The sequence below is a fragment of the Mobula birostris genome, chromosome 2 (assembly GCF_030028105.1).
Source record: "Mobula birostris isolate sMobBir1 chromosome 2, sMobBir1.hap1, whole genome shotgun sequence".
Lineage (NCBI taxonomy): Eukaryota > Metazoa > Chordata > Chondrichthyes > Myliobatiformes > Myliobatidae > Mobula > Mobula birostris.
In genome coordinates this window covers 140,367,329-140,511,507 of record NC_092371.1, presented here as the reverse complement: position 1 = coordinate 140,511,507, position 144,179 = coordinate 140,367,329, and the positions used below count along the sequence as shown (strand labels likewise).

Genomic DNA, 144,179 nt, shown 5'->3' with positions numbered 1-144,179 from the left:
GGTCACGATCGAGGCGTAAATAAGAGGAGGTATCCGCGAGTTGTCGCTGTGCCTTGGCAAGGTAGAGGTCAGTACGCCAGACTACAACAGCACCTCCCCTTATCGGCGGGTTTAATAATAAGATTAGGATTAGTGCAGAGGGAGTGGAGAGCAGAGCGTTCGAAAGGAGTGAGGTTGGAATGGGAACAAGGTGCGGTGAAGTCGAGACGGTTGATGTCCCGTCGGCAGTTAGCAATAAAGAGATCCAGAGCAGGCAGAAGACCAGAGTGGGGTGTCCATGAAGAGGAGGAGGGTTATAGACGGGAGAAGGGGTCATCGGTGGGGGTGGGAGACCTTGGCTTCATCCCTCCCCCTCCTGTCTTCTCCCATCATTTCGGATCCCCCTCTCACCATCCCACTTTCAAATCTCTTACTAGCTTTTCTTTCAGTTAGTCCTGACGAAGGTTCTCGGCCCGAAACATCGACTGTACCTCTTCCTAGAGATAATGCCTGGCCTGCAGCGTTCACCAGCAGCTTTGATGTAAATAATATCTTGTTTGATTCAAGCTGCTTCATTAATACTAGGGATGTGGGTTGTATAACATGCACTGCTTTAAATCAAACAATTCAAAATATATCTGCAGTAATTGGTAAAAATAATGTGACAACTTAAAATGTGAATTTTATTTGGAGTTCGGTGAAAATATCAAAGATGGTTTGAGGTTGAGTGTGTGTGTGTGTGTGTGTGTGTGTGTGAGAGGCCTCTGTCAGTCGCAGTTAACCATGGATATGGAGTCCCAACTGTCTAGATACACAAGCCTGGACAGGACGATATGGAGAACAAGCTGTTGCCCATGTAGCAAGATCTCCCCCTTCCACACATCTGATGAACCCAAAGGAATGGCAGAGACCGATACGGTTTGGTAGCAGCTGCGTCGCAGGAGTTCCCAGTCAGCATTGAACTCAATGTAGAACTACGTTAGGGACTCCAGCTCCGGATTTTATCTTAGGGTTTACTCCCAAAGCCTTTGCCATGAGTGGGTCTAGCCACAAGGCAGCAGAGGTTTCACATCAGAGTTTTCCTTCTCCTAGATGAGCTGCCAACCACGGCTGATGAGCCCCATCTGTCTGAAGTGACTGGTTTTAAGGTGCCAGTAACCCATCTCCCGTCAGTAGAAATGACTCCACTGGGCTTAGTAGCTAAACCACATATGGAAACCAAGGAGCTAGACTTGGTTGTCAGAAGCTATTTGAGGTGCATGCTATTGGGAGCATTTAATAAGTAGTGGGAGCTTGTCCCCACTACCACTCCTGGCTATAACAACCTTAACGAACCAGTTTGAGATTATAATTCTACGTAAAATGATCAGTATGTTTGTATCACCATTATAATGTGTATACATGTATTTCAAAGCTCACTATTTTTGTTACCTGCACATCTTGCAAAGCACAGTCAAACACACATGCATTCACATATTAATGGACCCAGAGGTTTGAACACATATGCATGTAATGTGTTAGTGAATATTTTATTGAGAAGCAAATGGAATGAATTTCAAAGGCAGAGTATGATGCACTAAAGCTCCTACTTAATATGTTTAGAGCTACTGAAGAGAAAGCAATTCTGGGCAACCCTGTATGGCTATGGTCTTCTCTGTCTCTGGACAGTAAGTCTCAACTTTACACTTCGCCAGCGTCTTCTATCTGAAGCACCAGCTCTCTTCTTATTCAGTTTGATAGCATCCAACAATTTTTGTTTTTTTTTAAAATCATACTCAGCTGTCCCAATTAAACAAATACTGTGGACTTTGCTAGGAAAGTTTGTGCAACATTGTGAGCATTAATAATTTGGAACACATGGATTTTAAATTCAGAGTTACTTGTATCTACATTTGTATAAAAGACTGCATTGCAAGACTAACACGTATACCAGACGTTGTATGGATCTGTACCAAACATCAAATTGAACTGTGCATTGTTCAGCTATGAATCATGTTACAACAAATCACTTTGTTAGGATATCAAAAATCAGTGACAACCCTTCCGCTACCCACGCTATGACACTTACGCTGTTGCCAATTCCTGTTCCAGCCAGACCCTGCTCTTTATTAAGCTGTTAAGCCAGAATTCTTCTCAAAGTGATGTGAACCAAAAGTTAAACTTGTTCCAATCATTTTTATATGTCTTAGAGAATATAAAGTTCTTCACAAAGAGTTTCAAGACTATAAGACATCCAGCAGGTCAGATGCTTCCTTCCTGTTTTCTCAATTTATGATTTGAAATGAACTCATCAATGAGTGCTATCCTCTAAGTCTTGCTTAAACATACATTAGTTCTTTCACCCAATAAGTTTCAAACAAGTACAAAGAAATTAATTTGCCTTTTGTAATGCATGTATTTTAATAATAACCCCTGGGATTTGAACACTGGTTTGAACCTTCTCTGTAAAATAGCTCTTCACATTTATTTTGTAGATTAGACAACTCTTGAGTTACTAATGAGAAGCTCCAAATTTGATGAGGAAATTTTTCCTGGAATACTTCAAGGGGCCTGTAACCTTTGGCTGACACCCAACAAGGCTATTAATTCAGCCATGAGAGACACTACAAAAAAAAATACAAGAGTCAGCAATTCATTTCAGTGGACCAGCTCGTAACCATCACCAAGAACTCGTTGGAACATGGGAAGAAAGGATAAAATAGAAGACAAGTCCGGAGAATTACTTTTAACAACTTCCGATGGCTGGCACAGAATCAGCCCCCACATTTTCCATGGACATGGTAAGTATAACAACTCGGATCCTTGCTCTCTGCTCAATAAACATGTATCATTCATCACTAAATATTTATATTTGAACTGTTAGGACTAAGGTCTTTGCCAAGGGTGGGGGGATTTGTTCCATCCGAAGATTTTATGGATGATGGATTTCCCAGTGAAGTAAACATCCCAGAAAGGGTCAGGCTGAGGCAGACAACATGTGAGCAAGAAACTTATTTTATGTTAAATACTATTCAGAACACTCAGAACAGTAGCTAATACTGGATATGAATTAAATGCTATATGCATATTACATCAAAGTTTAATGCAGCAATCATCCTAAGGGTAATATCTAAAGTATTTCCAGACTCATGAAGAAACTGGGATAAAGGTCACAGGATAATTGAAGTGCACTGACCACTGGGTATAGTATCCTAACACATTGCAGCCTCCAATATAATCCACACTGTTTACCTCCAAAATTAAATAGAATTACTTCCTGCTTTGATAATGTGAATTTTGTTGAACTCATAAAGATGGCCCTTGAAATAGGACTCTGGTCACCTACGACTATTTCAGGAATAATAGTGCTGTTTGACGGTGTCATAGTAGCATAATGGTTAACTCAATGCTATCACAGCTGGATGTGTCGAAGTTTGGAGTACAAGTCCAATGCCATCTGTAAGGAGGTTGTATCTTCTCCTTGTGAATGCACGCTTTCCTCCGGGTGCTCCGATTACCTCCCACATTTTATAGAAGGTTAACTAGCCATTCTGAATTGTTCTGTGATTAGGCTAGGGCTCAATAAGTGGATTTCTGGGGAGTGTGGCTCATTGGACCAAAGGGCCTGTTCCCCCCCTACCCCATATCTCTAAATAAAAATAAAATAATCATCACACAATGAATATTCCAGTGTATCCCGACTCCACACACAGAGACATTGACTCATGGCCTGAAATCCTTTTCACTGAATGGAATCTGTTCGAGAGTTCACAAAGTTGCAGGATTTTGATGCAGTTTCAAACTTTTGTCGTTTTTTTAAAAAACATGGATTTCGGGGAAATGGTAGTTCTGATGTGTGATCTCATCCACAACTACAATTTACAGTCTGTGGTGGCTGCAGTTTCTATGCAATACTTTGCCAAAATTGTGACAAAGCCACACCAGAGGCTCCACTTCATTAGGAGTTTGAGGAGATTCGATATGTCACTGAAGACTCTAGCAAATTTCTACAGATGTGTGATGGAGAGTATTCTGACTGCTAGCATTACCTACAAACTGAAAATCAAAAGGAGATGCATCATTGTTGACAGGTAGAAATTTCAATCTCTGTAATGCATGTTGAGTGCATGGCCAAGTGGTTAAGGCGTTCATCTAGTGATCTGAATGTCGCTAGTTCGAGCCTCAGCTGTGGCAGAGTGTTTGTGTCCTTGAGCAAGGCACTTAACCACACATTGCTCAAGTGTCTGTGCGAGGAGTGGCGGCCCACACAGACTTCCAACCTGTGCCTTGTAAGGCATAAAAGTGCCCGACGCAGGCCTGTTATAGTCTGAGTTGACGTTCCCTCCCCGGGGTGGTGAGGCCCAATTGTTTCCAACATTAGACCAAGGGCTAAGAGAGTTGTAAAAGAGCGCCTGAAGGCTTTGTGTGTCAATGCAAGGAGCATTCGTAACAAGGTGGATGAATTGAAAGTGCAGATTGTTATTAATGATTATGATATAGTTGGGATCACAGAGACATGGCTCCAGGGTGACCAAGGATGGGAGCTCAACGTTCAGGGATATTCAATATTCAGGAGGGATAGACATGAAAGAAAAGGAGGTGGGGTGGTGTTGCTGGTTAAAGATGAGATTAACGCAATAGAAAGGAAGGACATAAGCCGGGAAGATGTGGAATCCATATGGGTAGAGCTGCATAACACTAAGGGGCAGAAAACGCTGGTGGGAGTTGTGTACAGGCCACCTAACAGTAGTAGTGAGGTCGGAGATAGTATTAAACAGGAAATTAGAAATGTGTGCAATAAAGGAACAGCAGTTATAATGGGTGACTTCAATCTACATGTAGATTTGGTGAACCAAATTGGTAAAGGTGCTGAGGAAGAGGATTTCTAGGAATGTATGTGGGTTGGTTTTTTCAGCCAACATGTCAAGGAACCAACTAGAGAGCAGGCTATTCTAGACTGGGTTTTGAGCAATGAGGAAGGGTTAATTAGCAATCTTGTCGTGAGAGGCCCCTTGGGTAAGAGTGACCATAATATGGTGGAATTCTTCATTAAGATGGAGAGTGACATAGTTAATTCAGAAGCAAAGGTTCTGAACTTAGAGAGGGGTAACTTTGAAGGTATGAGACGTGAATTAGCTAAGATAGACTGGCAAATGACACTTAAAGGATTGACGGTGGATATGCAATGGCAAGCATTTAAAGATTGCATGGATGAACTACAACAATTGTTCATCCCAGTTTCGCAAAAGAATAAATCAAGGAAGGTAGTGCACCCGTGGCTGACAAGAGAAATTAGGAATAGTATCAATTCCAAAGAAGAAGCATACAAATTAGCCAGAAAAAGCAGCTCACCTGAGGACTGGAAGAAATTCAGAATTCAGCAGAGGAGGACAAAGGGCTTAATTAGGAAGGGGAAAAAAAGATTATGAGAGAAAACTGGCAGGGAACATAAAAACTGACTGTAAAAGCTTTTATAGATATGTAAAAAGGAAAAGACTGGTAAAGACAAATGTAGGTCCCCTACAGACAGAAACAGGTGAATTGATTATGGGGAGCAAGGACATGGCAGACCAATTGAATAATTAATTTGGTTCTGTCTTCACTAAGGAGGACATAAATAATCTTCCAGAAATAGTAGGGGACAGAGGGTCCAGTGAGGTGGAGGAACTGAGCGAAATACATGTTAGTAGGGGAGTGGTGTTAGGTAAATTGAAGGGATTAAAGGCAGATAAATCCCCAGGGCCAGATGGTCTGCATCCCAGAGTGCTTAAGGAAGTAGCCCAAGAAATAGTGGATGCATTAGTGATAATTTTTCAAAACTCGTTAGATTCTGGACTAGTTCCTGAGGATTGGAGGGTGGCTAATGTAACCCCACTTTTTAAAAAAGGAGGGAGAGAGAAACCAGGAAATTATAGACCGGTTAGCCTAACGTCGGTGGTGGGGAAACTGCTGGAGTCAGTTATCAAAGATGTGATAACAGCACATTTGGAAAGCAGAGAAATCATCGGACAAAGTCAGCATGGATTTGTGAAAGGAAAATCATGTCTGACGAATCTCATAGAATTTTTTGAGGATGTAACTAGTAGAGTGGATAGGGGAGAACCAGTGGATGTGGTATATTTGGATTTTCAAAAGGCTTTTGACAAGGTCCCACACAGGAGATTAGTGTGCAAACTTAAAGCACACGGTATTGGGGGTAAGGTATTGGTGTGGGTGGAGAATTGGTTAGCAGACAGGAAGCAAAGAGTGGGAATAAACGGGACCTTTTCAGAATGGCAGGCAGTGACTAGTGGGGTACCGCAAGGCTCAGTGCTGGATGAGGGAATTATATATTAATGACTTGGATGAGGGAATTAAATGCAGCATCTCCAAGTTTGCAGATGACACGAAGCTGGGCGGCAGTGTTAGCTGTGAGGAGGATGCTAAGAGGATGCAGGGTGACTTGGATAGGTTGGGTGAGTGGGCAAATTCATGCCAGATGCAATTTAATGTGGATAAATGTGAAGTTATCCACTTTGGTGGCAAAAATAGGAAAACAGATTATTATCTGAATGGTGGCCGATTAGGAAAAGGGGAGGTGCAACGAGACCTGGGTGTCATTATACACCAGTCATTGAAAGTGGGCATGCAGGTACAGCAGGCGGTGAAAAAGGCGAATGGTATGCTGGCATTTATAGCGAGAGGATTCCAGTACAGGAGCAGGGAGGTACTACTGCAGTTGTACAAAGCCTTGGTGAGACCACACCTGGAGTATTGTGTGCAGTTTTGGTCCCCTAATCTGAGGAAAGACATCCTTGCCATAGAGGGAGTACAAAGAAGGTTCACCAGATTGATTCCTGGGATGGCAGGACTTTCATATGAAGAAAGACTGGATGAACTAGGCTTGTACTCGTTGGAATTTAGAAGATTGAGGGGGGATCTGATTGAAACGTATAAAATCCTAAAGGGATTGGACAGGCTAGATGCAGGAAGATTGTTCCCGATGTTGGGGAAGTCCAGAACGAGGGGTCACAGTTTGAGGATAAAGGGGAAGCCTTTTAGGAAAAACTTCTTCACACAGAGAGTGGTGAATCTGTAGAATTCTCTGCCACAGGAAACAGTTGAGGCCAGTTCATTGGCTATATTTAAGAGGGAGTTAGATATGGCCCTTGTGGCTACGGGGATCAGGGGGTGTGGAGGGAAGGCTGGTGCAGGGTTCTGAGTTGGATGATCAGCCATGATCATAATAAATGGCGGTGCAGGCTCGAAGGGCCGAATGGCCTACTCCTGCACCTGTTTTCTATGTTTCTATGTTTCTATGGTAAACTTGCTGACCCCGTCTTGATGTATTTTTGCCAAGTACATCACCAGATCTCCTGCTTCCATCAATCACAGTGTCAGGAAGTATAGAGAGGGCTTGACCCAAAATCAGAGTAGCGGAAACAATTCTAATAATAGACCACAAAATAACAAACCACAATGGCCACAAAACAAGACAGAACAGAAACTAAACACAATAGGCAACAAGGTAGTGAGAGTGAAGGATAGGAGCAACTGGTTGAGGTTGGCGGGTTTGATAAGGGAGCAAGAATTGTGGACAAAAACAGGGGCTAAATAGGCTGCAGGCGATGAGTCTGGAATGAGCAGCTGGTGAATCCTATTAGCTGGGTGGAGACTGGAGGTGCCTGCTTGTGCAGGCTGGGAGGAGTCAGCAGGAGCAGTCCTGACAGAACCCCCCAACCACCCAGAACGATCTAGGTAGGTCCGATGGAACTCACCGATGAAGGATGGATTCAAGATGTAACTGGATGGCACTGGAGAGCTCTCCTCCAGGCCATACCCTTCCCAGTTAACCAGACACTGCATGCCCCATTCACAGTGATGTGAATTCATCAACTGGCAAACCAGGTACACTGGACCACCTTCCTTCATCCTAGGTACTGGAGGTGCAGGCTCCGATGGATTGAGTGGCCCATAGACAATGGGCTTGAGGCAGGACACATGGAAGGTAGGTTTGATCCTGAGGGACAGTAGCAGTTGTAGAAGGTAAGTGACTGTATTGATGTGGTGGGTAATCTTGAAGGGGGTCAATGAACAAGGGCAAGAGCTTGCAGGCGTCAGTGCACAGGGAAGATCTCCGGTGGATAGCCAGACCCATTCCCCAGGCCAGAGTGGTCTGGCTGGGTGCCGATGGTGGTTAGCTTGGCAGCAGTAGATATAGTTGGCAACTAAGATGGCCCTCCATGCCCACCTCCAATCAATCTGGCAGTGGTGAACCAAGGCCCTAACAGATGGGAGCTTTACCATGCACTCCTCCATGGGGAACAATGAGGGTTGGTAGCCATGAAGTACTTTACAGGGTGACAAACCTTTGGCAGAGGAGTTGTGTAGATTGTGGGACAGGTTCTGGTCCAACACAATGTCCTGAGAGAAACCATGGAGGTGAACTACATGTTTGAGAACTAGGCCCATCATCCCAGTGGCTTTCGGAAACTTGGGGAGGGCAATGAATTGGACTAACTTGGAAAACTGGTCCACCACTATCATGATCACCTTGACCCTGTCGGAAGGTGGAAAACCCTTGATGAAATCTATGGCAATATGAACCATAGGCATCAAGGGCTGGTTGGGACTGCAAGAGCCCAGAAGGCGGCTGCTTGCTGGAATTAGACTGGGCACACAGAGGTCTGGGTGGCGGGGTAGAGGTACATCTCTACCAAAGGACGTGCAAGATGTTCCTTCCCTCTGTTAGTCTGCAGGGCGTAGTATCTGCTTAGCCCCCCCCCCCCCCCCCGATCAGTATGAGCAGCTGGTGCATATCTTAAGTCTTGGTCAGGTGATCACCAGGCAGGCAATCTCTAAAGAGTATTGATAATGGCTGTGGTCACCTGTCTTTTAAAGACACTGCCCAGAAGAAGGCAATAACAAAACACTTCTGTAGAAAGATTTGCCAACAGCAGTCAGGGTCAAAAGACCGTGATCAACCTTGACATCCAATACGGCACATAATGATGATGATGATGACACTGAGGCCAGGCAACGATGAACTGATGTAAGTCTGCAATCATGGTGGGTTACCAGAACCGACCTTGCAGAACATCCTGTCTGCCATGTGCCTGAATGGCCAGAGAGAGATGAGCAGTGGGATCACTGGAGTGTGCCACAGTGGCATGTATATGTTGTTGCCAGGTTTGTTGGCTGGAGCAGGCTCATTCTACAGGGCCTGACGGATCTGGCTTTCAAGGTCCCTAATGGTGGGGCTGAGGATCTGTGTGGATGGAATAATGGGCTGAGCATTGGTTCCAATTCAGCTGGGTCAAACTATCATGACATGGCGTCCGCCTTTGCATTCTTGAAAGTAGGAGATGGTGAAGTTGATTTGATCAAAAAAGAGGGCCCAGCAAGCCTGACATGGGTTGAGTTGGTTCTACTGGTCAGTCCAGATCAGAATGGCACAGAGTTTCCCATCAGACAAAGTGTCCATTTCTCCAAGGCCCATTTAATAGCAAGTAGCTCCCTGTCTCTTTCAGCACTGTGTAGGGTTGAATTTCTGTGAGAAGAAGGCGCAAGGGTGTGACTTCCTGTCCACACCTCGCTGGGAGAGGATGACCCATGTCAGTTGCATCCACCTTTATCACAAAATGTCTGACACCCAACCCAATTCTCATCCAACACATTTATCACATAGCACATATCTTCCCTATGTATCTCTGAAAGGGTTGGGACTCCTTATTACACATTTGATGATTCTTTCCTCTCAGCAAAACAACATTTTTTCATATTTTTAGTCTGTCTTTCAGAATCAAGTGTGAATTGACTACTCCAGTTTAGTAGTATTTTTGGGCTCATGGATAAGAACATTGTGGGATACACAGACTCTGACAAGTTAGGGATAGGCTTTGACGGAATGGAAAGTGTGAGAGTAATATAAAAGACTGTGACCTCTATCCAATGGTTATGCTTGTGTAGACAAGAGGTTCTCAGTGCCATCCACATGCTGCTACTTTTTAATCTGTCTAGAAACTGATGAGGATGTTATACTTTTCAACACTTTGAAACTGTTCTAGAATCTTTTCTCCTTTGCATTTAGTAATCTTTTGGCACGATGAAACAAAGAATAGATTGTTAGTGTTGGATGTCTGATGTCACCTACGCATTGGGCTGCTTGAGTGTAAGCAGACCCTCAGTGCTGGAGATATTGGTCTGATAGAAGGTGATAATGGTTTGTTATTCCTGCCAGCACATTTGGAGGATTTCGCGTAAATAGCATTGCTGGCTTCATTCCCGTGCTTTGAAGTATAGCATAAGTAAACATGTAGATGCAGGAAATATGGAGTAACGCACAAAAGTTGCTTGAAGAGCTCAGCAGAACAGGCAGCATCTATGAAGGGAAAAGAACAGTCAAAGTTTTGGGCTGGGGGTCCTTCCTGAGTGGTTATCATACACCATGACTCAATAACGTAAGCTGAGGTAAATGTTGTCTTGAATGGAGATGAGGTATGCTGAACACTTACAACAGCATGGAAAAAGCCATATAATAAGGAAAAATGTGAGATTTAGGTTGGACTATGAGAAATGCAGAACGTTTTTTTAAATGGAGAGATACTGGGAAATACTAAGGATCTGGGTATCCTTGAGCACAAGTCACTGAAAGGTAACATACAATATATATGCAGCCGAGAATTAGAAATGTAAATGATATGTTGTCCTTTATTGTAAAATAAATTTTAAAAAAGTTTTAAGGCAGTTATATAAAGCCTTGGTGAGACCTGGAGCAATTTGAACTAGTTGCGGCCCCTCAAAGAAAAATTATATTCTTGCTATAAAAAGAGAATCTCTCTTTGTACCAAGGCCCTCTATAATTGCTTTAAAACATTCACAGGTCAGGTTCCTGATATGGTAGATCTGTCAAATGAGAAGAAATTAAATAGCTAGGTCTTTATTCTCCAGGGTTTAGAAAACTAAAAGCAGCCTAATTGAAAAGTGCCCAATTCTTGGTAGACTTGTCAAGATAGATACAGGGAAGATCGTTCCCCACTTTAAGGAGACTAGGATTGAGAGCCAAAGTCTCAAAAGAGAGAAATTTCTTCACTCAGAGGGTGGTGATCTTCAAAATTCTCTACCCTGGGGTGATGTGTAGACACATTCATTGACTGCATTCAAAATAGGGATCAATAGATTTCTGGATACTAGAAAAGTTGTGAAATATGGAGATAAGGAATGCAATGGCATGCGAAGTAGATGACAATTTTGGAGCATAACAACACAGAAGGTGACCATTCAATCTATTGAGCCCATGGAGATTTCTGAAGAGCAATCACATTAGACTTCTTCATCCCCAAAATTCAATCTCTCTCACACACTCCCATTAATTCATCTTAGATTCTTTTTCTCATTAACCAGGCATAAATTTCAGAAGCCAATTATTCTACCTGTACATTCACACGTGGGGAAACCAGAGCAGTCAGGCAGAGATTGTCCATCCACTGGAGTCTCTGATCAAACCTTTGCTCCCAGAGTTCTCATCTTGTTGAATCAGTTATGATTGTGATGAATGATGAAGTTGGCTCAAGGGTCCAAATTATCTATTCCTGTTCATTGTTTTTATGTCATTTTATTTTCTTACATTATGATACAGAGATCCCTGTAGACCAGGGATAGGCAACCTACGGCCTGCGAAGGTATATTGACCGGCCAGCGAGCAAATACTGGGATACTATGCTTATCTGGCCTGTGAGCAATTTTTCCTTATTCTGAGTGTTTCACGCGACCACACTGATGGCCATGCATGGCGTCTTGTTACACTGGCCCCAGGTCCCGTTTAGTTCCAAACCAAACACTGGTATATATGAATGACGGGAAGGCAGACTACCTTATTAATATGTATTAGATACTCTCCTGCACGCGCAGGTTTTCAGATGGGATTGTTCAAATTTGTAAACAGAAACAGCATCACTGTATTTTAACATGAAATCCACGCTAAATATCCAGATACTTGTTGAATAACTCGCGTTTCGAAATAAAATCAAACAAAAAAATTCCATTGGCAATGAATACAAAATGCAGGAAGGTAGACGCTGAGTGCTGAAAAAGCAGTGAAAATGAAGGAAATACCCTTGTCGGCTATGAAGTCTCAAAATGTATTGCAGAAAATATGAAGCCTTTTACAAGTGGAGAGTTTGTCAAAGAATGTTTACTGGCAGTGGTGGATATTGTTTGTCCCGAAAAGAAATCTTTATTTGCATCTGTCAGCCTGTCAGCAAGAACAATCACATGGCGAGTTGAAGAAATGTCAGCAGATGTTAAAAGTTGTTTAAGAAAAGCCTACAACGAATTGCATTTTTTTTCAATTGCGCTTGATGAGAGTACAGACTTGAGAGACACTGTTCAACTTGCAGTGTTTGTGCGAGGAGTGACCTCGACTTTTCAAATTTTTGAAGCATTTATTCAATTAATTCCTATGAAGCATACAGTTACTGGAGCCGACATTTTTGAAGCTTTGCTGAAAATGATGTCAGAAATGAAACTTAAAGTGTCAAAGCTAATTGGCATCACAACTGATGGGGCACCAGCAATGGTGGGACAGAAAAACGAAACTGAGTTCTTTGATTACTAATTGGCATCCTTGGTTAAGCACAAATGATTTTCTAGCATGTGTTATTCATTAATTTGAGGCAAAACATAACTAGATGTATTTAAATGGATAATTCCCATATTTCAAGTTTTTTTATGGCATTTATCTGGCCCACCGTCCGCTCATTAATACGTGACCTGGCCCACAGAGGCAAAAAGGTTCAGTTGTTGCTCAGATCAATCTTTTCTTGTACCTATATCAGCGAACTCCTCTTTTATCCCCTCATGTATAGATGGGCCCTTTGATGCATGGCGAGAATTAGGGATACGCAGCATTGGAGACTTATACATACAAGGGATTTTTACGTCATTTCGGCAGCTCCAGGACAAATTTGGATTGCAAAAGAGTCATTTTTTTCAGGTATCTCCAGCGAAGACACTATATAAGATCACATCTTTCTGGTTTTGAGACGGCAGAACCTGATAAATTAGATAATCATTTAAGATCATGTTTAGGGACAGGACACATCATCGCCTATCTGTATGATGCCATACAAAACAAGTGTCATACAACAATGGATAATATTAAAAAAGAGTGGGAAAAGGAGTAAGGTACAGAGATAGAGGAAGTTATATGGAATGAGACTTTGGAGTATGTTAACTTCTGTTCCATCAATTAAGTTGATTAAATTTAATCAATTTAAATTGATTAAATTCCTCCTAATCTCTGTTCCAAATGGATGGTCCTCTATTTTGAGGCCGTGCCCTCTGATCCTACACTCAACCACTGTAGGATACATCCTCTAGGCCTTTCATTATTTGATAGGTTTCAGTGATATCCCCCCTCATACTTCAAAACTCCAGAAAGTACAAGCCCAGAACCATCAAACACTCCTCGTATATTAACTCTTTCTTTCCCAGTATCATTCTCCTGAACATCCTCGGCAACCTCTTCTATGCCAGCAAATCTTTTCCAAGAAAAGGGTCCCCAAGCTGTTCACAATGCTTCAAGCACAGTCTGACCAGTATCTTATAAAATCGCAGCATTACATCCTTGTTTTTATATTCTAGTCCTCTCAAAACGAGTGCTAACATTGCATTTGCCTCTCTTACTCAACCGGCAAGATAACCTTTATGGAATCTTGCACAAGGACTCCTACTCTATTTGCACCTCTGATTTTTGAATACTCCCTCTGTTTAGAAAATAGTCTGCACTTTTATTCCCTTTACCAAAGTGCATGACCATACGCTTCCATAAACTATATTCCACCTGCTAATTCTTTACCCATTCTCCCAATCTACTTAAGTCCTTTTGTAGATACCTTGCTTCCTCAATACCACCTACCATTCCACTCACTTTTGTACCATCTGCAAACTTGGCCACAGAGCTGTCAATTCTGTTATCCAGATCATGGACATGATGTAAAAAGAAGTGGTCCCAAACCCTGTGGAACATGGTTAGTTACAGGCTGCCTATCAGAAAAGCCCCCTTTATTTCCACTCTTTTGCATCTTGCTAGTCAGCCAATCTTCTATCCATCCTGGTATCTTTTCTGTAATACTATGGACTCTTAACTGTAAACAGCCTCATGTGCAGCACCTTGTCAAAGGCCTTCTAAAAATCCAAATAAAGAACCTCCACTGACTCTCCTTTGTCTATCCCGTTATTTCCTCCAAGAATTCCAACAGATCTGTCAGGCAAGAATTCCCTTTAAGGAAACCATGCAGACTTTGGCCAATTTTATCATGTGCTTCCAAGTACCCTGAAACCTCATCCTTAATAATACTCTCCAACATCTTCCCAACCACTTAAGTAAGGCTAATTGACCTATTATTTCCTTTCTTCTGCCTCCTTCCCCTCTTCAAGAGTGGAGTGATACTTGAAACTTTCCAGTCCTCTGAAACCATTCAAAAGTCCAGTGATTCTTCAAAGATCACAACTAATACCTCCACAACATCTTCAGCTACCCTTTCAGAACCCTGGGGTGCAGTCCATCTAGTCTGGGTGACTTATTTAGCTACAGACCTTTCAGCTTGCAAAATACCTTCTCTTTAATAATAGAAACTATACCCTCTTCTGTTATTCTAAAGCACAACACTCTCCAGAGTTTATGTAGAATTGGGCGAAAAGTGAAAAAAAAATCCAGAGAGTTGTAGTTCTATAGGTGAAGACACCTTGATAATGAGAGAGGTCAGAGGAGAATGGCCAGACTGACAGGAAGGTCACAGTAACTCAAATAACAATGCGTTACAACAGTGGTATGCAGAAGAGCACCTCTAAATTCTCAACACATCAAACCTTGATGTGGATGGGCTACAGCAGCAGAAGATCATGAACATACACTCAGTGGCCACTTTCTTAGGTAGAGGAGGTACGTAATAAAGTAGCGACTGAGAGTGGATTGAAAATATGAATGGTAGCTGTTAAGATATTTGCAATGCAACACATCCTGAATAAATTGGCATCTTCCTCATATAGATGACTATGAGTCCATAAGACATAGCAGAAGAATTAGGCCAGTCAGCCCATCAATGTAGCCATACAGGTTTAATGCCACTGACTACATCAACTATTGGTGAATGTTGCATGCCTGGTCTTATCCAAAGTATCTCGTTTGATATTTTGCCAGTAAAGGAGGCACTCACAATGCAGGAACTCACCATCAACTCCTATACACATGAATATTTCTTGTAAAAAGTATCAGCAACCACCCCAATACAACATAAAAGAGATCCCCAATCTGGGTTCCAGCATTACTGAGTTCCAGTCTTCATTCTGCCTTCCTTCTGAATCTTCTTAAAGATCTTGTGAGCCTTGCGTCTGTGGTGGGAAAGCTGTTGGAAAAGATTCTTAGAGATGGGATCTATGGGCATTTAGAGAATCACGGTCTGATCAGGGACAGTCAGCATGGCTTTGTGAAGGGCAGATCGTGTCTAACAAGCCTGATAGAGTTCTTTGAGGAGGTGACCAGGCATATAGATGAGAGTAGTGCAGTGGATGTGATCTATATGGATTTTAGTAAGGCATTTGACAAGGTTCCACACGGTAGGCTTATTCAGAAAGTCAGAAGGCATGGGATCCAGGGAAGTTTGGCCAGGTGGATTCAGAATTGGCTTGCCTGCAGAAGGCAGAGGTTCGTGGTGGAGGGAGTACATTCAGATTGGAGGATTGTAACTGCTGGTGTCCCACAAGGATCTGTTCTGGGACCTCTACTTTTCATGATTTTTATTAATGACTTGGATGTAGGAGTAGAGGGGTGAGTTGGCAAGTTTGCAGATGACACAAAGGTTGGTGGTGTTGTAGATAGTATAGGGGATTGTCGAAGATTGCAGAGAGACATTGATAGGATGCAGAAGTGGGCTGAGAAGTGGCAGATGGAGTTCAACCCGGAGAAGTGTGAGGTGGTACACTTTGGAAGGACAAACTCCAAGGCAGAGTACAAAGTAAATGGCAAGATACTTGGTAGTGTGGAGGGGCAGAGGGATCTGGGGGTACATGTCCACAGATCCCTGAAAGTTGCCTCACGAGTAGTTAAGAAAGCTTATGGGGTGTTAGCTTTCATAAGTCGAGGGATAGAGTTTAAGAGTCGCGATGTAATGATGCAACTCTATAAAACTCTGGTTGGGCCGCAATTGGAGTACTGTGTCCATTTCTGGTCACCTCACTATAGGAAGGATGTGGAAGCATTGGAAAGGGGATAGAGGAGATTTACCAGGATGCTGCCTGGTTTAGAGAGTATGCATTATGATAAGAGATTAAGGGAGCTAGGGCTTTACTCTTTGGAGAGAAGGAGGGTGAAAGGAGACATGATAGAGGTGTACAAGATAATAAGAGGAATAGATAGAGTGGATAGCCAGCACCTCTCCTCCAGGGCACCACTGCTCAATTCAAGAGGGCATTACTTTAAGGTAAGGGGTGGGAAGTTCAAGGGGATATTCGAGGAAGGTTTTTTACTCAGAGAGTGGTTGGTGCATGAAATGCACTGCCTGAGTCAGTGGTGGAGGCAGATACACTAGTGAAGTTTACGAGACTACTAGACAGGTATATGGAGGAATTTAAGGTGGGGGGTTATATGGGAGGCAGGGTTTGAGGGTTGGCACAACATTGTGGGCCGAAGGGCCTGTAATGTGCTGTACTATTCTATGTTCTATGTTCTATCTCCATTGAGAGTCTGGCCAGTGCACCTCAGAAGACAGGCAGAGTTGTTGAAAACAGAGCAATCCAGGTAAAGACACAAATGCCATGACAGATGAGAACAGGGTGAAAAATTACAACTGAAGGACACCTGGCATACTTATGGAAAAAACATGGGAACAGTGAGAAAATAATTGTAGACAGACAAACAGGACGAGGAAATTTGCCTCAAACACTGATAGAAAGAAAGAAGGAGAAAGAGTGAAACACAAACAGAGTAAGTCAAAATTTAAAGAACAAAAGACAAGGAAAGCAACAGTTAACAGGAAGAAAGGAAGGTAATATTTGTTCCATCAGAATAGTAACAATATACTGTACCTGCAGACCAATGATTCAAACTCAAAAGGTGAGTTACTCCATTAATATACCTTACCCACCGCTCTACATTACACAGGAAAGCCCCAGTAATCCTTTCCCTCAGGGTTTTGGTGATGCCAGACAGGTAGATTTTTCAGACTATTGGACACACTGAAATGAATAGTGACACTTGTGGACGGCCCCCAGCACATCCTTGTAGGTGCTACTTGTCAACACAAACAACACATTTCACTGGAAGATTTGATGTGTATGTGGTAAATAAATCTGAATCTGAAAAACATTTAATTCTTGTTTTTAATATGTAGTAAATTCTTCAACTTCTCCTGCTACACTTCTAAATATGATTAGTGTTTGACAGTATAATTACATGGTCCATTCCAAATATACTGTAATTATTTCTAATTGCATAGTACATGCTTGTACTTTTGAATCGGAAATCTGTCTGTTCAAGTATGGATAGGCAATAAGTAATAAATTACCCATTTGTGTTATTTTCCTTTTTTCAACCTAGAAGCTTTTATGCATTGTTGCAGAAAGTTTGTAAATGTATCTTGGACTGACTATCTGTGTACTTTCTTTGAAAACTAATGCTAATGTTCTCCAAAAGCTATGAACCAGTTTTTATTCACATTAACTATTATTATGAAAGTTAATGGGCAAATTGTGTCCAGCAGCCTTGTAGGTATAAACACAAAGCAACTCTGGGGAAATTAATGTAACAGACAATGTAAATTCAACACATTGCTGTTTGGAAAGGTTGTGGACAGATCATCTTGCATGACTGATTATAAGAGGTTAATGAATAATATGGCCAAAACTTGAAGATTCTATATTTCAAAGAATTGCCTGGACAATTTCATGAGGTAATTCTACATCTCATAGCTACAATATTAGACAAAACACTTTTGTAGTGTTCTTTATTAAGTTAGGAGCTTTACTCATTGGAGAGAAGGAGGATGAGAGGAGACATGATAGAGGTGTACAAGATAATAAGAGGAATAGATAGAGTGGATAGCCAGTGCCTCTTCCCCAGGGCACCACTGCTCAATACAAGAGGACATGGTTTTAAGGTAAGGGGTGGGAAGTTCAAGGGGGATATTAGAGGAAGGTTTTTTGCTCAGGGAGTGGTTGGTGCGTGGAATGCACTGCCTGAGTCAGTGGTGGAGGCAGATACACTAGTGAAGTTTAAGAGACTACTAGACAGGTATATGGAGGAAATTAAGGTGGGGGCTTATATGGGAGGCAGGGTTTGAGGGTTGGCACAACATTGTGGGCTGAAGGGCCTGTACTGTGCTGTACTGTACTATGTTCTTTATTAAACAAAAAAAAATTCAGGCATACTTTATGATAGCTATATAAAAGAATTCCTTTCAAAACTAAAAGGCTTAGTAATTTAAAAAAAAACTGCACATATTTATTGGTCCTGTCCATGAAAATACTCCCATACCTTAAGTACTGATTTTATTTGGCTCTGCACTGAGGCAACACTGACACAGCCTGCAGAGTGTAAAGCAAAAACTGGAGATAACTACTTTTCCACATCATTGACCTCCTTACAATTTTCTGAGGATTTTCTTCAATCACTTCACATGGAACTGGTACAAGCATTACAGTTATATGCAAGTGGTAATAGAAGTAATATCACTGCAGTTCCTTTTCTAAATTATCAATGGTGGAAGCTCACTGAATGGATGCTTTCTGCAGGTGAAATTTATTTCTTATGCTAGCCTGCACTGTGTAGCATTCTGAGAGACAAAGGAATCAGATATTAAAGTAAGACTTTCCTCGTGTCATCTGAAAGATGATTGAGGACAGAGAATTTCTGTCACATGTTTTTGAAGACCAGCTGGAAAGCTCACAGACAGCAGCCATAAACTGAAACTGCCAAGCTCTTGACTCTTGTGAGCATGGTAGATTTTACTTCCCAAAGCTAATGGTAAAGGAAAATCTGTTTGAAAAGAATGACTGGTGTTACTGGGCATACATCAGTGATTAGGAATCTTTGGGAATATACTAATATTCTTCAACTTTAACATAATCAGTGATGATATCTCAGGAGAATGAAGCTGAACACTTAACTCAAATGCACCTCTTACAAACAAAGGAGACATCCTATAAATATCACCATTTTATGTTCAATATAGTGGTCTACATATGACTTACTAAACACAATCTGTCAAATATTCATCATTGCACAATGCTCTCCATTGCATATCATCTGTGATTCCTTCATCTAGAAAGCAACAAAAAAACTCTAGATAAAATCAAAGGCTGTTCCACCATTCAGTATTATCAATTGTTCTGCAATTTAGCATCATCCCTTAAGCACATACTAAACAAACAACTACCACTTTCAGGTTTAAAAGTAAAAATTACTATTGTAGAACAGAGTTCCCAATACCCCTCTGCTCCATCAATTTACTTTCAGTCATTGTTGTCATCAATAGAATATTTGGAAGTACTCAAGTTAGTTTTGCCAAGCTAGTCATTGCTCAGAAAACAGACTGCTGGAGGAAATTTGTAGGTCAGGCAACAATTGTGAAGGCAGAGGGATGGTCAACGTTCTTGGGCTGAGACCCTGTATCATACTTCCTCTTTCAGCTTGGAGCGATATACTATTTTACTGTCTAAAGACACTGCTCCTATTTGAGGAAATCTTGGATTATTATTTTCTGGGTATCTGTTTGGTCCCCACCTAATGTAGAACACAAACCACCTGGTCTGGGTGATTTGTCCCTTTTCGGTGCTTCTGAGAAGGACCATATGGAAACCAGCCTGTGCCTGGCATCTGATACCCATCAGTGATTTTCCTATCATGCTTACCCTTTACAGTCACATGTCTTCCAATATCCTCTTTCTGCTTCTGATATGATATTTCCATAACATGGAGCACAGGACTGCAGATTACAGAAGATATTTGGACAGTCCTGATAGTCCCCTGGCAGCTTGTGCTGCTAAAAATACTTTTCACTGTATCCAAATTTTAAAAAATCTAAACTAAATGATAAATTAACTAAAAACCATTACATAATTGGATTCCAAGTCTGATGTTCTGGTACAAAAAAGCTGAGAATGAGATGTTAATGGAAATAATGAGTTGAGTTTCCTGCAGCAGTCTCTAATTCCAATGTTCAGTGCTCTGAACAGTTGAAGTGCACAAGCTACAACTGGAGATTGGGGAATGGATAAACAAAACAACACTTTAAAATGTTATTTAAAATTGTGTTTGAAAAACTTACCTTAAATGTACCACATTTGTTAGAGTGATTAAACTCTCCCTGACATCTTGTAATAAACAAAGGAGCTGACAAGCAACTTTCTGAACTCATGCCACCAGCTTCAGTGGATGAACTGCCAATGTTTCATGTTGAGACCTTTCATCTGGACCCATCACCTGTCCAAATAAAGAGTCTTAGCCCGAAACATTGACTGTACATTTCCCTCCATAGTTGGTAGCTGACCTGTGAAGTTCCTCTAGTGGTGTGTTTTTTGCTCTGGAATCCAGCTCTGTCAGCATGTTCTGTCAGTATTATTAAGCAGAATCATGAAACTCCGTGGGAACATCATTACACGAATGTCTTTATCAAAAGGTCTGCTGTAGTTCAAATACTTAAAAATTGGTAATTGGTTTATTATTGTCACATGTACTGAGACAGAGCAAGAAATTTGTTCTATATGCTATACATACAGATAATTCCAAACATAAATACATTGAGGTGGTACAAGTGGAAAAGTTATACCAAAATGCGAAATGTAGTATTACAGTTACAAAGGAAGGACAGTGCAGTTAGACAAATAAGGTGCAAGGGTCATGATGATGTAGATGAGAGATCAAGGTCCATCAAAGAGTCTTATAACAAAGTCAAAGTCAAGTATATTGTCATATGCACAAGTGCTTCTTTGTAAAGAAAAACTTGCTTTCAACGGCATGACAAGCATATCGCATCTATGAGCAGCATTCATGAGAAAATATAAATATAAATTATTTACAATTTTTACAAGAATAACAGTTAAATGAACAACTAGAACAAAAAAAAGACCATTTTAGTGTAAAATGATCAAAGTGGTCATAATGTTAGAATGTGGAACATGGAACAGTGCAACACAGGAACAGGCCTTTTGGCTCACAAAGTTATGCCGAACCAAATAAGTTAGTAATCAAATGACCAACTAAACAAACCCCATATGCCTACACAATGTCCATTTCCCTCCATTTTCCTCACACTTCTTACCTATCTAAACATCTTTTAAAAGTCCCTAATGTATCTGCCTCTACTTCTGGAGGAAAACACACAGAGGATGCAGAGGGGGATCAAAAAGGCGAGGGAAGAGGACCGGGTCGAGACAACAGAGGCTTATGGAGAAGAGAAGTTATAAGCCGTGTCTCCCCTCTCTCATCATGGGAAATGTGAGATCGCTGGGGTATAAAATGGACGAATTGACGGTGCTTGTCAGGAGTCAGAGAACATTTTGGGAGAGCAGTGTCATGTGCTTTACTCAGACGTGGCTGCACGAGGACATACCCGATTAAAGCGTTTCCATAGAGGGCTTCCAGACTGTTCGAGCTGACCGGAATTGCATTGAGCAGTAAGCGTAAAGGAGGGGGGCTGACGGTTCTGGTAAATAACAGATGGTGCAATCCTGGGCATATTACAATCAAGGAACGTGTCTGTAGCCCGGATATTGAACTTTTTGCTGTTGGACTCTGGCTATATTATTTGCGAAGGGAAATCTCGAATGCAATTATGGTTGTTGTGTACATCCCTCCCTCTGCCAACCCGACGTCGGTGTGTAACATCATTTACACCGTCATAGCCAGATTACAAACCCAGCACCTGAGTGCCCTCATTACCATCTCGGGTGACTTCAACCAGGTTACCATGGCTAGAACACTGCCCAACTTCACGCAGTATGTGAGCTGTACAATCAGAGGGGAGAGGACTCTGGATTTGATGTACGCTAACGTTATGGATGCCTACAGCTCCTTTCCCCTCCCCCCACTGGGAAGGTCAGATCACAACCTGGTGCATCGAAAACCCTGCTACGTGCCTCTGGTGAAGAGTAAACCTGCAACCTCGAGGACAGTGAGAAAATGGTCGGAGGAGGCTTATGAGGCGCTCCAGGGTTGTTTTGAGGTGACAGACTGGCAGGCACTCTGTGAGCCACATGGAGAGGATATTGATGGCCTCACAGAGTGCATCACTGATTACATCAACCTCTGTGTGGACTGCAATGTTCCGACAAGAACTGTCCTTTGTTATTCAAATAACAAGCCATGGGTGACAAAGGACATTAAGGACATCCTGAACGCTAAAAAGGGGGCGTTTAGAGATGGAAATAGGGAGGAGCTGAGGGCATTACAGAGGGACCTGAAAGCCAGGATCAGGGAGGCTAAAGACAGGTACAGGAGGAAGCTTGAGTGGAACCTCCAACAGAACAACATGAGAGAGGTCTGGAGGGGGATGAGGACCATCACTGGGTTCCAGCAAACTAGCAACAGAGGAGCTGAAGGCAGTGTGGACAGGGCCAATGAATTGAACCTGTTCTTTAACAGATTTGACATTGTGGTCCCTGCCCATCCCCCACATGAGCCATCTGTTGTCGGCCCCCAACCAACACATATTCCACTCTCCCCTCCTGCCACTCCTCACAGTCCCCCACCCTGTTCTCATGATTAGACCCCTTCCCCACACAAAACCACCACGGTGGGCTTCACAGCTGAACAGGTGAGAAGACAGCTGAAACGTCTCAACCCAAGCAAGGCTGCGGGACCAGGTGGTGTCAGTACCAGGGCGCTCAAAGCCTGTGCTCCTCAGCTATGTGGAGTACTTCGCCATGTATTCAACCTGAGCCTGAGGCTCTGGAGGGTTCCTGTACTGTGGAAAACGTCCTGCCTCGTCCCTGTGCCGAAGACGCCGCGCCCCAGCGGCCTCAATGACTACAGACCGGTGGCATTGACCTCCCACATCATGAAGACCCTGGAGAGACTTGTTCTGGAGCTGCTCCAGCCTATGGTCAGGCCACACTTAGATCCCCTCCAGTTCGCCTACCAGCCCCGACTAAGAGTTGAGGATGCCGTCATCTACCTGCTGAACCGTGTCTACGTCCACCTGGACAAGCCAGCGAGCACTGTGAGGGTCATGTTTTCTGACTTCTCCAGTGCGTTCAACACCATCCGTGCTGCTCTGTTGGGGGAGAAGCTGACAGCGATGCAGGTGGATGCTTCCCTGGTATCATGGATTCTTGATTACCTGACTGGCAGACCACAGTACGTGTGCTTGCAACAGTGTGTGTCCGACAGAGTGATCAGCAGTACTGGGGCTCCACAGGGGACTGTCTTGTCTCCCTTTCTCTTCACCATTTACACCTCGGACTTCAACTACTGCACAGAGTCTTGTCATCGTCAGAAGTTCTTGGATGACTCTGCCATAGTTGGATGCATCAGCAAGGGAGATGAGGCTGAGTACAGGGCTACGGTAGGAAACTTTGTCACATGGTGTGAGCAGAATTATCTGCAGCTTAATGTGAAAAAGACTAAGGAGCTGGTGGTAGACTGGAGGAGAGCTAAGGTACCGGTGACCCCTGTTTCCATCCAGGTGGTCAGTGTGGACATGATGGAGGATTACAAATACCTGGGGATATGTATTGACAATAAACTGGACTGGTCAAAGAACACTGAGGCTGTCTACAAGAAGGGTCAGAGCCGTCTCTATTTCCTGAGGAGACTGAGGTCCTTTAACATCTGCCGGATGGTGCTGAGGATGTTCTACGAGTCTGTGGTGGCCAGTGCTATCATGTTTGCTGTTGTGTGCTGGGGCAGCAGGCTGAGGGTAGCAGACATCAACAGAATCAACAAACTCAATCATAAGGCCAGTGATGTTGTGGGGATGGAACTGGACTCTCTCATGGTGGTGTCTGAAAAGAGGATGTTGTCTAAGTTGCATGCCATCTCGGTCAATGTCTCCCATCCACTACATAATGTACTGGTTGGGCACAGGAGTACATTCAGCCAGAGACTCATTCCTCCGAGATGCAGCACAAAGCATCATAGGAAGTCATTCCTGCCTGTGGCCATCAAACTTTACAACTCCTCCCTTGGAGGGTCAGACACCCTGAGCCAATAGGCTGGTCCTGGACTTATTTCATAACTTACTGGCATAACTTACATATTACTATTTAACTATTTATGGTTCTATTACTATTTATTATTTATGGTGCAACTGTAACGAAAACCAATTTCCCCCGGGATCAATAAAGTATGACTATGACTATGACTACCTAGGCAGCGCAATCCAGTCACTGCCCTCTGTGTAAAAAACTTGCCACTGACACCCTGTTTAAAACCGCACACTCTCACTTTAATGAACACCACTAAACACAGACCTCCTGCTGGAGTGAGTCCCTTCAACCACCACTCTCTAATTTCTACGGGCAAGCTAGTTCTCCATCCAAATGGCCAATTCACCATTGAATCCATGCATCGTAATCTTCTGGATGAGCCTTCCATCAGGGACCTTGTCAAATGCCTTATTAAAATCCATGTAGACAACATCCACAGCTCTACTTTCATCAATCACCCTCATTACCTCATCAAAAACTCTGTCAAGTTAGTAAGACAGAACTTGCCCCACACAAAGCTGTGCTGGTCCTCCCTAATCAGGCCATGTTTTTCCAAATGCTCATAATTCTACCCCTAAGAATTCTCTCCAGTAACTTCCCTACAAGTGACATGAGACTCACTGATCTATGGTTTCCAAGATTATCCCTAGTTCCCTTCTTGAACAATGGAACATTAGTTACTCACCAACCCTCCAGGACCTCACCTATGGCTAAGAGCATACAAAGATATTTGTCAAGGCCCCAGAAATCCTCACTTGCTTCTCTTAATAACGTAGGGTATTTCCCATCAGATCCTGTGGACTTATCCATCTAAGTGCTCTTTAAGAGACCCAACACTGCCTCCTCTTGGCACAAATCTCCCTGTCTTCCATGTCACTCTCTTTGGTGAATACTGATGAAAAGTACTCATTAAGGACCTCAGCCCCATACCTCACATGCAAGCAAATGTTTCCCCATTCTTCCTAGGCAAATCTTCTTCCTAGTTATCCTCTTGCTTCTGAAGTATATATAGAATTCTGTGTGATTCTCTTTAATCCTCCTTGCCAGGGACTTTTCACGCCCCCACCCCTTCTCCTTTCCTAATACCCTTCTTGAGTTTTTATTTTGGCTTCTTTATAATCTTCCAGGATTCTTTTGATTCTAGCTTCCTAATATTTCATACTTTTCCTTTTTCTTCATAACTAAATTCATCACCTCCCCTGACATCCAAGGTTCTCTTTGTCATGTTCCCTTCTGGCAATCCCCCCACCTTGCTATTTACCTCAGGAAGTGGGCCTCAATCCTCTCGTTCAATTTCCAATCATTCCCAGGTTCCACTAACTACACACACCTGCTTTCCATCTGAAAATGCAGGATAAAGACCCTGTGAGTTGCCAGTGCGTTGGTTGACTCTGGTGTGAGTAACCTTGTTTCGTGGTTCTTAGGACTATCAGTTCTAAGTATAGCATTGCTCCTAGATTCTCTCCAAACCCAAGACTTCAGGTAAAGACTCTCCTGGAAACCGATTCCACGCTCGCTACAGCAATAACGCCTCCTGACTCTGCCCCTGTGCCCATGTTCTGCACGGGTTTGTCCACCGCCACGCTTGTGTAACACTCTTACCTTGCCATCCTTGTCCTTCTTTCTGACTGGAACATACTTGTCCTGTACTTTGTACAATTGCTCTTTAAACACTCTCCACATGTCAGATATGAACTTGCCCCAGAACAGCTGTCCCCAATTAACTCTCCCTAGCTTCTGCATAATTTGCCCTGCTTCAGATTAATACTCTGCCACAAGGTCTATGCTTATCCTTATCTATACTGTATGTAACTATCTTAAAATTTAAGGAGTTGTGGTCACTGGTCCCTAACTACTCACCCATTGATAGGCTGGTCATCTAGCCAGGCTCATTGCCCAACACTAGATCCAGTGTAGTCCCTCCTCTTGTTGGACTAGTTACATACTGATTTAAGAAACCCTCATCAATACAGCTAACAAATTCTGCCCCATCTAAACCACTTGCAGTAAAATGCCCCAGTTTATATCAGGGAAGTTGAAGATCCCCCATGACAACAATCCTATTGTTTTTTTTAATACCTGTCCTTAATCTGCCTGCATATGCACTCCTCAATGGTCCCAATGGCTGTTGGGGGTTTTGTAGAAACCATCAGAAAGATTGCACCCTTCCTATTTTTGAGTTCTACTCTTATGGACTCAGTGGAGTGTCCTTCCATTATGTCCCCTCTGAGTGCAGCTCTCCCCATCTCTCTTTCACCTCTCTCTCTCTTTTTTTTTAAAGCATCAAAACCCTGGGACATTAAGCACCCATTCCTGTCTCCCCTCTCAACCAAATTTCTGTAATGGCCACATCATCATAGTTCCATGTACAGATACATGCAATCAGTTTAATGGTTCAATTTAATGTCAGAGAATGTATACAATATACAGTCTGAAATTCTTACTCTTCACAGGCATTCACAAAACTGAGAGAAAAAACCCAATGAAATGAATGACAGAAAAATGCTAGAACCTCAAAGACCCCTCCCCCTCCAACACACAAGTGACAGCAAAACATCAATCGTCCCCCTACTTGTTAGAGGAAGAAGCATTAGCACCCCCTCCCCCACTACCTACTACACAAGCAATAGCAAGCCCCCAGAGACCATGATCTAGAGTCCATTAAAAACTACTGTCCTTCCGGACATTTTGACATCTCACCAGGCCCTCTCACTCACTAATGAGGGGGAGAGAGAGGTCACACCTGCCAACACTTTTACCTACAGTACTCTCAGATTTAAAATATACACACTTTAAGCTATCTATTCCCATCATATCTATTAAATGTCAAGGCTAGTAAAAAAAAACTGGCAGGAGTAACCTCCTCTGCCTCCATCCACTTTCCGACCTGATGCGGTGATTCCCATTGTCCTGCCAAACTAGTTTAAATGCTTCTGAGTAGCATTTGTGTACCTCCTGGTAAGGATACTGGTTCCCTTTCAGTTTAATTGCATACCACTCCTCTTGTACAGGCCACTCCTGCCCTAGAAGCGGTTTCAATGATCCAAAGACCTGAAACTCTGTTCCCTGCACTAGTTCTTCATCCACTCATTCATCGGTACTATTATCCTATTTCTACCCTGACTAGCATGTGGCACGGGAAGTAATCCAGAGATTACTACCTTGGAGGTCCTGCTCTTCAGCCGCTTACCTATCTCCCTATACTCTCTCTGCAGGACCTCATTTGCCCTTCTACCTATGTCATTGATGGCAACATGCACCAAGATCTCTGGCTGGTCACCCTCCCCCTTGAGGATATTCTGCAGCTGCTCTGAAACATCCTGGAGCCTAGCACTTGGGAGACAACACACCATCCTGGAATATCTTCCTTGGCCACTGAGTCTCGCGTCCACCTCCCTTACTATTGAATCACCTATCGCCGTTGCTCTGCCTGACTTTACCATTTCCTGCTGAGCCTCAGAGCCCACCACAGTGCCACTGGCCTGGCTGCTGCTGCTGTATCCTGATAGGTCATCTCCCCAGTAGTATCCAAGGTGTATACTCGTTGATGAGGGAAATGGCCCTAGAGGCACCTGGCACTGACTGATTACTCCCCTTACTTATCCTGGTGGTAACCCATCCACTCTCTGAAGCCTGCACTCTGGGTATGACCAACTCAGTAAAGGTCTTATCTATGAGGGTTTCAGAATCCTGGATGATCCTGAGTAAGTCCAGTTTCAGCTCCAGTTCCTTGACCTTGGCAGTCAGGAGCCAAAGTTGGGTGCACTTCCTGCACATGCAGACGTCGGGGAGAGAGTCAGCCACCCTGAAATCCCACGTTTCATGGGAGGAGCATTCCACTGTCTTAACCATCCTGTCTACACTGAACTAAGGTCTAAGGACATACAGACAAAAGAAAGTTTACTGGTTCCTACCAGTGTTTTCTCTCTGAAACCTTTGGGTTTGCACTCATCTAGGTTCCTTGCTGAACTTCTTCTCACTAAGCTTGCACACCTTTGTGTCACAATCTGTGCTGGCAATATCAAGACCTAAGTGCCAAGGAAAAACAGACTCTAATGAAAAGATGGTGATTGGAGTTTATTGATTAAAAAATCCCAAAGAACGTCGTTGGCTTAGCCAAGCGACACTGCGAGAAGTAACATTCTCAAAACTAGGATCCTGTGATTAGCGTTAATCACCCATCCGCTTAAATAATACAAGTATCACGGAATTCCCAAGCCTATCAAAATGAACTTTACAAGTTTAAGCAGAGAGCACTAGAAGACTGCATTACAAAGAGCGAGTTGCTCGAGAAAAACACTAAGAGCTCCAAATGATTAATAACTGTCTTTAAACAACAATTAACCAACTCAGATGCTCTAAAAACCTTGGAACCCAATGCTTTCTGACACCCACACAGGCCCAAAGAGCTCATTACAGAACCCTCTTCCCTATGGCCAGCACTTGAACTCCAGGGAAAACTAAAAACTCAAGGTCCAGGGATGACTCAAGATAGAGAGACCTGGGGAGCTTCGAGAGGCAAATTTGGGAGACCTTGACACAGAGAGACATTGAAAAGTCCTTGAGAAACTTTGAGGGCCATGGGAGATCTTGACAACCTTGAGGACTGGGACACTTGGACCCAGAAAAAGCCTTGAGACCCAGAAAAAACCTTAAAAGCATGAAAATCAAAACCTAGGGAAGGATCCTGGAAGAATCTTGCTCACAGTGTTTTACTCTTCACAATTCTTCCTGAGGCAATTAGGCTACAGAAGATTACCCTCAATTTTACAGATTGAAACAGTGTAGATAGACTCTTCTTATCACTGAGCGAGCTGGCTGTCCATTCATCTGTTTCATTTGTTACATGAAAGTTCAATTTTCGCAGTCTATACCATGATTTTCATCAAGAAGTTAAATATAAGGGAGCTTGCTCTTGATAGGGTTAATTTACTTGTGTGTTCACACACCAGCCAGAGATCACACTTTGGAGCAAGGGTCTTCAAGACTGCAAACTCAAAATACTGTTTCAGGAGATACTTGTACGCTGTAACATTTGCTACCATTACGTAAGAACATAAGAAATAGGAGCAGGAGTAGGCCATCCAGCCCATCGACCTTACCCCGCCATTCAATAAGATCATGACTGATCTGTCCATAAACTCAGCTCTGTCTACCTGCCTTTTCCCCATAACCCTTAATTCCCTTACTATGTAAAAATCTATCTAACTGTATCTTAAATATATTTAGTGAAGAAGCCTCAACTGCTTCCCTGGGCAGAGAATTCCACAGATTCACCACTCTCTTGGAAAAACAGTTTCTCTTCATCTCCGTCCTAAATCTTCTCCCCTGAATCTTGAGGCAATATCCCCTAGTACTTGTAAGTAGTACTTACTTGTAAGGAACAACATCAGGAAAGGGCATGTTCTTCCAAAATTGGTGAATAAAGTCGATGATCTCAGAGCCAAGGCACTGAATCAGAGGGACATTAGGACTGCGTGTGTCCTTTGTTTCACGGAATCTTTGTTAACCCCTTCCGTACCAGATGCAGTGACCCAGATCAAGGGGTTTACTATACACCATCAGGATAGATCTATAAAGTGTCTCAAAAGCAGAGGTGGAGGAGTATGCCTCATGATCAACTCTACTTGCTGCACAAATATATCAGTGCTGTCCCAATTATGCTCACCAGATCTCGAATATCTAGCAGTTAAGTTCAGTTCTTTATACCTACTACGGGAATTCTTTGGGGTCATTTTGGTAGCAGTTTACATTCCACCTCAGGCCAATGTCAAGCAAGCTTTAGATGATCTGAGTAATGGGATCAACATGCACGAAACAGCGCACCCTAATGCCTTCACCGTTGTTTGGGAGACTTTAACCAGGCCAGTCTGAAAAAAATCACTAAGCAACTACTATCAACAGATCACTTACAATACCAGAGGAAACAACACACTGGACCATTGTTACAACATCATCAAGAATGCCTACCGTGCTATTCCATGCCCTAACTTCGGGAAATCTGATCACCCAGCTGAACTCTACTCCCTGAGTATAGGCAGAGACTGAAGACTGCAGCACCAGTAGTGAAGACCAAGAAGGTATGGACAAGGGAAGCACAGGAGCACCTAAAGGACTGCTTTGAATTGGTGGACTGGACTGTATTCAGGGATTCATCTTCAAACCTGGATGAGTATGCTGCGGTTGTTACCAGCTTCATTAAAATCTGTGTGGATGAGTGTGTGCCTACAAAGATTTACTGTACATTCCCAAACCAGAAGCCATGGATGAACCAGGAGGACCATCATCTGCCGAAGTCTAGACCTGTGGCATTCAGGTCTGGCAACCAAGGCCTGTACCAGAAAACCAGGTATGATTTGCGGAAGGCTATTACAAGGAAGAGGGGACGATTTCAAATGAGGTTGGAGGCAACATCGGATGTACGACAACTCTGGCAGGGGCTGCAAGACATTACTTCCTGCAAAGCGAAACACGATAGCATAAATGACAGCGATGCTTCACTACCAGATGAACTCAATGCCTTCTATGCCCGCTTTGAAAGGGAGAAAAGAACTACAGCTGTGAAGATCCCTAATGGCACTGTGATCTCTGTCTCAGAGGCTGATGTTAGGCTGTCTTCAAAGAGAGCGAACCCTTGCAAGGCGGAAGGTCCTGAAGGAGTACCTGGTAAGGCTCTGAAAACCTGTGCCAACCAACTAGCAGGAATATTCAAGGACATTTTCAACGTCTCACTGCTATGGGCAGAAGTTCCCACTTCAAAAAGGCAACAATTATACCAGTGCAAAAGAAGAATAATGTGGGCTGCCTTAATGACTATCACCCGGTAGCACTCACATTGACCGTGATGAAATGCTCTGAGAGGTTGGTCATGACTAGACTGAACTCCTGCCTTAGCAAGGACCCGGACCCATTGCAATTTGCCTATCACCACAATAGGTCAATGGCAGATGCAATCTCAATGGCTCTCCACATGGCTTTAGACCACCTGGATAAGACAAACACCTACGTCAGGATGTTGTTCATCGACTATAGCTCAGCATTTAATACCATCATTCCCATAATCCTGATTGAGAAGTTGCAGAACCTGGCCCTCTGCAAATGGATCCTCAACTTCCTAACTGGAAGACCACAGCATATGCAGATTGGTGATAAAATATCCTCCTTGCTGACAATCAACAGTGGCGCACCTCAGAGGTGCACGCTTAGCCCACTGCTCTACTCTCTATATACACATGACCATGTGGCTATGCATAGCTCAAATACCATCTATAACTTTGTTGACGATACAACCATTGTTGGTAGAATTTAAGGTGGTGACGAGCGGGTGTACAGGAGTGAGATATGCCAACTAGTGGAATGGTGCCACAGCAACAACCTGGCACTCAACGTCAGTAAGATGAAAGAGCTGACTGTGGACTTCAGGAAGGGTAAGATGAAGGAACACATACCAATCCTCATAGAGGGATCAGAAGTGGAGAGAGTGAAGCAGCTTCAAGTTCACCATCCAGGTGTCAAGATCCCTGAGGATCTAACCTGGTCCCAGCATATCAATAACTATTTAAAGAAGGCAAAACAGTGACTATCCTTATTAGGAGTTTGAAGTGATTTGGCATGTCAACAAATACACTCAAAAACTTACATAGTTGTACTGTGGAGAGCACTCTGACAGGCTGCATCATTGTCTGGTATGGAGGAGCTACTGCACAGGACCGAAAGAAGCTGCAGAAGGTTGTAAATCTAGTCAGCTCCATCTTGGGCACCAGCCTACAAAGTACCTAGGACAACTTTAGGGAGCGGTGTCTCAGAAAGGCAGCGTCCATTGTTAAGGACCTCCAGCACCCAGGGCATGCCCTTTTCACACTGTAACCATCAGGTAGGAGGTATACAAGCCTGAAGGCACACATTCAGCAATTCAGAAACAGCTTCTTCCCCTCTGCCATCTGATTCCTAAATGGACATTGAATCTTTGGACACTACTTCACCTTCTTTTAATATTCAGTATTTCTGTTTTTGCATGTTTTTTATCTATTCAATATACGTAATTGATTTACTTGTTTATTTATTAATATTATTCTTTCTAGTTATTTATTTATTTATTTACTTGTTTCACTGCGAGATTATGTGTTGCATTGAACTGTTGCTGCTAAGTTGATTGTACGTTCTAGTACCAATTGTTTGGCAACAATAAAGTATAATTATAAAAGTTAACAGATTTCATGTCACATGCTGGTGATAATAAACCTGATTCTGATTCTGAATTTACACTAATTACTTGAGTGCTGATTTTTTGAATCAAACAAACTTTCATAGATAAACTTGTTTGAAGCACTCAATAGTTATGCAGACCAGAGTCACAGGAGCCCACAGCTGGGAACCTGGGTACTTACAACTTGGAAAGCTCAAACCAGAGACTGGAGCAAGTCAAAATGTAGACTTGAGAAGCTTGAACGTAAACTTCAGAAACTCAGAACGTGGCATTCTCACTCAAAGCTGACCAAAGTCAAAATGCACTGTTGAACCTCCACTGGGTCCGTTGCTTGGCAGGGTTGTTCTGTCTCCATGAATGCTGAAAATATCAGAACCCAAGTGCAGAGGAAAGACAGAATCTGATATAGAGATGATGACTAGAGTTTAGTGACAGTAATACCAAAAGAACATCAGTGGCTTGGCCAAGCGATTCCGCGAAAAGTAGCATTCTCAAAACTAGGACCCCGTGATCTAGCATCCATTTAAATAATAACATAGAATCTGTGAGCCTATCAAAATAAACTTAATGAGCTGAAACAAAAAGCGCCAGGAGACCGCATTACAAAGAATGGGTCGCTCAAGGAAATCACAAAGAACTCTAAATAATTAACGACTCTTATTAAACAACAATTTACAAATTCAGATGCTCTAAAAACCTTGGAGCCCAACTCTCTTTGGTGACTCTGCATAGGCCCAAAAAGCTTATTACACATTTGGCTCCAACTTCTCAAGCCCAACTTTTGCAATCAAAACAAATGATTTCATCTGGCCAAGATGGCGACAGCGAACAATGATTCCTTGGGTGACATCTTCCAAATAGCATATCTTTTAACTGAGGTCACTTGTTCTATGCCTTCTGCTTGTTCGTTTTGTATTGCTTGTGTTATGGAAACTGATGGTGCCTGGCATGTACAATTTGGATCTCAGTCAAAGGATCCAACGTTATGCCATGTCCAGAGAGCTGCCTCGTGGAGATCAGAGATGAGAAGCCAAAAATGATCCAGAACACAAACTGATTTGTGGAAAAAAACAAAGATGGGACACGTAGTCATGAATGACTCCACCTTGAAGTGGCAAGGAAGACTGAAGCATCGAGATGAAGGCGTTCGGACCCGGTCAGTGATGATTCCCAATGGAGGCCAGAGGATGAGTGATCATTTCCAAATGGATCAGAGGATAGAAACATAGAGACATAGAAAACTACAGCACAATACAGGCCCTTTGGCTCATGATGCTGTGCCGAACATGTACTTACTTTAGAAATTACCTAGGGTTACCCATAGCCCTCTATTTTTCTAAGCTCCGTGTACCTATCCAGGAGTCTCTTAATAGACTCTATCGTATCTGCCTCCACCACCATCGCCGGCAGCCCATTCCACGCACTCCCCACTCTCTGCATAAAAATATTACCCCTATGATCTCCTCTGTACCTACTTCCAAGCACCTTAAAACTGTGCCCTCTTGTGATAGCCATTTCTGCCCTGGGAAAAAGCCTCTTTCTATCCACACAATCAATGCCTCTCATCATCTTATACAGAGGATCAGTGATCGCTCCCAATGGAGGCCAGAGGTTGAGTGATCGATCCTGATGGGGCCAAAGGGTCGGTGATTGATCTCAAAGGGACCAGAGGGTCAGTGATTGCTCCCAAAGGGACCAGAGGGTCAGTGATCAATCCCAACATGGCCAGAGAGTCAGTGATCGATCCCAATGGAGCCAGAGAGTCAGTGATTGATTCCAATGGGGGCAGAGGGTCAGTGATCGATTCCAATGGGGCCAGAGGGTCAGTGATCGATCCCAATGGGCCAGAGGATCAGTGATCGATCCCAATGGGGCCAGAGGGTCAGAAATTGATCCCAATGGAGGCCAGAGAGTCAGTAATCGATCCCAATGGGGCCAGAGGGTCAGCGATTGATCCCAAAGGGGCCAGCAGGTCAGTGATCGATCCCAATGGGGCCAGAGGGTCAATGATCGCTCCCAATGGGGCCAGAGGATCAGTGATCACTCCCAATGGAGGCCAGAAGTCAGTAATCGATCCCAATGGGGCCAGGGGGTCAGTGATCGATTCCAGTGGAGGCCATGGGTGGGGGGAGGCGGGTAGGGCATTTTTGATGCTACTGTCACTGTTCCTTTTTGTGAGTTAGGGGGTGGCTTGCTGTTTTCTCCGTGGGGTGGTGTTGGGGATGTGTTGCTATCGTCGATGTCTTTTTTTCTGTGAGTGAGGGGTTCTAAGATTGTATTGTTGCTGTTTTTTCTGCAGGGGTGGGGTTGGGGATTGTTATTGTCACTGGTCTTTTTCTGTGGGGAGTGGGTGGGGGATTCTGAGGTCTGTGAGTTTTGCTGTTTTACTTTTTCATGTGTATTTCATGGTTATCTGGAGAAGACAAATATCAGAGTTGTATTGTACATGCATACTTTGACAATAAAAATTAACCTTGAACCTTGAAATGATAACAAACTTTATATGCAACTTGGCAAAAGTTGTAATGATTAAAGTTGTGCCAGTCAGTTCAAGAACCAAGAGGTTGAAGGGAAATAGTATCTGTGAGAAGATCACATGGTGGGGATCTTTGAAGACAGATGTTGCCTCCTTAAGGCAGTGCCTCCTGTAGGTACTACCAATGGTAGGGAGGGAATTTGCACATGATGTATTAGGCAGAGTTCACTACTGTCTGCAGCTTCTTATGGTCCTCTTATTCAAATTACCATACCGCACCGATGACACAACCGGTCAGGATACTTTCAAAAGTACATCTGTAGAGGTTTGTTAGAGTGCTTGCTGACAAGCTGAACCTCCTTAACCTTCTAAAAAAGCAAAGAAGCCAGTGTGCTTTCCTGGTGATTTCATCTTCGTGCTGAGCCTAGGAAAGGTCATCTGATCTGTTACCACTCAGGAGTTCAATACCACTGACTCAGTCCACTAATGGGGACTGGTACATTGCACCCTCCTTTGCCTTCCTGATGTTCACAATCAGCTGTTTAGTTGTACTGACGCTGAGCGAGAGATTGCTGCTGCCAAGTGTTCCACCTCACTCTTGTACACTAACTCATCACCACCAGTGTCTGTCCTACAACCGTGGTGTCACTGAAGAAAGGTGGGGTGGAAGCTGTTCTTAAGCCTGGTGATGTGCGTTTTCAAGCTTTTGTATGTAACGCTCAGGGCTCTCGGCTCGTGTTTATCTAGGGGAAACCCCCTCCATCCAGCAGACTGTGTCTCACGTTTACGTATTGCTGTGTGATGCCACCTGGTACAAACTCAGACCTCAGACATCAATTATCAGACAGCACACAATGTACAATATACAGATTATACTTTATAGATCTTACTGGAACCATGTAATTAATAGAGATACAATATAAAAGGAAAGTAGAAGGTGCCAAACTTATCAGAGTTCAACCACTTCGTGCACAACCATTGGAGCTCAATTAACGGGGTCTTCATTCCACCATTCGGTCCTCGCCACCTGGGACCGGCCACGGTGGTCGACCAGAGCACGTCCAGCACATCCTTCCTCTTCGGTTCTCCTTCCGAAAAGCCTGCAACCCTCAGCTCAGCACACACATACAAGATAGCATAACATGATTTCCATTGGCTAGCAAACAAATACAATTTTCAATATCACTAAGTATAACACAAACATGCCGCCACAGAGAACTCCTTACTCAGCGGTTAACAGTACGAGAAACCATTTTATTTTAACACTTCAGAGAAGCTATTTTGTAATAGGCAATTAACAGGTAACAGTCCATCTAATATTACTGAGAACCCTACATGTATCTTTTGCCCATCAGCAGGAAATCCATTATTACTCGCTTGTGAAAAAAGATACTGTACAAGGAATAAATATGTTCTAGCTAGCATTGTGTCTACTCCAATTGAAGCAATTTAACATATTCAAGCAACCTTCAACTTCAGTGTATGCACCACCCTGTTGAAATTTTAATTCAATGAAGATAGCAATTGGATGGGTGACTTTGGGTGACAAGTTATTCGTATTTTTTATTTTCAGCGCTGCTAGATTTTTAAAAAATTTACAGTAATCTAAGAAATAAGGATGTTACAATTGTGTTACATTTTAAGAGGTAAAAAATCAAAAACATACAGTATAAGAGAGATGTTAATCCATCTCTATGGAAGTTTGTGCTGCTGTGCCAACTTTGCACTGTAACTCATGATCCAACTGGAAGAGGAGCTGTGCTTCCAGAGAAATGTACTCCGGTGACTAAGGCTGCCAGAAAACTCCAGACCATAATGACATCTCTGTATGATAGTGTATGAATGGCCTGACAAGGTAATGACTACATTTGTTTTTCTAATCTCTTAACATTATGGAGCATAGTAGTTGTATTGCCTGCCAGAATGAAATCGATTTACTCCTTCCTTAGAAAACTACAGAACAACTGATGTCATCAATGATGTCACTGCCACCACATGAATGAACTGTGCTGTATATTCTGTTGCAACATAAGAATATAATAAATGAGCAGGAATCAGCTAATTTGTTCTCCAGCCTGATATGCCATTTTAGAAGATCATGGCCAATCTGGTTTTGGCCTCAACGCCATAGAGACTGACTATACCTAAAGGACTTGACAAAGCAGGTCCTTCACCAGCTATACTAGATCAATTGCTCAATATAGCTGCTGGCACGCAATCCCTGACTTCCATTTCATAGTTGGAGAGCAAGATCTTTCTCTCCTCACCAACAAATAGATTACCTCCTACTAGAGCAGGACAGCTCATCGTGTAGCAAGATGCTATAAGGTAAAATATCCAAAGCTTGCTTTTTTCTGAGCAAATGCATCAAAGTGCCACTGAGGCATTTGCTTGGTGTTTGTCCTTACCTGTTATATTTAGAAAGCTTTCTTGAAGGAGACTGTAGGAGGAAGACAATCCATGGAACATTGCAGATTTCTGATGCTCAATTGGCTAAGACATAGGAAAGGGAAATATCAGTTCTGGACTGATGACTTTTCTTTGGTTTATTATTATCCAATCATCAGTTCTCATCATAAATATATGATGTTATTAAAGATTCAGGTGTATTCGTTTGTATGGTGGCCAGTTAATGATTTCTGATCTGTTTCATTTCAAGGTCAAGTAAATAAATTTCATGCAGTGCACAGATAACACCTTTTTTAGTACTTTAATTTTATTCCTTCGTTTTCTGACAAGGATAATAAATGATGCAACGAGTACCATGTTTAAACCCTGACTGATAAACCCTCCTGTTGAATTGTAATGTTCCATCATCAGCACTATAGTTTAAACATCAGTTTAATAGAGCTCTAAATGCATTCCCTAACCTCAAATACTGTCGGATGTCAATAATCTATAGCAGAAGCTTTTAAAATATGGACATTGACTTATTTTTAACTTTCAGTTTCCAATTCTGCCTTTTCTATGTTTCAGGTCATAGACTCTTCATTTTCCAGTTTTGTCTTTTATCATCAACAAGTGAAAATTACAAGTTTTTAGGGCAAAAAGAAAAGTTGGAAGAACTCATTTATGCTTCTTAAAACATTTCAGTCAGAGTCCTTAATCTATCAATCCTGATCACACCCTATGAGATATCCCTTTGTTTTACCCTTTCCTCGGTGCAGTTTAAAAATACTTGTTTCCTCTCTTTTGCAGTTCTTATGAGGAGGCTACCATCTGAAACATGATCTGTTTCTCTGTTTTATAGATAGTGCCTGACTTGCTGAGTACATTCAGCTTCCTCTCCATTAATTTCAGATTTCCAAATCTGCAGCTTTTTGATTTTCAAAGACTGAGAGGGCATCTAATAGAGGCATTCAAGATCATAAAAAGATAAGTAAGAATATACAAAGCATAACTTATAAATTGAAAATTAGTTCAGGTTATTCCACTTAAAAGCATCCTGGTTGTACCAGCAAAGCATGCAAGTACAGCAGGCAGTGAAGAAAGCTAATGGCATGCTGGCCTTCATAACAAGGGGAATTGAGTATAAGAGCAAAGAGGTCCTTCTGCAGCTGTACAGGGCCCTGGTGAGACCACACCTGGAGTACTGTGTGCAGTTTTGGTCTCCAAATTTGAGGAAGGACATTCTTGCTATTGAGGGAGTGCAGCATAGGTTCGCAAGGTTAATTCCTGGGATGGCGGGACTGTCATATGTCGAAAGATTGGAGTGACTGGGCTTGTATACTCTGGAATTTAGAAGGCTGAGAGGGGATCTTATTGAAACATATAAGATTATTAAGGGATTGGACACGCTGCAAGCAGGAAGCATGTTCCCGCTGATGGGTGAGTCCAGAACCAGAGGCCACAGTTTAAGAATAAGGGGTAGGCCATTTAAAACGGAGTTGAGGAAAAACTTTTTCACCCAGAGAGTGGTGGATATATGGAATGCTCTGCCCCAGAAGGCTTTGGAGGCCAAGTCTCTGGATGCTTTCAAAAAAGAGATGGATAGAGCTCTTAAAGATAGCGGAATTAAAGGTTATGGGGATAGGGCAGGAACTGGATACTGATAGTGGATGATCAGCCATGATCACAGTGAATGGCAGTGCTGGCTCGAAGGGCTGAATGGCATACTCCTGCACCTATTGTCTATTGTCTATTAACTCAGTCAATAGCTGTGAGGTGACTAGATATTTTGCAATCGCTATTGTAATAACCTTTTAAGATGTATGTTTCCTGTGTTTTATTCCAATAGCACAAGTTAGATGCTGACCAAAGATGTGAGAAGAAAAGAAATAGATATTTTCCCATAAGCAACATAAAAGGAATCTTCCAATCATTTTCTTGGGGGAGTGGATTTAAGGAAGGTGAGGGGCCGCCAGAAGGTAATGAAGGAAATTGGCATGATCAGAGCTGTGGAGATCTCATCAGTCCTGGTGATGTCACTGACATGTTTTAATTCCAACTCCCAAATTGCTTGTACTTTAGTCAATCCTCCCTCAACCTTTTCCACACTGAACAAAACCAGTCTATATAGCCTCTCTCCAGAGATTAAATGTTCCATTCTTGGCAATATCTTGATTGTACCATAATCTCTCTATATTCACTTTATATTCCATGCCTTGATAAAGAAGCATCCTGTATGCCTTATTAACAAGCATATTTACCTGCGCTGCTGGCTTCTTTGGTGTGTAGATGCGAACTTCAAGGACCCTCTGCTCCACACTATCTCCAAGGGTTCTTGAATATATCCTAGCCTTATCAATTCTGCCAATATACACTCTGGCACATTTTGGGGGATTAAATTCTTACTGTTGATCACACTAATTAGCATTATCATTTGATTTGTCTAAAGTACAGAAGAATACATCAAGGACAGAAAATGCAGTACACTAAATTAGAAGAAGTGATGTATATCATTACTTTACCTGTTAACAGTGTTTCAGGAAATAAGTTGTTACAGATGACCTTCTATCTATGTAAATGAAACAGTGCAATTGTGATGTAGGCACACGATGTCAATTTTCTATCACTAAGTATATATCTTCTGGAATATATTTCATTATTTGTTAATCTATTTGTAGTAGTATCACTTTATGTACTGTGTGTGAGTTAAATGTACTGTCTTTTGCACCTTGGTCCGGAGGAACATTGCTCCAGACATGACAATAGATTTGAACTTGACTTGATGATGCACCAAAGGAGGAGGTGGGACACCATGATTGCCATTTACATATAACTTTGATGATTATCGTTTCAGTGCTGTGACAGTTTGGAAACTTGATAATGAGAAGTTTAAACATGAAGCTGTGGGAAAGGTGGTCAATATCTTGGAAAGCAACAACATGCTTTACAGCATTTAATGGCATTTAGACAGGAACATGGACATGGAAGAATTAGAGGAAAATAGGCCAAACACAAGCAAATGGGGCTAGCTCAAGCAGTCAACTCTCTGAGTCCATGTTTAGGAACTAGAATTGGAAAATATTTGCAAATTGGACAGTGGTTCACAAGAATAGAAAAGTCAAATGCCATTCATTTTAAAAGTGTTTGTTTGAAGTATGACAGAAACCTGTGCGGAAGAGTTTCAAAGGGGAAAAGCCATTGCATGGGGCAGTTCCACCTCTCAACCTCGGAAGTCCAAGTCCAGTGGTACAGGTAGTCATCTCAAACTGGGGTCTTATTTGGATGCAGTGTGGATAACCATGGCTTCTTCTGTGCCCTATCATATCCTTCACTCTTCGCAAAGCATTGCAGGACCGCCTTCCTGGCTGTTGGATCTCACTCTTGATCTCATCTGTCCAATCCACCGCAGCTGACTTCTCACACTAGAACAGGTATGTCCCTATCTCATTGGGTAATGAGGCCTGCTGGCTACCTTTGCTTCACTTAGCCCACCTGTCAAAGCGGTGTACCAGGGTGTGGCCACTATTGTATGCATTCAGCTGCTAGGAGCCACAGGTGAGAGCTGAGTGTCTGGTGGAGCTAAAAGGTGAGTGAGCTGCCCCAGAATGAGCACGAGAAGCCCCTTTACCAAAAGGTCGACCCCTCCTTGGGCACCCCATATAATGGCAGTAAAAAGAGAGAATGCTGGAAACATTCAGCAGTTTAACAACATTAGTGGAAAGAGAAAGAATTAATTTTTCAGGTCTGAAACCCTTTGTTAAACAGAAAATAGAGATAAAATATTAGTCTGCAGTGGCAGAAAAGGTGGAGGAGGGAAGGATAGTGGAAAGTATTTCTGATAGTGCGATGCCAAATGAGTTGATGAAGCTTCTTTTTCTGTGTTATATGTTGCCAATGCAAGACTGTGAGATATACCCAACAGTCTAGACTATGCTAATGAAGAGAGATTTCCAGAATTTTTCTTCAGATTTCCAGCAGCTGTGATTTTTAAAATTTATTTTATTTCCACAGATGCTGCCTACCCTGATAAGTGTTTCCAACATTTTCTACTTTTCATTCAGAATTCCAACAACTCTTCCTTTGCGTGTGACTTGTTTTGGAGGTAATCGGGCAAAGATGATAAGTGGTTGATCTCATGGCCCCGGTCATCTCAGAGTTAGAATGTGTGGAGATAAGAAAGAAACCAAAGGAAAATACAACCTCAGGCAGTCACAAAGGTCAGAGTGAATGTGATGTGCGGAAGGGCCCATTTCTATGCTGTGTGATTTGATGACTGTGACTTTTCCCTCTGCTGTAAGAACTGTGATATTTCTATATATGATATACCTGTCAAAATGAATGTATGTGCCACAACTGTCTCTGCAAGTCCTAAAAACGTAAAGCTGTAAAACCAGCGTCACTGAAGTCAGAAACTCCAGAAAATTTATGAGAATATTTTGATGAAAATTAAATCAGTTCCAGATGAAATGATCTCTTCAATAACATTTTGTTATAACTCTCCAATTTAAGATCTCTGACTTTCCTTCAAGATTATATACCTGTATTTTTAAACCCACCACCCTCTCTCCCCACTCCCATCCTCACCCATCCCTAAAATCAACCACCTTTTGCTGGCTTGCCTTGTCAAACTATTAATGCGCATTAATGAAAATTGCTTAGAAAAATAGAGGCTCTGCGCTAGGGAAATTCTAGGCAGCTTCTAGAATAGGTTATATGGTCAGCACAACATTGTGGACCGAAGGGCCTGTACTGTGTTGTAGATTTTCTCTTTTCTATGCTCTAACTATGATTTATTTAATTATTTAATTTGTTTTCCTCATGTTTCACCTTTAGTATTGCTGGGTAAGTTGCGTCTGGGCATTTTACCTAATGCAAAGGTTTTCAATACCAAGACACAAGTTGATAACCTGCCCACAATGTAGCAAGTCCACCTCCGGAAGCTGAGGACCAGTAGTATGCACCTACAGTTTATTTTCTGGTTTCCCTTCCCCCTCATGCTCATTTTGCACTCCAGTTTTCTTCCTGAGAATACATTGAAGGTCCTAACATATGCTAGTATCCAAATTAAAGATAATACACAGGTTGAATAGTTTTATAAACTCTGAATTACTCCTTAAATATAAATATATGAGAAGCTATATTTATATAGTGGGTCAGACAGACAAACAGACTTTGGAGTATAATTTCAATCATTTGAATTAGGCTGCAGTTCTTTAAAAAATAGATCTACAGAGTTAGAGTGTAGTTATTGAGAATTTAACACAATTCATTGATTACAATACTTCCTCCTAATCAAAGTGTTTAAGTAAATACAGTATAGGGCATATTCTCAGCAAAACTTTGTGTTCATGTTTTAGCTAACATGTACTTCTCATATCAGCTTGGTTACTTTGCTAAAATTATGACGATACCGAAATTACAATAATCCAATTTGACTAGATGTTTCATCCATTTATTCTACAACTGTTTATTTCCTTCACTGTTAAAATAAGGAGAAAAACACTAATTGCAGTATAAAATAAGGTGTTTTTTTGGCTTCTAGTGAAATCCCAAAATAATTGAAGCAATATGCGTTCGCAAAGCAAAGCCACAGGTTTGGAAGAATGTAAACAATCAATGTGCCAATCTGACTGAGTGTTTGTTATAATTATTAACACATAATTTGTAACCATTTATCTCAGTGTTGTGACTTGTTAATCTCTGGAGTCTTAGCCAGCAATTAGTTTATGAATATCAGTAAATAAGCATGTCATAGTATTCAGTACAGTACAGAGGAAAACAGAATGAAGACTGTTTATAAATACAACATTTCCAAGCACCAGGAAAGAAACTAATGTCATTATCACAATAAACTTATAAAATTTGCTGTGGCACATCACATAATGGACTCAGTGCTGAAGCATATTTGCACCGCTGGAGGAAATGCCAGAGACCTGGCTTTAATCTGGACCTCAGATGACGTCTGTATTAAGTTTGCACATTCTCAGGGTGCTTTGGTTCCTTTGCAAATGCTTCGACATGTGAGTTGGTAGGTAAATTGGCCACTGCTCCTTGCCTCTAGTGTGTAGGTGAGTGGTAGAATGTGGGAGAAACTTAAAGGGATATGGAGAAAATAAAAACAGAATCATTATAGGATTAGAGTAAATTGGTGTTGTGGCCAGTGTGGACGATGGGCTGAAGAACTGTACCTCTCTATGGCTCTAAGAATCCTGTGATGGTTCTAGTAAGCATTGAATTAATGAAGTTTCAAAACTACGTCCATTGGTTTAGTATTTAGTGTAGGTCTGCATGTTTTGTAGAAATAACTTATAAGAAATAATATAACAATTTCTGGCATAGTCAGTTCTGTGTCTGGACTGTAGAATATACAAGTTTGTACACTCAGCCAAACAAAGAAGTTCGCAGTTTATATCTCTATCTTGACAGATTTCACTAATTCGCAGTTGTTAAATGAGATCAAAAGTCTTTAATGAGAGAATACATCATATCTCTGAAAAGTTTCAGACTTCCTTTACAATGATGCAATATCAAAATAGACTTGACATATCTAATAAAGGGACCCCAAATGAAATCATGATCAACAGAAATTGGTGCTATGCAGTAGACACAATATAATTTGTAACTGAAGCGTCACAGTAGAAAACAGAATGTTGGGAACAGTGGATCAGGGGTCGGAGGTCTCTGTACTTAGTGAATCAATCTCTCTCTCTCTCTCTCTCTCTCTCTCTCTTTCTTGTTGGTGAGGGAGAGTTTGTTGCTGATTCTGGAGTCAGAGAACTCGAAAAAAGTGACGCAGCAGATGTTAACACCATAAATCAGCGAGTTGCTTTGTTTTTATTGGTCTCCCCTCTTGCTGTGTGACATCTCTCTGCTCCTTTATTAGGGGGAGAGGGAGGGAGCCCGTAGCATGTTGAGTTGGACAGGCAAACAACTAGTTTTTCTCTACTGCAGATCATGGTCTCTTGTGGATTTGCTATTGCTTGCTTGGTGAGTGGTAGGTGCTGATGTTTTTTCTGCTGAAATGAGTGTGGGGGAGGGTTGATGCTTTGCTGTATTATGCGTGGGAGGGGGGAGAAGGAGATTTTGGGGTTCTAACGTTTTTCCTGTCATTCTTTCTTTGGGCACTCTTCTGTGTTTGTGGATGTCTGTGAAGTGCAGGAATTTCAGGTTGCATAATGTATACATTCTCCGATATTAAATGGAACTATTGAACTATAATTTGTAATTAAGAATAATTTCTCGGAACTAGGAACTGTCCAATGAAGGGGTGAGGAAGGTGAGAGTCGTTGAAGAGATTCCATAACTAGGCAGAAGGGAATTAAGTGTTTAGTTATTTGTGCTATTACCCAGTAGCAAAGTGAGGTTTGCCTTGAGCTATATTGAAAGAATACTGGAAACAAAGGGGAAAATTCAGTCACTGAGGTTCCCATTGAGACTACCAAGCCAAGAAATGATAGGCGAGATTATATTTGGAGAATGTCAGATGCTGGGAGATAGATTAAAGAATATAACACATGTTAAGTAGTGTTATAATCTCTGGATTATTTTTTATTTTATTTTTTTATTTATTACAAACAAACAAAAAACACAAAAAAATACAGCACATCCACAAAAACCACAACCATAACAAAATCAAATTAAATATTGATCAGCAAAAGGGAGAAAAATATAAAGGCAAAAGTAAGCACACACAGCAGAGACGCACCGCATCAAAAAACCTCAGTCCTCACCCCGTAAGAAAGTCCAATACAGGGCCCCATATCCTTTCAAAGATGTCCCTTCTGTCCTCATTACATAGTCTCAGTCTCTCCAAATGTGAAGTATTTGCCAGTGCTTTCAGCCACAGATCGTATGTAGGCGCAGAGTCCATTTCCCACATTTGCAGGATTAACTTCTTAGCAATCACTATTCCAAATAATACAGCCATTTTTTCATACATATTGGCTGAAGATAGGATGGCTATGAGTGGGTCTGGATCCCACCGCTTCCCAAAAGCCTCAGAGAAACAGTGAAAAATACTTTTCCAATATGCATAAAGCTTACAACATGACCAGAATGAATGTGACAAGTTACTGTTCACAGATTTATATCTATTACAAACTGGTGAAACATCAGGGTAGAAACTGTGCAACTTTTCTTTGGAATAATGGAGTCTACGTATTGCTTTAAACTGTATAAGTCCGTGTCTGACATTGACCGAACAATCATGTATACACTTTAAACCATCATCCCAGGCCTCCTCTGTCAGTTCTATACCCAATTCCTCCACCCATGCCTGTTTAAAACCTGCAGTATTCACCCGAGCTCCATTATGTAGGATCTGTTAAAAATAGGATACGGCACTACAAGTAACAGGATCAAATTTATCTATTGCCTCCAGGGACTCATGTTTGTCTAAAACTTCGAAGTTAGGTGTATATTTCCTAATATAATCTCGAATTTGTAAATATCTAAAAAATCTAGATGCGGGGATATTGTAAACTGCTTGTAACTGCGCAAATGAGGTAAAGTTTCCATTAATATACAGGTCATCTACACTACAGATGCCTCTCTGTTTCCAGGTAGAAAAAGCAGTATCATTCAGGCCAGGCAAAAAGGAATGATTGTCACAAATCGGAGTGTCAATATAAGTTTTTGGGGCTTTAATGTGTAATTGAATCTGCTTCCAAATTCTTATAGTGCTGCCAACCACGAAGCTGTTACTAAAATGTGACTTATTAACTGCAGTGGGGCTATTAAGGAGCTGGTAAGGAAGTATTTTTACAAAGCACTCGCTCTATGAGTAACCATGCTGGGCATGAGTCTGAGGTAGAGGGTGGGCCATTTTTCTACCATGCAAGAATGGATAGGTGGGCAGCCCAGTAATACATTTTAACGTTCGGTGGGGCAAAACCACCTGCTTCCTTAGGCTTTGACAAGTGTTTTTCAGTAATTCTAATGGGTTTATAATTCCAATTGAAGAGTATAATAATTGAATCCAATTGCTTAAAATATGACAGAGGAATAAAACATGGAATTGACTGGAAAAGATGAAGCAATCGTGGCAGTACAATCATCTTGATTGCGTTAACCCTCCCCACCAAAGAAATTCCAAAAGTCAATATTGTGTTTAACCTGCTCAACTTTGTTTCACCAATTCACTTGCAAAAGTTCATCTGGTTTTTTTGTAACAGTCACACCAAGATAAGAAAAATTATCATAAGTTATTTTAAAGGGAATGGACTGTAAGTACGATGTATTTAACCACTGCAGTGACTGGTAGTAGTTCACTCTTATCCCAATTAATAGAGAAACTTGAGAAACTACCAAAATTATTAATTAGAGTCAGAAGGGCGGGTATTGATGTTTGTGGGCTGGAGATATATAAAAGGATATCGTCAGCGTATAACAAAAGGTGATGTTTATGTTCATGCGTATCAATGGGAGAGATCAAAGGGTCCTGTCTGATGCTAGCAGCCAATGGCTCAATGATAACTGCAAACAAAAATGGAGAAAGGTGGCAAACTTGACAAGTCCCATCATTAATTGCAAAAGGGGAGGAACCATTCTGATTAGTGATAATAGAAGCAGATGGGTGTGAATAAATTACCTCAATCCATTTAATCAAAGATGGTCCAAGTCCAAATTTCTTAAGTGCAAACATCATATATGGCTATTCCACTTGATCAAACGCACATTGCGCATCTAATGAAATGACTACAGCCTCTTCTGCATGTTTTGAATATAAAATATTGAAAAGATGATGCAAATTAAAATGCCTATGTCTACCTGGCATAAAGCCAGTTTGATCTGGATGAATAATAGAACAAATGCATTCTTTTAACCTATTGGCCAGGACTTTCCCAAAAATTTTGGTTTCAATGGACAGCAGTGAAATGGGGTGAGATGATGAAACCACCTTGGGATCACAGCCTGGTTTTGGAATCAGAGAAACATTGGCTTTACATGAAGTGGGTGGCAATCTGGAAGCTATCCTAGAGTGAGTCGACATTCGTAAGAGCAGAGGTGACAATTTTGGACCAAATGCTTTGAAGAATTCCATGCTAAAACCATCCGGACCCGCTGCCTTATTTTTGGGAAGGGAAGAGATGACCTTCTTGATCTCATCTAGGCTTATATCAGCATCAAGTGTATTTACTGAATCTGTTGACAGCATGGGCAGATTCAGATTATCAAAAAATGCTTCCATAGCTTCAACGTCCGGATCGCCTTGTGATTGGTAAACATTAGCATAGAACTCCGCAAAACACTTATTAATTTTTTCCGGGTCCGTCAGTAAAATGCCATCTTTCGCCTTTATACGAAGTATGGCCCTGGAGGCCTGCATCTGTCTTAACTGACAGGCTATTAACTTATGGGGCTTTTCACCAAGCTCAAACTACCTCTGTCTGACATGTGTCAGTAGTTTTGAAGCACTTAGGACATTATAGAATTATACTCATACCGTAAGGCAGTAACCTTATTAAGTAATTCTGCTTCCTGGTTTATTTTGTAAGAAGCTTCCAGGTTTGCCAACTGATCATCTATTTCAGTTAACCTTTTCCTAAATCTTCTTTTCTCCGCTGTCTTATATGCTGTTATGCATCCTCTAATAACCGCCTTCATGGCCTCCCAAAGAGTGGAATCATCAACACCGCCCACATCGTTGGTGCTTACGTATAGATCTATCTTATCTGAAAGATAAGAGCAAAAATCCTTATCCTTTAGCAAAGCATTATTTAAACGCCAACTATATTCGCCTCTTTTGCGGTTAAATTTAAGTGTAAGGGAGACAGGATTATGATCCGATATAAGTATATTATGGTAAGTGCAACCGACTACCGACAAGTCCAATTTCGAATCTAACAGAAAATAATCAATCCTAGAGTAGGATTTATGTACTGTGGAGAAATATGAAAAATTCTTCTTCGTGGGATTAAGAAGCCTCCGAATATCCACTACGTTATATGATTGCATGAGATTATTAAGTGTTACACCATTTTTAAGTGAACAAATTTGGGGACGTTGTCTATCTAGGAGGGAGTTTAAGATGCAATTAAAGTCTCTACCTACAATTATGTGAGAGTCAGACAGATTAGGCACGGCCTTAAAGAGGTTCTGAAAAAAAATTGGATCATCAAAGTTGGGCCCGTACACATTCACTAAGGTCAATGGTATAGAATTTAATATTCCACTTACCATTACATATCTGCCCCTCAGGTCAGGTTTGTGTGTGAATAAACGGCTGTATGTTTTTTTTATTAGGATTGCAACACATCTAGTTTTAGTACTAAAATTCGACTGGTAGACCTGAGATGCCCAGGAGGGACAAAGCACTTTCGCTGCTGTTTTCTTACTGTGCGTTTCTTGGAGAAAACAATTATCAGCTTTGAGTGTACGAAGGTGTGCATACACCTTCCCTCTCTGCGTTGGACTATTCATCCCCCGTATATTCCAGCTGACAAGTTTAGTCTCACCAATGCTGTGCATATGCGAATTAGATATCGTATCTGCTGCTTAATAAAAAAAAAATGCTGTATGGTCGTGGCATAACACAAACTGTAACTTGAACAAATAGATATGCTGTAACAACCCCTTGATTGTTACAGCACACCTCTGGATTTTTCTTAACAGAATAGATAAATGGAGAGGTATTTAGTGGTGTGGAGCAACAGAAAGCCTTGGACTGTCAGCCTACGGATACTGATAGGTAGTTGTAATATCATCAGAAACGCATATCCGATGCTTTCTTGCATGATGAGGACTAAGAAGATGCTCAGAGGACAGAAGAGTTTAAAACATTTGGGAAAGACATGGCAGGCATAGTTTAAGGTAGAAAATGGAAAGTGCAAATAAAAGCCAGTGGCACAATAGAGCCTATAGTGAAGGTGATATTCGACACTGGTAACGATACAGCTGGGTACTGCAAACACTTCTGGTCACCCATTACATGGAAGATGGAGATGATGCAGAGGAGACCTACAAAGATGTTATCAGGAGAGGAAATTGTACCTGAAACAAAAGACTAAATAAACAAAGAAAACTGAGGAAGTTGAGAGGAAACTTAATTGAGGTGTTCTGATGTGAATAATTAGAAAGGAATTATTTGGAAATATCTAAATTAGTAGAACAATTAGAAAGGAGATGTGCTAAGTTTTTCATGCAAAAGAAGGTCAGGGTCTGAAACTTCCATTTTGAAAATGTAGCAGAGACAAAAATACTCATCATATTGAAATAATACTTGGATACATTCTTGGGGGAGCTTTGACATGCAGGGATATCTGACCCTCAATACAGGAGCTCCTCAGGGCTGTGTCCTGAGCCCTCTCCCCTACTCCCCATACACCCACGACTGTGTTGCCATGCACAAATCTAATCTGCTGAACAAATTTGCAGATGTTAATGACATTGATCGGCCTTATTTCCAACAATGATGAGACAGCATACAGAGGAGAAGTCAATGCCCTGACACAGTGGTCTCTCAATTTTGAAAAAAATGAAACAGAGACAGGCTGTCCCCTATTGACGTCAATGGGACTGTAGTTGAGAGGGTGAGTAGTTTCAAGTTCCTTGGTATATACATCACCCAGGATCTCACCTGGACTGTACATACTGGCCATGCGGTTAAAAAAAAGCACAGCAGCGCCTCTTTCACCTTAGGCAGCTGAAGAAGTTTGGCATGAGTCCCCAGATCCTCAGGACTTTCCACAGGGAAACCATTGAGAACATCCTGACTGGCTGTGTCATCGTCTGGTACAGAAACTGTACTACCTTCAATCGCAGGGCACTGCAGAGAGTGGTGCAGACAGCCCAGCGTATCTGTGAAGGTGAACTTTCCTCTATTCAGGACAGTTAAAGCAGCAGGTATGTAAAAAGGGCCCAGAGGATCATCAGGGACTCCAGCCACCCCAACCACAAACTGTTTCAGCTGCTTCTGTCTGGCAAACGGTAACACAGCATTAATTAAGGTCAGGACTGACAGGCTCTGGAGTAGCTTCTTTCACCAGCCATCAGATTTATCAAAACACATTGATCTGATTGTGTATCTGACTGTACGCTGAACTGATTGTGTACCTGACTGTACATTGATCTGATTGTGTATCTGACTGTACACACATGTACACAAAACAATTGTCTGTACAATCTTAGTGTTTGGGCAATATCCTCCCACATTTCCCATCTTTAATGCTTGTACGTTGCAATGGAGACGCGGTGTAAAGGTTTTTAATCCCTTGGGTGTAAGAAATAAAAATAAATACAAATACGAAAACAAGTGCTGGAAGGTTAGTTTAGATTAGGGGACTGGCTCATGTAGATTAGGTTAGGGATTTGGCATATGTAGATTAAGTTAGAACATGTAGAACACGTAGATTAAGTTAGGGAACTATGATTCTATAATTTCTCAGAATACAACTTCAAATACAGGTATCGGGGCTGTTGAAATGGATTATTGAAGACAGGAATACATGGCTGAAGGAATGGGAAAGTCAGGTTTCACCTCTTACAATACCAGCACTGGTATTGAGACAAGAACAGCAACATGGGAATCAGCCCGAGCTGAACAAGATAGGGCCCTGTATCCAAGTAAGAAAGGCAAATAGGGTGGACACACCCTATTTGAACTGGAAAGGAAGTGGGCAAAGGAGAAATCCGTATCATTAATACTTTTAAAATAAGTGAAGAGAGATATCCAAGTGGATAAACACTATTGGTACTAAGTAAAAACTTAATGCTTGCCTGGATCTATTCATCTGGAGATAATATATTTGAGCTTCAGAAAATTAATTTTAAATAACAAATGTGGTAGATTGGCTTTGTCACATATACATTGAAACATCAAAACATACAGTAAAATGTGAAATTGCATCAAATCAAATCAGCAAGGATGTTGCTGGGGGCAGCCTGCAAGTGTCGCTTCACTTCTGGTGCCAATATAGCATGCTCACAACTTACTACTCTCAGTCTAACTGTACATCTTTGGAATGAGGGAGAAAATCAAGGCACCCAGTCATGGGGACTACAAATTCAGACAGTGGTAGGGATCAAACAGGGATCGATAATTACTGGCTCTGTAAAGTGATTGCGCTGCCGCGGCCATTATGAATAATAGTCATCATGAAACCGTGGATTTCTGTACCTCAGAATCAGGTTTACTATCACCGGCATGTGACGTGAAATTTGTTAAATTAGCAGCAACAGCTCAATGCAATACATAATCTAGCAGAGACAGAAAAAAAAATAAAATATATAATAAATAGACAAGTAAATTACACATATTGAATAGATTATTAAAAGCAACACAGACACACCTCAGAATACAGAAATATTGTATATTAAAAAAGTGAGGTAGTATCCAAAGCTTCAAACTCCATTCAGGAATCAGATGGCAGAGGAGAAGAATTTGTTCCTGAATCGCTGAGTGTGTGCCTTCAGGCTTCCGTATCTCCTACCTGATGGTAACAGTGAGAAAAGGATATGCCCTGGGAGCTGGAGGTCATTAATAATGGACGCTGCCTGTTCGGCTCACTAAGGTTGTTTAAGCGGAAAAAATCTATTTCCTTTATCCAGTCCAACTCAGGTGTGACTCAAAGTGGAACTGGGGTAGATTTTACTTTTAAATGTCCTCTAAAATTCTATTAAAGTTCTTTTGCGTCTGTATTTACTAAGGAAGCTGGCATGAAATCTATGGAATTGAGGGAATCAAGTAGTGAGACCATGGAAACTGTACAGATTGAAAAGGAGGAGGTGCTTTCTGTCTTGAGGAAAATTAAAGTGGATAAATCCCCGGGACCTGACAGAGTGTTCCCTCGGACCTTGAAGGAGACTAGTGTTGAAATTGCGGGAGCCCTGGCAGAAATATATAAAATGTCGCTGTCTATGGGTGAAGTGCCGGAGGATTGGAGAGTGGCTCATGTTGTTCTGTTGTTTAAAAAAGGATCGAAACGTAATCCGGGAAATTATAGGCTGGTGAGTTTAACGTCAGTAGTAGGTAAGTTATTGGAGGGAGTACTAAGAGACAGAATCTACAAGCATTTGGATAGACAGGGGCTTATTAGGGAGAGTCAACATGGCTTTGTGCATGGTAGGTCATGTTTGACCAATCTGTTGGAGTTTTTCAAGGAGGTTACCAGGAAAGTGGATGAAGGGAAGGCAGTGGATATTGTCTACGTGGACTTCAGTAAGGCCTTTGACAAGGTCCCGCATGGGAGGTTAGTTAGGAAAATTCAGTCACTAGGTATACATGGAGAGGTGGTAAATTGGATTAGACACTGGCTCGATGGAAGAAGCCAGAAAGTGGTGGTAGAGAATTGCTTCTCTGAGTGGAGGCCTGTGACTAGTGGTGTGCCACAGGGATCAGTGCTGGGTCCATTGTTATTTGTCATCTATATCAATGATCTGGATGATAATGTGGTAAATTAGATCAGCAAGTTTGCTGATGATACAAAGATTGGAGGTGTAGTAGACAGTGAGGAAGGTTTTCAGAGCCTGCAGAGGGACTTGGACCAGCTGGAAAAATAGGCCGAAAAATGGTAGATGGAGTTTAATACTGACAAGTGTGAGGTCTTGCACGTTGGAAGGACAAACCAACGTAGAACATACAGGGTTAATGGTAAGGCACTGAGGAGTGCAGTGGAACAGAGGGATCTGGGAATACGGATACAAAATTCCCTAAAAGTGTCATCACAGGTAGATAGGGTCGTAAAGAGAGCTTTTGGTACATTGGCCTTTATTAATCGAAGTATTGGGTATAAGAGCTGGGATGTTATGATGAGGTTGTATAAGGCATTGGTGAGGCCGAATCTAGAGTATTGTGTTCAGTTTTGGTCACCAAATTACAGGAAGGATATTAATAAGGTTGAAAGAGTGCAGAGAAGGTTTACAAGGATGTTGCCGGGACTTGAGAAACTCAGTTACAGAGAAAGGTTGAATAGATTAGGACTTTATTCCCTGGAGCGTAGAAGAATGAGGGGAGATTTGATAGAGGTATATAAAATTATGATGGGTATAGATAGAGTGAATGCAAGCAGGCTTTTTCCACTGAGGCAAAGGGAGAAAAAAACCAAAGGACATGGGTTAAGGGTGAGGGGGAAAAAGTTTAAAGGGAACATAAGGGGGGGCTTCTTCACACAGAGAGTGGTGGGAGTATGGAATGAGCTGCCAGACGAGGTGGTAAATACGGGTTCTTTTTTAACATTTAAGAATAAATTGGACAGATACATGGATGGGAGGTGTATGGAGGGATATGGTCCGTGTGCAGGTCAGTGGGACTAGGCAGAAAATGGTTCGGCACAGCCAAGAAGGGCCAAAGGGCCTGTTTCTGTGCTGCAGTTTCTATGGCAAAAGAGCCATGAGAGCCAGCCAGTTTAGGACCAATTAGGAATGTGCAATTATTGCTGCTCTTGCCAGTGATGCCCACATCCTGTGATAATTAATTTTTTTCCAGACATTGTCAAATACTCTATCAAGGACAACCAAAGTTACTTCTAATGAAATAACTGCAATGATGAAAATAATGGCACAAAAGAATGATGAATGCCCAGGACCATTCTGAGGTGTGTCTATTTTGCTCTTAAGCACTCATTCCCCCAAAGCAAGAATTAAGCTTTTGGTCCCTTTGGAATTAATGCTGATATCAGCTTCTGCCCGAAACCTAGAAGATCCAGAAATGTGTATAAATGACTTTGCTAACATGTGTCACTTTGTATATTCTGTATATGTGGAGCATTTTCAGAATGCAACGTTGCACAGATGGGATTTCTTTCCCCTACAAACAACGTGAATCTTTCCAACATGTAAAGAAACTTCTCCACTTGTGGGCCTCACAGGGAATGCTTTAAGCAGATGGAAAATTTCCAATTCCCACTAAATTATTCAGAACTCCATTGAAAATTTGATAGATTTATTTAATTTTAAACTTACAGAGTAAATGTTACGGCTGAACCATTGATTTAGATATTTTTAACTTGTAAGCTGCTGCATATGATGAATGGGTAACATTTCACAATGAATGTAAAAATGTTTACATTTGGTGAAAATAGCTACATTTTAGAAATCCTATGGATTACTAATAAACATTGGTTAAAAGATATTAATTAAAAAGCCTTTGGAAATTGCTTTGGTTTAATCTTCATTCAGTTAATGAACTATGTCAGACAGGCACGCGGTCATTCAAGGTGAAGTAAGCCCCTTACTCAATTGCATTCGTGTTATGAGTCTAGAAGACACAAGAGACAGCAGATGCAGGAATCTGGAGCAACAAACAATCTGCAGGAGGAACTTGTCAAGTCCTTTGGGGGGATGTTGGAAGGGGTAAGGAATTATTGACATTTTGGGTTGAAGCCCTGCATCAGGACTTGTTATATTCTGGGAATGAGTCTGTCAGTTTCCCCATCATTGGGCTCCAAATGGAATCCAATCACAAAGCCTATTTTTGCTGTGATTCCTGTACATTATGTCTCCCAGAGCTTGAAGCAGGTCAATCTATGAAGAATCTGAAATGTCAAATGCTAATTTTACCATTGGTGGTTTCATCCGTTCTACTGAACGGATCCTGACCCAGATCTGGTCCGTACCCTCCAAATATCTGGACCTGCCTCTCGTTTTTTTTTGCACTACCTTACTTTCCATTTTTCTATTTTCTATTTCTGATTTATAATTTAAATTTTTATATTTACTAATTTTTACTATGTTTAATATTTTTAATATTTAATATTTGTAATCCAGAGAGCGGGAAGCGCAGAATCAAATATCGCTGTGATGATTGTACGTTCTAGTACCAATTGTTTGGCGACAATAAAGTATAAAGTATACAAGGCCTTTTCTCACTATTTTGATTCTTTACCTTACTACTTTCATATGTTATTCTTTACTTACAGCTATATTTTCAAACTTAGTTTATCTATTCTTGTCTTTCCAATGTTTTAATTTATAATTCAATTATTTGTTAATCCTTACTGAAATAAGCATTATAAAAGTAAATTAGAACATGATTCACTTGCAAAAATGTACTTAAGGCATAGCAAGTACAAGTTTCAACCATCATTATGACATTCAGATTTCATCGGGCAGGAGGTACAGAAGCTTGGAGCCACACAAGTTTCAAAAGCAGCTACTTTCCTTCAATCATTTATTTCTTGAATCAACCAGCAAAATCCAAATCAGCCCAGTTTAGTAATACTTTGACTACATTGCATTAAAATTGACTTTTATTTGTTCAAAGTGTGTTCTTTCTTATAAAAATTGTGTGTAATTTATGTTTAAATTGTAGTTTTCAGGTGATAGCCACTTATATGATGGCATGTAGTTGTGATTCTGCTGTGAGTAAGCTTTTCAATGCACCTGAACAGATATGTACTTGTGCATATGACAATAAACTCAATACTGGTCTTTATAACTGGTGACATAACATTATGCAAATTCTGCTACTGTATGCTGCCTTGGTAACTATGGTTATCAGGAACTTGATAATGACGCGGAAGTTCAAAAAAACATCGAAGTAAATTTATATCTAAGTACATACTGTATATGTCACCATACGTCAATCCTAAGATTCATTTTCTTGTGGGCATTCACAATAAATATAAAGAAACAACAAAAAAGCAAGCAAAATAATAATAATAATAAATAAACAATAAATATTGGGAACATGAGATGAACAATCTGTCAAAGTGAGTCCACAGGCTGTGGAAGCAGTTCAGAGTTGGGGTGAGTGAAGTTATCATCCTCTGGTTCAAGAGCCTGATGGTTGAAGGGGAATAACTGCTTCTGAACCTGATGGTGTGAGTTGTGAGCAGCAGAAAGAAGAGAGCATGGCCTGGATGGTAGGGGCCCCTGATGATGGATGCTGCTTTCCTGCGACAGTGCTCCCTGTAGATGTGCAAATGGCACAATGAAAAAAACTACAGTCTGCCCAGTTTTGTGACCCGAGGTTAATCTGAGCAGAAGCAGCTAACAGCATACTGCATTCCGGGCTGCAGAAACACAAGATTCTGTGAAAGAAACATAACGTACACTTCGGGGATGCATGGTGGAAGTGTAGGCCAGGAATCTTGTTATAATAAAAACAGAACATGCACGGACATGCTGCTTTCTCTTATTTTTATTCATCCATAGATATAGAATACATTGGTTTCAAAGTTGAGACCACAGAATATAGGAGAAGAATTAGGCCATTTCACCCATCGAGGCTAATCTGCCATTTCATCATGGAAGATCCATTTCTCTCTCACCCCGATCTCCTGGCTTCTCCCCATAACACTTCATGCCTTGGCTAATCATGAATCTATCAATGTCTGCTTTAAATGACATAGCTTCCATAGCCAGCTGTGGCAAAGAATGCCACAGATTCACCACTCTCTGGCTGAAGAGATTCCTCCTCATCTCTATTCTAAGTTTACATCCCTCTACCCTGAGGCTGTATTCTCTGGTTCTAGACTCTCCCTCCATAGGAAACTCCTCTCCATACCCACTCTATCGAGGCCTTTCAACATTTGATAGGTTTTAATGAGCTCCCTCCTCATTCTTCTGAATTCCGCTAAGTACATGCTCAGAGCCATCCAACACTCTTCAGATGATAAGCCTTTCTTTCCCGGAATTTTTTTCATGAACCTCCTTTGAACCCTCTCACATGCTTTCTTAGATAAGGGTCCCAAAACTGCTCACAATACTCCGAGTGAGGCCTCACCTGTACCTTATAAGGCCTCAACATTACATTCTTGCTTTTATATTCTAGTCCTCTCGAAATGAATGTTAACATTGTATTTGCCTTCCTCACCACCAACTCAACCTGCAAATTAACCATTAGAGAATCCTGCACAAGGGCTCTCAAGTCCTTTTGCATCTCAGATTTTTGAATTTTCCTTCCATTTAGAGAATAGTCTATGTTTTTATTTTTTCTAACAAGGTGCATGACTATACACTTCCCAACACTGTGTTCCATCTGCCACTTATTTGCCCATTCTCCTAATCTGTCTGCAGTCTCTCTGCTTCCTCAACACTCCCTGCCCTTCCAGCTATCTTTGGAACATCTGCAAACTTGTTCTCAAAGCCATCAATTCCATCTTCCAAATCATTGACAAATAACTTAAAAAGAAGTGATCCCAACACAAACCCTGTGGAACACCACTCGTCACTGATAACCAACCAGAAAAGGCTCCCTTTACTCCCACTCTTTGCCTCCTGCCAATCAGCCAATGCTCCTTCTATACTGGTATCCTTCATGTACTGTAATACCATGGGCTCTTGACTTGTTAAGCAGCTTCATGTGTGGCACCTTGTCAAAAGCCTTCCAAAAATCAAAGTACACAACATCTACCAATTCTTCTTTGTGTTTTCTGCTTGTTCTTACTTCAAAGAATTCCAACAGATTTGCCTGGCAAGATTTTCTCTTAAGGAAACAATGGCAACCTCTGCCTATTTCATCATGTTCCTCCAAGTACCCCAAAACCACATCCAACATTTTCCGAATCATTGAAGTCAGACTAACTGGCCTATACTTTCCTTTCTTCTGCCTCGCTCTCTTTTTGAAGAGTGGAGTGACATTTGCAATTTTCCAGTCTTTCGGAACTATTCCAGCATCTAGTGATTCTTGAAAGATTATTACTAATGCCTTCACAATCTCTTCAGCCACCTCTTTCAGATCCTTGGGATGAACACCGTCTGGAGCTGGTGACTTATCTATTTTCAGACCTTTCAGTTTCCCAAACACTTTCTCTCTAGTAGTGGTAACTTCACACACTCCATGGCCCCTGACACCTGGAACTTCCACCATACTGCTAGTGTCTTTTACAGTGAAGACTAATACAGAATACTTATTCAGTTCACCCATAATTTACATGTCCGCCATTACTACCTTCCCAGCATCATTTTCTACCGATCTGATATCCACCCTCACCTTTCTTTTACTCTTTATATATCTGAAGAAACTTTCGGTATCTTCTTTAATATTATTGGCTGGCTTACCTTTATATTCCATTTTTTCTCTCTTTATGACCTTTCAGTTGCCTTCTGTTGATTTTTAAAAGCTTCCAAATTCACTAATTTCCCATTAAGTTTTGATCTATTATATGCCCTCTCTTTGGCCTTTACATTGGCTTTGACTTCCCTTGTCAGCTAGGGTTGCATCATCCTGTCTTCAGAATACTTCTTCATTGGAATGTGTCTAACCTACACCTTGCGAAGTGCTCCCAGAAACTCCAGCCATTGCTGCTCTGCCATCATCCTTGCTGATGTCCCCCTCCAATCAACTTTGGTCAACCCCTCTTTCATGCCTCTGTCATTCCCTTTACTCTACTGTAATACTTATACATCCAAGACTTTAGCTTCTCCTTCTCAAATTGCAGGGTGAATTCTATCATATTGCAATCACATTTCCCATAAGGGTTCCTTTACCTTAAACTTTCTAAACAATTTTGGTGCATTGAACAACACCCAATCCAAAATAGCTGATCCCTTATTGGGCTCAACACAAGCTGCCCTAAAAAGCCATCTTGTAGGCACTCTACAAATTTCCCCTCTTGAGATCCAGCACCAACCTGATTTTCCCAATCTATCTGCATACTGGGGGGAGAAGATGGTGGCGCAAAGCAGTGCACGTGGCCGTTCTGAAATGATATTGTATGTGTTAACTAGGGGCCGTGCACAATCCTGATTTGATGTAGGCAGATGTGAGAAGCACAGAGGAACACCTGAAGAAACTTCTGAAATGCCTGCTTCGCTGCCGCTGCTACTGTGCTATCAAGAATCTCTGGAGGAGTAGGCCCCAAATCCTCGGCTTTGCCTATTGCCGGGGCCGGGGTTGAAGTGCTCAACAGAGATGGTGCTTGGTTTCGGAGGGCTGGTCGGAGGCTCGAAGTTTTCAGACGGACTCAAGAGTCGGCTGTGGTTGGGTGCTTCCAGGATGCTGCATCGGCAAGTTTGTGGCACTGGAAGCTCATGGCAGGAAGAGTTTTTTTCTTCCTTCTACCGTCTGCGTGAGATGATGGGAGTTTCGAGAGACTCTGAGACTTTTTTTTACCATGCCCATGGTCTGTTCTTCATCAAATTACGGTATTGCTTTGCACTGTTGTAACTATATGTTATAATTATGTGGTTTTTGTCAGTTTTTCAGTCAGTTTGTCTTGTGTTTCTGTGATATCATTCTGGAGAAACATTGTATCATTTCTTAATGCATGCATTACTAAATGACAATAAAAGAGGACTGCGTGTCCTCATAATCTAATCTAATATTGAAATCCACCATGACTATCATAACATTGCTCTTTTGATATGTATTTTCTATCTCCCACTGTAATTTGTTTGGCTCTCTGTATATAATTCCCACCAGTGTCTGTTTGCTCTTGCAGTTTCTTAGCTCTACTCAAAATGATTCTATTCCTTCTGATCCTATGTCACCTTTCTAATTATTTGATTTCATTTTTTTACCAACAGAGCCACCCCACTCCCTTTGCTTGTCCTTTCAATACAAAGTGTATCCTTTGGTGTTAAGCTCCCAGCTTACATCTTCTTTCAGCCTCAACTCAGGGATTCCTTCAATGTCATACTGGCCATTCTCTAACTGTGCTACAAGATCGTCTTATTTCATATACTATGTGCATTCAAATATAACATTTTTAGTCCTGTATTCATCATCCTTTTCTATTTTGACCCCCCTTTTAATTTGCAACTCTGCCGTTGACTGCAATTTTGCCGTTGGTGCTCGCAGTCTCACTACACATTGTCTCTGTTTGTAAACCAACTACCCCATCCTCGGTCCTATCACTTCGATTCCCATCCCCCTACCAAATTTGTTTAAACCTTCCAGGGCAGCTCTACCAAACCTGCCCGCAAAGATATTAGTCCCCCTCGGATTCAGGTGTAATCCATTCCTTTTGTACAGGTCGTACAGGCCCTATTCTTATCCTAAACATGAGAAAATGTGCAGATGCTGGAAATCTAAAGCAACACACACAAAATGCTGGAGGAACTCAGCAGGCCAGGCAGCATCTATGGAAATGAATAAACAGTTAACCTTTTGAGCTGTGACCCTTCCTCCAGCATTTTACATGGGTTCCTGTTCTTACCCTCACCGGCACTTGGCACAGGCAGCAATCCAGAGATTACTACCCTTGAAGTCCTGTTTTTCAGCTTTCTACCCAGCTCCCTAAAATCTCTCTTCAGGACCTCCTCACCTTTCCTACCTAGGTCATTGATGCCAATATTTACCAAGACTTCTGGCTGCTCACACTTCCCCTTCAGAATGGCATGAATCCAATCCGAGATATCACTGACCTGGCAGCAGGGAGGCAACATACTGTACCATCCAGGTGACTCTATCGTTTCCAGATTCTCATCTCAATTCCTCTAACAAGGGAATCTTCTATCACTACTGCAGTTCCCTTCACCACTCTTCTCTTTTTTTTTAAATGTTATTATTATTTGGATAAGGTATTCACAAGTAATACACAAACTTTTTTTACATATATACCCTTTTCCATTTTTATGTGAGTAAATCTATATTAATTTGTACATTCACAAGTGCACATTGAGATAACATAGAAAATAATTAAGCACTCAAATAGATGTTAATGTGCAATTGTAATTCCACTCTATTAAACTAAATAATGATAATAGTTATTATAAAAAATATTAATAATAGTGGTTGAATAGTAATTTCCATGTATCCCTTCTGGTCCATTTCTTTCTGGTCCAAAATTTCCCCAGATCTTTTCTTTAATTGTGTTAATTCCACATTTTCCAAAAAATAGAACAGTAAACATTCGAGCCAAGGGTGCTTACTTTAACACTATTACTATGTTGGTGAGACAAACAGTATAAACCATTTGGAGAGTCATATAAAGTCTGCTTGCTCTGGGGTTATAAATTCAATCCACTTATTCCAAATTTGATAAAATTTTTCCTTTTGAATTCTCAGAGAGTACGTCATCTTTTCCATTTTTAAATATTTCCAAAACGATTTCATGCCAATCTTCTAATGTAGGTGGTGTTGGATTTAACCACTTTCTGGTGATTGATTTCTTACTTGTCGCTAAAAAGGCCTGCAGCAGCTTTTTATCTTTCTTCTGTTTCAAAAACAATACATGCCCCAAGTAGAGAGTCTCAAAGTTCAGAGGTATCTGAGTCTTAAATACCTTAACTAATGTTCTGTGAATACCTTCCCAATATAAACTTAATTTAGGGCAATCCCAAAAAATATGGAAATGAGTTGCCTCCTTGGAGCCACACCTTCTCCAACATGCCACACTTGTGTCTTTATATCTTTCCTGGTATGGAGTCTTGAAGTATCTTATAATATTTTTCCAACAATGTTCTCTCCAAATTAAAGAGTTAGTCGAAGACCACTGGAAGCTGCATATTTTCCCACAAGCCTCCTCTGAAAGTACCGACCCCGCTTCTTTCTCCCACTTCTCTTTAATATACAATGTGTTTTCATTTTTGGCATGAGAGAGGGCATTATATAATCGAGAAATTGATTTACTTGGTATTGAACTGCAAGCCAAATTCAGAATCTTGAAAAATATTAATTCTACTGTTGATGAGTCTGTATATCTACAACTCTGGTTAACATGATGTCATACTTGAAGGTACCTAAAAAAGTCATTGTGTTCTAGGCCATGTTTGTCCTGCAGGGATTGAAAACTTTGTAATACACTTTTATGTGTGAATGAGAGGTAGGTTGTAAGACCTTTCTTTATCCACAGTTCAAATCCTTTATCTCCTCTGCTGGGAAGAAATTCAGTATCATAAGCACACCATCTAAAAAGTTTTAACATGATCTTGATCCCACATGAATTAGTCACCTTCTACCATACTTTTAATATGAGATTTATCCAGCTGTTTTTAATCTTTTCCAATTGGGCCATCAATCCTTTGTCTGCTATTGAGGCTTGTAGAGGAAAACTGTCAATCAGTTCGAATTCTATTTCCTACCATCTAGCCTTATATTCCCTATTGCACCAATATAACAGAGGGGTTATCTGTGAAGCATAAAAATAATTTCTCAAACAAGGGAGTGCCATACCTCCTCCTTCCTTTCCTAACTGTAAGGTATTAAATCCGATCCTAGGTTTCTTTCCTTGCCAGATAAAGTGTGAAATCCATTTGTCCCATTCCCTGAATTGATTATCGTCCACCTCCACAGGTAAAGTCCAGAAAAGGTAAAGTAACCGAGGGAGAATATTCACTTTTATGGCATTTATCCTTGAATTTAAACTTAAAAAGTGGATAAAATTCCACCTATGTATATCTGCTTTTATCTCTGAAATTATTGGCCCATAATTTACCTGTGACAATGTTGAAAGAGCTTTTGGCAGGGTTATTCCTAAATATTTTAATGATTTAGCTTCCCATTTAAGATCATATGTAACCTGCAGTTTTTTTGGATTCTGTATAATTTAAGGACAAAACCTGTGTTTTCTTTACATTAATTTTATAACCTGATATTTTCCCGAACTCATCCAACAGTGTAAACAATCCTATAAATGATTTTTCTGATTCACTCAAATAGACTAAAACGTCATCTGCCAATAGCGCCACCTTCTGTTCAATCCCTGCCACCTTGATACCTTTTACAATTTCGCTCTATCTTATTAGTTGGGCAAGAGGTTCAATATATAGCGCTAAAAGGAGAGGGAACATTGGGCATCCCTGTCTAGTTCCTCTCTCTAAAATAAAAGAGTCAGAGAGGTCCCCATTTATCTTAATTCGAGCCGTAGGGCTGTCATATAAAGTCTGGATTACTTTAATAAACTTTTCTTGAAAGCTGAATCTTCCTAACACTCTGTATAGGAATACCCAACTAAATGAATCAAAAGCTTTCTCAGTTTCTAATCCCACTACCATTGTCTCTGTCCCGTTCTTAATAACCTGTTCTAGTATGTGTAAAGTTCTCCTTATGTTGTCCTGAGTTTGTCTTTGCTGAATGAATCCAGTCTGGTCTAAGTGGATGAGTCACCTCTCTTCTCCTCTGAACCACAATGCCAGGCTCAGTGCCGGAGGTAAGCGCCAGGCTCCCCTCTGGTAGTTCATCCCCCTCAACAGTATCCAAAATGGTATACAGGTGTCCCCCGCTTTTCGAACGTTCGCTTTATGAAATCTCACTGTTACGAAAGACCTACCCTATTTTCGCTTTCAGAAGGTGTTTCCACTGTTACAAAAAAAAATTCAGCGTGCAAAAAAATCAATACGCTATAAAAGGCAGCACGCCCCGAGCAGCCGCTCTCCCTTGGATCCTCACCGGCGTTGCTTAAACACGAGCCTGTGAGCAGCTGTTTGCAAGATGAGTTCTATGGTATCGGAAAAGCCTGAACGAGCTCGTAAGGGTGTTACACTTACAGTAAAACTAGACATAATTAAGCGTTTTGATCGTGGTGAATGAAGTAAGGACAACGTGAGTTTGGCTTGTGGAAGTTGACGAAGATGATGTTGAAGAGGTTTTGGCATCCCATCACCAAGAACTGACAGATGAAGAGCTGATGCAATTGGAAGAAAAAAGGATAACAATCGAAACCGAATGAGTAATGATAAAGTACGACTTTAATTTTGAAAGGGTATGTCGGTTTAGGGGATATTTGCAGGATGGTTTGAGTCCTTATTAAAGAACTGCGTGATAGAAAAATACACGAGGCTCAGTAGTCAAGCAAGCCTTCCACATTAACCACAGCGGACGACGAACCTCGACCTTCGACATCGAGGCAGGCAGTCATAGGAGAAGTTGAGCTGCCTGCTCTAATGGAAACAGGCAACGAGATGACACCCCAGTGTCCCATCACCCCAACCCCCAAGCCACGGACAGATACCAATTTGCGGAGAATGCAAAGGTAGCCAGGAGGCACACAACACATCTTTAAGAAAAAAGCCGAAATAAACGTGCTAATTAGAGACGACGCAATCGGAAATCGGCACTGATCTGGGCCGATAATTACGGGCGGCACCTAATTAATTAGCATGTTTGTTTCGGATTTTTTCTTAAAGATGCGCTATGTGCCTCCCGGCTACCGCTGGACCCCTGCATTCTTCGCAGCAATGTATCACTCGGCGGCCTGGAGGGTGGGGGGCCACTGCACCATCCAAACTCCGACGACTCAGTCTAACACACCATCTTCAATGTGCTCGGCGCTGAACCAATTCCGGTAAGTGATACTACACTGTACATACACTATTTCTACTTTATATCGGCTGTGTATTTTTACGTGTTATTTGGTATGATTTGGCAGCTTCATAGCTTAAAGGTTACTGGAGAGCACTTGCGCGTGTTTTTGCCAACGGCGCTTGCGTGAGATTTTCTGCCAACGGCGCTTGCGTGAGATTTTCACTCCGGAGAACAGTTCAGTAATGATTCTGGAAAAGTATTTCTACTTTATATAGGTTGTGTATTTATCATATCATTCCTGCTTTTACTATATGTTACTGTTATTTTAGGTCTTATGTGTTATTTGGCATGATTTGGTAGGTTATTTTTGGGTCTGCGAACGCTCACAAAATTTTCCCATATAAATAAATGGTAATTGCTTCTTCGCTTCACGACATTTCGGCTTACGAATCGTTTCATAGGAACTCTCTACCTTCAGATGGCGGGGGAAACCTGTACTTATTGTTGAGGAGAAGGGCCATAGGAGTACTCTGTACTGGCTACTCATTTTCCTTTCTTCCCCTAACAGTCACCCAGTTATCTACCTCCAGCAACCTAGAAGTGACTACCTCCCTGCAGCTACTTTATATCACTTTCTCAGTCTCCCGTACAGGCCGAAGCTCATTGAGCTGCAATTCCAGTTCCTTAATATGTTCTCTGAGGAGCTGCAGCTTGATGCACCTGGTGCAGATGTGGTTATCCAAGAGGTTGGAGGACTCACAGTACTGCCACATTTCACACAAAGAACACAGCACAGGCCATGGAGCAAATTTCACAGCTGTAACTGTGCACTAACAGGTGAGGAATGAAGAATAAAGAAGAAGAAACTTACCAGATACTTACCTCGCTCAAGCCTGATGAGCCAAAGCCTCCCCACTCTAACTGGTCCACTCACACAATGGCCTCTCTGTTACACTTTATGTATTTGAAAAAACTTACATGTCTTCTTTAATATTATTGGCCAGCTTACTTTTGGATTCCATCTTTACATTCTTAATTACTTTTTAGTTGCCTTCTGTTGGTTTTTAAAGGCTTCTCAATCCTCCAACTTCCCAGTAATTTTTGCTCTATTATATGTCCTCTCTTTGGCTTTTATATTCGCTTTGATTTCTCTTGTTAACTATGGTTGTGCCATCTTTCCTTTAGAATACTTCTTCCTCTTTTTGATGTGTATATATCTTGTGCCTTCTGAATTGCTTCCAGAAATTCCAGCCATTGCCGTTCTGCCATCATCCCTGCCAGTGTTCTTTTCCAATGAATTCTGGCCAACTCCTCTCTCATGCCTCCGTAATTTCCTTTACTCCACTGTAATACTGATACATTTGACTTTAGCTTTTCCTTCTCAAATTTCAGGGTGAATATGATCATATATGATGATCACTTGCCCTAAGGGTTCTTTTACTTTAAGCTCCCTAATCAATTCTGGTTCATTGCACAACAGCTAAAAAGACCTGTGTGAGGTCATCTCTTCTTCTTGTACTCCCGTTCACTGATCGGTTACATGTCATTGCAAAGGTTCAAGGATGACGTGAGCTGCTTTGGTTCTTACACAAAGTGACTGAATTTTGCACCTGACTTCTTACAGGATTATCACACTAGACCTTTTAAGAACATTCACTGCTTTAATACAGGGAGTAAAAGTTGCCAATATGGAAACAAAGGGACTAAAATCATGCATGTCTATATACAAATCAAATTCAGCTCATTTCTATAGCACAGCAATCCACATATAGTAAAATTAATTGACAATTTTGGTGCTGCTTCTACCAACCATATACCATGCCTCACCAGTCCTGATGAAAGGTCTTGGCCTGAAATGTCCCTGTCCACCGTATTCTTTTCCATAGATGCTGCCTTGCCTACTGAGTTCCTCCAGCACTTTGAGTGATTTCCAGCATCTGCAGATTTTCTCATTTGTGATTGGACACACGATGCCTCTTTACTTCATAGACAGTTCCACAAGTAGAAAGGCTTTATAATCCATTTACACCAGGGAACAGCCAAAAATGCAACCTTAACCAAAATGTGTTGGCACATGGCCAAGTGGTTAAGGTGTTCGTCTAGTGATTTGAAGGTCGCCAGTTCAAGCCTTGGCTGAGGTAGCATGTGTGTCCTTGAGCAAGGCACTTAACCACACATTGCTCTGCGACGACACCGGTGCCAAGCTGTATGGGTCCTAATGCCCTTCCCTTGGACAACATCGGTGGCATGGAGAGGGGAGACTTGCAGCATGGGCAACTGCTGGTCTTCCATACAAACTTGCCCAGACCTTCCAAGGTACAAATCCATGGTCTCATGAGACTAATGGATTTAATTTAAAACCAAAACTGAGGAAAATGAAACAATAATCATGTTATTGCCCAAGAAGATCAATTTAATTGAAAATTAATAAGATTACAAATGCTGGAAATATGAAACAGTACAAAAAAAGGTGGAAACATTCAGCAGACAAGATAGATGGATAGATAGATAGATACTTCATTGATCGCAGAGGAAATTACTGTGTCACAGTAGCATTACAAGTGCACAGATATAAATATTAGAAGAGAAGTAGAAATAAAAAGTACGTTACCACAGTCTAACAGGAGGGAGTCATTACTTCCCCTGCTATAGGTTGACTCATTATAGAGTCTAATGGCCAAGGGTAAGAATGACCTCATATAGCAATCTTTGAAGCAGCACAGTTGTCTTAGTCTATTACTAAAAGTACTCATCTGTTCAGCCAAGGTGGCATGCAGAGGGTGAGAAACACTGTCCAGAATTACCAGAATTTTCTGTGGGTCCTTTGTTCTACCACAGCGCCCAGTGTGTCCAGATAGACTCCTACAACAGAGCCAGCCTTTCTAATCAGTTTACTGAGCCTGTTGGCATCACCCATGTTGATACCATTGCCCCAGCACACCACCACATAGAAGATTGTACTGGTGACAGCAGACTGGTAGAACATGTGAAGGAGAGGCCTGCATACTCCAAAGGAGCTCAGTCTTCTCAGGAAGTAGAGTCAACTCTGGCCCTTGTACACAACCTCTGTGTTGGTTCCCCACTCAAGTTTATCCTCTAGGTGCACCAATAGTAACAGGGAGCAATGTAGGCTTCGTCTTCTTAAGAACCATCACCATCTCCTTTGTCTTACTAATGTTGATCTGCAGATGATTCAGTTTGTACCATTTGACAAAGTCCTCCACCAAGGCCCTGTATTCATCCTCCTGTCCTCCCTTTATACACCCAACTGTTGCTGAATCATCAGAGAATTTCTGAAGTTGACATGACTCAGTGCTGTATCTAAAGTCCAAGGTATACAGGGTAAATTGAAAGGGAGCCCATACAGTCCCCTGTGGGGCCCCAGTGCTGCTTATAGCCATGTCTGACATAGAGCTCTGTGGTCTGCTCGTCAGATAGTCCAACATCCAGGATACAATGCAAATGCCAATCTGCACTGAATGAAGCTTTTCCCCAGCAATCAGAGGGTGCATGGTATTGAAGGTATTTAAGAAATCAAAAATCATGATCCTTACAGTGCTGCCATGCCTATCCAAATGGGAGTCGGCTCTGCTCAGCTGGTAGATGACAGCATCCTAGTCGGCAAATTGCAGCGGATCGAGGGCTAATCTGACCAGAGGTCGGATGTGAGCTAGAACCAGCCTCTCTAGGGTCTTCATTACAAGCACCATTGTCTCTGTACCTAAAAAACACCAAGGTAATATGTCTGAACAACTGGTGTCCTGTCACACTCACCTCAATAATAAGCAAATGCTTTGAGAGGTTGGTCAAGGACTACATCTGCAGCATGCTGCCACCCACACTGGACCCCTTACAATTCGCCTTCCCACACAACTGATCAACAGATGATGCAACAGCCACAGCTCTACACATCGTCCTTACACACCTGGAGAGGAGAGATGCTTATGTGAGAATGCTGTTCTTGGACTACAGTTCACCATTCAACACCATAGTTCCCTCCAGGCTTAACAAGAAGTTCAGAGATTTCAGCCTTCACCCTGCCTTGTGCAGCGGGATCCTGGACTTTCTGTCAGATGGCCGGTAGGTGGTAACAGTGGGCCCTCTCACTTCTGCCCCTCTGACCCTCAACACAGGAGCCCCCCAGGGCTGTGTCCTAAGGTCCCTCCTTTACTCTCTGTACACCTATGACTGTGTTGCTACTCACAGCTCCAATCTGCTAATCATATTTGCAGATGATACTACATTAATTGGCCTTATCTCAAATAATAATGAAGTAGCCCACTGAGAAGAAGTCATCACCCTGACACAGTGGTATCAAAGAAACAACCTCTCCCTCAGTGTCGCAGAAACAAAGGAGCTGGTTGTGGACTACAAGAGGAATGGAGACAGGTTAACCCCTATTGACATCAACGTGTCTGAATCTGAGAGGGTGAAGAGCTTCAAGTCCTTTGGTATTCACATCACCAAGTTCCTTGATCTGTACATATTGGCTGTGTTGTGATAAAAAGCACAACAGTGCCTCTTTCACCTCAGACGGTTGAAGAAGTTCGGCATGAGTCCCCAGATCCTATGGACTTTCTACAGGGGCACAATTGAGAGCATCCTGACTGGCTGTATCACTGCCTGGTATAGGAACTATACTTCCCTCAATCACAGGGCTCTGCAGAGAGTGGTGCGGACAGCCCAGCATATCTGTGGATGTGAGCTCCCACTATTCAGAACATTTACAGCAACAAGTGCGTAAAAAGGGTCCAAAGGATCATTGGGGACCTGAGTCACCCCAACCATAAACTGTTCCAGCGGCTACCATCTGGGAAACAGTACCGCAGCATAAAAGCCAGGACCAGCAGGCTCCGGGACAGCTTCTTCCAGCAAGCCACCAGACTGATTACTTCATGCAGAGACAATTGTATTTCTAAGCTATTTTGACTGTTCTGTTGCATATCTTAATATTTTTTACAAATTACTATAAATTGCACATTGCACATTCAGATGGAGATGTAACATAAAGATTTTTACTCCTCATATATATGACGTATGTTAGTAATAAAGTCAATCCAATTCATGATGTGTGAGGTCAGGGCCACTGGACAGTAGTCATTCAAGACTGTCAGTTGGCCCTTCTTGAGTACTGGGCCTGGGACAACACATGATGTTTTCCACATAGTCGAGACTCTTTCCAGGCTGAGACTCAGACTGAAAATGCACTGAAGAACTTCACATAATGGCTCAGCACACTCTTTCAGGACCTTGGGGTTCATACCATCCAGTCCCAATGCTTTGCCATGTCTGAGTTTCCCAGAGCCCTTCTCACCTGCTCAGTAGTGAAGGTGACTCCACAATGACTGGGGAGTTGGTGGAAGGTGGGGGCTGGGGGAGGTGAAGATTGGGATGATAGCAATTGGTATGTGGAGGTGTGGATGGTAGGTTCAGGGAAAGGAATGGATGTAGACAGTGGTATTCTGTGTTGTTCATCCATGTGTTGATTTGGGGGGGGGGGAGGAACGAAGGGAGGCGATAGTGCTGAGGGGGCATTGGGTGCCTTAGCACCTGGACTGGTGTGCTGAGAGGGGGTGAGAACAGGGGGCCAATTGTCAAACCTATTGAAGAATTGGTTTAACTCTTTAACCCATCCAAGGCTGCATTTCGAGGCTCTACAGCCTGGCTGATTGAAGCCAGTGATGTTCTTCATGCCTCGCCACACTTCCCATGTGCTACTCTGCCTAAGCTTGTTCTCCAGCCCTCTCCTGTATTCCTCTTTAGCCATCTTGATCTTCTCCTTTAGCTCCCTCTGCACGTTTCAATTCCTCCCTGTCTCCTGATCTAAAGGTTCTCTTTCTGTGGCTGAGAAGCGCCTTTAGATCACTGGTGACCCATGGTTTGTTGTTAGGTAAGCAGCAAACAGTCCTGACGGTATTACAGTGTCAACACTGAAGGCATCGTCTGAAGAAGGATACCTTTTGTCAAAACTAAGAAAGAGGAGAAAGTAGTTAAGTTTTCACTAGGTGAGGGGAGAAGAAAGACAGAACAGAGTAAATGATTTTGATAGGGCAGATCCAAATGAGTTAATGGATACAGCTGCAAGCACCTTAAACTGATCTGAGTAGTGGCCTGTTAATGTTGAGGCTGTCCAATTGGCCAGAGCTTACAAAAAGGAAAAAAAAATGAGCCAAGATGATGAGATACCAAAATGGTCATATCTGACACAGACTAAAGATGGAAATTTCATATTGAGTCCAGAAAGCTGCAATGTGCCCAGGCTTCAAGCTTACATTGAGCCTTATAACAATGCAAAAGACTAAGACACAAATTCAGAATGTGAATGGGATGGTGAACTAAAGTGAAAAGCAACTGGAAGCCGGCTGAATGTGACGGCTGCATATTTAACACAGGTGTGCTGCAAGGTAGTCATCTAGACTGTGTTTCATCTCTCCAATGTAGAGAGTCCCATTGAAAACATTGAATTCAGTACACTGGGCTGGACAAAGTGCAAGTGATTGGAAGAAGCAAGAGGACATTCAATGCAGTTGTAACTTAAACTATTTTTATCTCCTGCTTCTACGTTGTGATTTTCCTTACTCATTAGTGACATCTGTTGGCCATTACCATGAATTTCATTTTTTTCAGTTCTTACTAGGGATTTGGAATAACTTGCTTCCATGCTTGTTTTTTGAGTTCTGAGGGGGCTGATGAAGCCAATATGTGAACTTCAAATCTTTCAACAGATGGAACAAAATGTGCCCGGGAGAACAGATGGACATATAAAGTGGTATGCTCCTTCCATTGCTGATTTTGGGTTTTGTGTGCTCCCAATAGATGGACTTAAGTTTCAATGCCACTCCAAATATTCTTTCTCCACTTTACATTGTTAAGGGTCATAAAACAAAGATGCTACATTTCATAAAGGATGCTTTGAATTCTTTCTATTGTCCATCTGGTGATATCTTCCCATAACAGAGCTGAAAATACAGTGTCAGTTTCAAAAGTTGGAATTGGACACGCAATCAATATGGTCTGCCCACTGCTGCCTGCAGGGTATGTTGTGCAAGATACCAAAGTCAGTTACAGCCAAGACTACAGAAAATATAAGTGTCAGTTTTGTAGCATTAAAACTGCCACTATCCTTTTAATTATTGATGTTAATATTAGTCGGAGAGACCTTAGGACTGCAGATACAATTTATGGCTGAAAGTTGAACATATGAAGCTTCATTTTCCAAAATAAGAGAACAGTGGCTTGAGCACGCCATTTGTCAGTTCTATTAAAGAATCCAGACGGCTGGAGGAAGTAACAATAAAAGGACCTCACGAGAAGTGCTACAAAGAATCATCACTTTCAGTAAGGAGCGGGAGCAGCATCAGTGAGGCTCTGAGAATACCTAAACAACTTTCAGGTTACACAAATAACAGACCTAACGATATTCAAGAAACTCAACCCGTTAGGATAAAGCAATCTGGTACCTACTCCATCCCTTGAATAGTTCCTTCCACAAATGCCACTGTGTATGGGATTGTGGCAATGAGAGTTGGAATAGATGAGCTACAGTTTCTGTACAAACCTTCCCAACAATCACCACCATTACTCTTTATGCTACAGAGCTTGTGTAAACCCTATTGCCCGATGATAACCTGCAGTACCTGTTCCACTTTCTCCTATGTAACTGTGTGGGGTGTATTGTAGTGTGTCTGGGTGATGAATTGCTTTGGCAGTGAATGGGGGACGTAGGATGTTGGTCTGAGTCTGGGAGTACTGATAAGTCTGTAGTAGTGTAGTGGCACATATGGTTGTGATGTGGATCTGACTGACAGATTCTTATGAGGTGAGTAATACAACAGTTTGTTGACTTGGTTGTTATTAGATGGGATTTGTTTCTGCTTTTACTGGCTTTTACTATGTGGATGGATGCACTTTTTATATCATTGCATTTATGTACTTGATAATTTTGTCATGGGGTAGTCTTTATCAGCTTGTCCTGCCATATACTAGATTTATATATGTGAGTTCTGGATCTCCAAGTTCTTGCATGTTATCATTTAACTTATCCTCTTTATTGTTCTGACTGAAATGAATTACTTGCCTTATATCTGTTTATTTCATGAGTTCATGTCCCCCTGAGCTTGGTGCTATTCTCTCCTACTTTTCTAAGCATTTTACTATCTGCTAACATTAAAATTAAGCATTCTATACTTTTGTCTCAGTTATTAATATGACACAAAGAAAATAGCCTCAAGCAAGATCAACACAGAACAAACCACAATGTATATTGCTCTCTGTTCTGAACAACAGAAATTCTTTACTGCTTTCTGTTTTCTTTCTCTCAGCCAGTTTTGACTCCATATTGCTGCTTACATGTTAATCCCTTGAGCTTCAGTGTGGTAACACATCCATTATGTGGCACATTATGAAATTCCTTTTAGAAGTCAATCTAGATAAAATCGTCATCCAGACCAGCTGCTTTTGTTAATTTATCAGAGCTTATTCAAGTTAGTCAGGCACAACTCAACAAATGCCATGCACAGACAAGTGGCAATTAAATTTATCTCAGATAATCCCCTCCATTCCCTCCGCTAGTGTTAGGCTGACCGATCCAAAGTCACCTGGATTACTTTTTTAAATTTTTCAATTATGTTGCATTATCTTTAAGGGCCTGTTTCTTTGGTGTGACTATGAATCTATTTCCACCATTTATCTGTCAGTGACCAAGGATCCATTTCAACCACGTGGAGTATTTTATCATCTTGAACATTTGAGTTCCAATACTTCAGTTCAAAGTAAATTTATTATCAAAGTATATACTGTATATGTCACCATATACTACTGAGATTCATTTTCTTGTAGACATTCCCAGAAAATACAAAAATGCACAATAGAACCGATAAAAAAACTGCATACAATACAACCAAAGACAGACAAACAACCATTGTGCAAAAGTAAAATTACACGAACACAAAAAAGAAAAAAAAAACAAAATAGTAATAAATAAATATTGAGAACATTAATGGTAGAGTCATTGAGACGAAGTCCATTGGTTGGAGAATCAGTTCATTGTTGCGGTGAGTAAAGTACTGAATCCTATCCAATTTCTCCACCTTTTCCTTATTTGTATCAACAAAACACATAATATAAATGAATACTGCAATGAAGTGCATATTGTATTGTGAGTGCTGGCACCTAATCTAGAAGGATAAGACAACTAAGAGCAGTTTAGTTGTTTTAATGGGTTATGAGGAACGGTCATTGACCTGGAATCTTGACTGGTTTCTCTTTCCATGGATTCTTGACTGGCTAAATTCTTTCAGCATTTCTGCCTTTGCTTCCAATTCCACCATCTGCAGTTTCACTTGTTTTCCAGGAGCCAGAAATATTAACTAAAGAAGATTGGTTATGCCACATTATAAAGTCAACATGCTTTCCTTAAGGGAAAATCTTGCCTGTTGGAATTCTTTGAGGAGATTACAAGTAGGACAGATAAAGGGGATGCAGTGGATGTTGTATATTTGTGCTTTCAGAAAGCAATTGACAAGGTGCCACACTTGAGACTGCTTATCAAGTTAAGTATTACAGGAAAGTTACTAAAGTGGTTAGAGCATTGGCTGATTGGTAGGAGGCAGTGAATGGGAACAAAAAGATCCTTGTCTGGTTGGCTGCTGGTGACGAGTGGTGTTCTGCAAGGGTCAGCGTTGGGAATGCTTCTTCTCATGCTGTACATGGAATAGGTGGCTTTGCTACCAAGCTTTCAGATGATACAAGGATTGGTGGAGGGACAGGTGGTATTGTGGAAAGAGGTAGGCTGCAGAAGGATTTAGATTAGGAGAATGGGCAAGGAAATAGCAGATGAAATACAATGCTGGAAAATGTATGGTCATGCACTTTGGTAGTAGAAATAAATGTGAGGAGAAGATGGCCGCGCAATGCAGCGTGTGCGGCCTCTCCAGTGAAATGATACCGTACTTGTTAAATAGGTACCGTGCACAATTCTGATTTGATGGAGACAGACGTGAGAAGCACGGAGGAACATCTGGAGAAACTTCTGAAATGCCTGGTTCGCTGCCGCTGCTACTGTGAGATCGAGAATCACCGGAGAGAAGGCCCCAAATCCTCGGCTTGGCCTGTTGCTGGCGGCCGGGGCTGGGGTCAAAGCGCTCGGCAGAGATGGTGCTCGGTGCTCAGTGTCGGAGGGCTGGTCGGAAGCTCGAAGTTTTCAGACGACTCAGAGTCGGCTGTGGTTGGGTGCTTCCAGGATGCTGCATCGGCAAGTTTGTGGCGCTGGAAGCTCATGGCAGGGAGAGTTTTTCTTCCTTCTCCCGTCTGCGTGAGATGATGGGACTTTCGAGAGACTTTGAACTTTTTTTACCGTGCCCATGGCCTGTTCTTCATCAAGTTACGGTATTGCTTGCACTGTTGTAACTATATGTTATAATTATGTGGCTTTTGTCAGTTTTTCAGTCTTGGTCTGTCTTGTGTTTCTCTGATATCACACCGGAGGAATATTGAATTCTTAATGCATGCATTACTAAATGACAATAAAAGAGGACTGCATGTCCTCATAATCTAATCTAATCTAATCTAAATGATGAGAAAATCCAAAAATCTGAGATGCAAACAGACTTGGGAGTCCTTGTGCCACTCATAGCTTATAGATTAGCTTGTAGGTTGAGTTGGTGGTGAGGAAGACAAATGCAATGTTAGCATTAATTTCAAGTGGTCTAGAATACAAGAGCAGGGATGTGATACTGAGGCTTTATCAGATACTTCTGAGGACACACCTTGAGTATTGTGAACAGTTTTGGGCTCCTCATCTAGGATGTGCTGGCATTGGAGGGGTTCCAGAGGTGGTTCAAAAGGATGATTCCATGAATGAAAGGGTTATCATATGAGGAACATTTGATGGCTCTAGGTCTGTACTCACTGGAATTTAAAAGGATGAGGGGGATCTCATTGAAATCTTTCTAATGTTGAAAGGCCTAGACAGAATAGATGTGGAAAGAGGGTTTCCCACGGTGGGGGAGTCTAGGACAAGAGGGCACAGCCTCAGGATAGAGGGGTGCCACTTAAAACAGAGAAGTGGAGAATGTTCCACTTGATAGGCTCTTGATTGGACACAGCATCAAAGGTTATGGGGAAAAGGCCGGATAATGGAGTTGAAGAAGGGAAAAAAGGATCACCCATGATTGAATGGTGGAGCAGACTTGATGGGCCAAATGGCCCAATTCTGCTCCGATGTCTTATGGTCTTACTCAATAATTAATTACTTATACGGGTTTTTAAAGCAGTTAGTGTGTTACAGCCTACCTTGCAAATTGATGACAAATATCACCAAGACCCTCAAAATAATTATCTAAGTTGCAGAAAAGAATACTAAATCACTTCAGATGTCTTCAGCAATCATGGACTCAGGGTCTGAACTATATATATTTTTTGGCATAGTCGTATTTTACTGATATCTTATAAGTGCTTGCTATCATGGATGTGTGAGGACTAGGCCTGTTTACAGCTGCCAGGAGAGAGGCATCAGAACCAGTGCGCTCCACTGGGGGCGGTGTGGCACAACATCCAGGCTGGAGTATGTCCTGCCTCCCCAGTATTCACTTGGCAAAAGACAAGCTGCAGTGTGGTTGAATGCAGATTTCTGCGGCACTCATGGACTCAGGGACTCAAGCTGTGTTGTTGCTTGTTTGCAGCTGCCAGGAGAGAGGTGTTGGAGCTGGTGTGAAGCATTGGGGGTAGTGTGTCATGGCATCCAGTGTTCACTTGGCAGAATACGAGTTACATTGTGGTCAACTGCAGATTTCCGTGGCATTCACTTTTTTTTGTGTGGCTGTATCTTACTGATACCTTTATGTGCTTTCTACCTTGTAGGTGCTATTGACTGTTGGTACTGTGTTTTGTATCTTGGGCATGGAGTAACACTTCCTTGTTTGGCTGTATTCATGTATGGTTGAAAGACAATTAAACTTGAATTGAATTGAAAGTGAAGAAATAAAGTATTCAGAAAAAAAGAGGTGAAATTTAGCACATAGACACTCTTATTTCTAGAGGAAATCAAAACGCATGATGATATAGATGTTCCAAGTTATAGTTGTTTGATAGGGGAACAGAAAGAAGGTTCTGTGGCTGAGAACGAGATTCCCAGGTGGTATGTTGTCTCCCGGGTGCCAGGGTCTGAGACATAATGGATTGAGTCCTCTACTTTCTTAAGCGCCAGAGATCATGGTCTATGTAGGTACCAATGACACAGGTAGGAAGAGTGACGAGGTACTGCATAGGGAGTTCAGAAAGTTAGGTGATAAGCTAAAGGGCAGGACCTCTAGGAGTATGCCATGTGCTAATGAGGCCAGAAATAGGAAGATTACACAGTTTAACACATGGCTAAAGAGTTGATGTAGGAGGGAGGACATCAGATTTTTGGATCATTGGGCTCCCTTCAAGGGAAGGTTGGATCTGTATGGAAGAGACTGTCTGCATCTGAACTGGAAGGGGACTAATATCACAGCAGGAAGGTTTGCACGATGGGGATTAAACTAGAGTTGCAGGGGAATGGGAACCAGAGTGGCAGAACAGTTAGTGGAGAGGTCCTGGAGACAGATGTTGGTAAGACCTCAGACAAAATCACGAATCAAAAGGTTGAGCATGGTGTGATTAGTGTCCTGAGCAGTGTATATTTCAATGCCATTCGTATCGCAGCAAAGGCAGGCGAGCTCAGGGAACAGATCAACACATGGAATTGTAGCCATTATTGAGACTTATTTGCAGGAGGGGTAACACTGGCATCTCAATATTTCAGAATTCCATTGTTTTAGAATTTGCAGAGCGGGAGGGATTGAAGGCAGAGTGGTGATGTTACTAGTTAAAGAGAACGTCACGGCAGTGCTCAATCAGACTGGAGGACTCTAGTGAAGCATTATGGGTGGAACTGAGAAATAGGAAATGTATGACCACATTAAAGAGGCTATATTATAGATCACCCAACAGCCCAATGGATTTAGAGGAACAAATTTGCTGAGAGATTGCAGACTCTTGCAAGAAACATAAGGTTGTTATAGTAGGTTATTTCAACTTTCCACATATTACCTAGGACTCCTATACTGTAAAGGGACTAGATGGGATAGAGTTTGTCAAATGTGTTCAGGAGAGTTTCCTTAATTGGTACATGGAAGTCCCAATGAGAGAGTGTGTGATACTTGATCTGCTATTAGGGAATGAGACAGGGCAGGTGACGGAAGTTTGTAAAGGGAGCACTTTGCAACTAGTGATCATAATACCACTAGTTTCAAAAGAAATATGCAAAAAGATGGTTCTGATCTGGCTTTAGGATTCGTTTCCGAGCCTCTCAATTTGGACCTTCTGAGGATCCCAGGTACTCACATTTTATTGACTCTGTCTCTCGCCGCTTCTCCCGTCAAACTCTGAAGGCGACCCTCTCCGCCACGAGGAGGTATTTGGTGTCCCTATCCCAGACCCTTCCACACCTTCGGGACACTTTCTTCGCCGTCTGTAATGGTCTTTCCCATTATTTCATCCTCTGTCGGATCCACGCCTACAATCGCCGTTTTTTTTGACTTTGTCATGTTAGGCAAAGATCGCAAGATTCTACATCTATGGACTCCAGAGCCTGCTGGCCATGAAACTAGCAGGCATGAACTTCAGATTGCGGCTTCTGCCATTGATCTCACCGGCTCCAACACCTCAGGGCACATTCAAAACCCGGACTCCAGCAACGACCATGGACACCTTCACAGCGATTGCGCAACCACCAACTGCAACGACAGCCTTGAACTCCAGGCCGGGTCTTTATGTGCTGCTATTGTGACTCCTGTCTCCCCTTCCCCCACCAATACTCTGCAACTCCGTCTTCCTCAGATCCCATCATCAGCTCCTGGGTCCTCAGAGGCTCCATCTTCCTCTCACCCCAACCCTCCCCTCTCCATTATCCGTGTAAGCGGAACAAGTGCTACATATGCTCTTACACTTCCTCCCTCACCAACATTCAGGGCCCCAGACAGTCCTTCCAGGTGAGGTGACACTTCATCTGTGAGTCGGCTGGGGTAATATACCGCGTCTAGTGCTCCCGATGTGGCCTTCTATATATTGGCGAGACCCGATGCAGACTGGGAGACCGCTTTGCTGAACACCTACGCTCTGTCCGCCAGAGAAAACAGGATCTCCCAGTGGCCACACATTTTAATTCCACATCCCATTCCCATTCTGACATGTCTATCCACGGCCTCCTCTACTGTAAAGATGAAGCCACACTCAGGTTGGAGGAACAACACCTTATATTCCATCTGGGTAGCCTCTAACCTGATGGCATGAACATCGACCTCTAACTTCCGCTAATGCCCCACCTCTCCCTCGTACCCTATCAGTTATTTATTTTTATATGCACATTCTTTCTCTCACTCTCCTTTTTCTCCCTCTGTCCCTCTGACTATACCCCTTGCCCATCCTCTGGGTTCCCCCCGCCCCCGTCTTTCTCCCCGGACCTCCTGTCCCATGATCCTCTCATATCCCCTTTGCCTATCACCTGTCCAGCTCTTGGCTCCATCCCTCCCCCTCCTGTCTTCCCCTATCATTTTGGAACTCCCCCTCCCCCTCCCACTTTCAAATCTCTTACTAACTCTTCCTTCAGTTAGTCCTGACGAAAGGTCTCGGCCTGAAACATCGACTGTACCTCTTCCTAGAGATGCTGCCTGGCCTGCTATGTTCACCAGCAACTTTGATGTGTATTGCTTGAATTTCCATCATCTGCAGAATTCCTGTTGTTTGTGTTCTGATCTGTGAGTTGAGATTCTAAACTGGAGAAAGACCAACTTTGAGGGTATCAGAAATGATCTGGCAAGTGTGGATTAGAACAGGCTGTTTTCTGGCAAAGGTGTACTTGGTAAGTGGGGGGCTTTTAAAAGTGAAATTTTGAGAGTAGAAATTTTGCATGTGCTGGTCAGAATAAAAGGTAACAATAACAAGTTTAGGGAACCATAGTTTTCAAGAGATATTGAGACACTGGTTAAGAAAAAATAGGAGCTGCATTGCTGGTATAGGCAGGTTGGAGCAAATGAGGTGCTGGCAGAGTATAAGAGATGGGAGAGAGCACTTAAGAAAGAAATCAGGGGGGCTAAAAGAAGGCATGAGGTTTCCCTAGCAGACATGGTGAAGGAGAATCCTAAGGGACTTTACAGATATGTTAAGAGCAAAAGGATTTCAAGGGATAGAATTGGTCCTCTGGAAGATCAGAATGGTTTAACCCATGTGTGGAGACAGAGATGGTGGAAATTGTAAATACATTTTTATGCATCTGTATTTATTCAGGAGATGGACACAGAATCTATAGAAGTGAGTCAAAGTGGCATTATCTTCAAGAACCCTATACAGATTACAGAGGAGGAGATGTTTGCTGTCCTGAGGCAAATCAGGGTGGATGAATCCCCAAGGGCTGACAAAGTATTCTCTCAGATCCTATAGGAGATCGTATAACAAGTACAGCACGGAAACAGGCCATCTCGGCCCTTCTAGTCCGCGGTGAATGCTTATTCTCACCTAGTCCCATCTACCTGCACTCAGCCCATAACTCACTATTCCTTTCCTGTCCATATACCTATCCAATTTTTTTTTAATGACAAAATCAAACCTGCCTCTACCACTTCTACTGGAAGCTTGTTCCACACAGCTACCACTCTCTGAGTAAAGAAGTTCCCCCTCGAGTTACCCCTAAACTTTTGCCCCTTAACTCTCAACTCATGTCCTCTTGTTTGAATCTCCCCTACTCTCAATGGAAAAAGCGTACTATGTCAACTCTATCTATCCCCCTCATAATTTTAAATACCTCTATCAAGTCCCCCCCTCAACCTTCTACGATCCAAAGAATAAAGACCTAACTTGTTCAACCTTTCTCTGTAACTTAGGCGCTGAAACCCAGGTAACATTCTAGTAAATCTTCTCTGTATTCTCCCTATTTTGTTGACATCTTTCCTATAATTCGGTGACCAGATCTGTACACAATACTGCAAGTTTGGCCTCGCCAAAGCCTTGTACAATTTTAACATTACATCCCAACTCCTATACTCAATGCTCTGGTTTAAAAAGGCCAGCATACCAAAAGCTTTCTTCACCACCCTATCCACATGAGATTCCACCTTCAGGGAACTATGCACCAATATTCCTAGATCACTCTGTTCTACTGCATTCCTCAATGCCCTACCATTTACCATGTATGTACTATTTTGATTAGTCCTACCAAAATGTAGCACCTCACACTTATCAGCATTAAACTCCATCTGCCATCTTTCAGCCCACTCTTCTAACTGGCCTAAATCTCTCTGCAAGCTCTGAAAACCTACTTCATTATCCACAACGCCACCTATCTTAGTATCATCTGCATACTCACTCATCCAATTTACCACTCCATCATCCAGATCATTAATTATATGACAAACAACATTGGACCAAGTACAGATCCCTGAGGCACACCACTAGTCACCGGCCTCCAATCTGACAAACAGTTATCCACCACCACTCTCTGGCATCTCCCATCCAGCCACTGTTGAATCCATTTTACTATTTCAATATTAATACCTAACGATTGAACCTTCCTAACTAACGTTCCATGTGGAACCTTGTCAAAGGCCTTACTGAAGTCCATATAGGCAACATCCACCACTTTACCCTCGTCAATTTTCCCAGTAACCTCTTCAAAAACTTCAATAAAATTTGTCAAACATGACCTTCCACGCACAAATCCACGTTGACTGTTCCTAATCAGAGCCTGTCTATCCAGATGATTATATATACCATATCTAAGAATACTTTCCATTAAATTACCCACTACTGAAGTCAAACTTACAGGCCGATAATTGCTAGGTTTACTCTTAGAACACTTTTCAAACAATGGAACCACATGAGCAGTACACCAATCCTCCAGCACCATCCCTGTTTCTAATGACGTTTGAAATATTTCTGTCAGAGCCTCTGCTATTTCCACACTAACTTCCCTCAAGGTCCTAGGGAATATCCTGTCAGGACCCGGAAACTTATCCACTTTTATATTCCTTAAAAGCACCAGTACTTCATCTTCTTTAATCATAGTTTCCATAACTACCCTACTTGTTTCCCTTACCTTACACAATTCAATATCCTTCTCCTTAGTGAAAACCGAAGAAAAGAAATTGTTCAAAATCTCCCCCATCTCTTTTGGCTCCGCATATAGCTATCCACTCTGATTCTCTAAGGGACCAATTTAATCCTCACTATCCTTTTGCTATTAATATCTGTAGAAACCCTTTGGATTTATTTTCATCTTACTTGCCAAAGCAACCTCATATCTTCTTTTAGCTTTCTAATTTCTTTCTTAAGATTCTTTTTACATTCTTTATATTCCTCGAGCACCTCATTTACTCCAAGCTGTGTATATTTATTGTAGATTTCTCTCTTTTTCTGAACCAAGTTTCCAATATCCCTTGAAAACCATGGCTCTCTCAAACTTTTAACCTTTCCTTTCAATCTAACAGGAGCATAAAGATTCTGTACCCTCAAAATTTCACCTTTAAATTACCTCCATTTCTCTATTATATCCTTCCCATAAAACAAATTGTCCCAATCCACTCCTTTTAAATCCTTTCGCACCTCCTCAAAGTTAGCATTTCTCCAATCAAAAATCTCAACCCTGGGTCCAGTCCTATCCTTCTCCATAATTATATTGAAACTAATGGCATTGTGATCACTGGACCCAAAGTGCTCCCCAACACATATCTCTGTCACCTGACCTTTCTCATTCCCTAACAGGAGATCCAACATTGCCCCTTCTCTAGTTGGTACCCCTATGTATTGCTGCAAAAAACTATACTGTACACATTTTACCAACTCCAAACCATCCAGCCCTTTTACAGAATGGGCTTCCCAGTTTATGTGTAGAAAATTAAAATCTCCCACAGTCACAACCTTGTGCTTACTATAAATATCTGCTAAATACTGATAAAATACTGAGACCCCAGCAGAGATATTTAAATCATCCTTAGAGACACGAGAGGTACCAGAGGACTGGAGGACAGCTGATGTTGTTCTGCGGTTTAAGGAAGGCTCTCAATGTAAACCAGGAAAATATAGGCCAGTGAGCCTGACATCAGGAGTGGGAAAGTTGTTGGAAGGCATTCTAAAGGACCGGATATATAAGTATTTGGATAGACATGGTATGATTAAGGATAGTCAGTATGGCTTTGTGCATGGTAGGTCATGTCTAACCAATCTTCCAGAGCCTTTTTCACCACACATCTGGTGTGCACATACCAGTGAGGTCCTCGGTGATGTGGATGCCGAGGAACTTTAAGCTGTTTACCCCCTCAACCCCAAATCCATTGATTTTAATAGGGGTTAGCCCATCTCCATTCCTCCTATATTCCACAACCAACTCCTTTGTTTTTGTGACATTGAGGGAGTGGTTGTTTTCTTGACACCACTGTGTCAGAGAGATGACTTGTTCCCTGTAGGCCACCTCATTATTGTTTGAGATAAGGCCAATCAATGTAGTGTCATCGACAAATTTAACTAGCAGATTGGAGCTGTGGGTGATGATACAGTCATGCGTATACATGGAGTAAAGGAGGGGACTCAGTACACAGCCCTGAGGGGCTCCTGTATTGAGAGTCAGAGGGTTGGAGGTGAGGGAGCCCAGTCTTACAACCTGCTGGCAATCTGATAGGAAGTCTGGGATCCAATTGCACAGGGCAGGGTTGAGGCCAAGGTCTTTGAGCTTCTTGTCGAGCCTGGATGGAACTATGGTGTTGAATGCTGAATTGTTTGTTTGGAAGTGTGTTTGGATAGGTATGTGTTGGTAGGAACATGGTGATGAGAGTAGGCAGTGTAAATGGTTTTGGCATGGACTGAAGGTTCTGTTTCTATGCTGCACTTCTCTATGACTCTCAGATAATCAATTATTATTACAGGCACCAAGATAGTTTTGTTTTGAAAGCCACTCACACAGACTGCTCCCAACATAAACACCTCAAGATAGTACAAAGGGAAAATAACAGATGTAGAACACAGTGCAGGTTATAGAGAAAGTGCAGTGACATAGACTAATATGTCACAAGAACCACAAGAATGTAGATTGAAAGATCATGAACAGATTTCATCCTTAGGAAGGAAGCTTAAAGTATTTAGTGGCACAAGTTGAGGGAACAATTAATTCCAGAGAAACACACATAAAATGCTTAAGGAACCCAGGAAGTTAGGCAACATTTATGTATGGGAATAAACTTGGTGCTATTTGATAGCAGTATACAAGGCAGACTGCAACACACTATCAGTGTTTTCAAAAAGTGTTTAGGATAATGAATCAGGTCTTCATCAGGTCTCAGCCCAGAATGCCAATTGTTTATTCCTCTTCATTGATGCTGCCGAACTTGCTGAGTTGCTCCGGTGTTGCTCAAGACTTCCAGCATCGGTGTTTATAATTCCAGAGAAATCTGTTTCATGCTGAGCATATAAAACTCGGCACTTAGTATAGATTGAACAAATTACATTGATGCATTAAGAAAAGATTTTAAATCAAAAACAAGCACAGAGTTAAAATTTTGGAGCAAGAGTCAGACTTGAGGAAATATTTTTTCCTGTATGGTGCAGTCATAAAGATTACACCCCCTGACCTTAAGGATGATGAAAATAGGATCAGTAAAGGTGCTTAAAAGCAAATTGGTTAAATATTTGAAACAGAAGCCTCTGGAGATGGGATAGAGCAGTAGATGGGTACAGATGGGTTTGCGTTAGAGTTCAGAGATAAGTGAGACCTGTTTCTATGCTGTGTAACTGTAAGACTCTGCAGCCTCCAAGTATTCAGAGCTAAAGTATAGCAGCAAAGGAGGAACGAATGCTCAAGTGGACTTTGTAAGTTTAGAAACTGGAATTAGTGGCACTTTTTAAGTAATTTAAAATGTAAGTCATATTTTGAAAAGTAAAGACATTTCAAGGATGGATCTTAAAATCTGACTAAAATCTACCAGTAACCCCTACTGCTATTTCCCAGTAAAATTAATTGAAACGAAAGCTTTATAAATATAACAGTAAGCGAGGGACAAAATGATATGATGGTAACATGAGATGATACAGGGCAACACACATAAAAGTTGCTGGTGAACGCAGCAGGCCAGGCAGCATCTGTAGGAAGAGGTACAGTCGATGTTTCAGGCCGAGACCCTTCCTGACGAAGGGTCTCGGCCTGAAACGTCAACTGCACCTCTTCCTAGAGATGCTGCCTGGCCTGCTGCGTTCACCAGCAACTTTTATGTGTGTTGCTTGAATTTCCAGCATCTGCAGAATTCCTGTTGTTTATGATATAGGGCGAATGCTTGCCCGGACCATAAATGTGCACCAAACTGAAGATTCTTTTTGATAAGTAATTAGTCTAATTTTCATGCAGTCACTTGCCAGAATTGCGAAATAAAACAACCAAAATTACTTCTCCGTGCACTTCCCTTAAGAGTACCTCCACTTAAATTTTGTGGGTTTAAAAGAGGTGACCAATAAAACTAATATGGAGCCCACCCAGGTCTGCCTTACACCGAAGGGCTAGTGTGGCAAACACAGCGAAGTGTTACTTCTACTGTGCTCCCATCACATGGACTCGACGAGCTCACTGCCTCTCCAAATGCTCATTCACCCATGGAGCGGCAAGTGGGAAGAGGTTCTCACTTGCTGAAGTTCGAGCAGGTTGTGAGTATATCATTGAATCCTTTCCCTTCCCCAGCTAACGACCTCTTTTGCTGTAAGAGCCAGAGAACAGGATGGGAGGACAACACCGCTGCCTCCGCCGGTAGATCGCGCCCACCGGCTCGAACACCAACCCCTCCCCCAAGTCCTGGGACGGAAATCCCGCCCACCCAAGCACTCCCATTGGCTCCGTGCCTCAGCAGCCTTGTTCCGACTGGCGAGTCGCGCTGTCAGTCTAGCGAGTAGGAGTCGCGGTTCCGGGGTCCGGCTGCGTGCTGGAAGAGTAAGAATCGGAACGCTGGCTCTTTCGGACCGTTAAACGGTCGAGCGATCGCCGTTCGACTGTAGGTTAGCAGCAGCAGCAGAGAGGCCAGGCCGAGCGACTGGTCCGCCCAGTGCTCCATCACCCTGCCCCGGAGCCCGGCTGGGCTCAGGCCGAGAGCTGCGAAAGGCCTTCCTTAGTTCCTCCGGTACTTTGTGTCAGAAGCTGGCCGCCCGCGATCCGGGCCTCGGGTTGAGAGTTGTGGTTGTACAGACCTCGCCCGGGCTGAAGAAGAAGACTGGCACCGAGCCCTCCAGGTGGAGTAGGTACGGGGGCCTGGTGAACCTGATCTCTTTCTTCTCTCTCCTATGTCCCTTCTCCACCGGAGAGGACTCTGGCAGGGCTCCCGCCTCCCCACTCGGGTAATTACCGGGGGCTGCGATGATTCTTCGAACTTGCTCGCTAATCTGTTGGTTCTTTACCGTGGGCCGTTGGACCCTGCCTTCATTCGCGCCGCACGGTGCACGTTGCATCTGCACTGACTAGGCCTCTTTGTTGTGGTCTGTGCTTTCCGTCGCTAATTGTTTTGCATGTGATCTTGGGGTAAATACATGGGGTGCTTCTTTCGAGAAGCGAATATTTTCCTATTGAACATTTAGTGGTGGGATGTGGAATGAATTGATGGTTAAGGGGCGTTCCTGTTTAATGAATCAGGTAACCGAGGAAGCCAGTAAATAATTGGTTGTAATTCAGCCTAACTTGCTACACCTGTACGGGCATTATCTTAAATTGAGGACAAAGTTGCTTCGTGAAGTTGTGACACTAAACTGTGGTTTGTTTTCAAATCATTCTGTGATGCAGCAAGATCAATGGTGCGAAATGTCAATTTGGTGATAACTGAATGGCAAAAAGTACACCGAGGACAATTCTTAGACTGCATGTAATTCAAGCAAGTTAATTTGATCAAACAGTTTTTAATTTTGTGAATTATTCAGTAAGAAGGGAAGACTAAGTTGTATGGTCGGAAAGCCGAGTTCTCATTACATCAGGGTATTTGATTTGAGGGAATGCTGTCTATTTTGCGATGACTATTGTCAGCGGTTTGATGTATACTTCGGAGCGAAAGACAATTGATCCTCATACAGGTAACTCAAATCATCCTGTAACTGGACAAAGTTCAAGATAGTTTGAGTTGTTAGGTTGTTACAATGACACTTTTGTTTCATCTGGTCAGTTTGCAAAGGTATTTATGAAATACCTTGTTGAATGGTTTGGTGTTAAATTTCAAGTATTTGCATTGTTTACTTGTCTACACAGAGGAACAATTGTTTAGAAATACTTCTGATATATAATAGAATATGACATGACTGCTTTGGTTTTGTTACTGTGCCAGTATGAGTGATTGTTAGAATTTGGAACATGTGGTATGTTAATTGTGTGTAATGGGCTTTCAACAGCAATTTCAAGGATGTTGCTCCATGCAGATCTTCTATTCTTATTCATATGCAGTCGTGGTCAGCTACCAAGACAGTATAAATTGACATATGGCAGATATATAAAGGTTGCACAATGGTCAAATTTAACTTTCAAGTGTTCGAGAAGCCAAATGAAACTTTTGATGCTGGAAATCTGATATTAAGAACTATCTTTGAAATGACAGTGCATCTCTGTAGAGAGAAAAGCAACTTTAAGTATTTCAGATCAATTATCTTCCTTTGCTTTTGTTTTGGGGAAAATGATCCGCCCATCTCACGACCGTGAAGTACTTCATTCACTATGAAATGGTTTGGGACAGTTATATAAAAGATTAAAAAGTGATGCTGTGTAAGTACTAGTTATTCAATTTTTGATATTTAATCGACAGATTCCTAGTAAACACGTGTATGTCACTATGTGTAATGCATTCCAGTTAACTGGGACACATTGGGACTAGTTTATTTTGGTACAATTAAACAGCTGCCTCATTAGCGAAAGTTTCATGGAATAGTTAAAACGGTATTAAAAAAGACAAGGTATGTAAACAAAAAGTGTTTAAATGAAATGCAGAACAAATTAGAACACTACCAATATTGCTGTAAAATGTAACATATATAATGCAGTAATATATAACTACGTATTAGCTTCTAATACTGAACAAAGGAATTTATCCATTTGACTTGAAGTTTATTGGAAATTTTGAGAGGAGGGTATTTCTCTCAGGTCCTCCGCCCGAGTAGAAAAGGGAGTGGTGGGTCGCCACAGCAAAAGAGAGCTTTGACTAGCAACCAATCTATGTTTGGAATTGATTACCTAAAATAAAATTAAAGGAAGGCAGGGGCAAGAGCAGCAGCCGTCATCTGATTGGAAAGAGAGTGATGATCTTCAGGCTTTAGCTCTGAGGCTTCAGTTAGAGAAAGCAAAAAAAGAAAAGCTCAAGGTTAAGTTTCTATCTGCGCCAGGTGAGTCGAGCTGCAGCTCTTTAGGGAACTGGAGATGCAGCTCGATGACCTTCGTCTGGGCAGGGAAAGTGAGGAGGTGATAGAGAGGAGCTATAGGCAGGTAGTCACACCGGGACCTTGAGAGACAGATATGTGGGTAACAGTCAGGAGAGGGAAGGGCAAGGGTCTGATACTGGAGAGTACCCCTGTGGCTGTCCCTCTTAACAATAAGTACTCTTGTTTGAGTACTGTTGGGGTGGGGGGGGGCTCCTACCTGGGGAAAGCAACAGTGGCTGTACCTCTGGCACAGGGTTTGGTCCTGTGGCTCAGAAGGGTAGGGAAAGGAAGAGGATGGCAGCAGTGATAGGGGACTCTAGTTAGGGGGTCAGACAGGTGATTCGGTGGACGCAGGAAAGAAACATGGATGGAAGTTTGCTTCCCAGGTGCCAGGGTCCGGGATGTTCCTGATCACGTCCACGATATCCTGAAGTGGGAACGTGAACAGCCAGAGATCGTGGTACATATTGGTGCCAACGACATAGGTAGGAAAAGGGAGGAGATCCTGAACACAGACTACAGGGAGTTCGGAAGGAAGTTGAGAAGCAGGACCTCAAAAGTGGTAATCTCGGGATTATTGCCCTCGTATAGAAACAGAGTGAGGTGAGGATAAATGTGTGGCTGAGGGATTGGAACAGGGGGCAGGAATTCAGATTTCTGGATCATTAGGACCTCTTTTGGGGCAAGTGTGACCTGTACAAAAAGGACGGGTTGCACGTGAATCCGAGGGGCACTGATATCCTGGCAGGGAGGTTTGCTAAGGCTGTTGGGGAGAGTTTAAACTAGAATTGCTGGGGGTGGGAACTGAACTGAAGAGATGGAGGAAGGGGCAGTTGGCTCACAAATAGAGAAAGCTTGTAGGCAGTGTGAGAGGGAGGATAGGCGGGTGATAGGGAAGGAATACGCTCAGTCTAATGGTTTGAGATGTGTCTATTTTAATGCAGGAAGCATCATGAACAAAACAGATGAGCTTAGAGCATGGATCAGTACTTGGAGCTATGATGTTGTGGCCATTACGGATACTTGGATGGCTCAGGGGCAGGAATGGTTACTCAGAGTGTCAGGCTTTAGATGTTTCAGAAAGGACAGGGAGGGAGGCAAAAGAGGTGGGGGCGTGGCACTGCTGATCTGAGATTGTGTCACGACTGTAGAAAAGGAGGAAGTCATGGAGGGGTTGTCTACTGAATCTCTGTGAGTGGAAGTTAGAAAAAGGAAGGGGTCAATAACTCTACTGGGTGATTTTTATAGACCACCCAATAGTAATAGGGACATCGAGGAGTAGATAGGGAGACAGATTCTGGAAAGGTGTAATAATAACAAAACTGCCCACAGTACTCCAAGTGAGGTCTTACCAGTGCCTTATAGAGCCTCAACATCACATCCCTGCTCCTATACTCTATTCCTCTGGAAATGAATACCAACATTGATTTCCCCTTCTTCACTACTGACTCAACCTGGAGGTTAACCTTAAGGGTATCCTGCATGAGGACTCCCAAGTCCTGTTGCATTTCAGAACTTTGAATTCTCTCCCCATTTAAATAATAGTCTGCCCGTTTATTTCTTCTGCCAAAGTGCATAACCATACACTTTCCAACATTGTATTTAATTTGCCACTTCTTTGCCCATTCTCCCATTCTATCTAAGTCTCTGCAGACTCTCTGTTTCCTCAGCAGTACCGGCCCCTCCACCTATCTTTCTATCATCAGCAAACTTGGCTACAAAGCCACCTATTCCATAATCCAAATCGTTGATGTACAACGTAAAAAGAAGCGGCCCCAACACGGACCCCTGTGGAACACCACTGGAAACCGGCAGTGAATTCCCACTCTCTGTTTCCTGCCAATCAGCCAATGCTCTATCCACGTATGTAACTTTCCTGTAATTCCATGGGCTCTTAAACTTGTTAAGCAGCCTCATGTGTGGCACCTTGTCAAAGGCCTTCTGAAAATCCAAATATACGACATCCACTGCATCTCTCTTTTCTGGCCTACTTGTAATTTCCTCAAAAAATTGTAATAGGTTTGTCACGCAAACATGAGGAAATCTGCAGATGCTGAAATTTCAGGCAACACACATAAAAGTTGCTAGTGAACGTAGCAGGCCAGGCAGCATCTCTAGGAAGAGGTACAGTCGACGTTTCAGGCCGAGACCCTTCGTCAGGACTCAGTCCTGAAACATCGACTGTACCTCTTCCTAGAGATGTTGCCTGGCCTGCTACGTTCACCAGCAATTTGTAAATAGATTTGTCAGGCAGGATTTTCCTTTAAGAAAACCATGCTGAGTTCTGCCTATCTTGTCATATGCCTCCTGGTACTCCATAACCTCATCCTTAACAATCGACTCCCAACCACCGATGTCAAGCTAACCGGTCTATAATTTCCTTTTTGCTTTCTTGCCCCTTTCTTAAGTAGTGGAGTGACATTTGCAATCTTCCAGTCCTTCAGAACTATGCCAGAATCTATTGGCTTTTGAAAGATCATTGCTAATGCCTCACAAGCTCCACAGCTACTTCCTTCAGAACACGAGGGTGTATTCCATCTGGTCCAGCAGGTTTATCTACCCTTAGACTATTCAGCTTCCTGAGTACTTTCTTTGTAGTAATTGTGACTGTGCACACTTCTCTTCCCTAACACCCTTGAGTGTTCGGTATACTGCTGATGTCTTCCTCAGTGAAGATTGATGCAAAATACTCGTTCAGTTCCTCCACCATCTCCTTATCTCCCATTACAATTTCTCCAGCTTCATTTTCTATCAGTCCTATATCTACTCTCACCTGTCTTTTACTCTTTATATGCTTGAAAAAGCTTTTAGTATCCTCTTTGATATTATTTGCTGGCTTCTTTTCATAGTTTATCTTTTCCCTCTTAATGATCTTCTTAGTTTCCTTTTGTAAGCTTTTAAAAACTTCCCAATCCTCTGTCTTTCTACTAATTTTTGCTTCCTTGTATGCCCTCTCCTTTGCTTTAACTTAGGCTTTGACTTGTCAGCCATGGTTTCATCCTTTTTCCATTCGAAAATTTCTTCTTTTTTGGACTATATCTGTCTCGCACCTTCCTCACTTCTCGCATAAACTCCAGCCACTGCTGCTCTGCCATCCTTCCGGCTAGTGTCTCTTTCCAGTCAACTTTGGCCAGTTCCCCTCTCATGCCACTGTAATTTCCTTTACTCCACTGAAATACCAATACATTGGATTTCAGTTTCTCTTTCTCAAATTTCGGTGAACTCAATCATGTTATGATCACTGCCTCCCAACGGTTCCTTCACCTCAATCTCTCTAATCACCTCTGGTTCATTACGCAATACCCAATCCAGTACAGCCGATCCCCTAGTGGGCTCAACAACAAGCTGTTAAAGCCATCTTGCAGATATTCTACAAATTCTCTCTCTTGAGATCTAGTGCCGACCCGATTTTCCCAATCCACTCACATGTCAAAATCCCCCACAATTATCACAACACTGCCCTTCTGACAAGCCTTTTCTATTTTGCCCCTGCGATTTCTTAGCTCAACCCATATAGATTCTATGCCTTCCGATTCCGATTTAACTATTATGGTTCTATTACTATTATTTATGGTGCTACTGTAATGAAAACCAATTTCCCCCGGGATCAATAAAGTATGACTACAACTACTATGACTATGACCTAAGTCACCTCTTTCTAATGATTTAATATCATTTCTTACCAATAAAGCCACGCCACCCCCTCTGCCTACCTTCCTATCCTTCCGATACACCGTGTATCCTTGGACGTTCGACTCCCATAGACATGCATCCTTTAGCCATGTCTCAGTGATGGCCACAATATTATACCTGCAATCTGCAGCTGTTCGACAAGATCATCCACCTTATTCCTTATGCTGCGTGCATTTAAGTATTTAACACCTTAAGACCAGTATTTGGTACTTTTTGCTTTGATTGCACTGCAACTCATCCCAATGGCTGCAAATTTGCCCATCACCTGCCTGTCCTTCCTGACATCTTTACTGCTCACTATCTTAGATTTAGACAGACTAGGAGAATGGACAAGGAAATGGTGGATGGAGTATTGTCGGGAAGTGTATGGTCATGCACTTTGAGGAAAGAAATAAGAGTTGTCTATTTTCTAAATGGAGAGAAAATACAAAAAACTGAGGGGCACGGGGACTTGGGAGTCTTTGTGCAGGATTCCCTGAAGATTAACTTGCAGGTTTAGACTGTGGTGGGGAAGGCAAATATGATGTTAGCATTCATTTCAAGAGGACTAGAATATGAAAGCAAGGATGTAATGTTGAGATCTATAAAGCACTCACTTGGAGCATTGTGAACAGTTTTGGGACCTTAGAAAGGATGTACTGAAACTGGAGAGGGTTTAAAGGAGGATTATAAAAATGATTCCAGGATTGAATGGCCTGTCATATGAAGAGTGTTTGATGTCTCTGGGCCTGTATTCACTGGAATTCAGAAGAATGAAAGGTGACCTCGTTGACATCTTATCAAATAGTGAAAGGCCTTGATAGAGTGGTGTGCAGAGGATGTTTCCTGTGGTGGGGGAGTCTAAGGCTAGAGGACACATTCTCAGAATAGAGGGGTGTCCTTTTAGAACAGAGGTGAGAAGGAATTTCTTTAGCCAGAGAGTGGTGGAATTCTTTGCTACAACAGCTGTGGAGGCCAAGTCTGTATGTATATTTAAGGCATAAGTTGATAGATTCTTGATTGAAGGGATATGGGGAGAAAGCAGGAGTTTGGGGCTGAGAGGAAAATTATATCAGCCATGATTAGCAGTCTGAATGAGCCAAATGGCCTAATTCTACTATTTATACTCCTATAGTAAGACTTGTGGCCTTACTAACTGCAAATGAATAAAATCCCTGCATGTACTTAATGCAGATAATCAACAGCCTTTATATGACTGCATCCTCCAAATCTTCATTTTCATTGTAACATTTAAGTTGATTGTCATTACCTTCAATTTCTTCATAGTTTCTGACTTGCTGAAGTAATGAAGTCATTTCATTTTCACTCCCAGCTGTTTCTCACATTTACAAGCTGAATGCTTGAAACTGCAGTGAGCAAAAAAAAGTTTTGAATTGTCTTACTGTTTATTTCTCACCAACTATCAGTAACAAAAATCGGCGCTATTTGTATTGTTCACTTGAAGCACAGTGTTGAGTCTAATGGCCACACAAATGCATGTGATTAACACTAGTTATAAAATGTTCAGCAGCAGTCTCCTGTCCCAATTAAGCGGCATAGTGTCCCAAAAGAATGGAATTCTGGCTAATTTTTCAATTAGTTTTTGTTCTTTCAGAGTTGTCTAAAATAAGCAGCTGTCAAACAACTGATGACCTGATTAAGCAGAATCCACTGTACTACCCTGAGTTTCATTTTCTTGCAGGCATTCACAGTAGATCAAAGAAATACAACAATGAGTGAAAAGCTACACACAAGCAAAATTTGACCGTGTGTAAAAGACAAGCTGTGCAAATACAAAAACTAGAATAAACTAGTATTACTCTAGGCATCTATTAATGATTCACCTTTCATTTGTAAAGAATTCCATGTCTTGTCTAGTAATTTAAAAGTCTTGAATCTTCAACAAAATACTAATTTCCCTTAGTATTAATAGCTAGGTTATCCGTAAAATTGTTTGTTCCTTAATTATTAAAAATGTTAATGATTTAGATTTAGATTATGAGGACACGCAGTCGTCTTTTATTGTCATTTAGTAATGCATGCATTAAGAAATGATACAATATTCCTCCGGTGTGATATCACAGAAACACAGGACAGACCAAGACTGAAAAACTAACAAAAACCACATAATTATAACATATAGTTACAACAGTGCAACAATACCATAACTTGATGAAGAACAGGCCATGAGCACAGTAAAAAAAAAAGTTCAAAGTCTCTCGAAAGTCCCACATGTCACGCAGACGGGAGAAGGAAGAAAACTCTCCCTGCCATGCCCGACCCACAGTCCAACTCTGAGTCGTCCAAAAACTTCGAACCTCTGACCAGCCCTCCGACACCGAGTACCGAGCACCATCTCTGCCGAAGGCTTTGACCCCAGCCTCGGTCGCCAGCAGCAGGCAAAGCCGGGGATTTTGGGGCCTTCCCTCCAGAGATTCTCGATTGCACAGTAGCAGCGGCAGCGAACCGGGCATTTCAGAAGTTTCTCCAGATGTTCCTCTTTGCTTCTCACGTCAGTCTCCATCAAATCAGAATTGTGCACGGCATCCTACTTACAAATACGATATCATTTCACCGGAGAGCTGTGCGTGCTGCATCGCGCCACCATCTTCTCCTCCCTCCGTCAAGAATAATTATTCAAGAATAATTAAAAATTGTCTTAAAGCTGGCATGTTTTGAAAGGCATAGCTTGCAAGCTGAATTTTAAACCTATGGTGGAGATGCATATACCAAACAGATTGCTGCAAATGCAATGCTATTAATTTAAGTGCTAAGGGGAAAACTTTCCTTATACTATTCACTATTGCATTACACTTGTAATGAATACAGATGTAAATCATAGATTATCATTGGTTTGTAAACTAATGCATAATCCTCTCAGTTCCTAAATAAAACTAAGAGTTCTGATTTATGCATGTTTTTATAAGTGAATCATGAATGTATCTTGCTTCAGCGTATACATTTCATATTTTTAGGTTTATGTTGTCATAAACAATGGAGCATTGAACCATCTTGCCTCAAATGTACAGTAAGATTTGATAAACAAGGAAGGATAAATTCTGTTGGATTTCATATTTAACTGACTTGGCTGGAAGGGACCTTAAATGAATTTACTCATGAATAATTTTTGTAAGGATGCTTTACATAGAATGGTTGACATTTATGGAAATGCTCAAAATCATACAGAGGGATGAATTTGCAACAGAAGGTAGAAATTAACGGAAGAATCATGATTTTGGGTATAGAGAATCTGCACCTTGCTATCTTCTGTAGTTATGTAATGTTACATACTTAAGAATTGTGAGCACACTAGGGTGTTTGATCTGCTATTTATGTAACTTTGTATTTGTCTGATTCTTATTTTCTTACATTAAAATTATCAGCTTATTTCACACTACTGTCAACTTAGCATGTTTTCTTGTGTTCTTCCAAAATAGTGTAATTTATTTGCCTTTTTTCAGTAGCAATAAATGAAAGATTTTCTTTCATGCTTTTGAATCCAGAGCTTTTTTCATTGCTTGTCCTTTTCACACTTTTCAATACTGGGGTGTGTGTTTTCGTTCGCTCTGCAAGCCATTTTGCATACCTGTGCATTTGACACATGCAATTTCAGCAGATGTGTTCTTGGTTTGTAAATATAGGCCATAGCACAATAGTACAGTATGCTCTAAATCAAGAGATTGTGATTACATAATCCTTATTGTTTTTTTATTTTAGGACTAAGGGAAGAACAATATTTGAAATATGTTAGCTGAAGACCTCTTTAGTCTTATTTCATAGATCTATTCAAATGTTGGAAGTTTTGCAGCAGATATTTATAATTCTATCTGTGGCAAAATTATTTCCTTGTGGGACCTGACTGTGCTCAAATTTCTGTATATTTTCTCCTTTAGTCTTGCTGCATCTTTATATTCTGTATTCATTCCATGTAGATTTTGGCTGCGTAGCAAGCCTGTTCCATTAATTCAAGCTCATCTTCATTGTAGCCATTTCTCCAAGTTACCATATAGTGCATTTCCAAAAACAGTGTTTTCTACCATCCTAGGCTTGAACCACACTACAAGCCACCTGGTATGTAGGCTCCAGTGAACTGGATTGAAAGGCTGCAAAGGGTTGTTGACTTCGTTAGCTCCATCACAGGCACAAGCCTCCCCACCTTTGAGGACATCTTTCAAAGATGGATGCCTCAAGAAAGTGGCATCCATCATTAAGGACCCTCACCATTCTGGGCATGCTCTCTTACTACCACCAGAGAAGGGGTACAGGAGCCTGAAAACGTGCACTCGACTTTTGGGGAACATCTTTTCCTCTCCACCATCAAATTTCCAAATGGTCGATGAACCCAAGAACACTACTTCGTTCATTGTTCCTTTTTTTTTTTTGCACCATTTATTTGTAATATATAATAATTCTATGTATGCATTGTCCTGTTGATGCAAAATAACAGGTTTCATGACATATGTTAGTGACAATAAATCTGATTCTGACACCAAACCTGTTATCATTTCGCCTTCACTGGTGTTTAGGCCTTGGTTAGTCAAATTCCATCTCCAACACATTGGCATCCTTCATTCACACCTGACTCTGTCCTTTAGACTTTTTGCCTCCCATTCACTAGTTTATTCTGATTGTGCATGAATTATTTTCTCATGCTGATGTTTCTAATTGATTTGGTCTATTCTAGTGGCACGTAGATTAATTGCCCAGCTCAGTCCAGTCCAGCCCTCTCCACCACTGAGCACATCTACAAGAAAGCAGCATCCTTTATGAAGGACCCCACCATCCGGACTATGTTCTCTTCCTCTGCTACCATCGAGAAGGAGATACAAGAGCCTTGCGTCTCACACCACCAGGTTTGGGAACAATTATTAGTCTTCAGCCATCAGACTCCTGAACCAGTGTGGATAATTTCATTCACCTCAACACTGAACTAATTCCACAACCCATAGACTCATTTTCAAGGACTCTACAACTCATATTCTCAGTGTTATTTGTTTACATTTTTAAAATATTTTCTCAAGCTGTCTTTTGCATATTTGGTTTGTCAGTCTTTAGTTTTTCATTGTTTCTTTGTCTACTATGAATGCCTGCAAGAAAAATGAATCTCAAGTTAGTATATGGTGGCATATACAGCACACACTTTGATAAAGCACAAATAACACTGCAATCTTATAACTCTGCTGTCTACAAGATTATTATAGAGCATAAACTTGACTGGTTTCTTCCCTCTATGTTAGCCATCTCAAATACTGGTACTGTTGAACTTCATCCATAATAAAACTAGACCATCCATTTATTTGTCTCAATGTTTTTTTCCTTAGGCAAGGTTACTCCTCATGCTTACTTTTCGTCTTCCCCTAGCTGCACTTCAGGGCTTTATTTTTCATCTTAGAACCGCCTCTTTTTTTATGCCCCTTAAGTTGCTCCTACCACTCCATGCCTGGTGGAATTCATTAAATTGGTTTGTATGTTCCACCTCAATTTCACAACCCTCTTAGTGACATACTTTCCAATTTTCACCCCTTTTCATATCAAGACTTTTGTAAGAGATACTTCACAAATTGAATATAAATTTCAAGTGAAATAATTTTTAAGCTTTGTTAAACAGAACAAAATATTGACAATGAGAATGATAAGTACTTAAAATAGGACTGTTCCATATTGGAGTTTCAAGTATAGATGGGAAATTTGCAAATTTGTTTTTTAGGTTTGGGATGTTATGTAATTCACGCAATGGTAAGTGTGAGGATAACTTAGTTTAACTCAGTTAACTTAGTTTAAGTTATTAGCATTCATAATTAACTGGCATGCGTTTGGTGATCTAAGATCTAGTGTGGATTTGTAAAACAAATACAGCATACAGGATCTTGTCTTTGATATTATTTATATGGTGTTCCAAAAGGCACATGAAGTCTGTTTAAAAGAGACGATTAGCTAATACTGAAACGTGAGTCTAAATCCAAGTTAATGATTTGCTTCTGCAACAGAGTTGGATAGGCATTCAAATTAGACATAATATCCTCTATAGATTTATGTCAAGTCAGAATTAGTTATTCTTTAGGAATGAGTTGAGCGATAGGATGGAGTAATAATATAATAAATTTTCAAGGTGAAATGTTGAAACATTCTAAGCTTCATAGTTTGGATAATTAAATGATGGGTACTGACCTAATGAGAATCTGCATCTGTAAGCATATCTTTTTCAAAATTGGTTGCAAGTTTGGTACTGATATGCATGTTTATTTTAATATAAACCCAAAGCTCTCTTCAGCCTATTCTGCTCAATTGATAGAAACAGCTAAAGTTGTCATTACTATAAGTTAGTTTCACTCAGTTTCGTGCGTTATTATGAAATGGGTATGAGAAAATCTGCAGATGCTGGGAATCCAACATTTTGTGTGTGTTGCATGCATTTTAGTGATGTGCCAAACTGTGGTTATTGCTAATCTAATCATTCTGTTTCTGATAACTTATGCATTGTAATTTGTGCATGAATAATCCTAAAATATAGCACTTCAGCTTTTCCCTGTGTATATTTTCTTTACTGAGCACTGTGCAGTGTTTTAAACAATAATTATAACTTGATTTTTTTTGCTTCCTGTTATGTTGACTTCGGGATAAGCTGCTCACTTGACCTGAAGATCTCAAAAATCTCTAGAATTTACAGTATGTCCAACTGTAGGTGATATTTCCGCAGAAAATGCAAACTCTAGCTTTATCAATGGATTAAGAGATTTGATTTCACTCTTGCAAATGTTAGGTCATCCACACTCAAGTCATTGGAATTAAGTCTTGATGAGACTAATATAGAACAGTGGAATTAAATTTAGATTATTCGAGGAAAGATTAGGCACAGACCTGGCAAATCAGTGCCTCAAGGCTGCCTCATTAATTAGTTTTACATATTTGGTATGTAAGTCTAAACTTGTATAGAGGAAGACATGCAGTTATGTAGAAATATTGGTAGGCTATTTTGTGATTCTGCTTTCAAACCAGTTTCCTATCTTTAAACTATATAGTATAGACATAAAAGCACAAAATGTTGGAAATGCTCGCATGTCAAGTAGCGTTCATGTAACAAGTTGTTGTTGTTTCAAGTTGAATGCTCCTCCTCAGGACCTGGACCTGAAGCATTTAACTTTGTTTCTCTATTTTATTGATACAGAATTTTTCCAAAATTTTCTGCTCAGATTTGAAGCATGTGAATTTTCCTTTACTTTTCATTTCATTATGAAAGGTACCATAAATGTTTGCAATTTTTCAGTGATATTTCAGGAGCATTGCAAACCAATTCATAGTTTTCTATTGCCTGAAAATACAAATGTGAGAGTCAGTAGGCTTATTGTAGACAGCTTATCTACGGATGTCTACTGAGATAGAGACAGAAATATCTAGAAAGGGGAAAGAGGTGTCTATCTCTGGAGACAGCTTATCTATGGATGTCTACTACAAGCCTACTGACCCTCACAGCTCTCTGGACTATTCCTCTTCTTACCCTGTCTCTTGCAAAAATGCTATCCCCTTCTCGCAATTCCTCCGTCTTCGCTGCATCTGCTCTCAGGATGAGACTTTTCATTCCAGGACGAAGGGTATGTCCTCCTTTTTTAAAGAAAGGGGCTTCCCTTCCTCCACCATCAACTCTGCTCTCAAATGCATCTCCCCCATTTCATGCATATCTGCTCTCACTCCATCCTCCCACCACCCCACTAGGAATAGGGTTCCCCTTGTCCTCACCTACCACCCCACCAGCCTCCGGGTCCAACATATAATTCTCTGTAACTTCCGCCACCTCCAATGGGATCCCACCGCTAAGCACATCTTTCCCTCCCCTCCCCTCCCCCACTTTCCATAGGGATCGCTCCCTACGCGACTCCCTTGTCCATTTGTCCTCCCTATCCCTACCCACCAATCTCCCTCCTGGCACTTATCCTTGTAAGCGGAACAAGTGCTACACATGCCCTTACACTTCCTCCCTCACTACCATTCAGGGCCCCAGACAGTCCTTCCAGGTGAGGCAACACTTCACCTATGAGTCAGCTGGGGTGATATACTGCGCCCAGTGCTCCCGATGCAGCCTTCTATATATTGGCGAGACCCGACGCAGACTGGGAGATCGTTTCGCTGAACACCTACGCTCTGTCTGCCAGAGAAAGCAGGATCTCCCAGTGGCCACACATTTTAATTCCACGTCCCATTCCCATTCTGATATGTCTAGCCACGGCCTCCTCTACTGTCAAGATGAAGCCACACTCAGGTTGGAGGAACAACACCTTGTATTCCGTCTGGGTAGCCTCCAGCCTGATGGCATGAACATTGAGTTCTCAAACTTCCACTAATGCCCCACCTCATCCGTTATTTCTCTCCTTTTTCTCCCACTGTCCCTCTCACTATACCCCTTGTCCATCCTTTGGGCTTCCCCCCTCCCCCTTTTCTTTCTTCCTAGGCCTTCTGTCCCATGATCCTCTCATATCCCCTTTGCCAATCAACTGTCCAGCTCTTGGCTCCATCCCTCCCCCCGCCTGTCTTCTCCTATCATTTTGGATCTCCCCCTCCCCCTCCCACTTTCAAACCTCTTACTAGCTCTTCTTTCAGTTAGTCCTGACAAAGGGCCTCGGCTCGAAACGTCGACTGTACCTCTTCCTGGCCTGGCCTGCTGCGTTCACCAGCAACTTTTATGTGTGTTGCTTGAAATTCCAGCATCTGCAGATTTCCCTATGTTTGCGAAGATAATGACAGGCTTTGACAAGGTGAATGTGAAAAGAATGTTCTTGTAGAATAGGGATGTTAGCCATTTAAGGTTGATGAGAATTGTTTTTTAAAAAGTGAAAATGAAATCTTTGACCATCCCCTTTGTAAAATAAGTACGTACTTGATGAGCAAGGGGATGAAAGACTGCTATGAGCAGAACAGTTTCATATTAAAATTGTACATTAATTCATTCCTGCATGAAAGCTTAGTGGAGCTAAAGTGAAACATTACAGGGAGAAAAATGTTTAAATGTTTCATGGTGATGATATAGCCTTGTTTGTCACTAGTCTTGCATTGATACAAAGTCTCTTGTAACCCCATTATTTAAGATGCCATCATGAAGAGAGTACACGATGGTGAATGGTGTTCACCTCAATTAATGGCGAATGCTCCACAGTTTCTCTAGATGAATGGTGTCAAAGGCTTCAATAAGATTTTTAAAAAGTATGGTGCTGCTTGATGCAAATCTCATGGGGTTGAAGATCATGTTCCTTGTTACTCCAGTTAGGTGAATGGAATCCACAATCCAACTCATGAAGCAACTCTATGGCCATTCGTAAAATGTGTTGGAAATGACCTGGGATTTTCCTTCAGTGTGATCCTCAGCATTTAATTCTATTATGTTTCCTGCCACTATCTGTGCATTAGATCAGATTTTTTGAATAGTACTGATATAGTATTTTATAAATGCATTTTAGCAACAGAAGTAATGGAAGCTTTTTTTTCTGTTTTTCTACAAATACCTCCCAACATTACTTATAATAAAACTGGGAAGTACCACTTGAAAAAAATAACATGATCAAGATTAACGTATTTGAACCAATGAATTTGGTTTGGCTATATTCTGGCCAGGTTAATATTTTACTTCTATAGCTGAACATAGTTATCCATATTTTGCATTAAACTGTATTGAAAATTAAGCAATGAACAGTGCTTTTATTTAAAATGACTTGTCAATGCTCAGCTCTCTGGACAATAGGGGATAGAAAGGGTCTTGGATTTTCCATATTGAACTGAATTTTAAGATTTAAATTACAAAAAAAACTGATTTAGTAATTATTTGAAATCATTAAATTCAAAAGTAATACAGTATGGATCTTAATTTGCCAAATTTGTGTACAATTAAAACATTCAAAAGGAATGAACTTGACCATTGGTATACAGTTGTGAATAATTTTATCTAGAAATTAGATTCCCCCTATAAATCATTTTGCCCCAAACCTAATTGAAAATTAAAAAATTGAGATATTCTTGCTTTAATAAATTGTATACTTCCATTTAAGAAGTATTAAAATATGATTTGTTCCTTCAGAGGCTGCTGCCATCTTTTATTCACTGCCCACTGGGAAGTAGTTTAGTGCTATTGAATTTACATTTCTTCGTAAATATCCATCGAGTTGAAGGAAAAGCTCCATGGCTAGGGAGGAGAATGGAGGGTGAGGAAAGCTTATTAGCATCTTGTGCTGTGAACAGTTATCTGCCCAAAAAGTAGGCACTGATCTTTTATAGACTATTGATCATTGATTATAGCACTGCCTTCATTACTTTAATTCCAAGGTCATGTCCTCAGCTCCTAACTCTACTCCCTATATACTCATGACTATCGTGGCCAGATTCTGCCCTTAACTCCATCCAGAAGCCTGGGGATAATACCACTGTACTGGGCTGTATCTCAAATAATCAGTGAGAATGAAGAAAAAAAGATAGAGGCTCATGACATGTCATCACAATATCCTTTCACTCAATGTCAGCAGAATAAAAGAGCTTGTTCTTGACTTCAGGAAGGAAGGTGATGTACATGCTCTTGTTTACATCTGTCATACTGAGGTAGAGAGTATTGAGAGCTTCAAGTTCCTAGAGTAAACATAACTAAACTTGACCTGACCCAACCATGCAGATACCACAACCAAGAAAGCTCTCCAGCTCTACTTTGTCAGGAGGTTGAAGAAATTTGGCATGACTCCTGAACCTCAGCAGTTTTTTTTAATCAACATGCCATAGAAGGCATCCTACCTGGATCTATCATGGCTTGGTATGACAACTGCTCTGTGCATGACTACAAACATCTAGGGTGTGGACATCACAGAAGCCAGCCTCCCCTCCATGTCTATAACTACAACTTCTTGCTGCCTTGATAAAGTAGCCAGCAGCATGAGACACCAACCACCCTGGACATTCCGTTTTGTCTCTCCTCCCATTGGGCAGTAGATGCAAAAAGCTGAAAACAGCCGAACAGGCCCAAGGACATTTTCATCCTGCTGTTATACAAATATACAATTGGATGGACTTGTCCTTGCTGTCTGCCTGGGCTGCACTTTATCTGTAACATTGTATTCTGCATTTTGTTACTATTTTACAATGTTTTACTTAAGTGCATTGTTATACATCAGTGGTCCCCAACCACCGGGCAACAAAGCATGTGCTACTGGGCTGCGAGCCGTGACAAAATGATATGATTTGGTGATATGAAACGATATGAGTCAGCTGCACCTTTCCTCATTCCCTGTCACGCCCACTGTTGAACTTTAATGCACGCGAGGTCATCAGTGACCCAAGACGTGCAAAGGAATGGGTCCGTGACCCATTTGTGGATGTTTCCACTGAATCTTCCATCTCAGCGCTGGAAAAAGATCAACTCCTCAAGCTTGCAAATGACGGTGGGCTGAAAAGTATGTTTGACATAATATCTCTGCCGGCATTCTGGATCAAAGTCAAGGCTGAATATCCTAAGATAGCCATGGAAGCACTGAAAACGTTGCTTCCATTTCCAACATCATACTGCTGCGAAGCGGAGTTTTCTGCAATGATTGCAACGAAAACTAAATTGCGAAATAGACTGGACATAAGGAACCCCCTTCGAGTATCGCTGTCTCCCATCACCCTGCGATGGGACCATCTTATTGCAGAAAAACAAGCCCAGGGCTCCCACTGATTCAGCGATATTGGTGTGTTACAATGATTTTATATGTTCATATGAGGAAAATATGCGCTGTGTGTTTAATATCCAAACGTTACTTAAAATGTTATGATGCTATTGACTTATAAGTGACTTATAATTCAGTGGTCCCCAACCTCCGGGCTGCGAAGAATGCAGCGGTACAGCAGTAGCCAGAATGCATCCAGCACATCTTTAAGAAGCCGAAATAAACAAGCTAATTGATTAAGTGCCACTGGCACGTAAATGTCAGCTCAGATCAGAGGCGATTGCCAATTGCGTCACCTCTGATCTGGGCTGACATCTATGTGCCGGGCAGATCCTAATCAATTAGCTTGTTTATTTTGGCTTTTTTCTTAAAGATGTGCTGGGTGTGTTTCGGTCACCGTTGCACTGCTGCATTCTTCACAGCAGTGTATTGGTCCGCAGCCCGGAGGTTTGGGACCACTGTTATAATTGACTTATAACTACATTCATGCGAGGAAAATATGTGCTGTGTGTTTAATAATAAATTCATTAGATAAACCCATTTAGAAACAAAATTGAGTGTATTAGCCACTGATAAGTGACTTATAGTTGACTTATCACCTATATTCCGGTCGTAATCAACAACCCCCCCCCAGTCGGCCGGTCCGCAAGAATATTGTCAATATTAAACCGGTCCGCGATGCAATAAAGGTTGGGGACCCCTGTTATACATTGATATTGATCTGTGTTAACAGTATGCAAGACAAGTTTTTTCACTATTTTGGTACATGTGACAATCAATTTTCCAAGTGGATAACTTGCATGTAAATAGGCACTAGCAACACACACAAAATGCTGGTGGAACGCAGCAGGCCAGGCTGCATCCATGGGAAGAAGCACAGTTGACATTTCAGGCCGGGACCCTTCGTCAGGACTAACTGAAAGAAGAGATAGTCAGAGATTTGAAAGTGAGAGGGGGAGGGGGAGATCCGAAATGATAGGAGAAGACAGGAGGGGGAGGGATGGAGCTAAGAGCTGGAAAGTTGATTGGCAAAAGGGATACAAGGCTGGAGAAGGGAGAGGATCATGGGACGGGAGGCCTAGGGAGAAAGAAAGGGGGAGGGGAACACCAGAGGAAGATGGAGACCAGGGAAGGAGTGATTGTGTGTGTGTGAGAGAGAGAAAGAGAGAAAATAAGGATAAATAAATAAAGGGGGGGTGAGAACGGCAGGAGGGGCATTAACAGAAGTTGGAGAAGTCAATGTTCATGCCATCAGGTTGGAGGCTACCCAGACGGAATATAAGGTGTTGTTCTTCCAACTTGAGTGTGGCTTCATCTTGACGGTAGAGGAGACCATGGATAGACATATCAGAATGGCAATGGGTTGTGGAATTAAAATGTGTGGCCACTGGGATATCCTGCTTTCTGTGGCAGGCAGCGCGTAGGTATTCAGCAAGACGGTCTCCCAGCCTGCGTTGGCACTAATGAGTCTGGTTAAAGGTATTTAACTGTGATTTCGCTGTTGCTTTACAGGCCTGACCTCTGTTTTCAATTTTCAAGCTTCCATTGCAACCAGATTCTTTTCACTATTGTTTTTCTAAATGCCACATGTTATTAGTTTGTGTGTGCATTGTTACTTAGCAGTTAACAGGCTTATGAGATTTCAGACTGTAAACTAAACTAATTGTTTCACTTGCAGGTTTGCTTTCTGCTTGACATTGTCTATATTTGACCTCAGATACTAAGAATTGACTGCCCAGCTGACAATGGTGAGTATTTTTCTATTTGCTCTTTCAAGGCCAGTGGCAAAACAGGTTGTGATTTGGCTTGTGACACCACAGTATTCCTATCAATATTCGACTTCTCTGGTGATGCCTATATTTTACATCTTGCTTCAGGTCACTAATTTGAAAAGTATAGTCCACCAGATTTCGGGCAATGGCTTAATGTCTTAACTTTGATGTTCATCTTTTTATAAATGTGTGAAATTAACACTTTGTTGTCTAACTTAGTGCAGCACTATCTAGATGGTATGCAGCCTTTTGCGCAGTTGAATAACAAGCCACACCCATGGAACCAGACAATGATATTGCACTGGATATTTTGATAACAAATGTGGTCTGTGTCTTTAAAACAAGATGCCATTTAAATCTGCGAAAGATTGCACTGGAAGGAACAAATGTGATCTACAAAAGAGATGTTGGGGTAAGATCTAGTTTGTGTCTCTACCCTTCATTGTGTTACTTGCAGGAAACCATCTGATATTCTTTATACTGCAATAAGAAACAATAAGTGATAGTGATGTTTAAATTTTGTTTTCAGAAGTTGGTAAAGTTAAAGGTTATTTACTGATCAGTTCAATAAGGGTAATAATTATTGCTTAATCAGCTTTGTAATTTTATGATTAATCTTATTAATATTTGCGTATGTAGACAACTGAAAAACTTGATGTTTTCAGTTTTCAATTTTGAAGTTTTCAAGACACTGTGTGTGTGTGTGTATGTGTATATATATATATATAGATTTGAATAATGAATTTTTAATGTTGCCTTTTGGAATTTTAAGCTTCACTCATCCAGTACCCTCAGCATTGGTGCCAGGTGTCAGGTTTGCCATGCAATTGGATATTACTCCTATTAGTATCCTTATACACTTTTTTAAACATTTGTTGCTTTTAGATGTTACAAGCTAGTACAATAAGTTTTACACTGAACCCAAAGGAAGTTTACATAATGGATCCCGATATGTTTTAAAGGCAAGCATAAATCTGAGTTCCATTAAACCAAATGACCACTTGATGGGATTTCTTAAGAATCAGATAGCAGAAGATTGAAAATCTATTGTAATTTCACTTTTTGCCTTTCAGTCTTTTATTAAAAGGCAACAGAATTTTAACTGTTGTCTTTTTAGTGTTTCATTTGGTTTTGAGCTAATCGTTTTCCTTACTGGATACCTTTTGTAATTTGCATACCCTTTTTTGTAATTTGAATGAAAATTTAAATCATTATATCTTTGGCATTTATGACTGTTATTACATTTTGTGCTTTATTTTGATGAATTAAGTGGAAATGATTACTAAGTGGATTAAGCCTCCCATCTGAATTACTCATGCTTCTGGATTGTTGGAAGATAAAGACCCTGCATCACTAATCGTGTGTATGCATATAATTAAAACCATGCAATGAAGTGACATGGTAGGAGTTCATTTGGTCCATCGTGTCTCTGCTGGTTCTTCTGCAGAGGAATCTAATTGCAATTTTCTATTGTTCTACTGAGCTCTTCATATTGTTTTCTTTCAAATATCTATACAGTTTTCTTGACTTTTCCTTCTAATTCATCTTCTGCCACCTTGCCCAATGTGCACTTCAGAAAACAGTAACTCACAGTACATGGAAAAACAATCCCTCTTGTTTCAGTTCTTCAGACATTCATCTTAGATCTTTGTCCTCTCGTTACTAACTCATCCAAAACAGGAAACAGTTCCTCCTTATTTATTCGCTTATAACTGTTTGATTTTGGACTTCTCTGTTAAAGCATTTTTTTTCCGGTGATCAAGCTATGTGTTTCAGTTGTTGCCATGTAACTGAATTCCCTCATCCCAGGTATCTCATAATTGTGATTCTACGTACAATGGACCAGTATCCTAAAACAAATTGTCAAAGGTTAAATAGGATTTTTTTTTTTTTTCAAGCTATCATTACTACAACATGAATTAGTAAATGTATGCTCTACCATTCAGTATGCTAACTGAATTATGACATTTAATAAGTAAACATTCATACCATAACCATAATTCATCATAACAAATTGTGTACCAAGCATTTTTAATGACTTCAATGACTTCTGCTAAAATAACTAGAATTCAACAAATTTAGGATAACATTAACTTGGGACATTAAAACAGATGTATAATTTTAAAAAGGTAGCTGCATCAGGGTAAATATTTCAAGTACATTTCAGTTAACATTAAAGAAAAGTTGATTTTGTCTTTCAAGGCAAAGGTGAAATGTTCTGAAGTGATGTAATAGGAAATGATTACTGAATTATTTAAGCCTCCTTGTTCTGAATATAGGTGTCTTGCATTCACTATGTCACTATGCTAAGAAAAACAATTTCTGCAGTGTTTATTTCATTTATTTTTTTATTTAAGACCATGCCACCAACTGGAATGGGCTGAATGTATTGCCTATCCCTGAATGAGGTGATGGTGGTGTGTTTCAGGCTTAACGCAGTTTGTGATTTGAGGGATGCTGTTGGCCTAGCCTTAGCAAGGAATTTGAAGATGGTTCACACTGCAGCCTTTGTGTGTGGTGTTCGGCAGAATGAATACAGTCGTTGCTCGGTATCCGCAGAGGATTGGTTCCAGGACACCCCCCCCCGTGGATACCAAAATCCGCGGATGCTCAAGTCCCTTATATAAAATGGCGTATTATTTGCATATAACCTACGCACATCCTTCCATATACTTTAAATCATCTCTAGATTAGTTATAATACCTAACACAATGTAAATGCTATGTAAATAGTTGTTATGCTGTATTGTTTAGGGAATAATGACCAAAAAAATGTCCGTACATGTTCAGTACAGACACAACCATCGTAGCTCTTCTGGGAACGCTGATGCTGCCTTGGCATCAGCCGATGCCGATTCTCCTGTGATCCTTAAGTTCTTGAGGCTGTAGCGCTTTACATAGCTAGCCAGCCATCCCTTACCAGCCTTAAACTCCTTCCTCTCACTCACAACACAAGTAGCGAATGAATGAGACACGAGGTGAACAAAGCTCAAACAACGAGTGCTGGAGAGAGACTGAGGATCTGTGAAATGGCGGGAGGCTACAGCAGGGTATGCCTACACATCACTTCATTTGCGTAGATTCAGCGTAGTGCTCGGCGTGCGGCAAATTCAAGTTTTGCTTTTTGGAATTTTTTTTGAATGTTTTCGATCCGTGGATATGGAGGGCCGACTGTACTTACAGTAGTTGATGGAGGTGCCACCCAAGTGACCTACTCTGTAAAGAGTTTTGAGAGTTGTTGGAGCTGCATTCGTCCAGAGATGTGGAGAATGTACCATCATCCTCCAGTCTTGTGCCTTGCAGACAGAAAGGCTTGGTGCTGCAGGGAGTTTTGTCTGTGCTAGTCCAGTTTCTGGCCTTTGAAAATCCAGGATTTTGATGCCTGGGAATTCAGCAGTGATAATGGCATTAAATGTCAAGAGTGGATGGTTGGACTTGATACGAATAGTTGTGGCTTAGCATTACAGTGGTGCAGGTATTACTTCTTGCTCATCTTTGCTTGCCAAATAAATACATTACTACACACACACACACACACACACACACACACACACACACACACACACACACACAAGCTTGTAGACAGTGTGAAAGGGAGGATAGGCAGGTGATAGAGAAGGAATGCGCTCAGACTGTTGGTATGAAATGTGCCTATTTTAATGCAAGAAGCATCATGAACAAAGAGAATGAGCGTGGATCAGTACTTGAAACTATGATGTTGTGGCCATTACAGAGATTTGAATGGCTCAGGGGCAAGAATGGAGTGCCAGGCTTTAGATGTTTCAGAAAGGACAGGGAGGGAGGCAAAAGCGATGGGAGCGTGCACTGCTGATCAGAGATAATGTCACAGCTGCAGAAAAGGAGGAAGTCATGCAAGGATTGTCTACGGAGTCTCTATGTGTGGAAGTTAGGGACAGGAAGGGGTCAATAACTCTACTGGGTGTTTTTTATAGACCACCCAATAGTAACAGGGACATTGAGGAGCAGATAGGGAGACAGACTCTGGAAAGGTGTAATAATAACAGGGTTGTCATGCTGGGAGATTTTAGTTTCCCAAATGTCAATTGGCATCTTCCTGGAGTGAGGGGTTGAGATGGGGTGATGTTTGTTAGGTGTGTTCAGGAAGGTTTCCTGACACAGCATGTAGTTAAGCCTACAAGATGAGAGGCTGTACCTGATCTGGTATTGGGAAATGAACGTGGTCATGTGTCAGGTCTCATGGCAGAAATGTGGCAAATGTTCAGGGGATATTTGCATACGGTTCTGCACAGGTAAGTTCCAATGAGACAGTGAAAGGATAGTAGGGTACAGGAACCATGGTGTACAAAGGCTGTTGTAAATCTAGTCAAGAAGAAAAGAAGAGCTTACAAAAGGTTCAAATAACTAGGTAATGTTAGAGATCTGGAAGATTATAAGGCTAGCAGGAAGGAGCTTAAGACTGGAATTAGGAGAGCCAGAAGAGACCATGAGAAGGCCTTGGCGGACAGGGTTAAGGAAAACCCCAAGCATTCTACAAGTATGTGAAGAGCAAGAGGATAGGACCAATCAAGTGTGACAGTGGAAAGCATACATGGAACCGAAGGAGATAGCAGAGGTGCTCAATGGGAACTTTGCTTCAGTATTCACTACAGAAAAGGATCTTGGCGATTGTAGAGATGACTTACAGTGGACTGAAAAGCTTGAGCATGTAGATATTACGAAAGAGGATGTGCTGGAGCTTTTGGAAAGTATCATGTTCGATAAGTCACCGGAACCGGATGAGATAAACTCCAGGCTACTGTGGGGGGCAAAGGAAGAGATTGCTGAGCTTCTGGTGATGATCTTTGCATCATCAATAGGGGTGGGAGAGGTTCCAGAGGATTGGAGGGTTGCAGATGTTGTTCCATTATTCAAGAAAGGGAGTAGAGATAGCCCAGGAAACTATAGACCAGTGAGTCTTACTTCAGTGGTTGGTAAGTGATGGAGAAGAACCTGAGAGGCAGAATTTATGAACATTTAGAGAGGCATGATATGATTAGGAATAGTCAGCATGGCTTTGTGAAAGGTAGGTCATGTCTTATGAGCCTGATTGAATTTTTTCAGGATGTGACTAAACGCATTGATGAAGGTAGAGCAGTAGATGTAGTATGTATGGATTTCAGCAAGGCATTTGACAAGGTACCCCATGCAAGGCTTATTGAGAAAGTAAGGAGGCATGGGATCCAAGGGGACATTGCTTTGTGGATCCAGAACTGGCTCGCCCACAGATGGCAAAGAGTGGTTGGAGACGGGTCATACTCTGCTGGAGGTTGGTGACCATTGGTGTGCCTCAGGGATCTGTTCTGGGACCCTTACTCTTTGTGATTTTTATAAGTGACCTGGATGAGTAAGCGGAAAGATGGGTTAGTTAATTTGTTGATGACACAGAGGTTGGGGGTGTTACGGATATTGTAGAGGGCTGTCAGAGGTTACAGCGGGACATTGATAGGATTCAAAACTGGACTGAGATGTGGCAGATGGAGTTCAACCCAGATAAGTGTGAGGTGGTTCATTTTCGTAGGTCAAATATGATGGCAGAATGTAATTTTAATGGTAAGACTCTTGGCAGTGTGGAGGATCAGAGGGATCTTGGAGTCAGAGGACACTCAAAGCTGCTGCACAGGTTGACTCTGTGGTTAAGAAGGCATACGGTGAATTGGCCTTCATCAATCGTGGGATTGAGTTTAAGAGCTGAGAAGTAATGTTGCAGCTATGTAGGACCCTGGTCATACCTCACTTGGAGTACTGTGCTCAGTTCTGGTCGCCTCACTACTGGAAGGATGTGGAAACCATAGAAAGAGTGCAGAGGAGATTTACAAGGATGTTGCCTGAATTGGGGAGCATCTCTTATGAGAATAGGTTGAACTCGGTCTTTTTCCTTGGAGCGACGGTGACCTGATAGAGGTGTATAAGATGATGAGAGGTATTGTTTGTGTGGATAATCAGAGGCTTTTCTCAGGGCTGAAATGGCTGGCATGAGAGGAGACAGTTTTAAGGTGCTTGGAAGTAGGTACAGGTAAGTGTTTTACGCAGAGTGTGGTGAGTGTGTGGAATGGCCTGCCTGTGAAGGTGGTGGAGGCAGATACGATAGGGTCTTTTAAGAGACTCCTGGACAGGTACATGGAGCTCAGAAAAATAGAGGACTATGGGTAACCCTACGTAATTTCTAAGTTAAGGACATGTTCGACACAGTTTTGTGGGCGGAAGGACTTGTATTGTGCTATAGGTTTTCTATGTTTCTAAATTCAAAAAATGTATGTGAACCTCTGGGGTATTGCCTTCTACAAAAGCTTTTTCGAGTCAGGTGCTCCAATCAATGAGATGAGATTGGAGCTGTGAGTTGTAGAGGTGCTTGCCCTATTAAAGAGAAACAGAGTTAGGTTACTGACAGAGCCTGCTGTTCTCAAGAAAGATGTGTTATGTGCACCATAGCTCGATCAAAACAACTTTCAGAGGACATGAGAAGAAGGATTGTAGAGGTGCGTGAAGCTGGAAAAGACTACAAAACCATTTCTAAGGACCTGAGTATTCACGAGACTACGCAAAGAGAAATTGTCTACAAATGGAGGCAATTCAGTATTGTTGCTACTCTCCCTAGAAGTGGGTGTCCTGCAAAGATCACACAAAGAACGCAACATGCAATACTGAAGGAGGTAAAAAGAACCCAAGGGTAACAGCAAAAGACCTGCAGAAATCTCTAGAACTTGCTGAAGTCTGTGTTCACGCATCCACTTTAAGAAAAACACCGAACAAGAATGGTGTTCATGGAAGGACACCAGAGAGGAAACCACTGCTCTCCAAAAAAAAAAAAATCCTTGCTGCAGGTTTGCAAAAAAACAGCCTGGACATTCCACAATGTTTCTGGGACAATGTTTTGTGGACAGATGAGATAAAAGTTGAACTTGCTGGCAGAAGTACACATGTCTATGTTTTTACACCAACACAAAACCTCATCCCAATTGTTAAGTGTGGTGGAAGGAGCATCATGGTTTGGGGCTGCTTTGCTGCCTCAGGGCCTGTACAGCTTGCAATCATTTAGGGAACAATGAATTCAATATTATATCAAAGACATTTTGCAGGAGTACTGGTCCATTACCTGAAGCTTAATAGAAGTTGAATGATGCAACAAGACAATGATCTGAAACATGAATAAATCAACAACAGAATGGGTTTAAAAAAGAAGAAAATCCATTTTTGGAATAGCCAACTGAGAGTCCAGACCTTTGTAGTTGAGATGCTGTGGCATGACCTGAAGTGGGCTGCTCATGCAAGGTATCCCAGAAATATTGACGAACTGAAACAGTTTAGTATGGAGGAATGGTCTAAAATTCCTTATTGCTGTTGTTCAAGTCTGATCAGTCGCTACAGGAAATGTTTGGTTGAGGTTATTGCTGCTTAAGGAGGTTCTACCAGTTATTAAATATAAGGGTTCACATACTTTTTCCAGCCTAGATGGTGAATGATTAAGCAATATGTTCAATAAAGACATGAAAAATACAATTGTTGTGTGTAATTAGTTCAGGCAGGTTGTGATTTAGATGAAGATATGACCATTTGAGTAATTATGTAGAAAACCAGAGGGTAATTACAAAGCGTTCACAAACTTTATCTTGCAACTATACATTCCTTTGTCCCATGAGTTTATATAGGAATTGGCCACTTTAATTTTTGTAGTATAACCATAGGTTAATAATTTGAATAATTGTGAACAAAAAGGGTATTATACACAAAATGCTGGAGGAACTCAGCAGGCCAGGCAGCATCTGTGGAAAAGAGTATAGTTAATGTTTCAGGCGGAAACCCCTTCTGCAGGACTGGAGGAAAAATGGCTGAGGAGTAGATTTAAAAATATGGGGGAGGGGAGAAAGAAATACAAGGTGATAGGTGAAACCTGAAGGGGAAGGGATGAAGTAAAGAACTGCAAAGTTGATTGGTGAAAGAGACAGAAGGCCACGGAAGAAAGAAAAGGGGGGAGGAGCACCAGAGGGAGGCGATGGGCAGGCAAGGAGATGAGGTAAGAGAGGGAAAGGGGATGGGAAATGGTGATGGGGTGGGGGGCATTTCCGGAAATGCGAGAAATCGATGTTCATGCCATCAAGTTGGAGGCTACCCAAATGTTGTTTCTCCAACCTAAGTGTAGCCTCATCATGACAGTGGAGGAGGTCATGCATGGACATATAGGAATGGGAATGTGAAGTAAAATTAAAATGGGTTGCCACTGGGAGATCCTGCTTTTTCTGGCAGATAAAGCATAGGTGCTCAGTGAAACGGTCTCCCAATCTATGACGGGTCTCACCGATATACAGGAAGCCACACCGGGAGCACCAGACACAGCAAATGACCCCAACAAACTCACAGGTGAAGTGTTGTCTCACCTGGAAGAACTGATAAGGGCCCTGAATAGTATTAAGGGAGAAGGTGATGGAGCAGTTGTGGCACTTGTTCTGCTTGCAAGGGTAAGTGCCAGGAGGGAGATCGGTGGAGAGAGACGAATGCACAAGGGAATCGTGTAGGGAACGATCCCTGCGTAAAGCAGAAAGTCGGGGGGAGCATATGTGCTTGGTGGCGGCATCCCGCTGGAGATGGTGGAAGTTTTGGAGAATTACGTGCTGGACGCGGAGGCTGGAGAGGTGGTAGGTAAGGATAAGAGGGACTCTTTCCTTGGTGGGGTGATGGGAGGATGGGACAAGAGCAACCATCCGTGAAATGGAAGAGATGTGGTTGAGGACACCAATGATCGTGGAGGAAGGGAAGCCCCTTTCTTTGAAAAAGGAGGACATCTCCTTCATTCTAGAATGAGAAGCCTCATCCTGAGAGCAGATGTGGCAAAGAATGAGGAATTGGGAGAAGGGGATGGAGTTTTTACAAGTAACAGGGTGGGAAGATGTATAGTCCAGGTAGCTGTGGGAGTCCATAAGACCATAAGACAAAGGAGCAGAAGTAGGCCATTCGGCCCATCGAGTCTGCTCTGCCATTTTATCATGAGCTGATCCATTTTCTCCTATTTAGTCCCTTCTCACCATAACCTTTGATGCCCTGGCTACTCAGATACCTATCAATCTCTGCCTTAAATACACCCAATGACTTGGCCTCCACTGCTGCCCATGGCAACAAATTCCATAGATTCACCACCCTCCGACTAAAAAGATTTCTTCGCATTTCTGTTCTGAATGGGTGCCCTTCAATCCTTAAGTCATGCTCTCTCATACTAGACTCCCCCATCATGGGAAACAACTTTGCCACATCCACTCTGTCCATGCCTTTTAACATTCAAAATGTTTCTATGAGGTCTCCCCTCATTCTTCTAAACTCCAAGGAATACAGTCTAAGATCGGACAAACGTTCCTCATATGTTAACCCTCTCATTCCTGGAATCATTCTAGTGAATCTTCTCTGTACCCTCTCCAATGTCAGCACATCCTTTCTTAAATAGGGAGACCAAAACCGCCCACAGTACTCCAAGTGAGGTCTCACCAGCGCTTTATAGAACCTCAACGTCACATCCCTGCTCCTATACTCTATTCCTCTAGAAATGAATGCCAACATTGCATTCGCCGTCTTCATTACTGACTCACCCTGGAGGTTAACTTTAAGGGTATCCTGTACGAGGACTCCCAAGTCCCGTTGTGCTGCCTGGCCTCGTTCACCAGCAACTTTTATGTGCGTTGCTTGAATTTCCAGCATCTGCAGAATTCCTGTTGTTTGCTTTTACTCCTGCTATTTCTTAGCTCAACCCATAAAGATTCTGCACCTTCCGATCCTACATCACCTCTTTCTAATGATTTAATATCATTTCTTACCAATAAAGCCACGCCTCCCCCTCTGCCTACCTTCCTATCCTTCCGATACACCATGTATCCTTGGACGTTCAGCTCCCAGAGACATGCATCCTTTAGCCAGGTCTCAGTGATGGCCACAATATCATACCTGCCAATCTGTAGCTGTACAACAAGATCATCCACCTTATTCCTTATGCTGCGTGCATTTAAGTACAACACCTTAAGACCAGTATTTGATACTTTTTGCTTTGAGTCCGTGGGTTTATAATAGATATCAGTGAATACGCTGTCTTCAGAGATAGAGACAGTGAGACTGAGAAAGGGGAGGGGGGTGTCGGAAATAGACCAGGTAAATTTGAGGGCAGGGTGGAAGTTGGAGGCAAAGTGGATGAAGTTGACAAGTTCAGCAAGGGTTGCAGGAAGTAGCACCAATGCAGTCGTTGATGTAGCATAGGAAACGTGCAGGATGGTCACCAATGTAAGCTTGGAACATAGACTGTTCCATGTAGCTGACAAACAGGCGGGCATAGCTGGGCCCCATACAAGTGTATTTTGTGTGTGTTGCACAGAATCCAGCATCTGCAGGTTTTCTCTTGTTTGAAAAAGGGTATTACCTTTCATTGTACTGCGTTTCGTCCTTAACACCATATTGGCCTTGATGATAATACATGACAGGTACTTCAAAATAATCTTAAAACTCAGAGATTACATTAAGCAAAAGTAATTTCTGAAGTTAGTTGATTGAGAAGTAACCTAATTAGTATTTTAAAAAATATAAATAGGTTTGTTTGTGTCAAATAGACTTAAATTATTTCTCATGAAAAGAAAATATGATTTTAAATTGTAGCTAAAGCATGGAATCATAGAAAAATACAGCACCCAAACAGGCCACTTGGCCCATCTAGTCCATGCTGAGCCATGTAAACTGCCTACTCCCATCAACCTGCACTGGGACCATAGCTCTCCATACCCCTACCATCCATGAATTTATGCAAACTTCTCTTAAATGTTGCAGTCGAGCTCGCGTGCATCACTTATGCTGGCAGCTCATTCCACACTTTCATGTGTGAAGAAGTTTTGCCTCGTGTTCCCCTTAAAAGTTTTCATCTTTCACCCTTAACCCATGACCTCATGTTGTAGTCTCACCCAACCTCAGTGGAAAAGGCCTGTTTGCATTTACCCTATCTATACTCATAATTTTATATACCTCTGTCAAATGTCCCCTCAATCTTCTATGTTTCAAGGAATAAAGTGCTAATCTATTCAACCTTTACTTATCACTCAGGTCCGCCAGTGTTAGGAACATCCTTGTAAATTTTCTCTGTACTCTTCCAAATTTATTTACATCTTCGCTGTAAGTAGGTGACCAAAACTGCACACAGTGCTCCAAATCAGGCATCACCAATGTCTTGTACCATATCAGCATAACATCCTATCTCCTGTACTCAGTAATTTGATTTATGAAGGTCAATGTGCCAAAAGCTTTCTTTAGAGCACTATCAACCTGTGACACCACATTCAATGTATTATGGACCTATATTCCCTTTGTTCTACCACCACTCACTGTATGAGTCCTATTCTGGTTGGTCCTAACAAAGTGCAACACTTCGTACTTGTCTACATTAAATTCCATCTGCCACTTTTCAGCCCATTTTTCCAGATGATAGATCCACTGCAACCCATGATAGTCTTCTTTGCTGTCCACTACAGCCCCCATTCTTCGTGTTATCCTCAAATTTGCTGAGCCAGTTAACCATGTTATCATCCAGATCACTGACATAGATGTCAAACAACAATGGACCCATTACCGATCCCTGTGGCACTCCACTCATCACAGGCTTCCAATCACAGCTGCAACCATCTACTACCCCTCTCTGGCTTTTCCCACGAAGCCAATGTCTAATCCAGTTTATGCCTCATCTTGAATGCTGAGCGACTGGCCCTTCTGACCAACCTCCCATGCGGACCTTGTCAAATGCCTTGCTGAAGTTCATGTGGACACCATTCATTGCCTTCCCTTCATTAAGTTTCCTGGTATCTTCCTTAGAAAAACTTTCTAGGATTGGCTAGACATGACTGACAAAGCATGAAGCCATGCTGACTATCCTTAATCAGGCCATATCTATCCAAATACTCATATACCTGGTCCTTTGGAATATCATCCAGTAACTTTCCCGCTACTGATGTCAGGCTCACCAGCCTATAAGTTCCTTTTTTTTTTAAAGAGACTTTTATAAACAGCGGAACAACAGTGGCTATCCTCCAATTTCTCACCTATCACTAAGGATCATTTAAATAACTCTGCTAGGGTCTCTGCAATTTCTGTACTTGCCTCCCGCAGAGTCTAGAGGAACACCTTATCAACTCTGGGGATTTATCCACCCTGATTTGCCTCAGGTCAGCAAAAGTCGCCTCCTCTGTAATCTGTATAGAGTCTATGAAGTTGATGTCATTTTGCCTTACTTCTATAGACTCCCAGCCGGCTGGTGGCGTAGTGGCATCAGCGCCAAACTTCGGAGCGAAGGCTCCCAAGTTCGAATCCAGCCAGCTCCCTTGCACGCTTTCCACCTGTGCTGGGTTGAGCGTCGAGTTAACAACTCGACCTTGTAAAATAAGAAAGCCTGCTAAAAAAAAAAAAATGCCGTCATGATGGCGTCCCGATGACTCCACTCAGAGCTAAGGGCTTTCTTCTTCTATAGACTCTGTGTCCGTCTTCTGATTAAATACAGATACAAAAAAAGCAATCCTCTTGCTTTTAATATATCTGTAGAATCCCTTAGGATTCTCCTTCACTTAGGTCTACTACGGCGACCTCATGCCTTAATTTAGCTCTCCTGATTTCTTTCTTAAGTGTTCGCTTGCATTTCTTGTACTCCATAAGCACCTGATTTGTTCCTACCTGCCTATCCCTGCAGTTTACCACCTTTTTTTTCCTCTTAACCAGTGCTTCAATAGTTTTTGAAAACCAAGGTTCCCTAAACCTGTTGTTTCTACCTTTTGTTCTGACAGGCACACATAAGCTTTGTACTTTGCAAAATTTTATTTTTGAAGGCCTGCAATTTACTAAGTATATCTTTACCAGAGAAAAGCCTGTTCCAGTCCACACTTGCCAGATCCTTTCTGCTACCATCAAAATTGGCCTTTCTCCCATTCAGCTCAACCTGCCAGACCTGTCTTTTTGCCTATTTACTTTGAAAATAATGACACTCTGATCACTAGATGCAAGATGTTCACCTACACAAACTTTTCTCACCTGCCTTGTCTCATTGCCTAATAGCAGATCAAGTTTTGCACACACTTCTGTTGGGACTTCTGCATACTGATTAAGGAAGCTTTCCTAAACACATTTGACAAACTCTGTCCCATCTAGTTCTTTTACGGTACGGGAATCAGTATGTGGAAAGTTAAAATCACCTTTATAACAACATTATGTTTCTTGCAACAGTCTCTGCGATCGCTCTACAAATTTGATCCTCTAGATCACTTGGCTGTTGGGTGGTCTGTAATATAGCCCCATTAGCATAGTCATGCCTTTCTTATTACTCAGTTCCACCCATAATGCCTCACTAGATGAGTTCTCCAGTCTGTCCTGACAGAGCACTGCCGTGACATTTTCCTTGACTAGTAACGCCACCCCTCTTCTTTTAATCCTTCCCACTCTGTCACGTCTAAAACAATAGAACCCTGGAATACTGAACTGCCAGTCCTACCTCTCTAGTAAACAAGTCTCACTAATGGCTACAATATCATAATTCCAGGTGTTGATCCATGCCCTGAGCTCATCTGTCTCCTTGCATTGAAATATATGCAGCCCACGACTTTAGTGCCACGATGCTCAAACTTTTGATTCCTGACTTTGTGGAGGCAAATGTTGTTAAGAGCTCAGACAATCTCTCCACTATCTGTTTTGGGACTCTGGTTTAAATGCCCTTCTCATCCTTACCGTTTAGATATTGGCCTCCTTCCAGTTTAGGTGCAAACCTTCTCTTCTGTACAGGTTCCACCTTCCCTGGAAGAGAGCCCAACGATCCAAAAGTGCTATGACCTCTCTCCTATGCCAACTCCTTAGCTATGTGTTAAACTGTATAATCTTCCTATTTCTGCTCACTAGCACTTGACACTGGTAGCAATCCTGCGATCACAGCGCTGGAGGTCCTGTCCTTTAACTTAGCACCAACTCCCTGAACACACTTTGCAGAACCTCAACACTCTTCCTACCTACGTCATTGGTACTTCACGGACCACGACCTTTGGCTGAGGACTCAATCCCTGGCATCTGACAGGCAACATACCATCCAGGAATCTCATTGTCATTCACAGAACCTCTTTTCTGTTCCCCTCATTAAACTATCCCCTATCACCACAGCTTAACTTTTCTTCCCACCCCCCCCCCGCAACTTCCCTTCTGAGTCACAGCGTCAGACTCAATGTCAGAGACCTGACCGCTGTTGCTTTCCTCTGCCAGTTCATTCCCCCCCAAACAATATCCAAAGTGTTGAGGGGGATGGTCATGCGGTAGTCTATGTTCGCTGTTTTAACCTTTTTCCCCTTCCTGACTGACACCCAATTTCCTGTGTCCTGTCTATCACTCCCTCAGCCTCCTGAATGATTCGGAGTTCATCCAGTTCAAGCTGTAACTCATTAAAGTGGAGTGTTAGAAGCTGCAGCTGGATGCACTTCTTGCAGGTTTAGTCATCAGGGACACTGGACCGTCTCCCTGCCTTCCCACATCCAACAAGAGAAGCATTCCACTATTTTGCCCAGTATCTCTACTGTTGCTAACTGAACAACTATAAAAAAGGAAAAACAATAAACTGTGGAGGAGGGAAAAAAAAACTCTACCTACAGCCTTTTTTGCCTTCTCTGACTGAAGCCTCGAAGAGCTAAAGCTTCAAAAATCTCACTCTTAAGGCTGATTTATACTTGTGCGTCAAATGTATGCTGTCGGTATGGCATAGCTGTGTGCCCTACGCTGTACTCTACGCTGAACCCTACGCCGAAGGCTAATGCGCACCTCTCCCAAAATGTAACTACGCGTCGTGGCGACGCAGACCGAAACAACTGTGCTTGGTCCACTTGGTAGCATTGCATTTCCTCCTACGCTGCAGTAGCTTCCCATTGGGCGACTGAAGGGCAGAGAAAGAACTCTGGCTGCAATGCTTTCCATAAAGCTTTACAGACCTCCGAAATTATGGAGGACTCTGTGCTTGACGCCAGTTTGTAGCTAGCTGCTACAGCCTGTTGACTTCCACCTGAAGCTAAAACTCGAATGGTGATTGCCAGTCTGTGAGTATACTGTGCATACACTGATGCGAAATAAATGGTTGTAGACGATGAACCAAGTCGTCAAATCTACCTGCTGACATCTGAAAATATTTGAAATGCATTTCGTCGTCCATGTCTCTCAGTGGCCGGACAAGCACAGAAAAAATTCACCCTCCTTCAGTTTCAGTGGCCGTTGTTTGAAGTTTGAGTTTCTTTGTTTCAACACGAAGAAACTCAACACAGTGGCATAGACAGTCCACCGCCAACTAGCGTTTTGGCGGTGAATTGCAGAGCGACGCAGACACACCAGTGCACAAGTATAAATGCTCACCACAGCAGAGTCCACTTGCGTAGGCTACGGTGTAAGCTAGTACACACGTCATTTTCAGATCTCCCCCTTCCCCTCCCACTTTCAAATCTCTTACTAACTCTTCTTTCAGTTAGTCCTGACAAAGGGTCTCAGCCTGAAACGCCGACTGTACCTCTTCCTATAGATGCTGCCTGGCCTGCTGCGTTCACCAGCAATTTTTATATGTGTTGCTTGAAATTTCAGCATCTGCAGATTTCCTCGTGTTTACGCACAAGTATAAATCAGCAACACTCACGACACGCTGGAGGAACTCAGCAGGTGGGGCAGTGTCTGTGGAAAAGATTGGTCGACATTTCGGGCCGGAACCCTTCGTCAGGATTGTAGAGGGAAGGGGCAGAGGCCCTATAAAGAAGGTGGGGTGAGGGTGGGAAGGAGAAGGCTGGTAGGTTCCAGGTGAAAAACCAGTAAGAGGAAAGATAAAGGGGTGGGGGAGTGGAAGCAGGGAGGTGTTAGGCAGGAAAGGTGAAGAAAGAATAGGGGAAAACAGAATGGGTAGTAGAAGGAGGCGGAACCATGAGGGAGGTGATAGGCAGCTAGGAGAGGGGGCAGAGTGACATAGGGATAGGGGAAGGGAGGGGGAGGGAATTACAGGAGTGTTGCTCTGACCCCAGCATCTGCAGATTATTTTGAGTATAAATCAGTGTTTACACAGGCCGCTCCACTTGCCCCTGTCTTGCTTTAATTTGTTTTTGTCAATCCCTAATATTGATTACCTGGCTACTGCTCAAAGTTTCAGACAGCCGCAAGTCATCGCTTTTTCTGCTCAGTCGGCGGATTTAAGTGAACTAAATCTTAAACTTCCGAACTCTGATTGGAATTTTGTAATTAAATAAGGAAGCAGCTTTTCACACCATTAGTTATGGGAATCTCTATTTGCAATTCCGTTTGGTTTAAGATGCTGAGTCATTTGAAACTTTCAAAATAGGATGAATAAATTTTGAAATGATTAGGATACTGAAGGATATGGATTGAAAAGTAGGGTGAACTGCATAGAGTGTGGCTCATCCATTATTTAATTAAACCAGTAGTTTACCTCGTTTTTGTGTTCCTGTCAAATACAAGAATGTCCTCCTTTTCCACTTTATCCAATGGAAATGTTTGTTTATTTTGCAGGCACAGAGGTCCTTAATGCCTTTTTAAAATTTATTTACAGTATTCACTTTTTTTAGTAAGTGCTTTGCATATAGTTTTGATTCTCACGTGAGAAGTTTTGATCTAACTTTTTAAATTAGCAGTCATATTTATTCATGGCAATAGCATCAAAATCAACAAAAGTTTTAAACTTCTAGATCTCGGTTCATCATTAAGTAATATTAGGCAAAATATGCATCTAGCAATCATGATTAGATGATAACATTTTGGGAATAAGGTGAAACCAAGTGCTTAAAATAATCATTGGGCAAATCATAATTATATTACGATTTAGTGGTGATGTAATATAAACTGAGAAGTATCTTGACACTGTCAAAAACAGATCAAATTTAGAGGCTCATTATATGCTAGAATTTAAACCAAAACACATTATTTTTGCACATGTATGACTCAGAATTACAAACGTTTGTATATTAGGCAAAGTAAAAGTTGGTGTTCTTTTAAATTTAGCAGAAATTTCTGGCAATGACATCATACACTAATACTTTGCTATAAATCTTTGCAGAAAGTGTTAATGAAGCTGAGAAAACCCAGGATAACAGCAACAATTTGGTCTTCAGGAAAAATTATATGCACTGGAGCTACAAGGTAAGAAATTAGGTTTTCTTTTAAACCTCTAGCATCAAAACTGAAGATAGAAATAATCGTATTATAAACAGCCTCTTACAAGGAGGTCAGTTACCCAGTTTTATCTCCAGGAAGTACTGCCACTCGTTAGCATAGTGGTTGGATTGGCATGGTGGCATAGTGGCTAGCACAATGCTTTACAGTACAGGAGACCAGGGTTCGATTCCCGCTGCTTCCTCTAAGGTGTTTGTACGTTCATCTCTTGACCATGTGGGTTTCCTCCCACAGTCCAAGGACGTATCAGTTGATTGGGTAATTTGTCATTGTAAATTACCCCGTGATGAGGCTCGGATTAAATTGGGGGATTGTTGGGTGGCGTGCCACTAAGGGCTGAAAGGGTCTACTCTGCCCTGTATCTCAAATAAATAGAATGATCATTTTCAACTTACTAAGGAATTAGGTTAGATTCAACTTTATTGTCATTGTGCCGTAAACAGATACAAAGCCAATGAAATGCATTTAGCATCTGACCAGAAATGCAAAGAATAGTGTTATTTACAAAATAACTGCGAATAAAAAAAAGTGCTACAGCACACAAATATAAAAGTACTGAGACAGTACAATACGGATGCAGTACTGCTTAGCGTTGTGATGAGAGGTTCAGCAGTATCACAGCCTCGGGGAAGAAGCTCTTCCTGTGCCTGCTGGTGTGGGAGCGGAGGCTCCTGTAGCGCCTACTGGATGGGAGGAGAGTAAAAAGTCCATGGTTAGGGTGAGATGCATCCCTGATAATGCTTTTCGCCCTGCCCAGGCAGCGTTTATAGTAGATGTTCTCAATGGTGGGCAATTGGGTGCCGATAATCCGCTGGGATTCTCCATGTTCTTTAAGCATTATAATTCATGCCAGTATTTTTCCATAAGACTATGATGATGCCATTATTTCATCCAGCAAAAAAAATACTATCTTTGATGTTTCTTGGAATGATATACAGGCTAAGTGTGAATTTAATCATGCTAAATGTACCAACATTGTTTGCAATGTTTACTGTTGTACATATACTCACGTGTAGTCCTTGAATGTTTTTATAAGTAAGCCCCCAGTTTTAGTTTCACCAGGACTACCCATCTTCAAGATTAAAGATTTAGTCCAACTGAACTCCTCAGGAATAGATTCTAAAATTCTCCACCAACTAGTCATACATCACAGATGAAAGATGGTGGTGCTTGTTGGAAATCAATTATTCCAATTCCAGGACGTTACTGCACTTATTTCTCATGCTGTGTTTTGGAGCTATCAAGTTTAACTTCTTCATTTGTCCATCTTAAGAACAGAAGTGAAGATGTTTGCTGATGTCCAATTATATTTACAAGTCCTCAGGAAATGAAATAGCCCAAGCTGGAATGAACAGAGAAGCAGAAGTAGAAGTTTCAGCCAGTGACGTCCCTTATAAAACAGAATTGAATCCATCTGATTGAATTTTTTGAGGATGTGACTAAACACAGGCATGAAGGTAGAGCAGTAGATGTAGTGTATATGGATTTCAGCAAGGCAATTGATAAGGTACCACATGCAAGGCTCATTGAGAAAGTAAGGAGGCATGGAATTCAAGGGGACCTTGCTTTGTAGATCCAGAATTGGCTTGCCCACAGAAGGCAACGAGTGGTTGTAGACGGGTCATATTCTGCATGGAGGTTGGTGACCGGTGGTGTTCCTCAGAGATTTGTTCTGGGACCCCTTCTCTTTGTGATTTTTATGAGTGACCTGGATGAGTAAGTGGAGGGATGGGTTAGTAAATTTGCTGATGACACAGAGGTTGGAGGTGTTGTGGATAGTGTGGAGAGCTGTCAGAGGTTACAGTGGGACATCGATAGTATGCAAAACTGGGCTGAGAAGTGGAAATGGAGTTCAACCCAGGTAAGTGTGAGGTGGTTCATTTTGGTAGGTAAGATATGATGGCAGAATATAGTATTAATGGTAAGACTCTTGGCAGTATGGAGGATCAGAGGGATCTTGGGGTCCAAGTCCATATGACACCCAAAGCTGCTGCGCAGGTTGACTGTGTGGCTAAGAAGGTATACGATGTTTTGGCCTTCTTCAACAGTGGGATTGAGTTCAAGAGCTGAGAGGTAATGTTAAAGCTATATAGGACCCTGGTCAGACCCCACGGAGTACTTTGCTCAGTTCTAGTCACCTCACTATAGGAAGGACGTGGAAACTACAGAAAGGGTGCTGAGGAGATTTACAAGGATGGTTGCCTGAATTGGGGAGCATGCCTTATGAGAATAGGTTGAGTGAACTCAGCCTTTTTCCTTGGAGTGACAGAGGATGAGAGGTGACCTGAGAGGTGCTTGGAAGTAGGAGATGTCAGGGGTAAGTTTTTTACGCAGAGGGTGGTGAATGCATGGAATGGGCTTGCTGGCGATGGTGGTAGAGGCAGATATGATAAGGTCTTTTAAGACACGCCTGGATAGGTACATGGAGCTTAGAAAAATAGAGGGCAATGGGTAACCCTAGGTAATTTCATGTGCGGCATAGCATTGTGGGCTGAAGGGCCTGTATGGTGCTGTAGGTTTTCTATGGTTCTATCTGTCTGACATTCATTGGCATTACCATCAGTGAGTCCTCCTCCACGGGGATTAACATTGACCAGAAACTTAATCGGAATATCCCCTGAATACTGTAGCTAGAAGAAACTGAATATCCTGTGGCAATCTTCCTGTTTTCTCAAAGCCTTTCTATCCTGGAAGTGTCTGGTGAGAGGGAATACAATGCTTTAAACTGTACTTGTTCAGTTCCAACAATACTCAAGTTGCTCCACTGTTATCTGGGGCAAAGTCACCCTCTTTATTCACGTTCCTGCAATCACTCACTGGCTAGCCCAGCATGATTTCAATTAGTACTTAATCAAAGTGATTATAGTTACTCACCAAATCTACCTTAGCAATATCGTTCAAACTTGTAACCAATACAATCAAGGATACGAATAGCAGGGGCGTGAAACACCACCACCTGCAAGTACCCCATTAAGTCACACACTATAAAGACTTAGAAATACCATTGTCCCTTTTTTGTCAAATTTTGGAACTACCTACCCAACAGATTTGAGGCTGCTACACCTACCCAAGGGTAAAGAGGATTAGGCTTTAAATACAGTCATTGATAGTGACGCTCAGTTCACCTCTGACAAAACCGTTTCTGAAGTTGTACATAGAGTAGCATATTTTCCCCCCCTGATGTTCATTATAGACAATCCAGTGGTTTTATGCTGTACATTATACAAAAAAAATCCCATGTTATGTATTTAATCTTAATATCTTGCTACTCTAATGAGATTGAAGTCCACATTTTAGTGCAGTAAAGTATATTAAGGTTAAAGGATAATATGTGAACTAGATGAGGTGTGTGGAGTTTGAGTTCAAAACTTTAAAACATCATGCCCAGTGGATCAACAACTCCTGCCTCCCCAAGATTTTTTGTTAAGTGCTGACATGTTTGCCTGGAAAATATATATATTAGCATTCTGAGGAGAACAACTTGGTCTTGAGAGAGCATCAAGTGTTTTAGTAAGTTCAGTTTTAGGTAGGAATTTTAATTCTAACATATATTTTAAATTGTGGGTAGTTAGAATTTAGTTACTGTACATATAGTACATTCCTCTTAGCAGACTCCCAGTGTTGGGAACAGAGGGTAGAGTCAGTATTAATGAGAATATAAAGAATGTAACTTATTTTTTTCCTGAATGGATACAAAAGGCTGCTGTACATAATGAGTGGCCATCTGCACCCTGACAAGACTTGGTTCCTGTCTCATTTGACTTGATGTTGTTTTTTTATTAATGATAATTAGGTGTCAGCCATTTGTTGTGTATTTGTTCATTTCATTATCAAGAACAATTGCTATCCGATAATAAATTGGAGCTCTAATGTGCCGTACAATCTTTTTATATAAATCACAATTTAGTGAAGAAGAAGCAAAAACTGGAGCTCGAAGACTAGCCCGTCTTCTGCAGAAACTGGGTTTTCAGGTAACTCTTCATTTACTCTGTTAAATACTGATCTAATTCCAGATCAATGTTATTCATTCCAGTTGATGGTTTGGATTTTTGGGTCTTTCAGTCAGTTAGAGTTCAAATCTTAATCTCCAATACCAGAACCAAGTAAATGCAGGTTGCAATGCTTACTTGCATTTGAGTTATTGCATTGGTCATAATTTATTTTTACCTTGAGGTTTAGCTTGCATGTTATGATAGTTATTTGCCTTCTTATTAAGGATGGTCAATAAATGCTGCCTTTATCAGCAATGTCCATATCTATCAAAACAAAAACAATAGATATACTACTCTGTAGAACATAATGAACAAGTGCCTATTTTTAACAAGTTTTGTATGTGCCAAATATTCCTTAGGTGTTCAAATGGAATTTGTTTTTTGGTCATTTGGATACTAAAGGACATACAGCGATACAGCATAGACGCAGGTTTTGCCAGCCTACTGAATCAACACTGGTCATTAACTAACCATACACTGATCATCCATCAACTGCAATATTTTTCAATGCCCCCATATTTTGTCATCAACGGTACAAAGATTCTAGTATGCACTTACACAGTAGGGGCAATTTACAGTGGCCAGTACCTACCAACTTGCATGTCTTTGGAAGTGGTGAAACTGGAGCATCTGGGGGAAACCTAGGTGATTACAGATAGAGCATGCAAACACCACACAGAGAGCACCGAGTTCTAGAGGCAGCAGTCTACCGGCTATGCCACTGTTCTGCTTCCTGCTGAGACATGAATAAATAACAAAATGATATCACTAAGACACAAGCAGACAAATATTGAGGCTTAATTATGATTCTTTGGGTTAGAAAAAATACTTTTTATACAAACATTGAACATTTCTAAAGTGATATGTTTATATTTATAAGAAGCACAGTCCTTTGAATTTTCTTCACTATTGCTCCTATATTTTCCTACTTGTAGTAATACCCCATTTGAAAGTGGTTTATTCATGTGCTTTATACTAGGTCTAAGATCAGCTTAGCTATTTTTCCTTTGGTTCCCAGTTTCCTAAGAAACAGCTTGGCCACAAGGTTATCCACAGTAGTATAAATACTAACAACAGCAGCATTTTATTTTATTTCACACTCCTTATTTAAAGACAAGAGTTATGGAGTCTATGGGAAAGGGAGGAAGGTTATTGAAATGCAGTAAATGAGATACAAGTCAAACAGATATCTAATAATTACAGCATGTACAGAAAGAAAAGATAAAGAAATGATCATAAATATGGGAAATCAGAACTATGAAGATGAGAGAAACTGGGACGAAGAAAGAGGGCTAGGGATGATGGAAATATAAGTGTGAAGAGCTTCATTAGAATGGAATGACTGAACTATACAGGTTTCCCCAGCTGTCCAAAGGTAGAGCGTTCCTATTAAATGGTTCGTAAGCCGGAATGTCGTAAACTGAAGAAGCAATTACCATTTATTAATATGGGAAAAATTTTTGAGCATTCCCAGACCCTAAAAATAACCTGCAAAATCATGCCAAATAACACATAAAACCTAAAATAACAGTAACATATTGTAAAAGCAGGAATGATATGATAAATACACAGCCTATATAAAGTAGAAATACTTTTCTACAATCATGGCCGCACTGTTCTCCGTAGCGAAAATCTCACGCAAGCACTCTCGGCAGAAAATCTCACACAAGCGCTCTTGGCAGAAACACTCTCTCCAGTAACCTTTAAGCTATGAAGCTGCCAAATCATACCAAATAACACATGAAAATACACAGCCTATATAAAATAGAAATAATGTATGTACAGTGTAGTATCACTTACCGGAATTGGGAAGACAGCGCCGAGCACACTGATGATGGTGTGTTAGGCTGAGTCATCGGAGGTTGGGGTGGTGCAGTGGTCCCCACCCTCCCGACTGCCGACCGATACCAATCCGCGAAGGATGCAGCGGTCCAGCGGTGGCCGGGAAGCACCCAGCACATCTTTCTTTCTTTTTAAATCTTTTTCTTGAATTAGTACACAAAAGGTAAACCATGTAGGTACTAATACACTGTTGCAATATAACTTTACAAGAGATGTTAATACACAAAAAAAAGTACAAACAGTGCAGTTTAGATATAAAATAACAAGGTAATATAATAGTATACTAATTTTCATACATATCAATAAGGAAAAGAAAAAAAAAACCAAAAAAAGCCAACCGTGCAACTAATCTAAAAAGCAAAACAAAGCAATGGGCTAACTAGGAATCAAGTAGAGTCAAACAACTTAAAACAATCACATCCTCAAACCCGACCTCCATTAAAAACAGTTAAAAAGCAAGAAGGGAATGTAAATATGGCCAGAGAAAGAAAAAAAAAATTACATTAAATGAAAATGTTTAATAAAAGATCTCCAGGTCTGTTCAAATTTAGCTGAAGAATCATAAAGATTACTTCTAATTTTCTCCAAATTTAAATATAGTATCTTCTGGGAAAACCAAAAGAACGTAGTTGGAACATTAGTCTCCTTCCAATGTTGTAAAATACATCTTTTCGCCATTAAAGTAAGAAATGCAATCATTCTACGGGCCGAAGGAGAAAGATTACTGGAAATTTTAGGTAATCCAAAGATAGCAGTAATAGGATGGGGAGAGATATCTATATTCAATACCTTTGAAATAATATTAAAAGTGTCTTTCCAAAAAGTTTCCAGAGTAGGACAGGACCAAAACATATGAGTTAAGGAGGCTATCTCCCCATGACATCTGTCACAAAGAGGATTAATATGAGAATAAAAACGAGCTAATTTATCTTTGGACATATGTGCTCTATGGACAACTTTAAATTGAATTAGGGAGTGTTTAGAACAGATAGAGGAAGTATTGACTAGTTGTAAAATATGCACCCAGTCATCCGCCAAAATAATAAAACCCAATTCCTTTTCCCAATCTGACCTAATCTTATCGAATGGAGCTTTCCTAAGTTTCATAATAGTATTATAAATAATAGCCGTTACACCTTTCTGACATGGATTAAGGTTAATTATAGTACTTAAAATATATGTAGGAGGTAACATTGGAAAGGAAGAGAGTATAGTACTTAGGAAATTTCTAACTTGGAGATATCTTAAAAAAAAATGTATTCTTGGTAATTGCCTCTGATCTGGGCCGACATTTATGTGCCGGGCGGCACCTAATTAACTAGCTTGTTTATTTCGGCTTTTTTTTTCTTAAAGATGCGCTAGGTGCGTCCCAGCTACCGCTGCATTCTCCGCGGCACTGTATCAGTCCGTGGCCCGGAGGTTGGGGTGGTGGGACACTGGGGTGTCACCTCGCCGCCTGTTTCCATCAGGGCAGGCAGGTCATCTTTTTCACGTTCAGTTCCTGGACAACTTCACTTTTGGTCAGTTTGCTACTGCATTCGGTTTCAATGTTATCCTTTCCTCTTCCAATTGCATCAGCTCTTGGTCATGGGATGCCAAAACCTCTTCAACATCATCTTCGTCAACTTCCACAAGCCAAACTCACTTTGTCCTTACTTCGTTCACCACGATCGAAACGCTTAATTACGTCTAGTTTTACGCTAAGTGTAACACCCTTACGAGCTCTTTTAGGCTTTTCCTATACCGTAGAACTCATCTTGCAAACGGCTGCTCATAGGCACGTGTTTAAGCAAAGCCAGCTAGAATGCAGTTCTGGGGGAGGAGCTTGGCTGCTCGGGGCGTGTCCTGCCTTTTTTCATAACAGTGAAAACAGGTAACTAATGTAGGTCTTTCATAACAGCGAGATTTCGTAAAGCGAATGTTCAAAAAGCGGGGGACGCCTGTACAGGGTCCTTGGGCAAGAATAGTCTGTTCCTGTGCTGTAGCACTTTTTTTACAAAATGAGTAAATTTTTTAATGTGCACCCTGATCCCCCTCCCCGCTCCTTTCAGTTATCATAAACTTGTGCAGCTATTACATCTAGTAGAGTAGAGATTTCTGTCTCGTGACTACAGTTTATGTATTAACCTTGATCAGTGAGGGAAGTGCAGTGTCTAAATGATTGCATATACTAAGTGTGTTTATAGCTACATAATTTATTATCAATAGTGTAAGATGGAACAGTTATGAATATTGCTGTCTTCATTCTGAAGGTAAAGTTTGCTGGTTATAAAATTGTCAACGTTCTGGCTGTGTGTACTATGCCATTTGAAATAAGGCTGCCAGAATTCACCAAAAAGAATCGTCCAGTTGCAAGGTATGCATTTAAAAATTATTAAATGTAACCAATAGAAAAATGTTATTGGAAGTACATGGCATGTTTAAACTGCATTTTTTCAAATAGATGAATATTTCTACCTTAAAGATCAATTAACATTCGTTTTTTCAACTGATGTAGTCATCAGTTTTGTGTTTCACGATTTTATTTATATTTTAAATTTGAAACATTTTAGATGATTTCTTGAGTGTTGCTATTATGTTTTAATCCTTTGTAGTTTTATTTTAATTATACATTGGTGTTTCTTTTTATAGCTATGAGCCAGAACTTCATCCTGCAGCATCTTACAGAATTAAGGCATTAAAGGCTACACTTCAAATCTTTTCAACGGGCAGTATAACAATTACAGGTTTGTCTGTATAACCCAAAATTATAACAATTATAGTAGGTGCCGACTTTTATTTATTTATTTTTTTTGTCCCTTCCATGTCTTGTGGTGCATCAGGCAAAAACTTTGCCATTTCTGTAGTGTTTTTGTCTTTTTTTTATGAGGCCGAGTTGCTAACTTGACGTTCAACCCAGTGCAGATTGAGTTGCCGAATCCGAACCTGGGAACACTTGATTCGAAGTCCGGTGCAGATACCACTACTCCACTCCACCAGCCGGCTAATTTCTTTTAATAGGTTCCCCATATTTCAAAAGCATTTTCAGAGATCATTATTTTATTGCATAAACTCACTTTCCAGGATTTACGCAACACACATCACAGTTGCTGGTGAACGCAGCAGGCTAGGCAGCATCTCTAGGAAGAGGCACAGTCGACGTTTTGGGCCAAGACCCTTCGTCAGCCTGCTGCGTTCACCAGCAACTTTGATGTGTGTTGCTTGAATTTCCAGCATCTGCAGAATTCCTCGTGTTTGTGTTTCCAAGATTTACCATTGGTTTCATGACAGCATTAACAAAAAACACTTTTCTATGCATTAAATAAATGTTACCTCAATTCTGTGTCTATAGCTGACTATCAATTTTAGCACTGGTCTCCAATCTTTTCACACAAAAGCCTTTCTTGTTCCTACCCATTAAATGTGTACCCTGGCCCCATGATAAGCTACCTGCCCATTCTTTTTAAGAAGTTGATGCCTTTTTGAGGATTCCTGGATAACCAATTTTAATAGTTTTTATATTGTTGTGAAATTTCTGCCCCTATTACTAAATCCTTATACTTTTTTCTCTCCCCACCCCCTTATTTGCCTGACCTGGTTATGAATTCTGCTATTTATGATAAAAAATATATATTTTTAATATTAAGTTCTTGTTGACAGGCGAAAACTTGGATCTATAAGTCAATATTAAAGCAATCTTCAAAAAGAGATAGTATTGATAAAGTATTTGGTGACAAGCTTCTTTTTAACTTCTACCTTTTAGAATACTTTCCTGTTCTTTTTTTCATTTGATCCAGTCCAAATACCTAGTTTTCTTTCCTGGTACTAATTGTAAGTATTCTCCAATGCATCTGCCTTATTTTTAGTGGCAGATGTTTTCTTAATGTGTAACATTGATATTGTGATTCGTATGTGTGAAGGACAGTGTAGGTTTTGAATAAGAAATTAAATTTAGAGTCAATCTGATTATGATGTAAAATGCATTAATTGGCCAAGAAATGTCTATTGTATTTTTATAGCAGTGTGTATTGATGTTTAATAACTATATGATCAACATTCAGTAAGTAACTGTTTCAAGTTAATGCACTGAGAAAGTATTATAATTTCAATGTGAATGTCAAGGTAAGACTAAAATATTTTTGCTCTTTATGGTTATTTGGTGTAAGGTAAAGCTACTTAATTCATATGCATACTCATCTGGCTAAAGGTTTTCTTAGTCCAGTTTTGAAAAGAATTCAGAGATGATAAGAGATTTAAAAAGAAGGGACGATTATCTGCTTCTGATCACGAGGAGATGCTATTACCATGCACCCGTGTAACGTTATGGCATAGATAGTGAGCAGAATTGGAACACTCCGTGATATAAAAGACATTGATCTGTCTTCTGAAATTCTGCTCATAGTTAAGAATATTACATCAAAATCAGAAACAATGAATAAATTTACTTAAAAGCAAACACCTTAAAAATTTTAATAGCATTTTATTCTGATTACATTATGAAATCTAATTTATACTGTAACTTTTTTTCCTGAAACCCAGCACCCAGCATACAGTGTGTCGCTACTGCAGTGGAACAAACTTATCCATTGATCTTTGAATCTAGAAAAATGATCAAATAACCATTCCTGTTACGGGACCATCTTTGGAGATTCTGATTGGATGACTACAGAGACAAAGTTTACCATAGAACTATTCCAGGAATGGACATATAGCAAATCAGAGACTGTGAGAATATATATGAACACAATGCAAATGTATTCATATTGGGATGTTAATATTGTTTTATTGTGAACTGTTTACATGACATGATGCTGCTGTTTTTCTTCTTAAGGAGAACCCTCCTTATAGTCTCTGCAGTAAGGGAACAGGATTGTAAAATGTGCACTACATTTAAAGTTGAACCACTTTTTTCTGGTTGAGCTTTGTGTTTTATTGTGAGGTCTTTTTAAAAGAAAAAAAGTTATGCTGTATATGAAAACCAAAGATGCCACCAATGTTATTGTTCATTTGGTTGTACTGTTTAAATAAAATTAATAGATGTGTATTTAATTTTAAGTTAAGAACCCTGCTATAAGTCATAATTTATTGAAGAACTTCTAAGTATTACAAAATAAATTTTATTTCATTGGTAAATTCAAAACACTATTTGTGAAAGCTATTTTGACTACACAAGTCCTCACAAATGAGAATGGTGGATGGTCAAGTCATCTTAAATTCAGGTAGATGTGAATTTAAAGTTTATTTTTTAAAACAAATGCATATTTGGTGAGCTAATAAAAAGAGGGTTCCTAAATTTGGAATCAAATCACATCCTATTAATTAGAAAAACTAGTGCATCAAACCTTTCCCAGATTTTAGGGTATTGAAAGATCACTTAAATGCTTGCATGACTGCTTGTTGATCTTAATTTTTAAAATTGATCAGCTGAGCTGAAAATAATTGCTTCATATACAGCATCATCAAATAGATCCTAAAAGGCACTGTAAATTTGTTTTTATTAAAATAGTTACATGCTGTGATGCATACTACATATCAACCATTGGAAAATATCAAAACATAGAACCAGTATTGCATTAAAATTTAAAAGCAGTAACTTCTGAAACTTTTAATGTATTAGAAAAAAAAATTGGGAATGAACTAAATAGCCCATAATGCTGCAGAAGTTCATTTTAAACTTATACCAGAAGCCTCATAATTTTTCAATAGAAAATCTCACTGTTGGTGAGTTCCAGGTGTTTGTCACTTAAACGTTGCTACAGACCGATCAGTGTAATTTTGAGTTATGAATCTTTCATACTCCAAAAGAATAGCTACAGCTATCTATTACCTATGAGATTTCTTTTCTACACCCAAATTTTACTTGAAAATAAAACTGCTTTATGAGCACAGCATTGTTTCAATATTCCTAAACACAGCTTTTAGCAATTATTGCATATGTAATTTTTTTTTAAATAAAGTCTTCGTTTATACCTATCCACAGTTTATAGAAAATTCAGTAGTTACAGTTTGGCTTTGCTTTGCAACTTTAAGTGTATCATTGTCGGTATTTCATCAGATCTGATATACAATAAGAACTAAAGTTTGAATTAATAACTTGCAAATGTTGTTTGAAAAAGTTGAGAGGCTTGTACTGTAGAAAGCACACTGCAGTGTAGCAGTGCATGTGATCATTAACTCAGTGTCCCTATTTCCAGTTGAACCTTTGTTCCTCAGGTTGAGTGTCCATCCTCAAGAACTGCAAGAAGTACCTGTTTGATACAAGAATACTCGATTAACTTTCAGTAAGTTACCTTTATCGTTGCAATTTCATGTAATCTGCAAACAAAAATTTTCAATTATATGACATCTAAATTTGAATCAGAACTTACTTGAAACATAATCCTTTGAGTGTTGGATAGCACTTTTGAATAGCATTTATTTTCTGTTTTGTAGAACAATTATGTTTTCCTTTGTAAATTTCCAGTTCTCAACAAAGTTGAAGTAGATGGATGTATTCAATTGTAACAATCCAATTTACAATATCCACACAATAAATGTAGTCTTAACTTTATGGTTGTTGTTTATTTTGTGTAACAATGCTTCCTTGGTCTCAAAGGGTTATGTTATGCGACAGAGTGCATCTGTCATGTAAATAGTCACTTCAGAATCTGTCAGCATTCATGCTTAGATATTTTGTTTTCATTCCAAATGCCAGTAAATAGAATATTGTACTACTTTTATGCCATACCTTGGAAATTGCCTCTGCTATTCAATTTAAGATGGGATGGGACAGTTATGTACCATAAAGACCAACTGCTTGTGTTGAAAAATGTAGTTAAAATAGAAGTTTTTCATTGAAAATGTGTAACTTTCATATGTAAATCTGTAAATTCAGGAAAAACTGCAAAATTTACCCATCTCATGAAAAATGTATTTTGGATTGTTTTGAAATTTTCAGGTATAGGGTCGATAAGTAGCCTAATGGTTATGAGCACTTCGGGATCAATGTGTCAAAACTGCTTTGTTGACATGTATTTCAATGGATGAGTTCCAGTTTTATATACCTGGGACATTCAGAGGCATCATAAATGATTTATTGAAGAGAAATCAAATTTGCCGTGGGAGCTGATTTAAAATTAGCCTTCAGAGAGGGAAATATGCTACCTATCACAAGCATGAACTGGTAAAAATAACGTAGTCCGATAATGAAAAAGAGTAGCTGAAATTTGTCAAAGTAAGGTCAAAGTTTCATTGTGCCACCCACAAGATGAATTATTTCAATGAAGTTTGTTGTATTTTTCTATGCCTGTGACATGTGTTCATTGGTGCCTATGCTCCAACAGCGAAAATGGAAGTATTTCTGTTTAGATTTCCATGAATTAAATTTGTACTGTACAATCAACTAGTGTACCAAATTACTTGTAGCTCAATGCATATTTACATAAGTGACAATTAAATTTCATTATCCCACATTTTTTAAAATCTTGGACAATGTTCCAGATAAATCTCATGTTTGCATAAGAATGACAAAGTTTGATACAAGCTCATTTTGAAATATGGCATCAAGCAGCCTAAGTAAAATTGGAGTCATTAACCTGTGGCATTCTTCTAACTTTTAAAGTCATACAAAGCACTTACAAAAATGTCGTTGAAGGCAAGTCAGCCAAGCAATAACCCACTCTTTAGCAGTTTTCAGCTTTCTTATTATGAACTAATGTTTGTGGGAAAGTCAACAATCAGTGTTTGTTGCTGATTCATCAGAAATTGGAAGTTTTTGTGCTGGGTTCCATTTGTAATTCCACACAATGAAACTGCATATTCTCACATGCAGAAACACTGGAACAAGGCTCAAGCTTGTGCTTCTGGCAAGTGATTAACCTCTTCCCAATTGTGACTTCAAGAACAGGTTCGAGATTGGGTATTCTTTGGCTTCTTCATAGCTTGACACCTCACAATGGTTGGTTATCCACAGCACACAAGGACTGTGAAGGAATGCTTCCACCTACCTGGATGGGTGTTATTCTATACTGTTGAAGCATAACACTTTCAGGATAAAGCAGCTGGTTTGATTGGTAACCACCAGTGCTGTTACAAAATGAGTACCTCTTAAACCACCTGCAAGGCACACACTACAATTCTTCAACAGCATCTCCCAAATATGTAACTCCTATTATCTTGATGAATAAGGACTGCAGGCTCATGGAAATGCTGCTGCCAGCTAAGTTGCAAATCATCCTGAATTGAAAATGTTTTATTTATCTTTATTGATACTAGATGAAAATGTAGGCACTCTACCTAGTTGAAGATGGAGTGCCTTTATTATCCAGGTATTAAATGTTAGCCCAATATGCATTTGTAATAGCGATTTTACTTTGTTAGTGGATAGTATAAAAAGCAATAGAACTCCAGTGAAAAGATAAATTAAGATATTATTTACAACCTGAAGGCTTTGTAGGGAAGGTATGTATGCAAATGATCATTAGTAAGATGTGGAGAACAGTTAACCATGATAACGTGAGGGATACACACCTTGAAATACCTGCCAGCAAGATTTCTACTTTAAAATTCAATAATTCGATAGACTGGATTGCACACTTATCTTAAACTTTTCCATTGAAATTTAGGACAGCCATAAATAAGATTTCAGTTCGGCTCTTCCAACTGTATATTGATAAGGAAGATCATGAGTTTTTGGGCCATTATGGTTGTGATGGTAAGAGAAAATATAATCATACAAGCTGTGATTGAATGTCAAGTTCGATGTTAATAAATGGCATTCTGGGATTTCCGTTGGTGGCCTAGGGTCTGAATTGCATGTCTTTGCTTTAAAGCCTATAGTAATTTGAATCTTTCAAAAATCAATCTTCATTGAGCTCCACTCTTGCCAGAAGTGTATCAGACTAGCTCTGAGACCCATTAGTGTTGTTAAGGGAGAATAATTAACTTGGAGCACCTGTGATGTCCAAAACATTTTAAATGTGTGTTTACAGCCAGGACAAAAATATTTTGCACAATTCCATTTAGTTGCTAAAGCTGAAGGACATTTTGAGAGGAAAGTTTTATTCAGTTGTTGTTACTAAACGATCATGTGTTTGATGCAGCTATACTGTAAATTGGTTGCAGTACAATCAGAACTGGGGCATTTCTGGGGAGAAGAAGGTAACCATAGTTCTGTTGGAGCTGGATCATACATAAGAAGCAAAAGCAGACATAGATTGTGTGGTCACTCATGTTGATTCCACCATACAATAAAATCATGGAAAATTATTCCACATTACATTCCTGTGCTCTCCCAGTAAGCCCATAGGATATAGGAGCAAAAGTAGGCCGTTCAGCCTATTGAGTCTGTTCTGCCATTCAGTCATGGTCTGATCCAATTCTTCCAGTCTTCCCCACTCCCCTGTCTTCTTCCTATACCCTTTGATGCCCTGGCTAATCAAGAACCTATCTATATCTGCCTTAAATACACCCTATGACTTGGCCTCCACAGCTGCTTGTTGCAACAAATTCCACAGATTTACCATCTTCTGACTAAAGTAACTTCTCCACATCTCTCTTCTAAATGGATGTCCTTCAATCCTGAAGTCGTGTCTTCTTGTCCTAGACTCCCCAACCATGGGAAATAACTTTGCCATATCTAATCTCTTCAGGCCTTTCAACGTTCAGAATCTCTCTCTCTCTCCCCCCCCCCCTCCCCATTCTTCTGAACTCAAGGGAATACAGCCCAAGAGCTGCCAGCAGACATTTCCCTTATAGTAACCCTTTCATTCCTGGAATCATTCTTGTGAATCTTCTCTGAACCGTCTCCAATGTCAGTATATTCTTTCTAAAATAAGGAACCCAAAACTGCACAGAATACTCCAAGTGTGGTCTCACAAGTGCCTTATACAGCCTCAACATCACATCCCTGCTGTTAGAAATCAATGAAAAATTGCATTTGCCTTCTTCACCACTGACTCAACATGGAAGTTGACCTTTGGGGTATCCTGCACAAGGACTCCCAAATCCCTTTGCATTTCTGCATTTTGAATAACATCTAAATAATAGTCTGCCTGTTTATTTCTTCCACTGACCATGCACTTTCCAACATTGTATTTTGTTTGTCACATATTTGTCCATTCCCCTAAACTATCTAAGTCTCTCTGCAGACTTTCTGTTTCCTCAACACTACCTGCTCCTCTGCCTAATCTTTGTAGCATCAGCAAATTTAGCCACAAATCCTTTAGTCCCATAGTCCAAATCACTGACATACATTGTAGAAAGCAGTGGTCCCAACATGACCCTTGTGGAACTCCACTGGTAACTGGCAGCCAGCCAGAATAGGATCCCTTAATTCCCACTCTGTTTTCTGTCGATCAGCCAATGCTCCACCTATGCTGGTAACTCTCCTGTAATTCCATGGGCTGTTATCTCGCTAAGCAGCCTAGTGTGCAGCACCTTGTCAAAGGCCTTCTGAAAATCCAAGTACACCACATCTACTACATCTCCTTTGTCTACCCTGCTTGTAATTCCCTCAAAAATATTAAAGCATCTCTTGACTCTTATCTTGAATATTCTTAATGAGTCTGCACAGCCCTCTTTAATAGAAAACCCCATCAATATATCCCCCTGTATGTGAAGAGATTTTCTCTCCGTCTTAAGTCACTGACCACTTAATTGGGAATTCTTGCCCCCAGTTTTAGGCACCCCAGCCAAGGGAAGCATCAGATTTGCCTCTTCACTGAGCCCCTTTGAACCTGTTTTGTTATTCACTAATATTGTGGTTAATCCACCCATCCTCAGTCCCTCTCCCCATAATCCATGATATCTTTATAGATTAAAATTTTCTCAATTTTAATATATTCAGTGATCTGCCTCCAATTCTTTCTGGGGTGAAGCATTCCAAAGATGCTGGAGAGAGTATCTCATGTTGGTGTAAAGAAACCTCTCGCTCAATGTCCAAAAAATAAAAGTTGATTATGGATTACATGAGGAACAAAGACAGGCTGGCTCCGATCAACATCAATGGGAGTGCAGTTGAGAGGGTAAGTAGTTTCAAGTTCCTCGGAATACACATCACCGAAGATCTTAGCTGGACTGTACACACCCCTGTGTGGCAAAACATAAGCACGACAGCATCTCTTCTACCTCAAGTGACTGAAGAAATTCGCATGAGCTCCCAAATTCTTTAGACCTTCTATGGGGGCACCATTGAGAGCATCCTGACTGACTATCACCGCCTGATACAGGAACTGCAGAGAGTGGTATGGGCAGCCAAGTGGATCTGTGGATGTGAACTTCCCACCATTAAGGACATTTACAACAGCAGGTGTGTAAAGAAGGCCTGGAAGATCATCGTGGACACCAGTCACCCCAACCTGTTTCAGTTGCTTCTGTCTGGCAAATGGTACCACAGCATTAAAGCCAGTTCTAACAGGCTGCAGGACAGCTTTATACAAGCCATTAGACTTATAAATCACATGTCTGTACATTGAGACAGAGTCGTATCATCAGACGGATGTAAGATTTAAATAAATTCAAGTAGTCACTACCCTCTGCCCACTCCCCATTATTCCACCCGATCTCCACTCTTATTCTGTAACAATATTCTTTAGCGCTAAACTCTCCAATGTCCTTCCACCATTCATGCCTTATTAGAGTTTTGTGTTACAATATTTTCATTCATAATACAGACTCTCCATACCCAGGATCATTTTGGTGAATCTTCTCTGCATTGCCTCTAGAGTTAATACATTTTAGAAATAAGAGAACTAAATCTGCTCACGTTACCCAGTAATACCTTGAACAGTTCTAGAAAAAAATATTTAAATTACAATTTAACCCATTGAAATGTGAAACAAGAAATTCTGCAGATGCTGGATATCCAAAGCAACACACAAAATGCTGAAGGAACTGAGCAAGTCAGGCAGCATCCATGGACACAAACAAACAGTCAATGTTTCAGGCCGAGACCCTTCTCAGGACGTGAAAGTCAGTGTTCTGGTTACTGGTTATATTTGTATGCTAGTACTTTGTGTTTCATGTGCAAATCACTGACTCCACTTCCACTTTTTGCAGTTTGTCTTTTTAATAGTAATCTCTTTCATCATTTTTTTCGAAAATGAATACCTTCACATTTTCCCGTGTTATACTCTATTTGTCAACTTTTTGCACACTTGTTGAACTTATTAATATCTCTTATTAATAAGTTCTTTGCATTAGCCTCATATTGTTCCCATCTATTTATTAGTTTCACAAGTCTAGCTGCAGTATATTTGCTTCCTTTATCAAAGGTATTAACATATATATATTATAGATAGCTTCAGTGACACAGAACTGTGGCATTCCACTGGTTCCATTATGAAAACCTGGGCTCTCATCACTATTTGTTGCTTCCTGCTTATTAAACAAAACTCTATGCTGAGATATTACTCCAAATACCATGAGCTCTTATCTTGCAAAGTAACTTGTGTGGCACTTTATCTAAAAACTTTTGAAAATCTAGATACAAAGCATCCTTTTTATCCATTTGAGCTGATCCTTGCCAAAGAATTCTAAAAAATTTGTTAACCAATGCTGACTCTGCTTAATCCAATATGACACTATGGCTTTCCAAGAATGTTCTGTCATTATCTCAATAATAGATACTTTTATTTTGGTATGGATATAAGGCTAACTCAATTATGATTACTCCATATTCTATTTGTTTTGCCTCCTTTCAGATCTAGTGGTGTAACAGTGTTTGAAGACTCATGAGCAATTGATCCAATTAGTTAACCTAACAATTGTTCAGTGAAGATACTGACTTCTTCACTACAATTTTAAGTATGCATTATTGGGCTTTTGTAGTATCTTTAATTATTAAAAACTGATGAAAATATTATTTAACTTTTCTTGTTAATTGTCCAAATGGTAAGGATGCAGATACAATCTCCCCTGATTGTAGGAACCCCTTCCTGCCCACAAACTATTTTGGTATCTCAGGAATCAACCTGGTAAACCTTCATATGGACCTGAATCATAGGCATATCCTCTTTTGGTCAGGGTGGGGTAGGGGGATTGCATTGGTGTATGGCTGTGGGTTGGTGATCAAACACAGGGAATATCTATAGCATAATTAAGTGGCCAAGAATAAAACTCCATCCAAAAAGAACCCTGAAAAGTATTTTGAAACTTATTCACTGGCTATTTTCATTCAGATTCTGGCTCTAATTTTACCTGTGGATCTGAGACTGCATACCTAGCTCCTCAGCTCCCATCCCCTCATCAATTACCAACCCTATGTGGCCTTGCCTGAAATTACCTCATCATTTGACCAAACTGCATTTGATAATCCAGCATTCAATTGTATAAATTCTGATGGTTCAGCATCTGATTCACTCCGTAGACCAGAATGTAAATGATGTGCGAAAGGTCCAAAGTGTAAGCAAGGTGTGTGTTCGAACCAAGGTCTAGAGTGTGGCCGAGCCCTGGGAATAGGATGGGTAACACCAAAGGTAGGTACATTTGTGGTCAGATTTGAGGTCCACAATTATTATATATCCCTACTCCCTTCAAACTCTGTAATTGTAATTTTGGAAGGACAAAACAAGGTAGGACATACATAGTAAATGGTAGGGCACTGAGGGGTGCAGAAGAACAAAGGGATCTGGGAGTTCAAATACATAATTCCCTGAAAGTGGCATCACAGGTAGACATAGAAACATAGAAAATAGGTGCAGGAGTAGGCCGTTTGGCCCTTTGAGCCTGCACCGCCATTTATTATGATCATGGCTGATCATCCAACTCAGATCCCCACCCCAGCCTTCCCTCCATACCCCCTGATCCCCGTAGCCACAAGGGCCATATCTAACTCCCTCTTAAATATAGCCAATGAACTGGCCTCAACTGTTTCCTGTGGCAGAGAATTCCACAGATTCACCACTCTCTGTGTGAAGAAGTTTTTCCTAATCTCAGTCCTAAAAGGCTTCCCCTTTATCCTCAAACTGTGACCCCTTGTTCTGGACTTCCCCAACATCGGGAACAATCTTCCTGCATCTAGCCTGTCCAATCCCTTTAGGATTTTATACGTTTCAATCAGATCCCCCCTCAATCTTCTAAATTCCAACGAGTACAAGCCCAGTTCATCCAATCTTTCTTCATATGAAAGTCCTGCCATCCCAGGAATCAATCTGGTGAACCTTCTTTGTACTCCCTCTATGGCAAGGATGTCTTTCCTCAGATTAGGGGACCAAAACTGCACACAATACTCCAGGTGTGGTCTCACCAAGGCCTTGTACAACTGCAGCAGTACCTCCCTGCTCCTGTACTCGAATCCTCTTGCTATAAATGCCAGCATACCATTCGCCTTTTTCACCGCCTGCTGTACCTGCATGCCCACTTTCAATGACTGGTGTACAATGACACCCAGGTCACGTTGCACCTCCCCTTTTCCTAATCGGCCACCATTCAGATAATAATCTGTTTTCCTATTTTTGCCACCAAAGTGGATAACTTCACATTTATCCACATTAAATTGCATCTGCCATAAATTTGCCCACTCACCCAACCTATCCAAGTCACTCTGCATCCTCTTAGCATCCTCCTCACAGCTAACACTGCCACCCAGCTTCGTGTCAAGACGGGGTTGTAAAGAAGGCTTTTGGCATCCTGGCACTCATAAATCAAATTACTGACTCTAGGAGTTGGGATGTTATGGTGAGGTTGTATGAGACATTGGTGAGGCCAAATTTGGAGTATTGTATGCAGTTCTGGTCACCTAACTATAGGAAGGATATCAGTAAGATTGAAAGAGTGCAGAGAAGATTTACTAGGATATTGCCGGGTCTTCAGGAGTTGAGTTACAAGGAAAGATTGAACAGGTTAGGACTTTATTCCTTGGAGCGTTGAAGTATGAGGGGGGATTTGATAGAGGTTTACAAAATTGTGAGGGGTATAGACAGAGTAAATGCAAGTAGGCCCTTTCCACTTAGATTAAGAGAGATAAATATGAGAGGACATGGCTTTAAGGTGAAAGGTTTAGGGGGAAAATTAGGGGGAACTTCTTCACTCAGAGAGTGGTGGGAATGTGGAACGAGCTGCCATCTGACATAAATGTGGGCTCACTCAAGTTTTAAGAATAAATTGGATAGATACATGGATGGGAGAGGTCTGGATGGTTATGGATTGGGTGCAGGTCAATGGGACTAGCGGAATAAAGTTTGGGCACAGACTAGAAGGCCTGTTTTCTGTGCTGTAGCGTCCTATGGTTCTAATATAAAATTGTGATTTGAGTATTAATAGGAGTAAGATCCAACAGTTGGAAAATCTGCAGGTTTGACCAGATCAAAATCCCAAGATGCAGATTATCAGTGTTTTACTGCATTCGGTCTGTTCCCCACAACCAGGTTTATATTAGAAACATAGAAAACCTACAGCAAAATACAGGCCCTTTGGCCCACAAAGCTGTGCCAAACATGTCCTTACCTTAGAACTACCTAGGCTTTACCCATAGCCCTCTATTTTTCTAAGCTCCATGTATCCACCCAGGAATCTCTTAAAAGACCCTATCGGTTCCAACTCCACCACCAGCACCGGCATCCCATTCCACGCACTCACCACTGTCTGCGTAAAAATACTTACCCATGACATCTCCTCTGTACCTATTTCCAAGCACCTTAAAACTATGCCCTCTCATGCTAGCCATTGCAGCCCTGGGAAAAAGCCTCTGACTATCCACAGGATCAATGCCTCTCATTATCTTGTACACCACTATCAGGTTATCTCTCATCCTTCGTCACTCCAAGAAGAAAAGGCCAAGTTCACTCAACCTATTCTCATAAGGCATGCTCCCCAATCCAGGCAACATCCTTGTAAATATCCTCTGCACCCTTTCTGTGGTTTCCATATCCTTCCTGTAGTGAGGCGACCAGAATTGAGCACAGTACTCCAAGTGGGGTCTGACCAGGGTCCTATATAGCTGCAACATTACCTCTCGGCTCTTAAACTCAATCCCATGATTGATGAAGGCCAATGCACCGTATGCCTCCTTAACCACAGAGTCAACCTGTGTAGCAGCTTTGAGTGTCCAATGGACTCGGACCCCAAGATCTCTCTGATCCTCCACATTGCCAAGAGTCTTACCATTCATGCTATATTCTGCCATCGTATTTCACCTATCAAAATGAACCTCCTCACACTTATCTAGGCTGAACTCCATCTGCCACTTCTCAGCCCAGTTTTGCAACCTATCAATGTCCCGTCGTAACCTCTGACAGCCCTCCACACTATCCACAAAACCCCCAATGTTTGTGTCAACAGCAAATTTACTAACCCATCCCTCCACTTCCTCATCCAGGTTATTTATAAAAATCACAAATAGTAGGGGTCCCAGAACAGATC

The 144,179-nt window shown here is 41.3% G+C and overlaps 1 protein-coding gene across 9 annotated transcripts; it reads left to right on the top strand.

The window, feature by feature from the left end:
• Positions 1-44,126: 44,126 nt before the first annotated feature.
• Positions 44,127-135,222, top strand: tbpl1 (TBP-like 1). 9 transcript variants are annotated; one of them, XM_072249702.1, is made up of 9 exons: positions 44,157-44,198; positions 96,065-96,233; positions 104,731-104,800; positions 105,044-105,236; positions 121,913-121,995; positions 125,936-125,999; positions 130,115-130,218; positions 130,494-130,588; positions 132,381-135,222. In XM_072249702.1, the coding sequence occupies exons 4-9, from the start codon at positions 105,102-105,104 to the stop codon at positions 132,458-132,460; spliced, it is 561 nt and encodes a 186-aa protein (XP_072105803.1). In that variant the 5' UTR covers positions 44,157-44,198; positions 96,065-96,233; positions 104,731-104,800; positions 105,044-105,101; the 3' UTR covers positions 132,461-135,222. The 9 variants fall into 9 exon arrangements, with proteins under 9 accessions (XP_072105839.1, XP_072105803.1, XP_072105796.1 ...); XM_072249695.1 differs by lacking the exon at positions 44,157-44,198 and adding an exon at positions 85,214-85,556; XM_072249687.1 differs by lacking the exon at positions 44,157-44,198 and adding an exon at positions 85,214-85,560.
• The last annotated feature ends 8,957 nt before the right edge of the window (positions 135,223-144,179 follow it).

Bases quoted from the DNA above. Each gene is read 5' to 3' on its own strand.
- tbpl1 (XM_072249738.1), top strand. From the start codon at position 105,102: ATGGAACCAGACAATGATATTGCACTGGATATTTTGATAACAAATGTG. The intron at 105,237-121,912 runs GTAAGATCTAGT...AAATCTTTGCAG, and splicing joins TCTACAAAAGAGATGTTGGG to AAAGTGTTAATGAAGCTGAG. The intron at 121,996-125,935 runs GTAAGAAATTAG...ATCACAATTTAG, and splicing joins ATATGCACTGGAGCTACAAG to TGAAGAAGAAGCAAAAACTG.